Genomic DNA, 144,179 nt, shown 5'->3' with positions numbered 1-144,179 from the left:
CCATCCAAAGTGACCACTCTCTTTAAAATGTGTATGATAATCAAGGTGGGCTATTTCCAGCACAAATCCAGGTTTTCTCACCCCCTCCCCTTTCTTCAAAAACCACACACACAAACTCACTCTCCTGCTGGTAATAGCTTATCCAAAGTGACCACTCTCCTTACATTGTGTATGAAAATCAAGGTGGGCCATTTCCAGCACAAATCCAGGTTTTCTCAAAGTAATTGGAGATGTTTCTACAATTGTTGTATTCAAGAGGTGGTAACAAAGTTACTAATACCTTTATTTGAGAAGATAACTGATTTTTTTGGACAAAGGAAATGCAGTAGATCTAATCTACCTGATTGTCGGTAAGGCATTTGATACAGTTCTACATGAGAAATTATTAGTTAAATTGGAGAAGATGGGGATTAATATGAGAACTGAAAGGTGGATAAGGAACTGGTTAAAGGGAAGACTACAACAGGTCATACTGAAAGGTGAACTCTCAGGCTAGAGCAGGGGTAGGCAACCTAAGGTACGCGTGCCAAAGTCGGCATGCGAGCTGATTTTCAGTGGCACTCACACTGCCCAGGTCCTGGCTACCGGTCCGGGGGGCTCTGCGTTTTAATTTAATTTTAAATGAAGCTTCTTAAACATTTTAAAAACCTCATTTACTTTACATATAACAATAGTTTAGTTGTATATTAAAGACGTATAGACAGAGACCTAAAAACGTTAAAATGTATTATTGGCATGCGAAACCTTAAATTAGAGTGAATAAATGAAGACTCGGCACACCATTTCTGAAAGGTTGCCGACCCCTGGGCTAGAGGAAGGTTACTAGTAGAATTCCTCTGGGATCAGTCTTGGGACCAACCTTATTTAACATTTTTATTACTGACCGTGGCACAAAAAGTGGGAGTGTGCTAATAAAATTTGCAGATAACACAAAGTTGGGAGGTATCGCCAGTACGGAGGAGGACTGGAATACCATACAAGAAGATCTGGATTACCTGGTAAACTGGAGTAATAGAAATGGGATGATATTTAATAGTGCAAAGTGCAAGGTCATGCATTTAGGGACTAACAACAAGAATTTTTGCTATAAGCTGGGGACTTATCAGTTGGAAGTGACAGTGGAGGAGAAAGAGCTGGGGGTATTTGTTGATCACAGAATGACTATTAGCTGCCAATGTGATGTGGCCGTGAAAAGGCTAACGCAGTCCTGGGGTGTATCAGGCGAGGTATTTCCAGTAGCGACAGGGAAGTGTTAGTACCATTATACAAGGCACTGGTGAGACCTCATCTGGAATACTGTGTGCAATTCTAGTCTTCCATGTTTAAGAAAGATGACTTCAAACTGGAACAGGTGCAGAAAAGGGCTACTAGGATGATGTGAGGAATGGAAAACTTATGAGAGGAGACTCAAAGAGCTTGGCTTGTTTAGTCTAACCAATAGAAGGCTGAGGGGAGGTATGATTACTCTGGATAAATACACCAGAGGGATAAAAACTAGGGAGGGAGAGAAGTTATTGAAGTTAAGCATCAGTGTGGACCCCAGAACAAATACATATAAACTGGCCATCAACAAGTTTAGGCTTGAAATTAGGTGAAAGTTTCTATCCATCAGAGGAGTGAAGTTCTGGAGCAGCCTCCCGAGGGGAGCAGTGGGGGCAAAAAACCTAACGGGCTTCAAGACTGAGCTTGATAAATATAAGGAAGGGGTGGTATGATGAGACTGCCTACAATGACATTTGGCCCAGCTGCGACTGCTAGCAGCAAATATCTCCAATGGCTGGTGATGGGACACTAGATGGGGAGGGCTCTGAGTTACTACAGAGAATTCTTTCCCATATGCTCAGGGTCTAACTGATGGCCATATTTGGGGTCAGGAAGGAATTTTCCCCTCGGTCAGATTGGCAGAGACCCTGGGGGTTTTTCACCTTCTTCTGCGGCATGGGACATGGGATCACTTGCAGTTTTGAACTAGTGTAAATGGTGAATTCTCTGTAACTTGAAGTCTTTAAACCATGATTTGAGGATGTTAGTAACTTAGCCAGAGGTGAGGGGTCTATTACAGGAGTGAGTGGGTGAGGTTCTGTGGCCAGCAATATGTAGGAGGTCCGACTAGATGATCACAATGATCCCTTCTGACTTTAATAAGGGTATCTGAGTAAGAATATACATTACAATTTTTAACCTAACCAGTGTCCTATGAGTGACTTGCCACAAGATGTCAGAACATGTTAGTATTAGAGCTGTGGGTCTAATATTTATTTTATTTTCTTTCTTGATATAGGAATTAGATACAATGCCCCTGTCAGACATTTCTAAGTTATTATCTGAAAAAACACTAGCGTTTTCAGTTACCTAAGTAGTCCCTGGAATCATGGTTAAAGTTGCACCCCCAACCCTCCCAAATCTCGACTGGTGCCCCTGTGGGCAGGCATGGAATTTGTCATCCCTCCCAGCCCCATTTGCCTGACTGGAGCTGCCCCCCCAAATATTGAAGTCAAACTATGCCTATGCATGTCACCTCAGGATGAGTTGCAGAGAGAAAGTTTCTAGACACCACTAATGTCTACTTCTTGGAGCAGCTATTCCTGGAACCCACAAGGGGAGAAGCAATTCTTGAGTTCGTCCTAAGTAGAGCAAAGGATCTGGTCCAAGGGGTGAATATAGTTGAACCGCTTGGTAATAGTGACCATAATCTAATTAAATTTAACATCCGTGTATGTGGGAGTGGGGGGGACCAAAGAAGCCTCAGAAAGGGGAACTACACAAAAATGAGGACGCTAGTTAAATGGAAATTAAAAGGAACAGTCACAAGAGTGAAATGCTTCCATGGAAACTTTTTAAAAACACCATAATACAGGCTCAAAATAAATGTATACCCCAAATTTAAAAGAATAGTAAGAGAACAAAAAAATGCCATTATGGGTAAACAACAGAGTAAAAGAAGCAATTGGGGCAAAAAGGCATCCTTTAACAATTGGAAGTAAATTCCTACTGAGGAAAATAGAAAGGAGCATAAGCTCTGGCAAGTCAAGTGTAAAAGTATAATAAGGCAGGCCAAAATAGAATTTGTCGAGCAACTAGCAAAAGACTCAAACTAATAGAATTTTTTTTTAAGTACACCAGAAGCAGGAAGCCTCCCAACCAATCAGTGGGACCATGGGACAATCGAGATGCTAAAGGAGCACTCCGGGAAGACAAGGTCACTGCGGAGAAGCTGAATGAATTCTTTGCATTGGTCTTCACTGCCAAGGACACGAGGGAGATTCCCACATCTGAGTCATTCTTTTTAGGTGACAAATCTCAGGTACCGTCTCAGATTGAAGTGTCAATGGAGATGGTTTTGGAACAAATTGATAAATTAAACAGTCATAAGTCACCAGGACCAGATGGTATAGAACCCAAGAGTTCTGAATAAACTCAAATATGAAACTGTAACACTACTAATTGTTGTATGTAACCTATCCCTTAAATCAACTTCTGTACCAGATGACTGGAGAATAGCTAATGCAATGCTTTTTTTAACAAATAATAATTAAAAAAAAAAAAAAAAAAAGCTCCTGAGGTGATCCTGGCCCTTACAGGCCAGTAAGTGTAACTTCCGTCCCAGGCAAATTGATTGAAACTGTAATATAGAATAGAATTATTAGATGCATAGATGAACACAATTTGTTGTGGAACAGTTAACATGGCTTTTTTTAAGGGAAATTGTGCCTCACTACTCTATTAGAATTCTTTGAGGGGGTCAACAAACGTGGACAAAGGTGATCCAGTGGATATAGTATACTTAGATTTTCAGAAAGTCTTTGACAGGGTCCCTCACCAAAGCTCTCTTAAACAAATTCAGCAGTCATGGGATAAGAGGGTAGGTTGTCTCATGGATCAATAACTGATTAAAAGACAGGAAACAAAGTCTAGGAATAAATTGTGAGTTTATGCTACCATTCTGATCCGATAAGGTTTTACTTCCACAGTGCGCATGTGCAAGTGACTGCACAGGATACAAGGCAATGGCGAATCAGGGCTTTTGGGTCTATAAAGTCTTCATTGTGTGGCAAAGTGGAGGCATGCAGTTAGCTTTTACAAACAACCCCCCCTAGTATTAGTAGCTGCAATGTAACCGGGTGGTTAAGCACTGGAATACATTGCCCAGGGACGCTGTGGAATCTCCATCATTGGAGATTTTTAAGAACAGGTTAGACAAACACCTGTCAGGGATGGTCTCAAGAATACTTAGTCCTGCCTTGAGTGCAGGGGACTGGACTAGACAACCTCTCGAGGTCCCGGCCAGTCCTGTGATTCCATGGTAATGCTTCATGTGTCTACCTGAGTCTCCGAAAGTGCTCTCAGAGAACACGATGCTCGACCTCACAACCCTGTTTTCCAGTTATCTATTTGGATTGGCCTAAAGGCTGAGTCACCTGCTTTTAACCACCCTGTCATCTCACCTGGCTCAGCCCGAGCAGCAAGTCTGCACTAGCATTCCTCACACAGCTGCTTCTGACTGAACTGTGCAGGTGGCAGCAACAATGGGAAACGTCCGTGAAAATAATTGGTCATAGACCGGATCCAAATGTTTGCATTGGCAGCAAACGGATGAGTCCACTGCCAGCAAGATCGCTCAATATGTGGGAGCCTTTGTATGAAATATTTACAGGAAACCTCTTGGCTTCGAGGCGCTCATCCTTCCATCCCCCACTGGGTTGGAGTTCACTTTAGCACCATGGCACTCAGAGCCCTTCGGAAAAGGTGGGTTCGTGGCTGGAAATCTCTGTTGGGGTTTCTCAGCTGGGATTGTGGGAAAGGTACCTGGTGCTTAACATTGATGTGGCTCATGCATAAAAGATTTTGGCCTTCAGTTCTCTCCATCCTTCATGTTTTCACCCCCCCCCCCCGCCTCCGGTAAATCCATCACATCAACGAAAATGTAAAATTAGCCCAGGGGCACAGTTGGAGGCTTGCACATGAGCTGGAAATGCTGGCAACAGGCTCAATTCTTCGCTCAGCAAGGCGAGGGGGGATTCCAGAGGGAGCGGAGGGTGCCTGCCTTTAGTCTACTGTCTTTTCTCTGAAAGTTTCTTTTTTTGGGGGAAAAAGGGGGTAGGTCTCTATTAGTGATAGTGAGAGCTCCCCACCCCAACCCACCTGCGCAGGATAGGAACATAGCTGCCCAGTCAGGCTGTGGCACTGTGGGTAACCCATGCAGTGGAGTAAGGAGGCTCCTTACATTCCCTCACTCCTTGGCATGGGCATGTGGCAGTGCTTGCAACTGGGCCCTTTATTAGGGAAATTGGGGGAAGGGATATCATGCCCAATGGGGCCCTGAAGAGCTTGGCCTGCCGGCCATGGGCTCCCTCCTCCTTCAAGCTGTGCCCCCACTGTCATTTGGAGGGTATCAGCTTGTGGGTGGAGCAGTGGGCTTAGCCCTCCAGTTTTGTGGGGGGCTTGCTCTTCCTCTGTAGGAGGCAGCCTGCTGGGTCTGCTCCCCTCACCGTGGCTGGAAGTATATCAGGATTGCCCTTGGCGGTTCGGAAGCACCCTACAGTTACTTAGTGTGGGTCTCTAAAGATAGGCCTTGAAAGCAGAAGCCCTGCCTGCTCTGACAAAGAAGTGTCAGGAGGTCTCCAGTGTCCAAGCAGAGTAAAGGTTTGCTCCATCATCCTTGGCCAAAATATCCCCTCCCTTTGCTACTCTGCATCCAAAGGTTGCCAACCTCTCAGCCCAGAAGTGGCTGTATTTCCAGTGAAAACTTTTGCGATAAAAGCTGCTCGGAAAGGTGGCTGACTCTGATTTGGGGTCAAAACTTTCTTTTTTTAAGATAAAAGATGTTTTGATCAAAATGAGAAATTTTTGTGGAAAACTTTTATGTTGGTCAATATTTTCCAGTTTTTCAACAATTCTCTCCCCACCCTTCCACCCCCTCTCACCCCCAAATGTTTTTGTCATCCCTCCTTTTCCACTGTCGGGGGGTGGAGGAATATGAAAAACATACAGTTTTTAAAAAAAATTGTTTCATCAAAAAAAGAAAAATTCAACAACAATAAACAACTAATGAAACTACATATTTTTCAGTTTGTTCAAGAGGTTTTGTGGGAAATATAGAGCAGGTTTTGGAGCAGCTCTACTTGCTACCATTCTATAATTGCACACCAGTGCCTGGGAAGAAGGGCCTGAAGGCTAGCTGGGGTGGCTTGGGGATGAGGGTGATCCATACTTGGCCTTGTGTTTCCCTTATCCTGACTGAAGTCATTTGGCCGCTAGTGTGTGAGGAGGAATACATGGAGGGAGGGGGTGAATATTGCTCCCAGCCAACAAGCTCAGGTTTTGAGATTTAGTTCTGCTGCTTCCGATTTATCACTGGTATGTGACTGTCACTGCAAGAGCTAAACTCAGCTAGGAAAACAGCTGTCTTTAAAACAAGGACAGCTGAATATGCTGGGTAGTTCTCAAATTAAACAGTAATGAAACATGGGGAGGCCAGCTTTAGTCCTGGGCACACTAGTTTAGGTCCAGGGCTTGGGTCCCCCAGGATAGAAAATACAGGCGAGATTTTCAGAGGTAGCCTCTGGTTAGGTTGTCCAATGGGTGTCGTTTAGCCCTTTGGAAAATGTGGCCCGGTATCTGGATGGAGACTGGGACAGCACAAAATGCCTGAGATGTTTCTTCCACCAGCAGGACAGCAGTCAGGCAGCATGGCTTTCAAAGTGGGTGGATTGGTCAGAGAGGGTGTATGGCCCTGCTTTCTAGTGGCGTATGCTGATCAAGCACATTCCGCTGGTGCTCCCCCAGAACCCAGATAGCAACTTATAGCCAGCACCACCACAAGGTTGCAGCAAGGGGCAGCTGCCTTCTCTCATAAATTGACATTGGCATGATGTATCTTGGTGAAAACTGCCACTTTTGCTAACATTCCTGTGCGAGTTACACTGTCTCTAATGAGAGTGGTTTTGTTCTTTGAGTCTAATCGTAAGGACAATGCCTCTTGACTGAGAGAAGATGGAAAGTGTCTGTCCAGTGGAGGCCAGAGATTTCAAGGGGAAAGCCAAGATACTATGCCACTTGCTTCAGCTGAATCTCTCTCACTCGTGTTCTGCAGCGTGGCAAGACAGCGAATCTGGTTGCCCTGGCATCTTCAGGAGAATCTTAGAGATCCCTTTCTGAAAATTGTACAGATGGACTAACACCTCTTACGTGAAATCATAGAAAACTAAGGTTGGAAGAGACCTCAGGAGGTCATCTAGTCCAACCCCCTGCTCAAAGCAGGACCAACACCAACTAAATCATCATAGCCTGGGCTTTGTCAAGCTGGGCCTTAAAAACCTCTCAGGATGGAGATCCCACCACTTCCCTAGGTAACCCATTCCAGTTCTTCACCATGCTCCTAGTGAAATAGTTTCTTCTAACATCCAACCTAGACTTTCCCCCACTGCAACTTGAGACCATTGCTTCTTGTTTGGTCATCTGCCACCACTGAAAACAGCCTAGCTCCATCCTCTTTTGAACCCCCCTTCAGTTAGTTGAAGGCCGCTATCAAATCCCCCCTCACTCTTCTCTTCTGCAGACTAAATAATCCCAGTTCCCTCAGCCTCTCCTCATAAGTCATGTGCCCCAGCCCCCTAATCGTTTTTGTTGCCCTCCTCTGGACTTTCTCCAATTTGTCCACATCATTTCTATAGTGGGGGGCCCAAAACTGGACGCAATACTCCAGATGTGGCCTCACCAGTGCCGAATAGAGGGGAATAATCACTTCCTTCGATCTGCTGGCAATGCTTCTACTAATGCAGCCCAATATGCTCTTAGCCTTCTTTGCAACAAGGGCACACTGTTGACTCACATCCAGCTTCTCGTCCACTGTAATCCCCAGGTCCTTTTCTGCAGAACTGCCACTTAGCCAGTCAGTCCCCAGCCTGTAGCAGTACATGGGATTCTTCCATCCTAAGTGCAGGACTCTGCACTTGTCCTTGTTGAACCTCATCAGATTTCTTTTGGCCCAATCCTCCAATTTGTCTAGGTCACTCTGGACCTTATCCCTACCCTCCAGCATATCTACCTCTCTCCCCAGCTTAGTGTCATCTGCGAATTTGCTGAGGGTGCAATCCATCCCATCATCCAGATCATTAATGAAGATGTTGAACAAAACCGGCCCCAGGACAGACCCCAGGGGCACTCCGCTTGATACCGGCTGCCAACTAGACATCAAGCCATTGATCATTACCCGTTGAGCCTGACGATCTAGCCAGCTTTCCATCCACCTTATAGGCCATTCATCCAATCCATACTTTTTTAACTTGCTGGCAAGAAAACTGTGGGAGACCATATCAAAAGCTTTGCTAAAGTCAAGATATATCAGATATGTTTTCCCCATATCTACAGAGCCATCATAGAAGGCAATCAGGTTGGTCAGGCCATGATTTGCCCTTGGTGAATCCATGTTGACTATTCCTGATCACCTTCCTCTCCTCCAAGTGCTTCAAAATGGATTCCTTGAGGACCTGCTCCATGATTTTTCCAGGGATTAAGGTGAGGCTGACCGGTCTGTAGTTCTCTGGATTCTCCTTCCCTTTTTTAAAGATGGTCACTATATTTGCCTTTTTCCAATCGTCCCAGACCTCCCCCGATTGCCACGAGTTTTCTGAGATAATGGCCAATGGCTCTGCAATCCCATCAGCCAACTCCCTCAGCACCCTGGGATGCATTAGATCTGGCTCCATGGACTTGTGCTTGTCCAGCTTTTCTAAATAGTCCTTAACCTGTTCTTTCACCACTGAGGAGTGCTTACCTCGTCCCCATACTGTGCAGCCCAGTGCAGCAGTCTGGGAGCTGACCTCGTCTGTGAAAACCGAGGCAAAAAAAGCATTGGGTACTTCAGCTTTTTCCACATCATCTGTCACTAGGTTGTCTCCTCCATTCAGTAAGGGTCCCACACTTTCACTGACCACCTTGTTGCTAACATTACCTGTAGAAACCCTTCTTGTTACCCTTCACATCCCTTGCTAGCTGCAACTCCAGTTGTGCTTTGGCCTCCCTGATTACAACCCTGCTTGTTTGAGCAATATTTTTGTACTCCTCCCTAGTCATCTGTCCAAGTTTCCAGTTCTTGTAAACTTCCTTTTTGTGTTTAAGCTCTCTGGTAAGCCAAGCTGGTCAGCTGCCATATTTGCTGTTCTTTCTGCACATTGGGATGGTTTGTTCCTGTGCCCTCAATAAGGCTTCTTTAAAATACAGTCAGCTCTCCTGGACTCCTTGCTCCCTCATATTAGCCTCCCAGAGGATCCTGACCATCAATTCCCTGAGGGAGTCAGTCTGCTTTTCTGAAGTCCAGAGTCTGTATTTTGCTGCTCTCTTTTCTTCCTTTTTTCAGAATCCTGAACTCGACCATCTCATGGTCACTGCTGCCCAGGTTGCCATCCACTTCTACTTCCCCTACCAATTCTTCTCTGTTTGTGAGCAGCAGAGCAAGAGGAGTGCAGTCCCGAGTTGGTTCCTTCAGCACTTGCACCAGGAAGTTGTCCCCAACAGTTTCCAAAAACTTCCTGGATTGTCTGTGCTTTGCTGTATTGCTCTCCCAGCAGATGTCCTTCTTCCTTTTTGTTTGTGTTGCTCCTGGGCTGCTAAAGCCATGACTACAGGCTCAAGCCTGACTGTTTGTGGTTGATGTCCTGGCCAAACTTCAGCTCAGTCCCACTACATTCCTTTTGCTGAAGCTTCTGCTGCATCTTTATTTGGAAATACTGCTCTTTCCTTTTCCATTAATTAAAGAACCTATTGCATGGATCTACTTGTGCAGAATGCCTGCTGGATTTCTAACCCAGTGGTGGCCCCAGCCATCCCATTAGGTAAATGCTGTGGAGCGTACTTTGGGATGGAAGGTGCTATAAACTGTAAATGGAAGGTATTAGCATTAGATACATTAAATGGGTCATTAAGGTTGAATCTGACCTGATGTCACAGGACAAAGATTTGTGTTTTCATTAAAATTGTTGTCCAGATTTATAGGTGTCACATAAGAAAAACCCATTTAGGGGAGACATGGGTTAGGATTAATAATTATGAATAAAGATAAGATCGTATGGAGGGAGAGGAACTTAAAATATAAGGTACATGTAAAAAGGATGATTTTAGAAAATCCGGTGAGGCGTTCTGACACGATGGTGGTGATAAGATGGAGAGAACTGATGGGAGACGTCTGTAAAGACACTACTGCTGAGGTTATTTTGAAGGCAAGGGATAGTGTAGTGGGAAATGATGTTCCATTCCCGAGGGATATTTGTATAAAAACAATGCGGCATTTCTTGGAGTACCAGGGCATTAATCACTTCCTCTGATCATGAGAAGACAGATAGTTCCAAGTAAGTCTAGGATGGAGATTCCAACGGGTTTGGGGGGAGGACAGGTTCACAGTAGACAAACAGGCCAAGGAATGATGGTGGCTGGATGCCCTCACCTCTGGTGCTGATGTACCCTGCTAATCTCTGGGCTAGAAATGGGTCTGGTGGTTGAAGTGGAGTGATACCTACACAACTGCTGGTCATTTTAACCAGAGCAGCCCGACTAAACCCCTTGCCACCTAGAGCAGTCCACATTTGCCAAGGATAAGGACATGTCCTGATTGTTCTAGTACTACCCACACATCCCTAGGCTTTGAGCAGCTGCATTGCTGTAACCTGGCACAGAGCTGGGCTTTATTTACTCTGGCCCCAGCTCTCCCAGCCCCCGACAGTGCTCGTGCGGAGTTTGAGAAGTGGGGTGGTGGTGGATTCTCCAAGCCAGGATCTGATTTTTTTCTAAAATAATATGCTCTTCCTCAGCCACAAGATCTGAGCTGCGTGCACGAATCACTGGGTGAATTTCTATGGCCTGGATTAAACAAGAGCACAGGCGCTGACTTTCCAAAGCGCCGGGGGGCGGGGGGGGGCTCAAACCCTGGCTTTGCCCCAGGCCCCGCCCCCACTCTACCCCTTCCCCCAAGGCCCTGCCTCTTCCTGCCCTGCCCTAAGCCCCACCCCACCTGTTCCCACCGAGATCCACCCCCTCCCCCGCGTGCCACATCCTCACTCCTCCCCTCTCTCCCCCCAGAGCCTTCTGTATGCCACGAAACAGCTGATTGCAGTGGGCAGGAGGTGTGGGGGAGGGAGAGGGAGGCGCTGGTCTGCGAGGCCCGCCAGCAGGCAGGAGGCGCTGGGGAGTGGGAGGGAGCTGATAGGGGGGCTGCAGGTGGGTGCTCAGCACCCACCGTATTTTCCCTGTGGGTGCTCCAGCTCCGCAGCACCCACACAGTCAGTGCCTATGAACTGGAGACTCCTTTAAAACGATTTTACCACGGCTTGAAGTGTAAACAGAGCAAACAGCTGCAAGGGCGCCATGTATCATGTGTGGGTGAAGTTTGCAGCAGGAGGGGAGATGCTGCCCCTCGTCCCCCCACTGCCCTGCTCCGTTGCCCTCGGCAGCCACCGTGCTGCCCCTGCCCCCCCGCACTCTCCCCGCACCGCTATAGAGCCGCTGCTAGCCACGCTGCTCCGGACCAGGAGCCTGCCTCCTGATCATCTGTGCACAACCAGGAAAGGGGGGGACTGATGTCAGGGTGACCCCCTGCCCCAACCCATCGTGTCCCCGGGTGGGCAGAGCACGCCCCTTTCCCCAGCCCCTGCCCAGTGGGGCTACCCCCCACTGTACCAACTAGGGACTGAATGCAGGGCTGGCCTTCAAGCAGCAGCAACCCCTTGCACACAGCCCCTAGCTACCCCCTGCTTGCACCCTGAGCTCTCCCCCACTCTGCACACAGCCCCTAGCTACCCCCTGCCTGCACCCTGAGCTACCCCCCTTCTCTGCACACAGCTCCTAGCTACCCCCTGCTTGCACCCTGAGCTACCCCTCTCTCTGCACACAGCCCCTAGCTACCCCCTGCTTGCACCCTGAGCTACCCCCTTCTCTTCACACAGTCCCTAGCTACCCGTTGCTTGCACCCTGAGCTACCCCCTCTCTGCACATAGCTCCTAGCTACACACCTGCCTGCACCCTGAGTAGTTTTCAGACTTCTTGAGCTGAGGCCCCGCTTTGAGTTATAATTTTTGGTTGCCCCCCCCCATTATCTGCAAAAATATTAGTGTTTTCAGGTGCCTAAGTAGCCCCTTGAATCATGGTTAAAGTTGCCCCCCCTTCCCCAATCTGAAATGGTGCCCCGGGCAAGCTGTGTGTAAATCCTGCTGACTATGCCACTACCATGCTTTGGGGTGGAATTCAGACTAGTGAGAGGTTGTGTCACCAATTGTGTTATAACCCTGAATGCCCCCAAATGCTTGTGCTATTTGTCGCTCCTAGTCTGGGACACACACCTCCAGCAGCCACCATGTGCTTCATGTTCTCTATGCCCAAGCCCGAGAGGGAGGGAGAGAGAGCAAGGGTAAGCTACCCAAACTAAGCCCCAGGATTAGTGTGTTCAGCTGGGGTGTTTGAAGTACACAGGTTCAAGTCTCTGTTTGAGTCAGACATTGGGCTTGAACCTCAGTCTCCCATGCCCTAGATGAGTGCCCTAATCCCTGGGCTATAGGCTATTCTGGGGTGGGTCATTTTCTCACATTTTTCATGAAAACCTCAAAAGGTCACAATTTCATCCTGATCCAGAATGGGAAATATTTTGACATCTCAATTATTTTCACGGTGTGGGAAAACCATTTCCCTCCCAGCTATATTACTCTTACTAGAATTAGGCCAGGACACTGGAGATAACTCCTCCACTCTGGTGTATAGTGCAGCCTTGTAGAAAATGTTATGAACATTTACCAGCCCAGATCTCCAGTTTCAAAAATTATTTTTGAGTGTCCAACTTAGTTACCTTAAAGAGGTCTGATTTTCAGTAAGTGCAGAGATTCCAGGGTCTCAAACTGGGCACCCACCAGTATAATTCATTTCTGAAAATGTAGGCCAAAATCTATTTGCTTGTCCTGGTCATAATGATTAACAATAATTAAAAACGAATGATATTTTACCCATCAGGAAAAAAAAAATGCCTTAAGCAAGTAGAAGTTTGCAAGGCTGGAATTGTGCCATGGGACCTTTTTGTGCATTGCACATCTACATAACTACATGCAACAATCCTACATACAATACATTTATACCAGGACAAAGTATGAATATGGCATAGTAATCCTTTTAATATACTTCTTCCCTATTAGTACAAAGGATATACTGGAAACTCTACAAAGTACTTTTTAATTATTATTTTGCAGCTGGCCCCATTTATCTTTTAGGCATTTGAGTACATTTTTTTGAAATGCCATGTTTTTTAATAACGATTTCCCCCATAAGCATTCCTACTGTGCCCATACAGCTGATAAATGAAAGCTAGAGGAACCATCATGCTAGGAACCCTGGACCCAGGTCTCTAGCTTCCCAAGCTCTGAATTGCGCCCAGCATGCCAGCTGTGGGGTTCTGTCACTTCAGCCTCTGCCAGATGTTGCAGAGACTTTATCACTCATAGCTCAAATATTACATGATTAAAATATTCCCGTAATCTGCATCTGGGAATAGAAGTTGCCAGTAAAACCAGAGTTAGTGGGTGAACCATTACCATATAAAGGCAATATTTGCTGTATGTGTGAAATGAGTCTGTTGTCTCAGGTCCTACTGGATAATAATCAGCAGTGTAGTCAGCGGGATTTAGGGAGACCCTGCATGATGATACTAGGTAGCACAGGCTGTGTTTATTTGGACTAGAGGGACCTGTTTGTGTCCAGCACTGTCAGGACAGAATTTCCTTTTTATTGATTCTAGCAGAGTTCAGTCTCTTTTCTACCATGAGGTGCTAGCCCCATCATTAGCTGGCCATCTTGCTGGCAGTCTCAGCAAGGAGAGGTCAAGGACTGAATGTACAGCTCTGGTCAGTGTGTATTAAATGTCCCCCTTTGTACCTGATCCACAGAGGATGAGAATCTGTTACAGCCTCCAACTCAGATCGGATAGAGAGAGGTTTTAGCTATGGAGAGCCCCCAGTTTAATCCCTGGTTTTGGCCAGGGTGGCAGCTGTCACATAAACTGGGGCTTATCTGGGATTTGAACTGCTGTGGATTTCAGATGCCCAGGGTGTGCTCCCTCTGTCCAGGAGAAGCATACATCCCACTGATCAGTGTGCCCTGAGACTGGTCTTCTTTCTCAACCCATCGCTCCAGGTAAGTATTGAGGTATTTAGCTGGGGACATTGGTGCTGCTGCTCCTGCCGTTCCTGTGTTGTGATCAGACAGAGAAGTAGAACTCACTATGGAACGGCCACCCAAATATCCCGAGACAACCTGCTTCAATACAGAAAAACAAAACAAAACAAAAAAAACAACCACTGATTGCACACCTCTAGTTGTCACCTGCCACCCCACATATGGGGTATCATTAAATAATTACAACCCATTCTTGATGGAGACCTCATCCTGAAATCAATCTTTCCCAACCATCCTCTTATGCCCTTCCAATAACCCCAGATCAATCTTCCCAAGCTCATTATCAGAAGCAAGCTCCCCACAGACCAGGACACACCAACTCAGAGTGGCACGAGACCCTGCCAGAACAACAGGTGCAAAACTTGCAGCCATATCAGCACTGCTATGATGATCAGTACCTCCCACAGCACACCTTTCAAGATCTATGGGTTCCACACATGCCTATGACAATATGGGGTGTATTGCATCCCATGCAATAAAAGCCCCCAAAACAACTATGTGGGTGAAACCAGACAATCATTATGCTCTTGAATGAACTCACACAGAAAAAGGATAAAAGACAAAAATGCCCTATCACCCGTGGATGAACACTTTTCACAAAACAATCACTCCATATCTGACCTCTCACTCCTAATCCTCGAAGGAAACCTGCACAACACCATGAAAAGACAAGTTTGGGATTGGGAATTTAAATTCATAGCTCTGTGGACACTAAAGACCATGGATTTAACAGAGAGACTGGTTTTTGTGGCTCATTACAATAATTTGCAACACACCTTACTGCCTATTACTCTCCTTTGTCCTAGGATTGCAGAGATGTTAATTGCCCACTTCATTTTAAGTGGTCTCCTACAACATGTATAAATCCCTTATGTTTAACAATCTGTCTCACCTTGTATTTAGCTTGGACACTCTCCTTATCTTTTCCAGGTCTGAGAAAGAGCTTGTCCCTTTGACCAACAGAAGTTGGTTCAGTAAAGATATTACCTTGCCCATCTTGTCTCTCCCACATCTTGGGACCAACACGGCTACAACAAAACAGCAAATAGACAGAGGATATCAGTTTCCAGGACACTTCTCATTAGCGTTTAACAGTGCACCTAAAATAAATTAGGGGCTGGGGTTGGGTGGAAGAATGGGATAGGAGAATGATTTAATTGTAGGTCAACTCTCTTAACTATAAAGTTGGCCCCATCATGCAAAATGATGGCACATCCAATGCGATTGCTTGTGCCCGAATCTGTCATTTCTACCCAAATGGAATAATTTTGTTCTGCAGATCCCATGTCCAAGCAGGAGCTTTCTTCCAAAACAGCATTTGCTGCTTCTGCGGCATGGTGCAGTAAAGTCCATATGCCTGAGACAACAGCCTATTCATAGTAATTGTTTTATGTGTGCTGGGCAATAACATGAGAGGACTCCATGTTTACACAACTAAACTGGCTCTTTATTAAGAGAAGTATTTCCAGAGGTGCTCCACCCACAACTAGCGTTCCAGCCATGTGCATGCAAACTGGCTTCCTGGTGCCTCCTCTGAACTCTTTCCACCTGCCATCTATGCTCCTCTCTCCAGCTCCAGGCAGATTGCTATGTTAGTCAGCAATGTATGGGCCAAATCCTGAGGTCCTCACAGCATTTCATTCAGTCTTTACTCAGACAAAACTCCCACTGACTTTGCCTGAGCAAGGACTGTGCAAAGACCTCAGGATCTTGTTTTGATGCAGTAATAAACTTGTCCCTTTTATAGATGAGATCCACCCTAGTTTTATGGTGCAGAGTCCCTGAGGGAAAAAGTCAACCAGGGAAGGAGGTCATGGTGGCTGAAACCTCCCCGGCGCCAGGGGGTTCTAAAGGAAGGGTGGAGCCAAAAAGTGCCTCTCTGTGGTTGAGAGGAGTGTGAGAGGTGAGAAGATGCCAGCTTGTTCTGTAGAGCACTGGCAGGGATAGACTGTCTGGCCCTGAGCAGAAGGTGGCATCACTCCCTGCCCTTCCCTTGGGTGAAGGCCCTGTGGGATGGAGGATTAGCTGGAAAGGGAGGTGGAGTCTACACCTCCCTTGTATGAATCTGGCCCTCCATCTTCAAAGCACTTTGCATGCATTTGTTAAGTGATACGAATTATTGTGACACAAGTCTGGGGTTAGAAAGACACAGTAGTGGTTGAGTTGGCTCTTGAGGAAGAGAGGGGATGCCTTATGGTTATGACAATACAACTAAGAAGACCTGGGCTCAATGCCTGGCTCCACAGACTCCCTATGTAACCTTGGGCAAGTCACTTAATCTTTGTGCCTCAGTTTTCCCAGCTGCAAATAGGGAATGAGGAGATGGTGTCCCTAGCCTCTGTTTGCCAGAAGCTGGGAATGAGTGATGGGGAATGAATCACTTGATGATTACCTGTTCTGTTAATTCTCTCTGGGGCACCTGGCATTGGCCACTGTCGGAAAACAGGATACTAGGCTAGATGGACCTGTGGTCTGACCCAGTATGGCCATCCTTATCATCTTATGAGAAATTCATTGAGGTTTGTGAGATGCTCAGATATGATGATGATGCTCCAGGAAGTGAACCACACAAATATACCCGACAGTTTATGATGGACGACACAAAATAAAGACTTAATCCCATGTTATAAACACCACTTCCTGTAAATGGTGTTGCAGCATGAACATCCCTTTGAAAAATAATGAGGAAGATAAATCTCCTGCTAACGTGTCAGCCACAAACGGCAGTGGAAGGGACCGCTGAGGTACGAGCGCTGGAAACTGTATTTTCACAGTTTCATCCTATACAGAAAACAGGGAAAGATTAAGAATGACCTCTCAAAACTGGATACTCTCATAAAAAAACAACCTTCCACACAAACTTCCTTATGGCTGGACTTTACAAAAACTAGACAAGTCATTTACAACACACACTTTGCTTCTCTACAAAGGAAAAAGGACACTAAACTATCTAAACTACTACATGCCACAAGGGGCCACAACAGTGGTTCACTTAACCCACTCAACAATATTGTTAATCTATCCAGCTATACTCTTAGCCCAGCAGAAGAATCTGTCCTATCTCCGGGCCTTTCCTTCTGTCCCTCCACCCCCACGAACATGATACAGTTCTGTGGTGACCTAAAATCCTACTTTCAACATCTCCAACTCAAGGAATATTTCCAACACACCTCTGAACAGCATACTAACCCACAGAAACCTTCCTACCAACACTACAAAAAGAAGGCTTCTGCATTGACTCCTCCTGAAGGTCGAAGCAACAGACTAGACTTCTGCATAGGGTGCTTCCGCCGACGTGCATGGGCTGAAATTGTGGAAAAGCAGCATCACTTGCCCCATAACCTCAGCCGTGCAGAACACAATGCCATCCACAGCATCAGAAACAACTCTGACATCACAATCAAAAAAGGCTGACAAAGGAGGTGCTGTTGTCATCATGAATAGGTCGGAATATGAACAAGAGGCTGCTAGGCAGTTCTCCAACACCACTTTCTACAGGCCATTACCCTCTGATCCTACTGAAGGCTACCAAAAGAAACTACAGCATTTGCTCAAGAAACTCCCTGAAAAAGCACAAGAACAAATCCGCACAGACACACCCCTAGAACCACGACCAGGGGTATTCTATCTGTTACCCAAGATCCATAAACATGGAAATCCTGGGCGCTCCATTGTCTCAGGCATTGGCACCCTGACAGCAGGATTGTCTGGCTATGTAGACTCTCTCCTCAGACTACCAGCACTCCCAGCTATCTTCGAGACACCACTGACTTCCTGAGGAAACTACAATCCATCGGAGATCTTCCAGAAAACATCATCCAAGCCACCATGGATGTAGAAGCCCTCTACACCAACATTCCACACAAAGATGGACTACAAGCCACCAGGAACAGTATCCCCGATAATGTCACGGCAAACCTGGTGGCTGAACTTTGTGACTTTGTCCTCACTCATAACTATTTCACATTTGGGGACAATGTATACCTTCAAGTCACCGGCACTGCTATGGGTCCCCACATGGCCCCACAGTATGCCAACATTTTTATGGCTGACTTAGAACAAGGCTTCCACAGCTCTCGTCCCCTAACAGCCCTACTCTACCTGCGCTACATTGATGACATCTTCATCATCTGGACCCATGGAAAAGAAGCCCTTGAGGAATTCCACCATGATTTCAACAATTTCCATCCCACCATCAACCTCAGTCTGGACCAGTCCACACAAGAGATCCACTTCCTGGACACTACAGTGCTAATAAGCGATGGTCACATAAACAACACCCTATACTGGAAACCTGACCGCTATACTTACCAACATGCCTCCAGCTTTCACCCAGACTACACCACACGATCCATTGTCTACAGCGAAGCTCTAAGATACAACCACATTTGCTCCAACCCCTCAGACAGAGACAAACACCTACAAGATCTCTATCAAGCATTCTTACAACTACAATACCCACCTGCTGAAGTGAAGAAACAGATTGACAGAGCCAGAAGAGGACCCAGAAGTCACCTATTACAGGACAGGCCCACAAAGAAAGTAACAGAACGCCACTAGCCATCACCTTCAGCCCCCAACTAAAACCTCTCCAGCACATCATCAAGGATCTACAACCTATCCTGAAGGACGATCCCTCACTCTCACAGATCTTGGGAGACAGGCCAGTCCTCGCTTACAGACTGCCCCCCAACCTGAAGCAAATACTCCCCAGCAACTGCACACCACACAACAGAACCACTAACCCAGGAACCTATCCTTGCAACAAAGTCCGTTGCCAACTCTGTCCACATATCTATTTAAGTGACACCATCATAGGACCTAATCACATCAGCCACGCTATCAGAGGCTTGTTCACCTACACATCTACCCATGTGATATATGCCATGATGTGCCAGCAATGCCCCTCTGCCATGTACATTGGCCAAACTGGACAGTCTACGCAAAAGAATAAATGGACACAAATCAGACGTCAAGAATTATAACGTTCAAAAACCAGTCAGAGAACACTTCAATCTCTTTGGTCTCTCGATTACAGACCTAAAAGTGGCAATTCTTCAACAAAAAAACCTTCAAAAACAGACTCCAACAAGAAACTGCAGAACTAGAATTAATTTGCAAACTGGACACCATTAAATTAGGCTTGAATAAAGACTGGGAGTAGATGAATCATTACACAAACTAAAAACTATTTCCCCATTCTAATTTTTCCCCTACTGTTACTCATACCTTCTTGTCAACTGTTTGAAATGGGCCATCCTGATTATCACTACAAAAGTTTTTTTTCTCCTGCTGATAATAGCCCACCTTAATTGATGAGTCTTGTTAGAGTTGGTATGGCAACACCCATTTTTTCATGTTCTCTGTATATATATTTCTTCCTACTGTATTTTCCACTGCATGCATCTGATGAAGTGGGCTTATGCTCAAATAAATTTGTTAGTCTCTAAGGTGCCACAAGTACTCCTTGTTCTTTTTGCGGATACCGACTAACACAGCTACCACTCTGAAACCTGTCTTTTCACAGTGTGCAGTGTGGAGGTGGGGAGCGAGTACATGGTCAAGAGCTATTTATATTCCTATTGCTCTGAATTGTCAAGTCTGACAAGACATACAACCCTGCCTGCTTTCTGTAAAGGCTTTTATGTGATGAGACATAAAGTACGAAATTAGAGGCTAGATAATGATGCCTCTATGGTAATAAGAGAACAGAATGGTCTCATTACTAATCACTGTTTACAGTAGCTTCTTGACCCTCTTAGGGATGTATTTATTACTGGCAGTGGTAACTTGGGCATGTGTTGTGTGTTCTCCAGGATAAAAATAGCTCTCGAGTCTATTTCTGTCACCAGGAAGGGAGCAGAGCAAAGCAAGTCTTTGTTCAGCAGTTGTCTTTTATTTCTATGTAACTTGGAGTCTGAACATTCCAAAGACAGAAGGAAAAGATTTGTGTCAAAATAGAGGGAGCAAATTTTAGAGCTGTTGGTGAACAATGTGAGCAACCTACAGATAGCTTTAGAGAGGTAGGGTTATAAATGTCCCTCTTCAGAGAAATAACGAGGCACCCTGCTGAGTATTGTTACTACAATATAATTGGGAGGTAGACTTACCATTATTGGCTGCTTGAGGTTGGCAATACCGAGACGCTTTCCAGTCTCTAAATCGTGGGCCATGCAGGGGCTGGAACGGCTGTACCATGTGTCTCCCAGCTCCCACCTCTGACATGTCCCGTGTGTGGAGCCGGGAGCAGCAGGTTGGGTAGAGGCTAGCTCTGTCAGCATTGTGCAAGCTGAGGCTCCCTTGTGGGAGAGAATCCTCTATTCTTTTACAGCAGCTGGGTCTGTCTCCACAGAACTGGGGTTGGGGATTGAGCCCTGTATCCCACACTGTTGCTAATACCCTTCTACAGTTCTTGTTCTCCAGAGCCAGGGCACAGCATATCCCAGGCCAAATCCTAAGCCACATCATTAAGGAAACTCTACAGTATAAATAGCAGTTTGCTTGAGAAAGGGTGGAGGAAAATTCATCTAAACGCACTCAGGATTTGGCCTGCAGTACTTAGCCAGCTGTACAAGAAATAGTGTGGTCTAGTGGTTAGGGAAGATATGCTGAGAGTTGGCAGAAATTGGTTCCATTCTGATGTGGGATCCTGAAAGACATAACATGTCTGTGCCTCAGTTTCCCTGGCTGTAGCATAAGGATAATATTGACCTTCCCTTGAGCTTGCTATGAGGCTTCTAAAATGCTGTGAATACCTTGTATGGAAGCGGTTTCACGAGTTTAAGTATTTTGTACTTTATGTTTCTTCACCTCATCTCTGCCTTCTCTTACTCCACATTCCCTCAAAATGGGAAGATTGTTATAGTTTATTTTGATAATCCATTGCTGTGAAATAATTTTTTAAAAAGGCTAAAACCCAACTGCTATGGACTAATTTACCACAGGAAAGTAATTCATTATGGGCCAGATTCTAATCTTAGTTCAACCAGTGAAAATTCAGCATAAAAGTGATCAGAATCTGGCCCCATGTAAATGAGATAGGGCTAACTTCCATGTTTAATTTTTTAAGTGGAATATCATTTTGTTGAATCTGCTTGGTCTTTTTCATCAAACAATACCCTGTGGACTTTATTGTTTTAATCTGTTGGGTCAATGGCAAGCATTTGTTAAAGCCAGAGACCAGTTTTCAGTCTATAGTTCATTTTATTCAAGCTAAAGGAGAATTAAAATACAAATACACGTTCAGCTGTAAATCACCATAGCTTTGTTCACTTCAATGGGGCTATACTGATTCACAACAGAGGAGAGTCTGGCTCTCTATTCTGGAGAAATTGCTATTTTATGTAAGCCTGATACATTTTTAGTATTTTTAGTATTATTTATAGGAAAAAGTCATGCAGGTTGGTGTAATACATATCCAAGCACTATCCATCACCATCAGCTTATTGTTATTGATGGGGATGCACACACCGGCAATATGTGCAAGCTGAAAAGATCCCTCTTTTTTCATTACTGCTAGGACACAGTCTGTCTTCCAGCTGCCGTTCCTTCTGTCTCTCTGCTGCCAGAAACCTCTCCTTCTCCTGGCCCCTTCATTGCCACTTCCTGCTGTGCAGCTGCAATATCCCACTCCTGCTACTGTCACATCTATTCAATCACTTTAGTCTGCATTTCTGGCATAATTTCACAATATATTTGAATAGTACTAATTCTTTAACTCATCCAGGGAGTCATAGATTTTTAAAGCCAAAAGCAACCATTATGTTAACCTAGATATTCTACTTCAAATAGTGTCCCTATGGGTGATCCAGTATAGGTGTGCTTGCATCCCTGTGCTGCTGATCTGAGAACTTTGGTACCAGTTTCCATTAGGCCGCACATGCACTGTCTCTTCTTGTGCCCTTCCACGAGGCTAGCCAGCTCACTCAGTTCCTTCTCAATCACCCCTGACTAGAGATGGAGCTATTCACAGTCCGTTAGGTTCACTTTCACTTTTGCATTTCCATCATTAGTTAGTCTCCTCGTACTTAGTTTTTAGCATAGTTGTAGTTTTTTTTCCTCTTTCTTAAAGTTTTCTCTCTGAAAAAACAAAACAAAAAAACCGCTCCCCCCACTTTTTTCTTGTTGGGTCACTGGGCTTCAAGAAGTGCCTCTCCTGCAAAGAGACTATCCCTGTTGCAGACAAGCACTCCTGGTACATACACTACCTTGGGGAAGGCCACGTTTCACAAAAGTGTAGTCTGTGCTAGCAAGCCAGGCCCAGGTCTCGCAAGGATAGGGAACTGAGACAGGAGACAGCCCTCTGACCCTCTCTGGACCTGCACCAAGAGTCACCTGGCAGACTTGAGTCTTCCCCACAGCCATCAACATCTAAAGGCTGTGGGTCAAAGAAACCAGCCACTGACCCCTCTCATAAGTCATCGAAAAAGAGAGCAGGAAGTCCTCACAGTCAGCCCCAGCTAGCCGCAAATGATTTCCGGCATGCTTGGTATCCACTGAATCCTCAGTATCGTTGGCAGCAAGACAATCCTAGCGTGGTACCCACAGCTTACGTTCTACAGTGGCAGGTACCATTGACATGCCTATGGACTCGATGGGCACAGGCCCCAGTCAACAGCACTGAGAGACAAGGACAGGAGTAAGGACTCCTCTAAGAAGATGTTGCCGATATGTGATAGTCGATCAGTACCATCATCGATGCCCCATCCAGTACCAAAGCGATTGATGTGGGCAAGATCTCCGTGTCCCCCGCGGTACCACCAGTGGCACTGAGTCTGTCAGTATTGCTGGAATTCCAGTACTTGAGGGACCTCCGTCTATCTGATGTACTGGAGTCTCCTCTTCTCAGTACTGGGATCTCCGCACCGAGTCTTTGTCTGGCATGGGAGTCTTCCCTATTCTCTAGTGAGGACTCCAATACTGAACCAGAGGAATCAGTGTCACAGTACTCCTCCCAGACTCCTTATGGTGCCCAATACCAACAGGGCCCCCAAGCATACCCTCAGATGGCCCCACCACCACCATCTCGGTATGGGCAACCATGAACACTGCCTCCAAGCTCAATGCCACCACCACCCCAGTGGCCACACTGGGACCCTTGGACTGCATATTGTCACCATGCCTCTTGGGCTTCTAGCCTCACCCAAGAACCCTCGAGATGCACCCCCTTGGCTGCAGCATCCAGAGCTTCAGAACCTCCAGAAGAAATCATGGAGGAATGAGAGGGCCATGTTGAGGAAGAGATAACCCTGAGGACCATATCCTCCTGATGAGGCCATCATGCCTCCCCCACCATCTATGGCTGATGACTTTCACATCTTCCAGGACCTAATGAAGACAGTGGCAGACACTCTTCAAATACCACTAGAAGAGGTCAAGGATACCCACCACAGATTTCTTGACATAATGCATTCATTCTCATCCTCGAAAATTGCCCTACCTATGAAAGAGGCTCTTCTGGACCCCGCAAAAACCATTTGGCAGACCCCAGCATCGGTGGCACCTACCTACAAGTGGGTGGACAAAAAATATTATGTCTCAGTGAGGGAGACTGAATTCCTCTTCTTCCACCCTCCATCTGACTCCATCATGGTGGATGCTGTTAATTCCCATGGCCGTCAACACCAGAGGAGGTCCACTCCCTACAAAAGGGACTGGAAGCATTGGAACCTTTTTGGGAGGAAAGCGTACTCGGCCACACTGTAGTTTCAAATTGCCAGTTAACAAGTTCTCATGGTGAAATATGACTACATAAATTATTCAAAATGGGACAACTTTATTGCACAGCTGTCTGAGTTGCACTATGACCAATTTAAAGCCATCAAGAGGGAGAGTTAGTGGCCAAGACAATGCTACAATCTGCCCTTGACGCAGCCAGCACTGCAGACAGGTCTACCTCTACAGCAGCGATTATGCAATGTGCATCATGGCTACATCTGTCAGGCTTCCCGAAGGAGGTGCAGTTGACCATTGAAGACCTTCTCTTTGCAGGCACTAAGCTCTTCACAGAGAAGACTGATGTCTCTCTTCACACCCTAAAGGATTCTAGGGCCACTCTCCATTCACTGGGCATCTATATGCCAGGACAAAAGAGGAAATTTAGTTTGCAGCCCCAGCACAACCCCAGAGCTACTACAAGCCACAGAGAAAGAAAACTAAGTTCCTGAGGCATAAACCATCTGGCCCGCAATCTTCTATATCCCAGATGTCCACTTCAAAACACCAATTTTGATGTGTTGGTCGAGGCATCAATAGACCACTCCCCCTGAACCGCTACAGCTGACCATTGCTATTCACCCATTTGACCACCATCTGGCAAAGTTCTGCAGCACCTGGGAATGAATAACATCAGATCGATGTGTCTTAGAGATCATTTGCAAGGGTGCTCTATCCATTTTACATGGGGCATATGGCAGCAGGCACAGCGGTGATGCCACATGCCACGCTTCACATGCAGTTCCTCCAGATGTGGTTCAGCTCAGTTTACAAACCAAACAGAAACAGACTGGACAAACCCCTGTCACTACCCACCAGGGTCAAAAACTCCTTAGACTGGTGCCGGCGAATGCTTGCAAAGGGATCCCCTTCTTGCAACCCCCTTGAGCTCCGTCGTTGCTTCTCACCACTGACGCATCACTCATAGGGTAGGGCGCGCATCTACATGGCCTAACAACACAAGGCAGGTGGTCATCCTTTCATATCAATCTCCATGTGCTAAGGGTGTTCAGGAATGCCTGCACCATTTCCTCCTGTTGATCAAAGGATCACACATGAGAGTCCTAACAGATAACATAGCCTTTATGGACTACATCAATTGACAAGGTGGAGCCAGGTTGCCCTCCCTCTGTGCGGAGGCGATGAGACTATGGAACTGGTGTATCTCCCACAATGGGATACTATCTGCGGCTTACCTCCCGGGCACACAAAACTCAATAGTGGACAGGCTCAGTTGCAAATTCCCACATGACCCACATCTCCCACATGGGAGATAGAGCCAGCAATGCTTCATAACCTATTCTGGCTAATGGACAAGAAGTAGTTGTCAATGAGAAATCATCGAGAAGGGATGTTTCTAGTGGGGTTCCACCAAGTTCAGAACTAGGCCCGATGCTATTCAACATTTTCCTCAATGACCTGGAAGTAAATATAAAACCATTGCTGATAAAATGTACAGAAGACACAAAGATTAGCAGAGTGCTAAATAATTATAAGGATAAGGGTAGTGATAAAGAGCAATAAGGATCGCTTGTAAGCTGGGCCCATTCAAATAAAATGCATTTTAATACAGCCAAATGCAAAGGTATATGTCTAGGAGCAAAGATTGCAGGCCATACTTACAGAATGGGGGACAGGAGCGTGGAAAGCAATGATTCTGAAAAGCATTTAGGGGTCATGGTGGAGAAGCAAGTGGACATGAGTTCCCAATGCAGTGCTGTGGCAAAGAGGGCAGATGTGATCCTTGGGCATATAAACTCTATGACCTAAATCTAAACTGAGCTCCTGCATAACGCAGGCCACAGCCCTTCACCCCGTAATTTCTGTTTCAGGCCCATAACTTCCGTTTGACCTATAGAATATCTTTTAGCAAGACATCCAGTCTTGATTTAAAGATAAAGATCTGAGAGCTCTTCACAAATATTGATCACTGATTCCTTTCAACCCCGCTGTGACAAGTATTATCCCCTTCTTAAAGACAGGGAAGCTGAAGCACTCCAGCAGGTGTGAGTTTGGCTTTGGATAGCATAGAGAAATAAATTCACAGCTAGGTAAAACCTGATGGATCACTGAGCACCTATGAGGGTAACCAGCGTTTGTCTCTCTGACTTGCTTCTGCATTCATCCAAGTGTGTTCAGTGTCAGCGAAAGCCCTTCTCTATTCCTGACAGGCATTTTTCAGGTCTGTTCGTATTTGAATTTTGTACGATTGGATGGGATTCTCCCTGGCTAACTTGAGTGGGAGTTGTGAGGCTAGATCTTGTGCAACTCTGAAGACTGAGAAGAGCGAGCCTCGGCCTGCAGCACTTCGAGACCTATTGGGTGACTCTCTGGAGACCTAGCTGCTGCTTGGAACTGCATTCATGCTGGCTGGGGTCCTTGCAGGGCATTTGTCATTGGAGCACAGACCAAACTGCCTGAGCGGTGTGAACGAGGAACGGTGGGAGTGGTGAATGGGTGGTGCTGGTAGTGTTGGCTCTTTCTCCAAACAACCCTTGTAGGTCAGAGTGGCACCTGCACTCAGGAGAAAGGGAGAGATGAGGAATAGCCCCTTGCAGCCAGGAAGAGAAGAGAATGAATTTAGAGCTGGTCAGAAAATAAAGGGGTTTCCATAGAAAATTTTGTTTTTTTTTTAAAGTTAAAATTGGACTACCCAACCCCGAAATATTTTGATTAGACAATGTTTCTGTGGTGCCTTATGGGAGTTATAATTCGGGTGCTTCATGCTCCCATTGTTTGTAGGTTGGGCACAGAGATTTTAAGTGACTTGCTCAAGGTTACCTAAGGAGCCAATGCAAAGTTTGTAATAGAACCCAAGAGTCCTGACTGCCAATCCCTGTTGAAATTGGTCAACAGTGGTACTTCCAACCTCAGACAAGAAAATGTTACTGGTGGTGTATCCTCAGTAAAAATTATCCATGCTTTTTGGACAAAACATGCATTAATGAAGAGGTTGAGGAGGGATCTTCCCTGATCCCCCCCCCTTCCCCCATTAAAATTAGCTGTGATCATTCTGGTGCCTGGATTGGCAACAAGAGATAACTAAATAGAGTGGTCTAGATCCTCTGCTGGGATACATCAGCACAGCTTCATTGGCTTCACTAGTGGAGGATCTGGCCCAATATTTCAGCAAAGGCCGTTTCAGACCCGGGAGTGCAGAAGGAACACAATATGCTAAGATGCTGCTGTTGGGGCACATCAGGACTGTGATTTTGTAACAAGCTTCCAGTAGATCATTTATTTATACCCAGTACAAAGAGAAGTAGGCCAAGGAGAGAGCCCAGAAGGACATCCACGGCTACATGTTGCTAGGCAAGTTTTGGTATTGCAAGATCCTATCCTATCACAAACACTGCTGTATGACTGAGGGGCACCTTACTTGCCCAGTGGCTTTCCAAGCTATCGTTCCGAGTCTTGCAAGGAGCCAAGGGATCATTTAATGACAAAAGCTTTCCTTTGCTCGCTATTAAACAGACCAAGCCCCTGCCAGATAAGTCTGAGATCTATGAACTACAGGAGGGCACTCAGAAGGGAAATTTATCTCTGAAGCAATTGTACACTAGACAGGCTTGCAAGTGATGATGAGGACTAGTGTATATTCCACCATTGCTACTCAGGTATAGCAGAGCTGGAGTAGGGAGGATGGTAGCAATATGTAGAAGCTATGGAACTGAACTTTGATAACAGATGGACACAGGCCAATTTCCATCTTGAAGAAATAATACCGCACACTAGTGGGAAGTTAAATCTGAACTAGGAAGCATGACAACATTTTGGCAGAATACTGTATCTGCAAATACCCAGCATCTGTAAATCTCACGCTGGATGCTTTTGATGTCCAAGGGTTTTCAACTGTCTTTTGGAAAGTAAAATGATGATCGTTGAGGTGCTGGCAGGCGATGAAAAGGGTTACTGAGGGTTTTTTTTTGTTTTTGTTTTGCACAAGTTGGGTTCCAACAGATATAAAATAAGTGATTGAATTGGTTATAGAATACAGGTCGAAGGTCGTTTGGTGTGAGTTGAGAGAAGCTATTGCAATGTTTTCTTTATGCAGCCCAGGCTGGAGATTTTAGGTTTTTCCAAATGTCGTGTGTTTCCCATGTTGGGTTGCCGTTGCTCTGTGCTGAGGTTTCAGTTTTAACCTTATCATGAGAGGCAAGGATTTTGTATTGCTGCAGTAATTTAACTAGCGCTTCCTTGGTTTTCTAGTCCAGTCCAATCCAGTTGTAGATTGCTCTTCTCCATTTATACTTATGGGTTAGATCAGGGGAGGGCAAACTGTTTGGCCCGAGGGCCACACTGGGGTTGCAAAACTATATGGAGGGCCGGGTAGGGATGGCTGTGCCTCCCCAAACAGCTTGGCCTCTGCCCCCAATCCGCCCCCTCCCACTTCCCGCCCACCTCATAACCCCCGACCCATCCACCCCCCCTGCTCCTTGTCCCCTAACCGCCCCCTCCCAGGACCCCCTGCCCCTAACCGCTCCCCAGGACCCCACAACTATCCAATCCCCCCTGCTCCCTGTCCCCTGACTGCCCCGACCCTATCCACACCCCTGCCCCCTGACAGGCCCCCGGGACTCCCATGCTTATCCAACCTCCCCTGTTCCCCGTCCCCTGACCGCCCCCCCCCCAGAACCTCCGCCCCATCCAACTGCCCCCTGCTCCCAGTCCCCTCACTGCCCCCCGGGACCTCCTGCCCCATATCCAACGCCCCAGCCCCGGCCCCCTTACCATGCTGCTCAGAGCAGCATGTCTGGCAGCTGCGCCGCCTGGCCAGAGCCAGACATGGCGGCATGCCTGCGGGAGAGGGGGGACAGCGGGGGAGGGGCTGGGGGCCAGCCGCCCTGGCCAGGAGCTCAGGGGCCGGGTAGGACAGTCCCGCTGGCCGTAGTTTGCTCACCTCCAGGTTAGACTGTGCTTTGATGCTGTGCCCTGGGTAAGGGGTGGCACAGACAGGGGCAGTGCAGGGAAGGAAACAGTCCACAGAGACCATGCTCCATGAGGTAGCAGTGTGAGCTTACCTATACCAGTAGCACATTACTGCTTCTTTTGCCCATACCCCATCCACTCGGGATAGGATGAGGAGCACGAACTCCTGTCCTCCTGGGAGGGTGACCAGGTGTCCGGTTTTTGACTGGAACGCCCGGTCGAAAAGGGATCCTGGTGGCTCCGGTCAGCACCGCTCACCGGGCCGTTGATTGTCTGGCTGGTGGCGCTGCGTGGCAGGGCTGGCAGGATCCCTGCTAGCTGCCGTGCAGCTCCTGGGAAGCAGCCAGCATGTCTGGCTGTTATGCTTAGGGGCGGCCAGGGGGCTCCATGTGCTGCCCCCACCCCAGCTCCCACTGGCTGGGCCGCGTCGCGGCAGGGGACGAACTAGCTCGACTGACGAGTGCTCCGCAGGTGGCTGTTGAGGGGTCGTGGCGTGCGCCTCTCCCGCAGCTGCCGGCCCGTTTCTCCTCCTCCTCCTCCTGAGGCTGGGCTTGGGCTGCGGCGTGTGCCCCTGTGGTGACCCACGGTCTGTATCCTCGTCTCCCACTGCTGGGAATGGGGCTGCTGGAGGGGAGGGAAGGAGAACGAGATCAGGGCCGGCCCTGCGGATGGGAGAGGGACCTGAGCCGCAGAGGGCAGTGAGCCAGGTGACTTCTCTGGAGCAGGGGTGCCCCTCCTGCCCCCCGCTCCACTGCTGTGTGCAGGCCACCACTGCTGCTGTCGTCCCCCCGCCATTCCCCGTTTCTCCCCGGAGCCCTGGCCACTCCAGACTGGGAGCATCTTCCTATCTGCTCTGCGGGGGCAGGAGGGAGGCTGATGTTGGGGTGTCCACCTGCCCGTGTACCCAGTCTCCACTGAACTGGGGTGACGGGACACGGGGAATTTGTGTGTGCTGCTGGCTGCCTCTCTGGGTCCGGAGCTGCTGCATGTAGGGAGTCCTGACCTCACGCCTTGCTCCCCCCCTCCAGCTCCCTGGGGGTGTATGGGGGTGGGGCAGATGAGCAACAGTCCAGGGGGGGAGCGAGCAGCAATGCCAGCTTCTCAATCACTGCATCCAGGACAGTGTTCCCATGTTGGTGCAGGAGGGGGATGCAGAGGTTAGGGGCACAGTAGTGGTTGGGGTGAAGAGGGCACAGTACAGGGTCAGGTGAGCATTACCTCATCAGAGTCCCAAACTGACCAAGGGAAGGGGGGTGACTCACTCAAGAGTCCAACAGATCCTTTGTTGCTGCCTAGGCCAGTGTCCTTTGTTCATGTGAGGCTGGGCTGGGTTTGTCCCATGCATGCCCTGATGAGGTGTGAACTGCCCCTCTGTTTCTGGAGAGTTTTCCCTGGGCTTGTTTTAAGCCATGAGGACAAATGTTCAGCCTCATAACTATATATGTGAAATTATAACCTATAACATTACTATATCAACAATGCTCAGTGCATCATAAGCCTTTCGAAGACACCCGACATGACAAACTTGGCATTGGATACCATACAATCATATTATGAGGATGAACATGGGAGTTCAGGGTGTTCCCCTGAGATACAGAGTGTCACACAGGGACAGGAGTATAAGGGTTCAGAGGTTAGGGACGCAGGAGGGGAGTGCAGGGATTGGGATGAAGAGGGCATAGTGCAGGGGTTAGGGGCCCAGGAGGGAGAAGCAGAGATAGGAGTGAAAGGGTGAAGGGCTTAGGGGAACAGGAAGGGAATGCAGGGATTAGGGGCGAAGGGAGCACAGTGCAGGGGTTAGGGATGAAGGGAGCGTGGGGAGCCCATGGGGGCAATTGGGGTGGGGGCACCAAAATGCAAGTTTGCCCAGGTGCCATTTTCCCTAAGGCCAGCCCTGACATGAGACTGCTCCTCTCGGGGCCCTGTTGGACTCCTGCGCCACCTCTCCTGTAGGGCCCCGAGAAAACGTATGAAAAAAAGTCTCTGTGTAGGCAAGTGTGTGCATCTCCCACATTCAAACTGCTGCAGCTCCTGGCCTTCTCCTGGTGCCGGTTTCGGCCTTGCAGTGAAAATGAGCGAGTGAGCGAGGGTGGCGGAGAGCGAGTGACGGAGGGAGAGGGGTGCATTGAGTGGGGGCGGGGCCTTGGAAAGGGGCGGAGCATGGGCGTGACCTCAGGAAAGGGGAGGGGTGGGGCAAGGGTGTTCAGTTTTCTGGAATTAGAAAGTTGGCAACCCTATCCTGGTGCAATGTCTGAGGAGGCCATGCAGGCACATGGGGGAGTTGTACTCTGGCTTATACCCCACACATACAGCCCAGGCCACATCCTAGCCCTATGATACTAATATTTAACATTTTAACTGGCTGCTTTCATCTTGCAAGATCAGAGCTCTGATGCAAGATGGAAATCACTGTGGTGGATCTACTAAGCAGGGGATCACAACTCCCATCAGCCCCCTCCCCAATGCATATACCCTTCTGTCTGGCCATATGAGGGAAAGGGGCTGAACCAGGGAGAGCCCAGGCTCTGTTAGGAAGCAGCAGCCACATGGCTAGCCAGGAGCTGCAGAGAAGAACCCGCAGTAACTGTATGGAGAGCCGTGTGTGGATCAGACTCTGACTGCCAGACCCTACGCTGGGTGCAGGTCTGTGTGGGATTTGTGGGGGAGCAGCAGCAGTTGAGCAAGGAGCCAGTGCAGAGGGGCCCCAGTGAGAGATGCTAGCTGCGCCTGGCTTGGAAACCAAAAGGCTCCTATTTGCTTGAGTAGAGACTGGGCTGGAGAGGGCACCCCAGGCACTAGGCCTGAAGAGCCCTGCCTCTTGACTGGACTGCCCCAGGGGCCCAAACAAGAACCGCTGTCGCTCACTTTGAACTGTAACTATTTAAGCCTTTGTACCAGGGTATTTGCAACCTTCCCTTTCCTGACAGCCCTGGTAAAATACTCTTTCCCTTAGCCATGTGTCTGAGTGATTATTGGGACCCACCAGGGATAGAGCCTACAAGGCCTAACTGCTGAAGCACCTAGAGTGCTTGCCTCCGCGTCACGTATACCTGGCATGCTACTGGCAGCCTAGGGCTTTGGTCTGCTCTGACATGGAGCAGGCTCAACATTTACGTCATAAATCGTTCTCTGCCTCACACGGTGCCGGGCGGATGGATTCATGTTTGTAATGCACTCCAAATGTGTAAAGCGCTGTGTAGCGTGATTGCTGATACTGGGATCTTTCAAAGGGGCCTAACATAATTAAGCACTCAGCTCCCACTGAGTTGGGTGCCTGGTTCTGTTAGACCGCTTCGAAAATCCCCTCCTAAATATTAATAAATGCAGCCACCTCTAGGGTGAGATGCGGCAACAGTTTAGTTGTGCACAATACAAAACTGTTCAGGATGGAAAGTGCAGAAGAATGCTAGATCCAGTTGAAACTGCTCGTGGAGTTTAGGCAGGCGGAATGCAATTACCCAAACTGGAAGGTAGCCAGGACTCCACAGTTAAATAGTCTCTTGTGCGTAGTGTCATGGGATTATTTTAATGTGTTGCATATTTATGCAAATATGTCCAATAATACATACATTTGACATGGGCCACTACAAAACATTGCATGGGTCATATTAAAATGACACTTTTAATATCATTCTTCGGTGTTGAAAGTGTACGGAATATAGTGGAAATGCCACGTGGTAATTTTTGGGCAAGCCATCAACCTAACTCCCCTCTTCACGCAGAATGTGCCCTGAGCACCTTTGTGAGCCCAAGTGCTCAGTACCTCTCATTTCCTCTAAAAGATGGAAGGCCTGATTCTCCCCTGGCCTGTGCCCCGTGCAGTTATTGAGCCCTTTGCCAAGTGGGTGTAAAATGCTATCGAATCAGAATGGGAGCTCTTTACACAGGTGCACGTGACTACATGAGGGGAAAGACAGGCTCGGTACCCAACTACGCAGTGCCCCCTAATGCTATAGTGGGGCCCAACTCAGAGAGAAAATAATAATAATTTAATGCTACCTAGCCCTTAGATAGGGCTTTTCATCTCTAGATGTCAAAGCACTTTACATAGGAGGGGAACAACATTATTCTCATTTTATATGTAGGAAAATCAGAGCACAGGAAGATGAAGTGACAGAGCCAGGGCTAGAACCTAGTTCTGCTGAGTCCCTGGCCAGAATGCTAGCTGCTAGGCTACCCTACTGAGCGCCACTCCCCGTAATATGCCAGGGTTTTTTCTGGCAGCCTCTTGTACAAATACTGATGAGACCTGACCCTGCTTAGCTCATGAGAGCGGAGTTGGACATGATATAGATGTGCTAAGGCATGAAAACATTTTTAATTTCAAATAGAAATAATGTATGGCACATCTAAAGTATATTGCAGCTTTACATTAGAAGGAAACCTGTAATTTAGAGTATATGCAAAAATCAGACCAGTGCCTGAGAATTCCTGCAATAACACATCCACTTGCTAATTTGAGTGGCATGAAATGTGAAGTATATTGTTAATCTAATTGTATTTTTATGCATACATACTCAATTCCTATTAGTGACGAAATTGCACTGGCTTTTGCCTAGAGGCAAAGAATTACTAGTGGACAGTTTAATCAGGATGAAAGAGGGAAAATAAAATTAATGTAGCATGTGCTAGGCTCAGACATTCATGTTGGAAGAATGGTGACATCTTTGTTGAGTGATGTTGGGTCATGTTTATTTTAAAATCTTGGCAATCAAGGTTAAATGATTCCAAACTAGAATCACAATCACCAGTTTAAGGACTGAGATTACTGAGAAAATATTCACTGTTTGCCTAAGGGTCCTTGTCAGCAGCCAATGGTTCAAAAAAGATGGGATGCAATATACCAGTTTCACCCCTGTGTAATTCCAGCAATATGGTGTTTATTATTTATATTAGGGTAGTGCTTAGAGACTCCAGCTACAACTGGAGCCCCTTTGTCCTGTGCTAGGCATTGTGCAAACACACAGTAACAAGTACTTAGGACGGAAGAACCCAATGCACAGCTACAGACTAGGGACCGAATGGCTAGGCAGCAGTTCTGCGGAAAAGGACCTAGGGGTGACAGTGGACGAGAAGCTGGATATGAGTCAGCAGTGTGCCCTTGTTGCCAAGAAGGCCAATGGCATTTTGGGATGTATAAGTAGGGGCATTGCGAGCAGATCGAGGGACGTGATCGTTCCCCTCTATTCGACATTGGTGAGGCCTCATCTGGAGTACTGTGTCCAGTTTTGGGCCCCACACTACAAGAAGGATGTGGATAAATTGGAGAGAGTCCAGCAAAGGGCAACAAAAATGATTAGGGGTCTGGAACACATGACTTATGAGGAGAGGCTGAGGGAACTGGGATTGTTTAGTCTGCAGAAGAGAAGAATGAGGGGGGATTTGATAGCTGCTTTCAGCTACCTGAGAGGTGGTTCCAGAGAGGATGGTTCTAGACTATTCTCAGTGGTAGAAGAGGACAGAACAAGGAGTAATGGTCTCAAGTTGCAGTGGGGGAGGTTTAGGTTGGATATTAGGAAAAACTTTTTCACTATGAGGGTGGTGAAACACTGGAATGCGTTACCTAGGGAGGTGGTAGAATCTCCTTCCTTAGAAGTTTTTAAGGTCAGGCTTGACAAAGCCCTGGCTGGGATGATTTAATTGGGGATTGGTCCTGCTTTGAGCAGGGGGTTGGACTAGATGACCTCCTGAGGTCCCTTCCAACCCTGATATTCTATGATTCTATGATTCTAAGTAGCCCGTGTCCCAAACAGAGAAGTGACTTATTGAGGATGACCCAGGAGCAGAGCTGAGCGTATAACACTAGTCTCCAAGTCAAGCACCTTATCCACTAGACCACACTGCCATCTGTATCCATTGCATTGTCATGCAGAGCGCTTCAGGTCCCACAACTGTCATTACGCTATCTTCCACAAGCACTAAATTAACTGAATAAAACCAAGCAAACATGCAACAGGGATAAAGAAAAATCCATGGAAATGAATATAAGTTGGGAAATAGCACCATTTTTGGTTACATTTCTATCGGCTCTGGCATCCATACAAGAATTCTATGCTGAGATGGTCAATCTGACAGGAGGAATTTTCTTTGCTTGTATCTATTTAGTTGAATGTTTAATGCCGAGTCTGTTTTGTCAGGAAGGAGTTGCTTCCAGAACATGTGGTCCATGGACAATTTATCTTGTCCACCAGCAAATTAAGCAGAATGAATAATTAAATGGAAGTGCTCAACCAATATTTCTCAGACCTCTCTCTAACAGTTCCCTGCCACATCCTGCCTCCCTCACCCACCACCCCTCCAGACGATTTCAACTCATCTATTCAGAATAGTTATTTCTGGTGTCAAATCCAGCTCATGCCAATAATGACCAAAGGTCATTATCATCTGCGTGGCCAAATTGAAAGCATTCAGTAGTCTTAATACTATTCCTACAAGAAAAAGCTTCACAGCACAACCCCCTGCCACCTCGCCACAATTGGCATTAATCAGCCCCCCTTGTTGGGAATCACATCAGGGAACCTAAGGACTGAGTGAGCAGGGAAAATGTATGACTGTCTTGCCAACAAAGTTGGTTCTTCCAGATTAGGTTTGGTGGGTAAGATGTTCAGTGCTGCTACTTGTGACATAGCTATTCTTTAGCTAAACAGAGGGTTCCGTTCTCCAGAGCTGTCACTGTAGCATGCTTTTCTAGCATTAAATTCACTTGATTTTAAAGAGAGGCATTGAAAAAATGGCTTTTTAAGCCAAGCTACTTCATTGGAAGGATTTAGGGGTGGCAGAGGGCATTGGTTATAGGTGGTACACTATACATGGAGAAAAGAATAAGCAAGAGATGAAAATCTGATTGTTCCCTGCAAAACTCTTTAGTTGGATTGTTGTTCATGTGTGCATGGGGTTTAGCCAGTGTAACAAACTCCCACGGGAATTAAGAGCCATCACAAACCTCACTACCTTCTGCTCTAAGAGCAAGGCATGCTTCCTTGAGCTGCGTGGACATATAATACACTACATTTATTTTTAGACACCCAGAAATTAATTCCACCCTCCAATTTTTCCTGGGGAAGTGAAGGAGAGATAGCCCAAATGTCCTGGATATCCGTCAGATTGCTTAGTGCACTTTTGGAAGATACTTGGATAGCGTGGTGATGACAGCCATATGAGAACCTGATTAGAATAGTGGTGTGGGTGGTGGGCAAAGGTGTCTTGAGGTGTGGTGTGAACAGGAGGAAATGGAGAGCAGGGTTGTGGTTGTGAGGAAAGGCTCTTTGACTTAGTATCCATGCTCTTGCTCCAAGATCTGGGCTCGTTTGGTTGACTGTGGAGGAAGGGGGGTTGCATTAGTAAGCTGGGGTCTTACAGCCAGTTTGTACTGAATTGCCACTGCTTTAAAATCAGGGACCTGAGAGAAGCAGGAGGGTAAAATCCTGATTTCACCATAGTGATATTTCATCGTAAGACTCCAAATCATGCCATTTTTCATGGGTGGTGGGTGTTAATCTGACACAGTTCCTGAAGTAGAAAGAGGCCCAGACAAAATGACCAATACCACAGTTGGGGAAGTGAAGAACAGCAGAAGATTAGCCGGAGAGCTGTGGATTGTATTAACCTACGTGTTCGCTTGTCCCTGGGGTCCTTGTGGTGAGCCAAGTACTCTGCGAAGCCTGTACATTCTGACACATCATTTCTCATTGTTCCCAAGGGATGGGGTGAAAGTCCACTGCTGGCAGGAGAGAAGTACTGTGAATGTTTCCTGGAATAAGTACTGTGAGAGTCAGTCCCTGAAAGCAAAGAAAATTACCCTCCAAATGTAATAAGCAGAACAAAGCAAGCCAACCCTCCTGTCACTGACTGTAGCTCCATAAACGAGGGCTGTGGAAGAATACAATGAGTACCTATGGGAGAATTAAGCTTATCCCTCTGAAGAAGGTGAAGATCTCCTCTAATATGAGCAGGTAAAGACTCATGTGAAGAGATTTTTATAGGCGCACATTGAAGTCTATGGGCCAGATCCTCAGTCGCTGTGAGCTACATTGACATAGCTACATTGACGTCAATGGAAATACCTCAGTTTACACCATCTGAGGATCAGGCCCCACATTTGTACTTTTTTTTTTTTAATATACTCTTCTTTAAAGGTTGAGGTAAATCCTTCCTGACATGCTATTAAAATATGTGGATTTTACATCTGGCTCAACTCCAAGTTCCCAGCCTTGCTTCCAAGTTGGATTTGCAAAAAACAAGTGCTGACAGCTTTTCAATAACAAGCCAAGAAAGCCGACAACCCTCCTAATGGCCAGTGGGGTCCAAGAGTGAGTGCTGCATGATTCCTAGCCTTGGCTTAAGGGAGCGAGTTACCTGTAGAGATTGCAATAGTGTGTTGATAATCACACAACATTCACATGTGGAGCTGGACTGCTAGCAAAATATGATGGCTTCCTCCTGAGGAACCTGCCAAATCAAAGGAATCATCGAACTCCAAGGAAGTTTGGATCTGGATCCAACCTTCATGGCTTGGTCCGCCCCCCAGACTCTTTTTCTCATCTCAGCTGGACAATGATTACCTTTCAGACTCCTAGTCACTGAGAGTCACAAGAATCAAGACATTCAGCAATAATAACGATCCCGTATTATTTTATAGCACCCGTGCCACAAGTATGCTAGGTGCATCTCCAAACCTCCTTAGAAGACAGGTCCCTGCCATGGAGAGTTTACAATCTTAGTGTCCAATCTTGCAGAGTGACCCAAAAGAGCACCTCTGAGGTCAGTGGGGCTCCATACTGGTGTAAATGTCCCCTAGCCTGGATCCAGTTATAGGATCAAGGCCTAAGTGATGGATTTGGCAGATGAGTAAGAATACAGCAGGAAGGGAAGGCATGAGGAGGGATACTGGCTATAGGCATGATTACATGGCTTAAGCAGACTTATTATAGGGCCTGTCCAATTAAGGTGGGTGTACGGCTGCTTTGCAACGTGGAAGTGGCACAGAGAAGCCTGAGTGTACCCATGACTCTAGCCCCTATTCGAAATTAAAACAAAACATCACAGGCTGGTGAGAAAAGCCGGTTTTACAGCCTTGGAAGCTGGAGTCCTCCATCCACAACCCAACTGCTGTACAGGCTAGACAGAAACAGGGCAAATGTAATACATGGGTGAGCATGTTTTATCGGGTCCCCCTGTGTACCTGATGGGCTGAGGCTAGGAGTCTGTTACATTAGTTAAAGAGTTTTAGTTTAAGCTGTAGCGGCTCATGGATCTACCTTTGGAGGTCCCTGGTTCAATTCCATTGTGTCATTCAAACTAGAAGCTGTCAAACCAGCTTTCCCTTGCCAATGCTCCTTAACCCTACTTAGGATGGATCACTTCCCGGACAGTGGACCAGTTCATTCTCCAAAAGCTCATCGATCCTTTGTGTCTATGAGCAGGTTTCCAGTTAGTCCTACTGTTGCTGTCTGTGTTGCTACTGATGTTTGGAAGGCTTTTGCGAGACTCAGATGAGGCTGCATCATTCTGGCTCAGAAACCTGCCACTCTTTTGAGGGTGCTATCCTTTCTCCAGAATCTCAGCTTTCATTTCAAACAAGTCTGCAGCTCTTATGACCCCAAGTATAACCAATGTTACAATGTCCGCTGAAGTCTGAAACAATAAGTTTGAGCAGTACCAACTGCCAGTGGTCATTTCAGTACAGCATTAGTTGGATGTGCCAGGACAATAATTTAAATGCTGACATTACCTATTTCACTGCTGATCAAAGCATGTAAGCAAGGAGAGGGGCAATTAAAATGTGAAGATCAGCACATTTGACTGTGGCTGGAGTCTCATTTTGACATCTCAAGTGGGTGGAGTTTGGTGCGTGGGTGGAACTTGAGAGTTCCACTATGGGGTTTTTCATCTTCCCACTTTGAGCCCCAGGTTTAGCTGCATTTTGTGTTCTTTAAGCTCCCCCGATCACCAGTAGTTCCACTTCCCTGTTTTCAGTGTGTCTACATGAGCATCTGCCAAGCAAAACTTACACCTTGTGCTGAATTTCACGGTTCATTGTGTTGAGTGACTGATTGTGCAATGTATGAACTTGAGCTCCAGCTCACTGCCTGGTTCTCAGACTACACTATGGCAGCTAGTGGCATCATGTCGGTCCATGACATTCTGGGGGAACAGCCAGGAAATATCTTACGGGCTAAATAAAGAAGCTTAAAATGAATTTGCAGGGAGACTGGGAAGCAACAAGCATACAAATTAGCCAGCGCATGAGTAATACATTTACATTTCTTGGATTCACTTAGCTTGAAAGCTGGCAAAATTCACAACCTATTGAATGCCAAACATAAGGCTTAAAGAGGTTAACGTGTTTATGATTTACTTTAAGTGTTTCTTTGGAAGGCAAAGATTGCTTAGGCAATAGGCAATATTTGCAGAGTACAGTGGTGGCCATCAGAGTTTAATGCAGGATGAAAAAACAACTGCTGAGATTAGTTAAAGATTAAATCCCCAGTTCTAAAAATGTTGCATTTTAAGGATATATTCCAAGAAAAGCAGTTAGTCAGACAAGCCCACAGTAGAGTTGAGATTGTGGCAGGAGGAATAGAGATATAAATCCTTCTGGTTCAAGACATAAGTGCCAACCACTGACTGCACAGGACTAGGAATAAAACCTTTCTCTATTGGGTGTGTGTGTGTGTTATTTTTTTATTTCATAATTGTCCTTTGTGGGGTTTCTTGCACCTTCCTCTAAAGCATCTGCCAGTGATCACTGTCAGAAGCAGGATACTAAACAAGGTAGACCACTAGTCTGAAGTGGCTATTGTTATTCTTTTATTATCTGTAGTGTACTGTCAAAGCTCTAATAATTTATCAGACCAAAGCTTCCTTGATCATTGATTGACAGATTTCTCACACTCACTCTCAGAGAGAATGTCATGACTCATTTTTATAGTCTTACCCTTTTAAGGGTGGACACCTGGGATCTCCCAGTTGTATCCCATAAGAGAGGCAACAAGCTGCCTTGCTGGCCCCTAGAGAGCCAGTCCCAGCCATACAGGACAAATCTGCACCCAGGTCAAGCCTAGCCAAAGGTAAGGTTCTTGGAAAATCCCCAGTCTCTTCCTAGGCTGCTAAACCATAGTAACTTTGTCACAGAGGGTTCTGATGTATAATATGTGTGTCCCTAAAGTACTAAAAAATTACATACTGCATGTAGCTGTAAGAAACTCAGGGGGGATTTGATTTGCATTGGGTTCAGGTCATATGGTCTCCTTCTTCCACGTTTCAAACTAGAAAACTCAGATTACAGTAATGCCTAAACTGCCAAGTCTTGTACAGTTTATTCCTAACCCTTTGCATCTCTTCTGAGCATACTCTCACCTGGCCTTATTGGAAATAGGGGGAGAGGATGTCCCTACTTCATATCTTTGGAAGGCCTAGCAGGAGACATTCCCCGTATCCTTTTTCGTCATCTGACTGGGGCTGCTCACTGTTCTTCACTCATTTCTCATAAGAACATAAGAACGGCCATACTGGGTCAGACCAAAGATTCATCAAGCCCAGTATCCTGTCCTCGGACAGTGGCCAATGGCAAGTGCCCCAAAGGGGATGAACAGACAGGTTATCATCAAGTGATCCATGCCCTGTCACCCAATCCCAGCTTCTGGCAAACAGAGGCTAGGGACACCATTCCTGCCCATCCTGGCTAATAGGCATTGATGGACCTATCTTCCATGAATCTATCTAGCTCCCTTTTGAACCCCGTTATAGTATTGGCCTTCACAACACCCTCTGGCAAGGAGTTCCAGAGGTTGACAGTGCGTTGCCTGAAAAAATACTTTCTTGTGTTTGTTTTAAACCTGCTACCTATTAATTTCATTTGGTGGCCCCTTGTTCTTGTATTATGAGAAGGAGTAAATAACCCTTCCTTACTTACTTTCTCTATATCACTCATGATTTTATAGACCTCTATCATACCACCCCTTAGTCGCCTCTTTTCCAAGCTGAAAAGTCCCAGTCTTATTAATCTCGCCTCATACGGAAGCCATTCTATACCTCTAATCATTTTTGTTGCCTTTTTCTGAACCTTTTCCAGTTCCAGTCTATCTTTTTTTAAATGGAGTGAGCACATCTGCACACAGTATTCAAGGTCTCATGGATTTATATAGAGGCAATATGATATTTTCTGTCTTATTATCTATCCCTTTCTTGATGATTCCCAACATTCTGTTCACTTTTTTGACTGACGCTGCGCATTGAGTCGATGTTTTCAGAGAACTATCCACAATGACTCCAAGATCTTTCTTGAGTGGGAACAGCTAATTTAGACCCCATCATTGTATATGTATAGTTAGGATTATGTTTTCCAATGTGCATTACTTTGCATTTATCAACATTAAATTTCATGTGCCAGTTTGTTGCCCAGTCACCCAGTTTTGTGAGATCCTTTTGTAGCTCTTCACTGTCTGCCTGGGACTTAACTATCTTGAATAGTTTTGTATCATCTGTAAATTTTGCCGCCTCACTGTTTATCCCTTTTTCCAGGTCGTTTATGAATATGTTAAACAGGACTGGGCCCAGTACGGATTCCTGGGGGACATCACTATTTACCTCTCTCCATTCTGAAAACTGACCATTTATTCCTACCCTTTGTTTCCTATCTTTTAACCAGTTACCAATCTATGACAGAACCTTCCCTCTTATCCCATGACTGCTTATTTTGCTTAAGAGCCTTTGGTGAGGGACCTTGTCAAAGGCTTTCTGAAAATCTAAATACACTAATTCCACTGGATCTTCTTTGTCTGCATGCTTCTTGACCCCCTCAACTCTCCCTGCTTCTCCCCCTGCTTCCTGTCCAATATGTCCTTGGGGAATTCTAGATGGCTCCTTTTTATGTTTGTCATTTGGTGGCAAGCTGGCCTGCTCTCCCCATCTTTATTTTCTAGGGGTGCTGACAAAACTGCCCTGATTCCTCCCCAAGTTCTGTAGCCGCTGGACCCCAAAGCCTCCAATATGTTCATGTTGCCTCTGGCTGCTTTCCCCCTCTCTGTGTCCAGGAATGCACCAGCATGGGCCAGAATCCAGCATGATAATGATGAGTCTGGTTCTGGGATTAAAAAAAACCCAAACAACTATATTATATATTATAGATAAATAATAATAAAAATATATAAAAAAATAAAAATAAAAAAGTTACAAAGTTTGAATCTGAACTTCCACAAAGCTTGGTGGTTTGGGTTTCATTATATAAGTTTCATACAGGTCCAGTTACGTGCTGCAAGTAAAAGTTATAAAAGTATAAAAAGTTCCCCTGTGATCAGAATGAACAAGTTCATATTATTGGTGTCATTCCAAATCACTGTACTGGGGTAAGGCGACTTATTAAAAAAAGAGGGTAATTGGATAAAAATATCAGTGCCTCATCTAGCAACTTCAGGTTCCTTCTGAATGCTATTGTGGGAGAAGGTAAAATTGAAAAGAGCAGAAAAGCCAAGAAAAACAACCGTAGGTCCCCAACAGGCAGTTACTAAATTAAAGCAGTGCTACCCAGAGAACACTGGAAGCAATGCTATATAACAAGGGGATGTGGTGATTCTTTGGAAACAACATGCAATCACCTTGGTGTGTTCTCTTAAAACGAAAACCCATCATATTCTCACTGAAATCATCAAGCCCCCAAAGTATCTGCTAATCCTTTTCCCCTTTATATAAAGTGTTATTGCCATGTGCTGCATGAAGGGGGCCCTCTTGCAATAGCAGGGAGTTTAATTTAGGAAGTGTACCTCATACACTCAGTGTGACGGGTGTTGGTGAATCTCTCCTGGCATTTAAAGCTCAACGGTAATATGTAGCTTTGTGTTTTTAAGAAAGAAAATCAGGCTTAATCAAAGCTCTCCGTTCCTAGAAGAATGGGGCTATGTTCACGCTGGTGTCTGAAGCCCTCCGTTTGTTTAGCTCTTTTAAATATCCTTTGTGGAAGTGGGAAATGCCTGGAAGTTTGCCATTTGGACACACCCCTTTAGCCTCAGCAGCTTGTGTTACTTCGTCTATGAAATAGTGACCTCACAAACACCATGGACAAGGTCAATGAAGAAGTTGTAATCTGAGTTCTAGCCAGTCAGTGAGTCCTCCCTACCGTCCCACATGTACACGCACACATTCACTCTCTGCTAGGGAGTAGCAATGTGGCATCTTTAGCCAAGACAACGTAGGGATAAAATTTTCAAAGGACAGCTAGGTGCCAGCTCCCATTGAAAGTCAATGAGCTGGGTGCCTAACTACCTTTTATGCCTTTGAAAATCTCCTCTATAGAACAGAGCATGATACAGAGCGGGAGGAAATGTTATTTGCATCTGCTTCGCATGCAAATAGCAGTGATGTCATCAGGGGAGGAGCTTAAGTCCCCATCAGTCTGGTTTTTCCAGGACTGTGTGTAAAGAGTTGGGATGGATCAGAGACACTAATGTCCATATTAAAATGTCATGATAACGGGATCTGACAAATCAGTAAAGCAGAAATTGGCCTTCATAGGCCATGACCTTAATTCTCATGCTGATAAAGTTTTGCCCATCACTTTTTCAAATTCAGCCTCACTGTAGCTTTCATTCTTGTAGTCAGTTGCCCAGGGTCACACTGCTTATGAGCACCAGTGGCTTAAATAATGGAAAAAATGGTCAATTATTTGCTGACTGCTGGGGAAAAATACAAGTAACATATTTGGTTTATAATTTTAACCATACACCTGGTCAAATAAAAAGGGGTGGGGAATGTTTGCAAATGATTGAAAGGGGGAAAAATAATTGGATGCATTAGTCACATATATTTGATCAGCACAACTTGTGAACTAGCTTAGAACTAAGCAACAGAGCTGGTCAAAATATTTTTATTGAAATACTTTCTCCACAAATATTTGCATTTTGGTCAAAATTTTCATTTTTATCAACATTTCCTGGTTTTTCAATAACCCCCTCCCCTCACACCTATATTTTTGAAAACCTAATTTTTACAGAAAATGGTTTTTCATTACAAAAACATTTTTAAAAGATCACGAGACGTTTAGGAAAACAAAAATTTTTCAAACTTTTCTGCCAAAAAGAAATTGGCATTTTTCAACCGACTCTACCAAGTGACCAGTGTTGACAGCTATTCCTTATGACCAAGGAAACGTCTCCGGTGTCCTTCAAGGAAGTTAAACCTAGTGCAAAGTTCAAAGGTGGTAGTAGGCTCATACTTGGTAAACCCACTAGAGGGTAGCAAAGACCCACACTGCTTTAGTGCGGGTTGCATCTACATGGACTCATTGTGCATTGAACTCAGGGGCAGTTGTGGCTGCCAAGCTCCTCATCGGAACAGCCTGTGAGCACTGCAATTAGTGTTGTAGCTCCCAACATTTGCAAAAGTTAGCACCAAGCCTGTGCAAGTGTTTTGTTAGGTAAGGCAGTTGATGCTTCCTTTCTTCCCTTGACGATTACACAGGTATCAGCTTTTCCAAAAGGCCATGCAGACCTTTGAATAATAGACACAGGCTTCTCTGCACTTACGTTTTCAATTAGGCCCCTCAACAGCGACAGGAGCAGGTGGCTGCGTCATTCGCTTGCCTGATGGCACTTTCTGGTGTACAATCTGTCATTGCTTGTTACATATGAATAATAGTTTTCATAGTATCTTAAATCCTTAAGATCGTCAGTGGGCTTTGTGCCCATATTTCTGCTAATAAAATATATCAGTACTCTTGTCTCTTGATCTGAGCACTGGAGAGATGGAAAGCCTGTGAATCAGAGCGGGGAGGACGTGACCGCTTATGATGTAGGAATGCAGGTAGTCTCTTGGTCTGTGGGTCTTGGCGAACCTCATGAGGTTCTCTGAAGTGCTCTCAGGAATTAGTATTATTTTGAAAGCATATGGTCTGTATTGGAGCTGCTCTTTATTTATACTGTGGTTCTTATTTATTGGGTCTACTTGTTATTTATTATATTGACATTACCAGAGCTAGGGGAATACCTCTGAAATCTTTCTACAAATTTTCCCTGTAACTAAAAAAAAAAAAAAAAAAAGATTTGCTTTGCCTGCATTTATGCCCCCAAGACTGATGAAAATTAGAACTAGGAATGCCCCAAACAGCTTTTAAACTCTTAGAACTTGTTTGGTTTTCATCCTTGATACTGATTCGTGTTCGGTGAATATTTTAACAAGAGGGTCTCTTGGAAGGAATTAGTAATCCTCTTTATTATGGTAGTGCCTAGGAACCAACCGGGAATTGGGGGCCCTTTGTGCTAGGCACTGAATAAACACAGTCTCAGACAGCTGCTGCCCTGAAGAGCTCACAATCTAAGCAGACAAGATAGCCGCAGGGCAGGGGAAAGAGAGAAAACATACAAGCAGAGTGAGCAATGTGATTGTGATAAATGTCATTAGTTCCATGACTTGTTGAGGGTGAGTGGTTAGTTAGGAGGAATAATTGGGAAGATTAATTAGAAGGGCCAGATCATCACAGCCCTTGCTAGGCTATACAGGGGAGTTAGGTAATCCCCGCTCCCCGCCTTGCCAGGGTGTGACTCTGGTTATGGGAGGAGAGCAGGGAATAGTCGTGGGATTCCCTCTGCTGTAAGCAAGTGGGTGGGGAATGGGCAGAGGTGGGGAAGGAGAGGAACCCTGGCTCTGCCCCACCTCTCCTTGCTGACCAGAGGTGCTCCAAACAAAGGGGTGAATCACTTACTCCTCCCCAGAGCAAGGGGAGGAATGCAGTTCATGTTCTAGTCTGCTCCTCCATGGTACTATAGCCATGCATAATCCCTTACTTGGGGCAGATTGTGGTGCTACAAGGATCACATTACTAAGGAACTAAGACCAAATTTGAGGTCCTTACTCACTACTTTCTTACTCAGTATTCAACAACCTGAGACTCCCATTAAATTAAAGGAAATTTGAAAATGATCCCATTAAGGATACTCCATAGAGTTCCGTTCCCCTTTCAGACCACTCTCAGGAGGTCATTCTCCAAGGGGCGGAATCCCTCCTACAATGAGGGGGAATAGGCATCTCATCTCAGTATCAAGGGAGAGGATTCTATTCACCATATTGCATAGTCTCAAAAAAAAAAAAAGATGGAGGGTAAAGACACATTCTGGACCTTGGGCTATTAAACATCTTTATTTAAAAGTTGAAATTCAGGATGGTTACGTCAGCATCAGGAATTGAGGGGATGTGGTTTGTTGGTCTTGACATGAAGGATGCATGCCTTCATGCAGACATTCATCCCTCCTAAAGAAGGCTCCTGCAGTTTATGGTGGGCCAAGAACATTTCCAGTTCAGAGTCCTTCCCTTTGGGCTAGCAACAGCACCCAGAGTGTTTACAAAAGTTTTCTCTGTGATGAGAGCCCAAATAAGATCTCAGAGTTACACAGTTCTCCCATATCCGGATGATTGGCTTTTAGTAGTTTGATCCTGCCAGAAGTTTAAGTCGGTGATGGGATTTCTTCTTCATCTTCTTGCAGCCCTGAGCATCTGTATAAACAAATAAAAGTCTGTTTTTATCACCCACACAGATGATAAACTTCATCAGAGCAACACCGAACTCTGTTTCCACAAGAGCTTTCCTTCTACTCCTGGGGGAATTCTGTATCATAAAGGCAGGTTCCCAGTTTTGGTTCCCAGAGCTCCTGAAAACATCAGCCCGTTCCCTGATGAGGATCCACCCCTTCCCAGACCTCCTAACTTAAGTGGAGGGCAGAATCAGACAGCCCAATCCAGACTCGCTCCATCTCACGGCCTAGTGTTTGGATGGGCATCGGAAATAGAATGCCCCAGTTTGGTATCTCTTCAGGCTATCCTCACCCAAAGTAGGAAAGATTCAACTACAGCCTGCTACTTAGCTGAATGTAGACGTTTCTGTACCTGGGTGCAGCGTAATCAGTCTACTGCAGATATTTTGGTCATTTTAGATTATTTCCTGCCTCTAAAAAACTCCAGGCCTTCCATTAGCTTGCTGCAAGTCCATCTCACAATGATTAGTTCCTTCCTCCCTCTGGTAGACGGACTTTCTGTTTTCACCCACCTAACTACAATAAGATTTGTGAGGGGCCTAGTCAGGACCTTTCCACCAATGGTAAAACATCACTTCAGTGGGACCTCAATCTTGTCTTGTCAACACTCACCAGACCACTGTTTGAACTCTTGGCAACATGCTTGATGTCCCACATATCCATGAAAGCAGCCTTTTTAGTTGCTATCACCTCAGCCAGGGTGTTGAACAAGTTGGGAGCCCTCCTGGCAGACCCTCCTTATATGGATTTTCCACAGGGAAAAGGTAATCCTTCACCTTTAACCTAAGTTCCTCCCCACAGTTACTTCTGAATTCTGTGTCAACCAAAGCGTCCACTCACCTGCCCCTTTTCTGAAACCCCTCAGTTCTGCTGAAGAGAAAAGACTTTGGTCCCTCAACATGAGATGGGCCGTGGCAGTATACCTGCAGAGGACCAAAACTATCAGAAAATCAACAAGACTTTTTCTCGCATCTCAGAAAGATTGAGAGTCCAAGCAACATCCTCTCAGAGAATCTTTAAGTGGGTTTCTGAGTGCATCATCAAGTGCTACAGGTTACCACGCATACCTCGTCCTGATAGAGGGCCAGAAGGGCACAAGCTGCTGCTACAGCATCATTGCAGGACGTTCCAATGCTGGACGTATGCAGAGCAGCCACCTGGAGCTCCAGCCACACATTCGCAAGACGTTACGTGCTAGTTCAGGCCCCTGTTGTGGACACAGCAGTGGGAACTGCAGTACTGTGGGCATCTTTGCTGCCGGCTTTCTTGCACCCCACTCCAGTCTGAGCACAGCTTGTCAATCACCCCTGTGTGGAATACACATAGGACCCAGCACTTGAAGAAGAAATGCAGGTTACTTACCTGTAACGGGAAGTTCTTTGATATGTGTGGTCCCTATCTGTATTCTACTATCCATCCTCTGTTCCTTCTGCTTTGGGCCCTCTTGGATTCACAGTAAGAAGAGGAACTGGAAAGCCGTTGGCTTGCACTGCCTCTGATGTCCTTGGTCAGGAGCATGAGGAGATCTATTACACATCTGCCAGCCAACAGACACTGCTTATTAGACTTCCTTGCCGTGGGCGCATGGCACGCAGGCATACCCACGTGTGGAATACAGATAGGGGCCATACATCTCAGAGAACTTCCAGCTACAGGTAGGTAACCTCCATTTCAGTCTGGGCAGAAGCAATGAGAGAGGAAGCTGCGAGCACCTCGAGTGTCTGCGTTAGTCATGAGTGAAATTCCCCGTAGCACAATTCTCATGTATCCCACTTGCGCAGCTGAGCCGCAATATACTAAGTGTGAAGAGAAGGGACAAGGGAGAAGCATCAGCTGGCTAGCTCCTGGAAGAACAGATTCCTGGGACTGACTTACTGGGAATATCCTGGAAATATCCTGTAAGTGGTGGCATGTTCTTCCAAACACAGAAAGTACTTTTGGAATGTCCTGGCTCACTTGTGTGTCACTGCCCTGGCATAAACTAACCTACGCAAGGGTCTGTCTCCACTGTTAGCTCGGGCTCTTGCTCAGGTGCTGCCCCTTCCACTCCTCCTGTCCACACACAAAACCCTTTCACCCAAGTTAGGTGGTGCTTTCAACCTGGGCTCGCTGGCCTTGGAGGAGCCATAGGCTAAAACCCAAGCAAGGTTTTCACTTAGGATGACCAGATAGCAAGTGTGAAAAATCGGGACAGGAGGTGGGGGGTAATAGGTGCCTACATAAGAAAAATCCCCCAAAATCAGGACTGTCCCTATAAAATTGAGACATCTGGCGACCCTACTTTCACTAGGGATGGTAACCTGCCCACTTTGCAGTGAGTATGCAGGCTAAATCACATGCTGATAATCTTCCAATGCCTTCCTGTAATCCCCCCCGTGTGTCCAGAGCACAGACAAGTTCTCTCACAGTTCAGTGGGAAAGAATCAGAGCAACTGCCATGCTAAGAACCATAGGATGTGCCCCCAGAACTCTTAATAACACACGTGCAGCACCAGTGAGGGCACACTAACTCCAGGAGGGCTTTGCAGTTTGGCCTCTCACACCTGGGCTAAGCTAAGGTGAGTGCTGATCCCCTGAGTTAATTGTGCCATACTGAAGACATACTCAAGGCCAGCAGACATCACAGAGCCCTCTTGAGTGATGCCTGTGATGTCTGCTGGCCCGGTGATGGCTCTGTGATGTCTGCTGGCCCGGTGATGGCTCTGTGATGTTTGCTGGCCTGGTGATGGCTCTGTGATGTTTGCTGGCCTGGTGATGGCTCTGTGATGTCTGCTGGCCCATGTGATGGCTCTGTGATGTCTGCTGGCCCGATGATGGCTCTGTGATGTCTGCTGGCCCACATGATGGCTCTGTGATGTCTGCTGGCCCGGTGATGGCTCTGTGATGTCTGCTGGCCCGGTGATGGCTCTGTGATGTTTGCTGGCCTGGTGATGGCTCTGTGATGTCTGCTGGCCCATGTGATGGCTCTGTGATGTCTGCTGGCCCGGTGATGGCTCTGTGATGTTTGCTGGCCTGGTGATGGCTCTGTGATGTCTGCTGGCCCATGTGATGGCTCTGTGATGTCTGCTGGCCCGCGTGATGGCTCTGTGATGTCTGCTGGCCCGGTGATGGCTCTGTGATGTCTGCTGGCCCGGTGATGGCTCTGTGATGTCTGCTGGCCCGCGTGATGGCTCTGTGATGTCTGCTGGCCCGGTGATGGCTCTGTGACGTCTGCTGGCCTTGAGTGATGGCTCTGTGATGTCTGCAGGAAAATAAGCTTGTTCCTACCCCGCTTGGCTGAGTTAGTGCAGCCGTACTTGCTGAGTATTAGAAGTGGCTTGGAAATGGGCAGAGTAGTGGGGAGTGGGTGGAGCCTTGTGTCTGCCCCTGCTGCTTGCTGGCCAGAGTAGCTAAGCAGGTGCGAGAGCAGGAAGTAGGGGGAACTCTGCTGAGGGCTGCGGTATCTTCTGACCCCACTTGAACGAGAGAGGCCAGGGCAGGAATTGTGCCCTAGAGAACCATGGTGGGTTTAGTGTTGCTGATGGTGCCATCCCTCCCGCCTTGTGCTCAAGGGGCTACATTTGGGCAGTAATTGCACCTGTTCACACCAGCTCTGAATTTGGCCCAAGGAGTACAAAGATTGGGCATGCAAAGGGGGGAAGTAAGGAAAGGTTCCCTTTGTCCTCTTCCCCTCTCCCCGTTTCTCCCCCACTCCTTCCCCCTCTCTCACACCTGCACAGGGACAGTCAGGCTGCATGGGGAGAGTATAACTAGTGTGTGTGGCTTACAAAGCAATCCAAAAACTCAACACAGTGCAGCTGAAACCAGAGAGTCTGGGTTGCTTTTGCATCAATTCCACATAGCACCATCTGGTTCACATGGCTGAAAACTCATCCTGATTACTTCAGGAGGTTCCCCAGCCTCGGGAAACCCAGCAAAGCTCTTGGGCAGAGATTCCACTGGGGGCTGACATAGATTCACTTGTTCAGCTGCAGAGCAACACCATGGGGGATTTGAGTCTCTTGCCAGCTGGCTGGCACAGGCTGGAAATACTGCAATCATTCAGCCCTAAGGGAGGGAATATTTTGCTTCAGTCTCTAGATACACCCTCTAGCTAAAACCCTGTTGACAGGCTCTGGAGGGAGCTGCTGTCACAAATACATGTGGTATGGGCAAGAGACCCAATTACTGTTCTAGCCATACTCCCACTGCTAGGGAGTAGACCACAGGTCTCTCATCTCCATGAACCTGGGACTGTACCAATGGCTAAAGCAGCAGTTCTCAACCAGGGGTCCGGGGCCCACAGGGGGGCCGCGAGCAGCTTTCAGGTGGTCTTTCAAGCAGGGTTGGCATTAGACTCGCTGCGGCCCAGGGTGGAAAGCTTGAAGCCCCACCGTGTGGGGCAGAAGCCCAGGGCCCCGAGGCCCACCACCCAGAGCTGAAGCCAAAGCCCGAGCAACTTGGCTTTCATATGCAGAAAACCAGTTGTTGTGGCACAGCTGGGCCGTGGAGTTTTTATAGCATGTTGGGGGGGCCTCAGAAAGGTAAAGATGGAGAACCCCTGTGCTGAAGAACTCTTTAATACCAGTGATACCCAGACTGTGGCTTTCAAGCTGCAAGTGGCTTTTGAAAGTGTCTCCTGCGGCTCTGTGTGGCACATGATATTAAAACACGGTGTGATTTAATTACTAACTAATCTAAGTTATTAACCAGTCGGGATGCTTTTACTATGTTATTAACCAATTGTAGTGGATAAAATAATGATACTTGGTCGGTCATTTGGCTGGGATGATAATAATTATATATATATACACACACACTTTATATTTCCCATCATACTGTTTAATATGACTATCTAGTACTATAGTAAATGAAACAATGAAATCACGCTTCTGTGGCTCTTTCGAGTAAAACTGATCAGTAATTTGGCTTCTAAACCACTGAGGTCTGGGTAACACTGCTTTAAACTACTACTACTAGTAGGCCCTGTAGCCTCTTTTTAGGACAGCCACTAGGGGGCAGTGTTACTAACATGCACACAAGGCCAATGCATTTCACTGCAGGCAGCTCACATTAGTGGAAAAGAAAATTGCTTAAATTCTGGCTTTTAGATGGCAGGGTTTTAGAAAGGGGTATTAAAAACAAGAGGGAACAGGGAGGCTCCTGCAGATTTATTAATTTACTATTTAAAAAACCTTAATTGATTTGAACTGAGCAAAACAATTGCACTGATGCCATTTACAGATCTAGATCTCTGCCTAGCTTTCCCCAGGGAGACCAATCTTGGAGTGAATTTGGAGTGAGTTCTGTAAAGAATGCTGAGCTACAGACTTTGGGTCTGTGAGTTCACCAGGACTTAGCACTGTGCGTGCACAGTAAAGCCACCAAGGGCAGGGTTTTTCCAATCCGGGGCCATCTCTTGTGCATGGTTGCTGGGTGCCAAACACTGTACTGAGTGACCAGGAGGTGTTATGCCCATGGCTTTATCTGAATTGTGTGTTAAAAGTCTCTCCTGAAAACTAATGCGCCAGCAAAGATTTTGCACAGTTACAATGGTTGCAGTGGAGATGGGTAGGAGTAGGTTAATGGGAACCTCTTCTTAAAATTACTCTATACAGGTTCTTACACCATGCTCATCACCATAGCATTAGAGTGTCCTCAAGCAGTGCATTAAGCAATGGGGCTAACGTTTGTTACTTGTGGTTCAGTCTCGCTCTTCCTCTTCCCAGGGAAGAATTATGTGTGCAGTGTAGTGCCTTCTTTCAGTAAGGTTTTGGGGTTTATTTTTAAATGTATATGCTATGTGTGTTAGAGAAAGCAGGTCAAAGAGGAGGCTAATATGAGAGGGAAAGGAGTCCAGGAGAGCTGGCTGTATTTTAAAGAAGCCTTATTGAGGGTGCAGGAACAAACCATCCCAATGTGCAGAAAGAATAGCAAATATGACAAGTGACCAGTTTGGCTTCGGTGAGCTCAGACACAAAAAGGAAGCTTACAAGAAGTGGAAACTTGGACAGATGACGAGGGAGAAGTACAGAAATATTGCTCGAGCATGCAGGGATGTAATCAGGGAGGCCAAAGCACAATTGGAGTTGCAGCTAGCAAGGAATGTGAAGGGTAACAAGAAGGGTTTCTATAGGTATGTTAACAAGAAGGTCAGGGAAAGTCTGGGACCCTTACTGAATAGGGGAGGCAACCTAGTGACAGATGATGTGGAAAAAGCTGAAGTACCCAATGCTTTTTTTGCCTCGGTCTTCACAGACAAGGTCAGCTCCCAGGCTGCTGCACTGGGCTGCACAGTATGGGGAGGAGGTGAGCAGCCATCAGTGGTAAAAGAAAAGGTTAAGGACTATTTAGGAAAGCTGGACATGCACAAGCCCATGGGGCCGGATTTAATGCATCCTGGGGTGCCAAAGGAGTTGGCTGATGTGATTGCAGAGCCATTGGCCATTGTCTTTGAAACTCATGGTGATCGGGGGAGGTCCGGGATGACTGGAAAAAGGCAAATATAGTGCCCATCTTTAAAAAAGGGAAGAAGGAGAATTCGGGGAACTACAGACCAGTCAGTCTTACTCAGTACCAGGAAAAATCATGGAGCAGGTCCTCAGGGAATCCATTTTGAAGCACTTGGAGGAGAGGAAGGTGATCAGGAACAGTCAGCATGGATTCACCAAGGGCAGTTCATGGCTGACCAACCTGACCATTATTTCTATGATGAAATAACTGGCTCTGTGGATATGGGGAAAGCAGTGGACGTGATATATCCTGACTTTAGCAAAGCTTTTGATATGGTCTCCCACAGTATTCTTGCCAGCAAGTTAAAAAAAGTGTGGATTGGATGAATGGACTATAAGGTGGATAGAAAACTGTCTAGATCTTTGGGCTCAACAGGCTCGATGTTGAGTTGGCAGCCAGTATCAAGCGGAGTGCCTCAGGGGTCAGTCCTGGGGACGGTTTTGTTCAACATCTTCATTAATGATCTGGATGATGGGATGGTTTTCACCCTCAGCAAGTTCGCAGATGACACTAAGCTGGGAGGAGAGGTAGATACCCTGGAGGGTAGGGATAGGATCCAGAGTGACCTAAACAAATTGGAGGATTGGGCCAAAAGAAAGGTGATGAGGTTTAACAAGGATAACTGCAGAGTCCTGCACTTAGGACGGAAGAATCCCATGCACCGCTACAGGCTGGGGACCGAGTGGCTAAGCGGCAGTTCTGCAGAAAAGGACCTGGGGATTACAGTGGATGACAAGCTGGATATCAGTCAACAGTGTGCCCTTGTTGCCAAGAAGGTTAATGGCATATTGGGCTGCATTAATAGAAGAATTGCCAGCAGACCGAGGGAAGTGATTATTCCCCTCTATTCGACACTGGTGAGGCCACATCTGGAGTACTGCGTCCAGGGTCGTCCCTACCCATTTTGGTGCCCTGCGCAGCCCCCCCTGAGGGGGGCTATGTGGGGCCCCAGGCCTCCGCAGGGCGGAGGGGGGGTGTGGCTGGCCACTTCCTGTGGGCAGTGGAGTGACCCGGCCCCAGCCTGCTCTGCTCCCCTGGCTCCCAGGCTTGGAGGGCAGGGGGGAACCGCCCCCCAGCACTCGCTGGTGGCACAGCTGGGAGCCAGGGGAGCAGAGCAGGCTGGGGCCCGGTCGCTGTACTTACCGCCACTGGTGAGTGCAGGGAGCCCCACCCCTGCTGCAGTCCTCAGGGGAAGGACTGGCTGGAGTGGGGGTGGGGTTGGGGCGGAGCCGGGGCGGTAAGAGGCAGGGCTGAGGTGGAGCAGGGGCAGGGGCCATGGGGAAGAGGCGGAGCAGGGGCTGGAGCAGCACGCAGCTGCCTACGGCATGAGGAAATGTGGTGCCCAAAATTTCCTGGTGCCCTACACAGCTGTGTACTTTGCGTATGGGTAGGGACGGCCCTGACTGCATCCAGTTTTGGGCCCCCCACTACAAAAGGTATGTGGACAAATTGTAGAGAGTCCAGCGGAGGGCAACGAAAATGATTAGGGGCTGGGACACATGACTTATGAGGAGAGGCTGAGGGAACTGGGCTTATTTAGCCTGCAGAAGAGAAGAGTGAGGGGGGATTTGATAGCAGCCTTCAACTACCTGAAGGGGGGTTCCAAAGAGGATGGAGCTCGGCTGGTCTCAGTGGTGGCAGATGACAGAACAAGAAGCAATGGTCTCAAGTTGCAGTGGGGGAGGTCTCGGTTGGATATTAGGAAACACTATTTCATTAGGAGGGTGGTGAAGCACTGGAATGGGTTACCTATGGAGGTGGCGGAATCTCCATCCTTAGAGGTTTTTAAGGCCTGGCCTGACAAAGGCCTGGCTGGGATGATTTAGTTGGGGATTGGCCCTGCTTTGAGCAGGGGGTTGGACTAGATGACCTCCTGAGGTCTCTTCCAACCTTGATCTTCTGTGATTCTTCTATGATTCTAAGTACTCCTTGCATTTGGAGTGCAAGGTGGTGAGGTTTGTGATGGTCCATAGTTCAGTGAAACTCTACCTCCTCCCTCAGGGGTAGGGATAACCCCCTAGCTCTCCATTGCATTTGATCTCCTCCTCTGGAGATGGCAAATCAATAAGGCTCATAAAAATACTTTTGAAAAGCAAATATTTTCCCTTTGTGGGATTCACCGAGGGCTTATGTCATGAGAAAATCATGATGTGCTGGAGGTGGCTGTAGTATTCTTGAGCAAGCAGGGCATGTTTGGTTCCATTTAAGAAGCATGTCAGCAACACAATGGAGGGCACCAGCCAGATTGAATATCTCACTCAGAGAACCCTTAAGCTCTATCTCAGTGTCTCTCTCTAGCCAATTCACTGTTACATACTCACAGAGTCCACAAGGTGGACCTGCGCCATCACATCCTTGATGACTCATGTTAACAAGCATGATCTTAAACAAGACTTTGCATTCAATAGGGACAAGTCACATTTAACAGCTGTCGTGGTAAAGCTTATGGTTCTAGTAGGGTTTAACAACAGCCAGCTGACATGATGATACACAACTTAAACCTGTCTCTGCAGACTTCAGGGTCATGTTTAACATAGGTTAGTTCACATGACTCCTGAAGGTCACGTTTTAGCGTGGATAAAATTTAGGAAGGTATTTCCAAACAGTGTTCCTGGTTGAAGATCGGCCTACAGCCTGACCTATCCTCTTTGTGGATGACATAAGCTGAATCCTGTGCTATCCATACACTCTACAATTTTTCAGGAAATGTCTCCTCTCACCTCGGTTTCTCTTCTGGGACAGTGGTTTGTTTAAGCTGGAAAGCAAATGAATAGATTCCCCAGTCCCACAGCCTTCCTTGTGCCACACACAACTAGAGTGTGAGTGTTTTATCACAAGCCATGTGGAGAGGGGGATTTAGGCAGGAGACCCTTGTTAAAATCTCCAGAGCTCATGCCAGGCAGAGACATTAGTGGGATCCTTTTCAAACAGTGACCTGTGATCAGAAATTGTCAAAAAAAAAATTGAATTTTGACTCTGGTGAATTTTTTTTTAATGGAGAACTCTAATTTTGGTGAACACCCCCCAAAAGGTATTTTGATGTGTAGATCCAGAAGCTCTGAGTTCAGTCCCTGCAGGTGATCTGACCAGGTGCCTCATTACACTTGTATGTGGTGTACCATGGTGAGGATTTTTCAGATACAGACAATGAAATACTTACAAACCCTATGGTACCAGGTAAAGAATTCCTCTCTCATCTACCCAATGGTTTGCCTTACCCACACGGCCACCCTCTGTGTCTAGGGAAATGCACTCCCACCCACCCTTCTTCTTGCCCAGCTGCATGGTTAAGTCCCTGCTCTTGTCTGGAGCACAATAGCTCAGCCACACATATTTTTAAAACAAAAGGAGTTCTGTGGCTGTGCTGACTTCTGGGGTGTGTGACGAATCGATCACCTGGAACTGAAGCCTGGGACATTTTGTAACTCGTGTGGCAGAGAAGGCTACAGATCATTCCAGATGAATGGAGCCCTAAGTACAGTAGTTAAAGTTCCTATGAATTAATCAAGCTGTTCTCTGCCGTGTACATCATTTAAATCACCAAAGCACTCCGACTGGAATCAGTTGGTGGCGTTTTATTTACATGGCAGGGAGCCTTTGTGTAGTATCACAGAGAGCTTTCCCTCACCCTCCCATCCAAACCCAGGATGCAGCTAGGAATTTTAAGTTGAGACATATACACGCTGTCTGAGCTGCTGCTGCATTCTCTTCTACTTACCCTGGAGCACTTGTAATGAGCTCCCAAAGTAGGCATACCATTTCCACATTGTGAACACAGCACAGTCAGTGCAGTTAAATAGAGAAGTAATAGCATCTTAGTAAAAAGCTGCACGAAGAGCCAACCCTCCCCTGCCCCCACCAGTCTCGATACAAAATATCACCACTAGAAAGTGGAAATGATGCTTGTGGGCCTTTTACCTGCCTACACCTGGGAGCAAGGACACAAAGGATGGGCCTAAGTCTTCTCTCTGCTGTAAATCAGGAGTAACCGCACTGAAGTTAATAGAATTACACCAGTGTGTGCAAGAGGAAAGTCAAGCCCACCAACACAAGGTAATGATACAATGTTGGCCCTGTCCAAGACATGAGATGCTTCATTTACTTCATCCATCCTGGGCTTCTGGTTTCCCCTTCTTCCTAGCCCTGCCCCTTTCCATCTCTTCCCTCCCTTTGCCAACTCAAGCTGGAACTGCTACCTGAGGGGAAGTGCTCAGTAATATGGATGATGATTTGTCTCTTCCCCAGGAGGAATATCATTGTCCTGATACTCTCAGGCTCTTCAAGCATTCAGAAACTGGAAATGTGCAATGTACCCAACAGCAGGTCTTCCCCACTATGTTTAATAGACAAGCAACAAGGTTCTTATTGATACTGACCTTCTCCTAGTGATTTCAAATTATGAGTCAATACAGTGTCGCTTAAAGTAGCCTGTTGGCACGGAGATACCTGGGTGAGAGGCACTTCAGAATCTCTTAAGAAAGAGATTTTACAGTTTCACCTACTTGGCAGGAGAAGACACCTTTCAAGAAGCCAGCCAAGTGAACCTGCACTGGAAGTCATACAAGGAACATCTATATGCAAGACCCAAGGTGTTCTTCAAGGTGATATATGCTTCACTAGACAGAGGCTTTAAATCTTATTGGAAAAGTGCGCTTTGTCCCATAATACATATACTGTAAAAGGCTTTAAATAATAGCTGCTCGTGTGGCCCTGAAAGAGGTCACCATGTGGCTGAACTCTATAAATCTGGGCATTTGCTGAATTGACTTTGCCAAGAAGCATACTACAGCTGAAAAATGAGAGCTGCGGGAACAAGGTATATGGGGCTTGCAGAAGCAGCCACTGTGCTGTTCTGTAGAGTGCTTTGTTCCTCATTAAAAGGCTGATCCGGAGCCTGTTGAAGTCAATGGGAGGCTTTCAGCTGACTTTGAGAGGCACTTGGATCAGGCTCAAAGTGACTCATGAAAGGGGCCTGATTAAAAAAAAAAAACTGGGTGTGGCAGGGCAGGGGTAAAACCCCTTGAATGCCCTACCAAAATGCTGGCTAAGCCCTGCTTTCTGGTAGGGAAGCCAGGTGCAGGGGCCCAGGCAGCCAGCAGAGATCCCAGCTGCAGGCCCTAACAAGGGCCGGCTCACAGCAATGACTTGAGCTAAGTAGTGGCAGCTGGGCTGAGGAAGGGAAGGGCTATAAAAGCCCAGGAGACAACTCAGTCAGGAGGCTAGCCTGGGAGGGGATAGGAGGCAGGAGGCAGGAGGCTTACAGCTCTGTCTCCTCACCAAAGGCAAGGAGCCTCATGGGCTAGGAGACCCTGGGAAGGGTCTGAATGGGGATAGCTGTTGGGGGAATAAAAGGGACTACACGGTTGCACTGTAAATAAAGACACAAGGGTGAAGCCCCAAAGAAGGCATTGGGACTGTTTATTTGGCCGGCCAACACAGGGTACAGGCACGAGGAGGTGGAAACCTGTGTGGATCCTGTGACCCTGAGAGAGAAGGGAAAAGTGGTTTGAGTTAAGTAAGAGCAGAGAAACTCTTGCTCAAACCAAAGCTGATTCTCGTGTGCCCCCAGCTCTTGTTGGTTTTGTCTTTTGCATCTGTCTCAACTGCGAAGGGCTTGTGTACATAGGAGATTTTTCCAGTTATACCAGTACAGTTCAATGCTGTAGTTATACTGGTATAACCCTATGTGGACACTCTTATCCCAGAATAAAAGTGGGGTTTTGTTGCAGTTTTAGCTTCCAAAGCGACATAAGCTAAACTGGAGGGAGAAAAAAAACCCCTCTTGTACCAGAATAAAAGCATCCACACAGGGAGTTATACTGGGATAGCTAGAATGTCTTAATTCACACCCTGTGTTATATTAGTATAACTGCCTATGTAGACAAGCCCTAAGAGTCTTCCAATGTATTGTTCCTTTCTGAAGTTCTGATGCCTCCATATCCATGGTAGGAAAGCTGGTAGGCATCTGCTCTATGATAACCCATATCAGTTTTCTCCGTCCTCTGCTTCCAAAGCATATGTTATTACAAAGCCAGGACAGAATATCTTTGCTGTAGACAAATAGCGAAACCCTAGCTGTGTTTTACTACTACACTGTATTGAAAGAGACCCAAACCATGATGCTCACAGGTTCTGGCCACAGAGTTTAAGACAGCCGTCTGAACCCTTGTGGCACGAGGAGGGTGCAAATTTCCTCCACTGTGGTGGAGAAGTTGATCAACCCCACTAGTGAAACTGCTTTAATCCAATGAAGTTACAAACTCTGTCAGTGGGGCTCTCCCACATCAACCACTCCAATAGCTCAGCCATGGCTTAGAGTTGCAGACCTGTGTGTCTAGAACGGTGGCATTCAACCTCTTCAGCCTGAGGGTCAGACATCTTCCAGCAAGGTCCAGGGGCCGCAATCAGTATGTTGGGGCAGATCCTCTGCCTGCTCTGCTACCTTTAGAGCACTCCAGTGGCACAAGCCACCCACAGGGCAACGAAAATTATTAGGGCCTGGGGCACATGACTTACGAGGAGAGGCTGAGGGAACTGGGCTTATTTAGTCTGCAGAAGAGAAGAGTGAAGGGGGAATTGATAGCAGCCTTCAACTACCTGAAGGGGGGTTCCAAAGAGGATGGAGCTCGACTGTTCTCAGTGGTGGTGGATGACAGAACAAGAAGCAGTGGTCTCAAGTTGCAGTGGGGGTGGTCTCGGTTGGATATTAGGAAACACTATTTCACTAGGAGGGTGGTGAAGCAGTGGAATGGGTTATCTATGGAGGTGGTGGAATCTCCATCCTTAGAGGTTCTTAAGGCCCAGCTTGACAAAGCCCTGGCTGGGATGATTTAGTCGGGGTTGGTCCTGCTTTGCGCAGGGAGTTGGACTACATGACCTCCTGAGGTCTCTTCCAACCCTAATCTTCTGTGAGTCTATATCCCACTTCTGGGGACTCCCTCAGCATGGGAGTCTCACAGAATCGGCACAGCTGGCTCCTAAGCCACCTTTCTTGCAACCTCTGGCACCGGGGGCATGTGAGGAGGGGCACAGAGAGGGAGTGGCTGGAGAGTGTTGTGCCCCAGCTGCCTTATGGACCTTAGGGGAGTATAGCGACCTGGTGCAAGTTAGAATTCCTCCACTGCTGGGCTGCTCTGGGTGGCTGTATGAGGGAGGGAAGCCATCCTTTCTTAGCTGCTCAGGCGGAGACAGTCAAGGTCCTGTCAGTGCTCTCCTTGGGGCTGTTACAGGGCAGCAGGCAATGGAGTAGCCAGAGCCACTGCTCTCCTCCCTCCCCTGTGATGCAGCAGTTGCTAGAGCGGGAAACAGGTGCTGCAGGGCAGGGACAGCAGCTTCTCAGACTAGCACTGCCAGGCTCACAGCAGAGCCGCTCCTGGGGTGGCCGGGGAAACGGTGGGCGCGGGGGAAGGTGGTGCCCTGTGCCATCTGCCTCCTCGTAGCGATGAGGCCGATTCAAACGCTTCCATTTCAATGTCATAGAGCGCAGCTCAGGAAACACATTTTCAATTCCTAATCGAACATGCGTTTTCTGCTTAATGCACAGTCACCTTGAAGTGGTGCGTGCTGGGAGCCACGGGTCTAGGCTATGGTTTGGTCGAAGCAGCCTCACAAAGGAGAGAATTGCACAGGAGACAGCTAGCCAAAGCCACTAAATGGATCCTATTCCAACAACAAAGTTAGAGCTGAGGACCCCACGCTGCTGCTATGCCCAGCCTTTCATAGGCACTTTACCTAGCCCCCCTTATCATACTACCTGAGCACTCACAATCTCTTTAAAGTGTATTTATCTCCTCAGCAGCCCTCTGAGGGAGGCAGGAAGAACTACCAAGTTACAGATGGAGAAAGGCGGCAGAGACTAAGTGACTTACCCAAGGTCACCCAGAAAAATCTGTGGCAGAGAAGGGCTTGGCTCCCCCCCTCCCCCCAGCTTGCCTGATTCCCAGGCTGGTAGCCTTTGGGCCAGCCTCCCCCTCTACTCAGTACTCCTTTTCAGTCTCACAGAGCAGCTATCCTTCAAAACCTGGATGCACGTCCTGGTGTCAGTGCTGAATGCCGTGCAACAGAAGCAGTGCCACCATTCCACAGCCTGCCTGTTGTTCTCCTCTGAGCAGACTGAGTGCACGCCAGTGACGAGAACTGGTGCAGAACGAAGAAGAATGAAGACGATCCCGTACGCAATCTGCGTTTCTCCACCACTGAGGAGAAAAGCATCTGATAATGACTCCCAGTCAGCAGCTGACTCCTGCTCAAAGCGCTCAGCCAGCTGTGGCAACAGAGAATTATGAGTACTGAAGGACAGCTTTTACCCTTCCCCCTCCTAAAAACAATCTGGTTAGCTAGAGTGGTACAAAATCAGACATCTGTGTAGCAGATAAACATGGCCCCGTCTGTCTCTGTTGAGTCACCTGCAGCACATGCTACATCCCAGCGACATTACACTGTGGCAAAGAAAGACAAGGGATCTGTTAGACAGAAAAAGCCCACAGTGTAATTAGGAATCAAACATGGTTTTGGTTTTTGTGTTGCCCTAATATTTCTTCCTTACTTTACAGTCCTTTGTCCTTTTCAATTAGGCTGATACAGGGCTGACTAGTCTGGCAAATATAAGGAGCTATTTTTGTTTTGTTTTTAAAGCAAGCTTCTTCCAGGGTTTTTTTTTTTTAAAGCCCCTAGCCTTCAATTTTTTCCAACTGAACACTAGTTTCTGACCCATTTTGCACGAGAAAAGTGATATTTTCAAGTGGATAGCAGATTTGATCTAAGACAGGGGCTCTCTAGGTGTGGTCGAGCAACCATTGTTTGCTATACCCTAAAGGCATAGTCTACAGAAACTGTGCAATGATAGACTGGAGTGGTGACAGGGAAGATGGGCTATGAGAAAATGTCCCCCTTACGTGGTCCATGCAGAAAGGGGGAAAAAATTGGAGAACCACTCAGCTAAAATAAAACTTCCCCATATCTGCCAGTAACTGCAACTGCTTGTGACAAAATTCCATCCTGTGGGGAAAATTTAACACATGCACTATGTGGTAATTTTTAATGTTTTACACATAAATGTGAGCATTTTAGCAGCCCAAAGTGCTCCTAGCAGTAAAATGACCCTTTTCTGTCTCCAGAAGCAGCCATTTTTATCTGTATAAATATTCACAGGAAGGATGACTCAGAAATGATAACAGGATACATAACTCATCAACATTGTGTCACCAATTCAAATCCCGCTATGTTCACCTGTTGCTATCTTACAGTTTTTTGATTTGTGAGAAATGAGTTGGTGGTGCCAGTGTAATACTGTAATATTGTCTTGGAGTCACGAGATGATGCGATTACAATCTGAACTTGAAAGATTTCTTTTATCTGAGCCGGTAGGCAGTTAGATCTCTGAGAAATGCTCTGTTATGCTGCATGTGTTCTTAGAAATTGTTGCCTTTGTCTGTGGAGCTGGTTTTCTGTAGAGCGAGGTGAATACCTTCAAAAATATTCGTGTTCCATGCCTATGGTACTCGAGTAATAAAGTGAATTTGCTTTGTGTTTGCCTAATGCAGCCTTGGATTGCATTTGCTTTTTTCACGGCTGCATCACATTGGTAGCTCATAGTCATCCTGCGATTGACCTGTACACTCAGGTCTCTCTCCTCCTCTGTCAGGTCCAACTGATGAGCTCCCAGCTTGCAGCAGAAATTATTATTATTAGACCCTAAATGTTTGACCTTGCACTTTGTACTATTGAATTTCATCTCATTTCTGTCACTCCATTATTCAAGGTCACCCAGATCTTCCCGTAGAACATTCTGGTCGTCTTCTGTATTGACGATGCCTTCCAACTTAATATCATTAGCAAATTTCATTAACACGCTCCTATTTTTTTTTGCCAAGGTCATTAATAAAAATATTGAATAAGGTTGGTCCCAAGACTGATCCTTGAGGAATTCCGCTAGTCACCTCCCTCCAGTCCGATAAGTCACCTTTCAGCACTACCCGTTGCCTTCTCCTCTTTAACCAATTCCTTGCCCACCTAACAATCCTTTTACTGATCCTCTATCTTCCCCAATTTAACCTAAAATTTCCCATGTGCCACGGTGTCAGATGTTTTCCTGAAGTCCAAGTACATTAGATCTACTGCATTTCCCTTACCTAAAAAATCACTTATTTTCTCAAAGAAGAAAATCCGTTAACTATTTTATCCTTCACAATTTGTTCTAAAATCGTACATACTACTGAGGTCAGACTAACAGGTCTGTAATTGTCCAGATCACATTTTTTGTTTCCCTTGCTTAAATACTGGGATGACATTAGCTATTCTCCAGTCATTTGGTACTACCTCTGGCTAGACAGACTTACTAAAAATCCTTTCTAGCAAATTAGTGATCTTCGCCATCTTCACTGACAAACTGCAGAAGAGCAAAGGGCTGATCCAACTCTCACTGAAGTCAATGGAAAGACACCCATTGGCTTCAGTGGGCATCAACTCAGGCCCTAAATGGTTATGGACATTTTACCACGCCTATGGCCCCAGCAGTGTTCTCTCCAGAACAGGACTGTTTCACTGATGGAGCAGGCAGGGGAGCTTTTGCTGTCCATGTTGTGCTTGTTCTGTACCTCTCAGCTAGACGAATGATGGGCTGCAACCTATAGGGCTTATAGTCCAGCATCTTACCGCAGTGTTTTCAAGTGAAAATGATAATGGCTCATGGTGGGCTTGCAGAGTGGGAGCGGTTCAGGCAGAAGAATTGTTTTCCCACCCAGCTGTGCTCACCCCTGACAGATTTAGGTCAAGCTCTTTGCCCTGCAAAAGTGACAGTTGAATGTTGTGGCCAAACAACTTCCCTATTTCCAACGAGAGCGCTTTAAAACCAAAATAAAACTGAAAACCCCAGCCAAAGCTAATGCTGTTTTCTGGGCAGCTCTTCCAGTGCTATCTTTTTAGCCCCTCCCTTGTGAGTCTTGCTTAAAATAGCAAACCAACCACAACTATAGCAATAGCCCAAACAGCGGTTATTCAAAGCAGCCTCTTCTGTTTTGGTATAACCCCTTCATCTCTGTCCTTCAGCAACAGTTGGGGGAAGGTAGGTGTTGGGGAGATTGGAAATACTCCGTTTCAAGAGACATTACAGCCAGCCCTATGTGAGTAACAAACATATTGTCCAGAATGACAGATTTCACTCTTCAACGTCATGGATTCATCATGTTGTTTTGTTTTTTAAGCCAGAAATTTCCATTACAATAATCTAATCTGACCTCCTGCATAACACAGGGGATCTCCTGCCCTGCAAGGTGACTTCCATTGGGTACCACTAAGTTCCTGTATAACAAGATCCAGCCAGGAAGAATTATAGGTATCCCTGTTTGTAAAGTCATTGAAGTTTGACAGCACTGGGGCATGCCCTGTGTTTCTACTACTCATTAAATCAATGTTCCTTCATCCTTCCAAGGTACTGTAGCATTTTATTAAGTGAAAATCACTTGGACAGGCCCTTAGAACTGAAGACCTACAATGAAGTCCTGGTCACATTGAAGGCAAATGGGAATTTTGCCATTGACTTCAATTGGGCTAGGATTTCACCTTCCATCGGCTCTCCATGGAGGTTGACATGCCAACAGCTTCTATCATCAGAGCAGAGGTCTGCCCTTGTGTCCTTGTCCTGGCGTTGCCTCCTTCCCATCCAAAATTGTTCCTAATTAGGAGGGGAATGAGGTGCCCCTGTTTTTTCTCTCGAAATGTCCATTTAGATTTAGAACATAAGCAGGTGTTCCCTATTGTTGGAAAGCACGCTGCCCATCTGCTACTCCCCACCTCAGAGTTGGCTCCGTTTCAGTGGTATTATATATAAACCAGTTGTATAGTGCTGGGGTTCTTTGGGACGGAAGGTGCTATACACATGTAAAATACTGTGTATTTATATTCAGGTAGCACGTAGGGGCCCAGCAGAGATCAGGGCCCCAACGCATGGGAAGAGACAGTTCTGCCCCAAACAGCTTACAATCTAAATGGATAAGATCGACAGAAGGTGGGAAGAGAAGCTGATGTGAAGTGACTTGTATAAGGACATGGAGCAGCTCAGTGGTGGGACTAGAATCCAGGTCCCTTGAGTGCTGACCCCAGGCCCTATCTAGTAGACTAGGCAGCTGTTCTGCTTATGTTTACACTATTCAGGTAGTATGTCTGTTAGAGCAGCTGATTTAGGACACGACAACTTTGGGCTTTAACTGAAAGTGGTGCTAGCGGGTCCTTTCATTGAGCCCCTTGGCTTCAGGTGAACATGGGCTGAAGGCAAGTCTGGATAGGAGGCACCTGCTGAGCTGATTAATGTTCTAGGTGTGTCCAAAAGTTCCATTGACCTCACTAGATTGTGCCGGCAGAGCAGGTGCAGTGGAAGACCAGTTGAAGGGTTAAATTTGCTTTGCAGCCCTCTGCCCAGAGCACTAGTCTATCATCTAATTGCACTTCCACTGGGCAACGGGTTGCTTTGGCCGAAAGGCTCTAATGCAATGTGCAGCTGAGCTGGGACGGGGAAAAAAGAAAATGAAATGACTTTTTAGGGTCCCCGTGACTATCTGCCAAGCAGCACACAGAGAACCACAGACCTTATCAGGCTGCTCTGCTACCACTGAGCAGTGTCTTGCTATTCTCCCCCATCAGCAACATACAGAAAACAGTTGTGCAGCTTAGTGACACCTATATTTTGGTAAATAATCTCCAGATCTCTGCACAGGAAAGGCCCTTACTTCTTGACTTCCTAAGAAAAGAAACTGCTGCAAGTGTAGCCCGAAGGTTGTGGCTGTCTCACGGGGCTGCTAGAAATAGGCAAATGAAGAAAGGAACTCTGGGGACTAACAGCTGTTCTGGCAATGCACATGGATTCCGATATGGCTTCCACACTCCTCCCTCCTCCCTTTGCAGGTAGCGTTGTGGTTTGGAGAGGTTTGCAATCCAAAAATGCACCAAATAGTCTCAGATCTCTGCCACGTCCTTCAGGGCTGGTTTGCAGGACAATCCCATTTTGCATTTATAGACTACATCCTTCCATCCCAAAGGTCCTCATCAAATACATTCATGCATGCGCCTGGAGTGGAGGGTGAAAGCTAGGTAAGCAGCTAGAGCAAAGCATGCTGTGCATCAAGGCATATGTGTGTGTTGGGGGCAATTTGGGCCTAAGGGCACCTGGGTTGAAATCTGTTATGAAAAATGCCATGGAATCCTTAATATCCACCCAGAGCTGATGGGTGCTGGGTTTTTAAGGTCTCATCTGAAAGACTTCTGCCCAGTAAACTGCACAGAATTCCACCTGGTACCTCAAAGGGATAGCAAGCCATGGTGACCTTGCCATGGTTCAAACCTGCAGGAATCAAATCTGATACTTAGATTCCTAAACTGTTCCCTCCTGAAGCCTGTGGCCTGGAGGTGGCACTGCAGCATCATAAAGATAAGGGAGACCATGTGGTCCAATGGTTAGAGGCTAGGAATCAGAAAGCTCTAGTCCTGGTTCTCTCCCTTCTTTGCTCTGTGGCCTTGGGGAAGCCACAGGCATCAGCGAAGTTTTCAAAAGCAGACACTGATTTTTGAGTGCCTCTGTTTTTGGATGTCAATTTGAGACACCTTGGGGCTGACATACAGAAGAGCTGTGCCCGCTTCTGAAATTGCTGACCTGTCTCTATTTTCTCATCCGTAAAATGCAGCTAAATCCCACCTGCCGGGTGTGTGAGAAGGAGCAGACTGAGGGCAGATCCTTGGCTCTCTGCTTGGTGGGTTGAGCGAGGATTTTAGAAGCCAACAATCTTTGATCTGAGAAGGGGTTGGGGCTGGTCCGGAAGCTCTGCACAGCTTCTGACCCCTGCTTGCCTATCCTGCCACCCCCCCTGTGTGAATTTTATTATTTATTTGTATTTCCATAGTGCCTAGGAGCCCAGGTCATGGACCAGACCCCACTGTCCTAGGTGCGGTACAAACACAGAAAAAAAGGACAGTTCCTCCCCCAAAGAGCTTACAATCTACAAGGTAAGAGACAACAGAGGGACAGATGGATGGGGAACAGCAATGAGACAATATCGGTCAGCATGATGGGCAGTTATCCGAACACACTGGCAGCTGACATGTTGTCCAGTGTTTTGAGGCCTCATGGCAAAGGAGAGTTTTAAGGAGAGACTTGAAGGAAGATAATGAGGTAGCTTTGTGGGAGCTCCTCTCAAGCATGTTACCCTGCTCTGCATTATGTGGCACATGATGGAGTGCCCCATAACAGAGTAGTTGGTAGCCCCCTGACCAGGAGGAGGTGGCAGATAGGCAGGGTGTACTGTGTGCCTGGCACTGAGGCAGCTGAGGGCGGGCCAGATTCAGATGGGACGGAGGGACGTAGTCGTGGTGGTGAATCAGAAGGAAGTGTTTGTGTGGGCACCTTGAGGGTAGAAAGTCACCAAAATTTGGAGGAATCCAGGTTGTAGGTTAGCAGTAAACCACCTCTTGGTTGTGGAAATGAATTAGGGTTTATAAAGTACTTTGGTATCCTGACACAAAAGGTGTGGTCTTGTTCCGATTATAGGCTTTCATGATTCAGAAAAGACCTATGCCAATTTGGGATGGGCAGCAACTGCCTTTAGCAGAGGTGTGACATTGATGTAATACCAATTGGCATTGGAGAGTAATGCCTTGGGACATGATACAATGTTCATTGAAGTCACTGGAAAGCCCTGTCTCCCGTCATTGATTTCAGTGGGCTTTGCATCAGGCCCATAGACCTCCTGCGGGCACTCTGGATATTTCAGTGTTGCTGAGTTGAAAGAGGCATGCAGGATTAATGGGCAGCTGTCAGTGGGCTTAGCTGTTCACAAGCATCTTTGCACCAGCAGGATATAAATGAAAATGTTAAGGTGTAAACTAAATCCGTGAAATCAGGAGTACAGATCAAGGCTCTGGGAAGCAAAGCTAGATGTGAACTGGTGCAGTCAGGATAAATTAAAAATACACAAAAGTCATTGATCTAAGCTTGACCCCTGTAGCACAACCCATGCCTTTCCTAGAAGCCCATTATCACCTCATCACAGCAACTCCCTTACTTACATAGGAAATGAATTTCAGAGGTGATTACATGAGACAAGCAAATAAACAGCACTAAACAGAAATAGCTAACCCAAGGATTGGAAGTTCACTGGGCTCTTTACCCTAAAATAGTCTATGATGCTGAGTGTGTCTGTCCCTTTTAAATGTCCCTTAGTTCGAGGGGCATCAGTAACGTTAGTCCCAAAATTTCCTGCATTTCGCCCACTTTTGGTGTCTCCTCACTTTTTGTATTACTCAAAAGTCTTTGCATCTGAAATAAAGGCTCCTGGAAGGAAGACTATAACAGGAGAGAAATGGATTATGGAGATGGACTAAAGGAAAGAATCCTACATAATTTTAGGTTTCCCGCATGAATAATTTTTTGGTGTGTCTCTCATTTTGGGTCTATCCAAATATTGTATCATCCCATGCTTGGTCCTTGGCAGGTGATTGATGAAGCTGAGCTGATGATAGAAAGTTTTGTTTAGGTTTTACATTTCAGATGGCTTTGGGGTAGGAGATGGCACACAGTAGCAATGGATTTTCTACAGTTCCCTGTGGTTGTTCACTCTTTGTACACAGTGTCACCATGCCTCAGTGGATCACAGCTGAGGATGCCAGATTCAGGACAAACTGCTGAGAAACAGGGCAGACTCACCCCAAGCTGGTGGTTATTCTACCATTAGATATACCAAGCTGGTAACAAAAGTAAACTTCTATCTCACCTCACTGGTTAACAAGCAGTCTCCTAGGCATTCCAGCCCTTGTTTCACCACCCAGCCACTAGTCTTTATGATGACTGGTTACTGAAAACCAATTTAATCAAACAAAGGGTGCTTCTGATCTCAAGAGACCAACCCCACAGCCAGGTCAATATCTAACTCAGATCTTACCCAATAATCAAGCTGTTGCCAATCCTTTAATAGCTAAAATCTAAAGGTCTGTATTTAAGAGGAAAGAAATAGAGTTAAAATTGTTAAGGAAACCATATGCATACAATCATTGCAAAGTTCTTGTATCAGGTTTGAATCAGCGACGGAATAAACTGCTAGTTTGCAAAAAGTCTCTCTGGAAATTACCCAAACAGCTTGGGGGTCATCAGTCCTTCTTTAGAGCTTCCTTGTTAGAAATCCAGTCCAGAGAAACGAAGCAGGAACTGAAGATAAAATGGAGATATTTCCAGAAGTCTTTTATACCCTTTCCCATGTGAATGGAATGTTACTGTCCAAAACAAAGCTCTCGGTCTCAGTTTGTGGAAAATTACAGGCACAAGATAGAATCCAGGGTCACATAAGCAAGTCACATGCCCTTACATGCTTTGATGACTAACAGGAGCAGCCATTGTCCATGTTCTTTCTAAAACATCCACAGGAAGGCTCACTGGGCTGTGAGGAGCTTCTTCTGTGGCCCATTGTGAGAATCAATTGCTTTTGATGGGCCATCAACACAAAGCTGTCTGGCTTCAAATGTAGATTTTACCTAGTGAGTATTACCCCAGGAACAGACACATTTGAAATGCAGGTACATAGTCAATATCATAACGTCAGATATAAGGATGATACATGCATACAAACAGGATAACCATATTTAATCGGTTGTAACTTTTCCATTGATACCTTACATGACATACTTTGTATAAGATTTGTTGCAACTGTGTAACAGTGGTAGTAACAATGATCTCTATATGGTCATATTTCAATCGTACAGCATCACACACACCATGGTCTTTCCAGGGATTTTTCAGATTGCACAGGGACCATTGAGACCAGCAGAAAAAAAAATCATGAATAGAAAGTACTGCAGATTTGAATGTCATCCAAATCCAGCAGCATCGCAGATTCCTTCTGTCCGGGTGTACTGCCAGGAGAGGAAGAAGGGTCTTGTGGTGAAGGCAATGGAAAGGGATTCAGGAGTTTGACATTCAGTTCCCAGCTCTGCTGCAGACTGGCCATGTGATCTCAGGTGAGTGATTTAACACCCATGCATTGGTTTCTCATGTGAAATGGGGAGTGCATGTCCGTACATCCTAGGGGTCTAGTCAGGTGCTTAAATATCACAGTGACTGAGATGATATAAGTGTGACATACTAGGGGTACAGTCCAGACTAATGAGTATCTGTGTCACCCCTGCCCTGTAACCTGGGGTGTCCTTTACAATGCCTCGCTGCTGTAGCCTCCAACCCGGACTGCTCACAAGCATGTAAGTCACTCCCAGCTACGTCTGAGTGTGTGCTGCAGCCAGCCAGCCACCCCTTGGCTCTTACCAGCCTTGGTTATGCTGCAGAGTGACCCAGCACACTCCCAGACCCAGATCTTCCTCCAGAAACATACATCCTGTACTGCCCAGCCCTCTGTACAAATATGTCACATCTGTTATTCCTTTAAGGAAAAATTGGCCAGATTATTATTTGAAATAGCATACCCAGAGTCTCCAATGTGAACACACTGGATTACATAAAACAATAAAACAAGATAATTAACTACAAAGAGAGAGATTTTAAGTGAGTACTAGTAATGAGGCACAAAAGTCAGAAATGGTTACAAGAAAAATAAAGAGAAAACACTTCCTGGTGCCAAACTTAACAAACTCTATGAGATTCAAAGCAGTTTTCTCACCACATGTTTTAGCAGGAGTCTTACTGACCAACCTCTTCAGGTCAGGACCCCTCCCTCAGAATCCAATGACTGTTTCCTTTTGTCTTCTCAGGAGGGGTGAATGCGATAGGCAGGGAGAGACAGAGAGAGAGAGCGGGGTGCCTTGGAGTGTTTGTCCCTCCTTTTCGCAGTTTCAGTCCCCTCTCTTGAAAAACATTGCCAACTGAGAACCAGGAGACAGACAGTCTATGTGGAAGGATGTTCCCTGTTGTTTTTTTCATCTGCTTGAACTTCTTTTGTTTTCCCTTCCTGCTTGATGACTCTGTTTTCTGCTTAAATGCAAGATAAGGCAAGCACACATTCCTTTGTTTAGAACAGACCTGTCTGCCCACTTCTGCTTGGGCAGAGCTGTGGGGTTTGGAACATGTATTAATAACATCATACAGGGGAATCATAACTTCAATTACAAGGTTGCCACACATATTTTATCAGGACAATACTGACCAGCAAACTATGAGTTTTCAAATGATGCTTCACAAGGCATGCCTTGTACAAAGATCATTATAATAGTGTGTAGGGTGTATTCTGTTACAATAAATACCTAGACAGATAGTAGCACAGCTGGTAATTCCAGCAGTAGGGCACGTATGTTCTAACTGGAAGTACTAAGTCCATTCAGTAACAATAATACCCAGCTCTTGCATAGTACTTTTCATCCATAGATCTCAAAGCATTTTACAAAGGCGCTCACTATTGTTATCCCTATTTTACAGATGAGAAAACTGAGGCACTGTAAAATGACTTGCCAAACATCACCCAGCGGTAGATCCAGGAATAGAACCCACTTCTCCTGAGTCCCAGTGTGGTGCTCTATCCACTGCTGGCTACAGTCTACCTAGATTTGGCTGTTAGTCTATCATAAATCCACAGGAGATGAAAATTAACTGTAAATTACCCTATTTGCAATTTGTTTTGTGAATTCAGACCTTTCTGGACAATATGTATTCTCCTGAATCTTCACCAATATTGACTTTCTATTTCCTGTTCCCCTACCCCAATTTTACAGCCCACCTCTCAAAACAGACAATATGGTCCTAATAGTTGGGGAACAGAGGCACTATCCAGTTTGGAATATTCCTGGGCGAGGTGTGGGTTTGAGTGTCAGATATTGAGACATTCCACTTGGGAACTAAACAAATGGTCCCAAATATGAATACAAGACAATAGCAAACTTTCAAGTTCATGCATGTATATATTGCAATGAGAGTGTGGGGATTATCTAGCTCTATGAGCCAGATCTTCAAAGGAGCTGCCCTCCCATTCAGGACTATGGGAGCTGGAGGGTGCTGAACACCCTTGCAAATCTGGTTATGTAAGAACAAACTCCCTGATTTGGTTTATGATGGATACCCTTCAGAATGACACTGCTCTCTCAGTCAAAGAGAGAAGAGTGTGTGTGTGTGGGGGGATTTGATAGCAGCTTTCAGCTACCTTCCTGAAAGCCTTCAAAGCTTTCAGACTGAGTCACTTCTAGGAGTTCATCACTTGGCTTGCACAGATACAGTCATAGCGCTTTGTAGCTCTTCGGTGCCCGTCATCTGAGGATTCCAAACAGCTTTCCTGGCATTTTATTAAACCCCACAATGCCCTAGTGAGGTAGGTAAAGAATATGGAATGGCTTCCTTCGTCAGCTAAATGCAACCGCCTCTGGGATAGAATAGGGCAGCTAGTTAACAATGCACAACAACACTATGCTGCAGGTCTATGGCTAGGTAGTGAAATCCAGATAGAACTGCAGGGGGAGTGTCAGTTGGTGGAATGTAATCTCCTGGGTGGGAATGTAGCTAGCTCACCGGTACCAACCCCCTGACTCTCTGAAAAGTGCTCGGGGGTCTTAACTGACTACATGTTCACAGGATGGTCCCCCTAACTCCATACTGAAGCATTAGTTCAGCACTGTCTCAGAGGGAAGTGCGCCAACTAACTAATTACAAATACCACCTCTTGCAACCCCTTGGTGTCTCTTTATGGGCCCCCTTCCACAGATAGACCTGACTAGACCAAGATCGAGCTGTACGACTTGACAGGTGCCTCAGAGATGGGCGAAGTACAAGCAGATAGATTATAGTACCAAGCGGCGTGGCTGCAAGCTGTAGATCCACCCAGGGCACAGCGTCAACTGGCACTTCCACTTGTCTTCCCCATGCACGTCACAAACATGGTGATGTCTCGGGGTTAGTTATTTCCAACTTTGGTGGCTTCCCAGCTACTCACCCACTTGCTTGTCACGGCCAATTCTATGACCGTTTTCCCATAGGCTGTTCTGCTGTGTACTGCTACTCCGCGGCTTTTCCCTAACCTAAAGGAGGAGCGGGGGACACAAGCAGCAGGCAGGAGTACCAGATGCTTCAGGGGAAGGTGCAAGAAACCCTGTAAGGACAATTAAAGAATAACCTGTCCATTAGAAAGCTTCCCGCCTACCTCCCATCAGCTAGTGACTAATGGCCTGAAGCATGAGGGCTTATATCCCTTACACATTTTTGTATTCTGGATGTCCTTGGTATCTCTATAAACACTCAGTCCTTTAACAACCCTTGTAAACTCCAGGTCTTGTAATATCTAGTGACTTTATTGTTATTTATTTGCCTTATTGTAGGGCCTCATCCTGGACTGTGACCCCATGTGTGCTAGGCACTTCACAGACATGACAGACAGTCCCTGCCCCCAGGAGCTTGCAATGACTTCCACTGGTCACTTTGGTGGTTTGTAAAAGCAGTTACCATAATTCTGCATGGAATCATAGTAGGTGCCTATGCAAATGATCAGCTGGATGTCTCGCTGGTCTGCTGCACATACAAATAGCTGGGACTATGCGTACAGTCATGGTAATTTCTTGAACAAATTACATGCATTCATTTTTTTGGTGCTTGCAATTCTGACAAGCTGGGCCTTTCTTTCTAGGTATAGAGTCAGACACGAGAGAGATGCGAGCACACATCTTCTGATGGTGTTGTGTCAGTGACTGATGCTGCCTGGGGACTACATCTCTAAGAAAGCAGTCTTGCCCTGGTGTCTGAAAGATAGTGATACGCAATTTTATGTTTCAACAGACATCTGTGTTAACAACTGAAACAAAATGAGGGCACATTAAAAACTTTACCGCACTGTTGCAAATGACTTGCAATGTCCCTGGGGAGCACCATTCATGCTTTTGCTGCTGTAAATTACTCAGAATTATGTTTGAAAATAGCAGAGCCTACATTCCTTGTTAGCAGCACCCTCTAGGAAATCTAGTTACCTCCTGGAAAATAACACAAGAAACTGAATGCATGTCTCAACTTCTATTTTCAGTGATGAATCTAACAAGTAACAATAACAGTTTCAGCATCTATGCCTGGTAGCACTTTACAAACATTAAGCCACCTTTCCCCGGGAAGTGCACAAATGCTACATCCATTTTACTGTTGGCTAATCAGAGGCACAGGAAATTAGGTCAGCTGCGAGATTCTACCCTGCGAGCCAATGGCATAATCAGTAAAAGAATTCAAGTCTCTCAACTTCCAGTTCACTGCTCGGCCTGGGACAACACTTCCTGGAATGTGATGATTCTGGGCTTGTCTATGCTGGGGCATATGTGTACAGATGCAGTTACACCTACATAGCAACTCCAGTGCAGTTCCTCTACATTGTGGGTTTGCACTGGTGAGGCAGTATTTTCCAATGCTTAGGGCATTGGACTGGGACTCAGAAGACCTGGGGCGCTTACCTGACTCTGCTACTGACATGTTGCAAGTCCTTGGGCAAGTCACTCCTGTGCCTCCATTTCCCCATCTGTGAAATGGAGACAATGATACCTGCATCCTCAGTAAAATGCTTTGAGCTGTACAGAAGAAAAGGGCTATGTAAGAGCTAGGTGGGATTGCTACACATTTACACTCCTCTTTGGAATTAATGAAAGGTGGAAGAAGATTTTGTGGCTTAAGCCTTTGCTAAAAGTCATGTTGCTTCCACTTTAAACCAAGAGATATTGCAGTTCACAGATGCTTGAAATCTGATTTAGCAGAGGGGTGTCATGTAGCAGCAGTCTGGGAGAGTGAAACTTAGCTGTATCATTGTTTGAGTCAGAGAACTGATTGCCTCTGTCCCTGTGTGCATCACATGAGAAATTCTCAGTGTTACACGTAGAAGAGGTTGACAGAATTACAGTGGCCTCTCTTAATAAGCTCCAGACGGAGGTGGTGTGTTTGTGTTCCAGCACTGTTGTCAAGCTTCGCCCACAAATCCACACTGAGATGGGAAAGCACTGGGATAAGCAAATGGGTCCTGGTACACCTTCCATGTTCAAGAGTGTAACATGTCGAACTAGATCGGAGTCTAATGTATCTGTGACTCAGTGGTGCAAGTGGACTCCATTTCTTACAGGTAGGCACCCCCCGCCCACGGCGGGCACGTGACCTTCTCAAGGGACCGTCCATGTGACTCCTCCCCACCCCTTCCCCAGCCCAGAGCCCCCACACTCTCCCCGGTCCCTTCCCATGATCCACCCCCCTTACCTGAGGGAGGCTCTGTCCTCCTCTTAGCACGGCTGCTGTACCACCCCAGCCCTTCCACGCAGGGTCCCCTCCATCTGTACAGCAGCCAGCCCCCCGGAGGACAGGGCTGGGGATGGTACAGCTGTGCCAGAGGTGCTGTGGGCATGGGGCCACCCAGTGGCCCCACGTTCTGCTCCTACTCTTTCTGGACCGCTGTACCAGCTATAAATATCTTGCAGGTACGGTGTACCGGACCGCCCTACTTGCACTGCTGCCGTGAGTCCAGAGGACCTAGCCTGCGGACACACTGTATCTTTGGGTGTTAAATGTACATCAAGAGTGCCTAGAGCTTTGGCTGGGCTCCCTTTGGGGTGACGTTTGTATAAGGCCAACTTGTAGGTGAAAGGGAGGCTGGCTGAAGCTAAGTGCAGAGCGTCTGTGCCGCTGAGTTGGGAAGTTGCATCGCTAGTCCTGGATTATCAAAGAACTATATGGGCTGCGAGAGCTGATCAGCCTACAGACCGAAAATTAATCTGAGACATGGTTCAGGGAATAACTAAGAAACAGCTGTTTGCAGACAATTTGTGAACAAAGAGGAGAAGCACCTGTGGGCATGTTTTCATTGCAGTTATCTGGGTTCTTACCATGGTGTTGCCTCCAAAACTGCTCCCTGTCTCCACATGTAAACCTCTCGCTGGAGTTAGGTGGTGTTTTCCGCCTGTGTTAGTTGGCCAGGCTGAGGGGGTGGGTTAGAGACTGGGTCCTGCTTTCACTTGGGCTGGTAGCCTGCCCACTTTGAAGTGAGGACACAGGCTAACCCAATCGAGTGATAGGAGTCCTCCAGTGCCTTCCCACAACTCCCCCAGTTTGCCCAGAAAAACAGATAAGTTCTCCCATAATTCATTGTGAAGGACTCAGAGTGACTCATCTTACTGCTGTGCTAAGAATCATGGGATGTGTGCCCAGAATTCCTAGTGACACACACAGGGGAGAGCATCAGCAGTGAGGGCATCAGTAACCCAGGTAGGGATTTGCAGCATGGCCCCTGTCACCTGGGCTAGGCTAACTCAGGTCACTCAGCCCCTGGTGCTGACCACCTGAGTTAACTCTGCAGTGAAAAAATGCCTCGAAAGAATTACGAGCACAAGTCCCATTAACTTTCAGCGGAGCTTGTGCTCCTAATTTACTTAGGTGTTTTCCAAAATCCCATGATAAAGCCATTTATTGGCCAACTGTAGCCACAACTATATCCCTTAGAGGATTGTGTGACACACTCTGGAGAGGAGAACTGGAATGGGGTAAAAATGTGGATTTTTTTGGGTGAAATCCTGATCCCACTAAAGTCAGTGGTAGGTTTGCTATTGACTTCCACGGGAGCAGGATTTCACCCACAGAATGCTTACCCAATGGAAAGAACTGTGTCTCTATATCTGTTTTAGTTTTGTGGAGATAAACACCTACTGTAAGAGGAGGACCTAGAATTTTCTCCGTTTAGGAAATAGAAAGTACTTAGTACATCTCTAAGATACTCAAGTAAGCAGAAAAGCAGCTGCAAGCGAAAATATCTGCTGCAATATTGTAAACACATTGTATGTTTGTTCCATGCCATTTGTGGGCAGGAGAAACATGATTGGACCATCTTCTTACATCTCCCCTACTCTTTGTTAACAAAGCCACAGCTTAAAACCTAATCACTAAACCAAACTAGTATCCTCCCAACTGGCTTCCACCCCAAAGGTTCCGTCCAACCTTTTGCAATCGCGATGCACACTCTTTGAAAAAGCACGCAATCTCGGACTAGCTAGCAATTATTTTAATACAGTGTTATGAATAGGATCAAAGCCTTCTCTTCTTGAAATGCTTCATTCCAGATGCCAAAAGTTGTCACCGAATGACAAATGGATTGTCTCTCATCTTGCACAAGCATGTTCTAACTGGACGGGGCCAGGCAGTGTGTGGGATGGGGATTTTAATTAATAACAATATTTAATTTCTAAAGTGAAGCATTTAGGTAAGAATGAATACTGCAGCAGCTGCTGTGGTACAGCAGAAGTGTCTGCCTTCAGGTGTGAGTGCACAGCAGCCCATGCACTCATGAAGAATGACTCCGTCAGCAAAAAGCATTGCCGCGTTCACTGTGTAATGCAGGCGTGTGAGCTGAATAACAAACATCTCCGATAGTTGCCTGAAATATTTCAGTCAGGTCAATTTTTCTCAGTTACTTGGCAGCATAAGTGTCGTGGTTCCTCCAGCTGATAGTAGCTATGGAAACCGTGACATCACTACAGACATAGTGGTACATAAAAATTCAAGTGGCTGGGGACTGGTTGCTAGGAGAACTCAACTCAGGAAAGTCATTGGGCAGGCAGCCAAGGGACTGGAATCTACTGGACATGCTGTACTTTACCTTGGTGATTTTTTTCTCCCCTTCACTTTTCAGACAAGTAGCTTTTTGCATTATTCATCCTTAGATTATCTCAGAAATGTCAACAGTAAACTAACGATCTTATCTAATGCACTACATTTCCACAACGGGTGCAAGGTCATAAAAGGAAACCTGATACTGTACCTACAACCAAATAGTCGTCACTGTCACTGATTTTAGTGTCCAGATTATCATAAATATGCATAAAGCCAGAAGGTAGTCCAGAGTTTTGACTCAAACCTGATTTTTGTAGATTTGCTTCATCTCTAATATTTATGTATACATAGATGCTTGCATGAATGCAAACACACCTCTCTTCTCTGTGCTAATTATATGTATTATATATACAATTATGTAAACATATCCTATAATATATAGTATTCACCGTGAGTGTGTGTGTATTAAGTATACAACTCAATAGTAACTATGTAGCTGTAACTAAAACTTCTACAGGGTGTATGTGTGCCTTAAAAATGCACGGTGTTATGTATTCATTTGTGTCTGTCTGTAGATATTTAAATTATTCTTTTTTGACCAGACAAAAAACTTACATAAAAAAGTTGCTCAAGTATATTTCCTCACAGCAATGCAAACACTGAAAGAGCAAGGAAATCCTAAACTAAGGCAACATTCACTCCTAATGATACCAGTCTCCAATCATTAGCTCCAGTTTTGAAGTGCTTGTGAACAGTCTTCAGACCCAAATTATGCACAGAAATTATCTGGTGAATAATTTTGTCAAAAGAATGAATTTGAGAAATTAGTAAGACAATCCGGTAATTTGCAAACAGAAAAAGAGGGGAAATTCACTGAACAAACTATTTGTTACAAATAACTTCTGCTGTTTTAGAGAACACGGACATTGACACGGATGGACACACACACAGAGCACATGGGAGCACACACAATCAGAAATTGTTTTCATATAAATTGGAGATGGTGCTCTTCATTTCTTGCTCCAAACTGTTGTTGTGCTCTATGAAACAGCGACTGTGCTTCACTCCAGAGGTGGCTGAACTTTTACTTAGTTATGGTTGTGTAATGGATTGGATTGGTGGTCTTGGAGATGGAAATCTTCTCATCAGAGAGAGGACAGATGTAGCTGCAGTGCAACCTTCTCCACTACTGTTCCTCAATCCTGATCTGCCCAGGACCTCCTCTTGTGTACAAAGACTAACTCATTGTACATGCCTATTCAGCCCTTACTGTCTCAGCTGAGATAGTGAACATCAGTGCTGTTTGCAATAGGGATTTTTACGGTGTGGCACCATAAGTGTAACTCACTGGTGAACATGTGTTACTGGCCTCCTTCTGTGCCTGATCCCCAGAGGGCAGGAACCTGTTAAAGCTAACCAAGAGGCTCAATGGTAGCAGCTGATGCTTTTAGCTCTGGAGGTTCCCCAGTTCGATCCCTGGTGTGTCATCCAAGATGGTAGCCATCACATAAGCAGAATCAGAAGCACTGACGTTATATTTTGTAGGCCACCAAACAACCACTGTGTAATCAACTTTAATTCTCTCCTATCCTGGGCTGCATCTGAACTGGTGACTAAGTGAAAGACTTTATAGCCAGAGCATTGCAAGTCCTCGAGCTAGCCAGTTCCTTCAGCGGCTGTATTTTAGTCATGGGTAGTGACCCTCTCTAACTTGCATACTTTCTCATCTGCACTCTTCTTAGCAAAGACTGACTAGCCCAAGTACTGCTACAAGCCCTTCCATTCTGAGGTTTCATTATTCATACAGCAGGTTTACTTGTGCATTATGCAGTGTTATCCTAAATATCCCATTGACTTCAGTGGGTTTTGGCTCAGGTTCCCAAAGACTGGGTAGAAGGACTTTGTAATGGATCCTGAAATGAACAAGATTATCCCTGGATTTAAATGTACTCTCCCTGCTACTGTCTTTGGTTGAAGAGACATCTGGAGGGTTTCCCGTTTGGGGCACAACAGGGGACAGAACTGTTCTGTTCAAGATGAGAGGGGACTGGGGGTAAGTCTACACTGCAACTAAATACCCAAGGCTGGCCCATGTCAGCTGACTCAGGGTTGCAGGGCTCAGGCTGCAGGCTATAAAATTGCAGTGTAGACCTTGGGGTTCTGGGACCCCACAACCTCCGCAAGGGGGGAGGGTCTAGAGCTTGGGCTCCAGCCCAAGCCCGAATATCTACACTGCAAGTTTACAGTTCTGCAGCCCAAGCTCCACAAGCCTGAGTCAGCTGACACCGGCCAGCTGTGGGTGTTTAATTGCAGTGTAGATGCACCCAACATGAACAAGAGTTTTGGCAGCTTGGTCAGGATAACAGTGAATGCGGAGGATAGTTTCAAGGTGGAAGATTAAAGGACCTGGAGGATGTGGGAAACAAAAGAGACTTTGGAGTTGAATCAAAGGGCAGACCCTTTGGGCTGCTCTGCCAGTGCAAAAAAGATGAAAAGATGGTTTAAATAATTTGCAGTGGGGAATCCCCGGGTGATGTAAAGCAGATGCAATCAGCTCTATGCCACCTGCTCTGCCCTATCTAGTGGAGGGGGCATGGTGGGATCATACTGTGGTCTGGTGTTCCTGGGTCAGTGGAACAGCTCCTATTGCCTGGGCAATTTAGAGCAGCTTTGAGGTTACTCTAATATGCACTGGAGATGAACTACTCCTTAGCCACCTTTGTCCTTTCTTGATCTGGTGTGCTGAGCACTGCTCAGGTGCACCTGAGGATCTGGCCCCTAGGATCAGGATGACAGTGGTGAAATTGAGGTTTGAGTCCTGGATGGACCCGGTGAATGGTCTTTTCTAGTAGGATATCATTTTTGCACACATTTTTGGGGGGATGTTATGGATGATCCTGACCCTTCTCCCATTGCAAGTCAATGGGAATTTTGCCACCAGCATTCAATGGCAGCAAGAATGAATGCTTAGGGTCTGATCTGAAGCAAAGACTTTCCATTGACTTCAATAGGCTTTGGATTGGGCCCTTTATGAGGTTGTCACAGGCAGCCAGAAAAAAGGTCTGAGTTGTGAAAGGAATGCCGAGATTGGTATCATTTGCAGGGGAACCTTCTATACAATATGTGTGTCTAGCTGCAAACATTATGTGTATCAAAAAGAAAATCAGTTTAGAAATACATGAGCTCCAAGAAAAATAGCTACCTTCGAAAAGGCAGAACCTAACCTACCAAGTTAAACAATACACACACAGAGTTAACTTGATTCCCCTTCCCAATTCACAGCTCCCTTGTGTGGGATTATGATCAATATTAGCCATATTTTGTCTTGTTTAACATGATCATTTAAATGGCTAACCTCTTCTAACTTAGCTGGGGGTGTATCTATCCCATCTGCATGGGGCTAAGTGGTTACTCTTTTTAGCTTGACTTTGAGACACGTAAAATAACGTGTTACATTTTTTGTTGCTTTAGAAAAATGGGCAAGAATTAATTTCTAATTGCAATGATGGGGAAAAAAAAGAGACTTTTTTAAAATAAACGTATAACCCTAACCAGATGCAAATGTATCTCCTTTGAAATAAGGGAGACATTTTATTATCCGTTAGGATACATGAGTCTTTGGCTACCATCCACAGTGTGTAAAGGTGTTAATTAGCTAGGAGAGGGTCCCATCATTGTACAATGGGAGCATGTTGAAATTTACAAGAGGAAAAAGCGAATAATTAAAAGTTGAACACAAGCCAATAAAGTATAAAGTGCATTCCGTCAGACTAGCATATGAAATGTCATGACAATTAGTGCTCCCATAGCACTGTGCTTTTTTCTGAAACAACAAAAGAGTAGTTTGAAAAGTGATGTTTGCTGTACAATGATAGTGTGTGCCTTGCACTGTTCTTCCAGGGGATGATGATGGCCTTGGGAAAGGTTTGAAATGGTATTTCTTATAAAGGATTGTTTTCTGCTTGTTCTGAACATAGAAAAAATAGCAATGAAGATGATATCATGGTCGCTCCTAAAGACCTGAAATAGAACCAAGGGCCTCCCTGTATCCAGCACTGGGTAAAAAATACCAGCATTCCTTTCCAGACACCGCAAATCAGGTCCTCCTTGCAATCTTTAAGCTTGGAAGACTTTGGCAAGATTGTTGGAGGACCTGGGCCTTGGTATCACGGGATGCTAATAATGAAATCTAAAGAGGGGGAAATCTATTGGGTGTCTCCCCCCCCACCCCATTGCTACTGCAGGATTTTTCTGTTGTAAATTAACCACTTTGGGGTCTAATTTAGTTTTTAAATACATCAATTGATCAGTCCGCTGCATTTCCCTTGGGAGAGACAGGCTCAATGTAAACCTCTGTCAGGATGTTCTTCTTGTTCAGATTGAATTTTCCCCTCTCAAATCCATTCCCTTTGTCCTCGATATAGTTCCTTTATCATAGCATATTTGTAGCCTATAATTTTTTGTTTGATCTCCTGCCTCTTCTTCCATGTAAACTACCAGGAGTCTTACTTCTTAAAACCTCAGATTGCTGAAAGTCCCTGGTGAAACTGCAATCTAATTATACTGCCTCATAGGACGTTCCATCTTCTTCTACCCTATTGGATTTTAATCTTTCCTTATTTAACCCTCCTCTCTGGATTCCTTTACTCCTCAAAATTTTGCTTGCCTGAAGTAGAATAGCCTGACAATACTGCATTCCGTTGACCCATTTCCTCCAGGGCTGGCAACAGAGGTGGGTGGTTGAAAAATGGGCACAGATTTTATGGTTGTAAATATGTTACAAGTTTTCCAGTTTAGGTCTGAAACTTATGAACAGGAACAATTTTTGTGTACTTGAAAATGTGTGGGGAGGGGGGTTTGGAGAGGAGGGGTTGTTTCCCTTTTCTCCTCTTGGAAGGAGGGAGTGAATAGTCAAAACATTTTCATTTTCAGGTTAAATTGAAGGAAACTGGCACACTTCTGGTAAGAATTTTCATTTTACAAAAAAGAGTTTTTCAGCAAAAAGTGTGTTTTTAAAAAGCTTGGGCCTGCAACAGGGACTGATGTTGCAAGTAAGACAGTCCATTTGATTCACTACACAGGGCACTGGCCAGGAAGCCACATGATGTGGGTTTTATTCTAGCCTTTTCTGTTGATCTCCTGTGTGACCTTCAACTTGCTGTGTGCCTCAGTTTCCCCACCTGTAAAATGAGGGTAATGATTTGCAGCCACTTTTGTAAAGCCTTAGGTCTTTGGGGGTAAAGTGCTATATAATTGCCAAGAATTGTGTTCAAAGGCCCGTATGCCAGGCCCATATCCCATATGTCTGTGAAACAACTTCTCAGGGAGCCAGCTGCAGCAGAGTCAGTCTCCTAGCAACATGAGGGGGCACAGCTGATCCTGGCAAGGGCTGCCTGATTGATTGCACTTCCTGACTGGTGGAAGGGTGGAGCTAGCTACTACTTGAGTGTGCCCCCAGGTGTCCCGTGGTCCTGATTCTGGACTCCAGCTCAGCTCTGCTATAACCTCCAGCCTTGGCCACTCTCATGGCTCGGACCATTAGACCTGACTGCCCCACACCCCAGTCGTGTCCCTGACACTACTTTTCTCTAGTGCTTTGAAGGCTACTTTTTCAGTAAGGCTGAGAATTGGCTCAACATCTGTATTGCATGCGCTGAGAATTTGTCTGACTAGGCATTGGTAAAGCGCCTGATCTGTGACGCATCCGATTGTTCTCTTACAATGTCTAGGCGTGTTCCTGGTGCCCTGCATTTATGATGAGTGCTTGCTGCTGGCTATACCTGCTGACAGTTCCACATCTTCATCTCATGTCAGCAGCTAAAGCCATCCTGTCACTTCCTTACCTGCGACTGGGATGCCAGGAAAAAGAGTGTTAGAAATTCCTTTCGACTCGACACTGCTGCTGTTTCCAGTATCAGGCAGCAGGGGGCTCTGAAGCAGCAAGGCCTTCCCTGCTGTCCACTTCCAAACTAAAACCTTTCATCTCTGAAACACAGTCTGTCTCAGTGGGCCTTTCCCCAAACCTGAGTCACATACACCAGCCCCCGCCAAGGCTGTCCATCTAACCAGGAGTTCTTGGAAACAAGATCTGGGATTATTTCACTTTGCAAAGTATTTCAGTTATCAGCCAAACTGATTGTTTTGTATAGTAGTCAGGGTCTTCTCGTCTGTAGAAGTCAATGGCAAACTTCCCATTAACATCAGTGGTAGCATCAGCAGACCCCACTGGATGGGAATACTGGTTGTTTTCCATGGATGGTGAGATTCAGAACTCATTTTTAGCTGCTGTATAATTTTCCCTTTTATTTCCAGAAGACCCTTTTTTTGTCATATTTAGGGAATAAGAAGTAAAATCAGGACCATGACCATTTAAATTGTGGTTCCATTAATAATATATATTAAAAAAGAGATTTGGACCAAACAAAATCACTGGATACAAACTCCCCTGGATTTGCGGGGGAAGGGTGGATTCAGACTGGATCAGAACTACATGACTGATCTCTATTTCGGTAATGCTCCAATCCAAACTTCGTAGCTTGAGCCTCTCTTAAAACAGGGTGTGATGGGGTGGCCACCCCACAGAGGTTTGGAAGGGATTAAGGCTGCACGCAGACCAGTTAACTTCACAGGGTGCACCTGGAGGAACGTAGGAGCAGGGAACTAAGTGATTATGAGCAGACCCACCTTTGCCGGAACAGGCAGGGCCTATAAAGCCAGGTAGCTGGAAACAGATAGACGCTTCTGGGAAAGGCTGCAGGAAGGCAGGCAGCAGTCACTCCTTGGGAAGAAGGTTCTTGGAGCTGGTGCACCCAGAGAGAGAAGGGGAACCAGAGTGGTAAGAAGCAGTCCAGGGAAGGAGCAGGGAGGGCAGAGAGGAAGCTCAGAACTGCTGAGCTGAGGGTCCCTGGACTGGAACCAGGAGAAAAGGGCTGACAGCCACAGAGGGCATGGCATAGAACTGAGGCAGTGAAAGGGAGGACTGCCTAGGACTGCTGATGGACTGTACCCCGGAAGGGGGACTTCTGTGTCACCTAGCTGGATGTCTAAGTCATGAAGGAGAGGCTGAGGCTCCTGGAGCGACAGTGGAGCTGCAGACCACAAGGAGATTTAGTTTAGATTTGATTTAGTTGGGGATTGGTCCTGCTTTGAGCAGGGGGACTAGATGACCTCCTGAGGTCCTTTCCAACCCTGATATTCTATGATTCTATGAGAGACAGAGTAACGGTGGGGTGTCCACCTAAAGAGCAAATCCCCAGAGCGACCAGAAGGAGGCCCCAGACCAGTGGTGAGTGATGCACCCTGTGATGCAGATGGAAGTGGGTATTGGGAAGTAAATTGACCAGCTGTGGATATTGAGGTTGCAAAAAGACTGAATTATCTCACTAGCAGATGACTGTCAGGCAGTTTAGGGCCAGAATATGAGTGCGTGACCTATTTGACTGTTGTAATCTGCACGAGTCTTGGAAATCTCCAGCTGTGTGAAACGTTGCCACATACCCCAAAACCACCTGGCTACGTGTTTTATTGCAAACTTAAAATATAGCCCACGTCTCTTAAAGGGTTTGCTGAGTGTCATGAGGCATGGAAGTGAACCTGGGCTGATTTACGATTTGGGGCTGGAGACGATACAATGTTGAGGCCAGGTAGTTCTGAGGGAGTTTTTGTGGGAAATCTCTCGGGGTAGGGTTGCTTTTGGTCAAAAGTGCCCTGGAAGGCTAGCGGCAATTCAGAAAAGGGTTAGACACTACTATGGATAGTGAGACCATCTACAGAGACTCTAGATAGGGGAAAATAAGATATAAGCCTTAATGGTCCAATCTCTCACTGACAGGAGTTGGGGAGAAATTACCACCAGGGCAAGTTATTCCATATCTGTCCACTTATGAATGAGAAGATACATATCGTAATAACACATAATCCCCAGTTGAGGACCAGGGCCCCATTGTGCTAGGTGCTGTACAAACACAGAACAAGAATATTATCTCTCTTGAGAGCTTACATTTTAAGTATAGGGTGAGACATCAGTGAATAGAATGAAGAGAATCCAGGGCGGGAGGGAACACAAGGAAACACTATGAGGATTTCATCCACTCTCCTCTGAAGCACTGAGTACTGGGCACGACTAGAGATGGGGCACTGGGTATTGGCCTAGATAGACTTCTGGCTACTCTGGTATGGCTGTTCCTATGTTCCCCACCTAAAACTTTAACCTAGAGCATCCACTGGGCTGTTGTCCAGAGTCATGTGATGCAGCACATATACCAGCAGGAGGAGCAGTTACACAGCTTGTCCATTGGACCAGATGGGTTTCAGGCTGTTGGATGTCAGAATTTTGATGGAAACTCAGCCTTCACCTCAGTTTACACCAAAACCAGAGTTTTATTTTTCGCATCTTTCCACTCGAAATAGGCCTAAACACTTCATCTGCCCATGCCCATCTTCACCCCGGCACCAAATTCGGGGATGATTTGGATCCAGATTTGACTCCAGGATCTGTGTCTGTTTTGCAAACCCATGACGCTCACAAATATCTTTAGTCTCGCTCACTGATTTTTCTCTCTTTGGGAACCTGACCTACTTCGCAGCCCCAAAGTCTGCTGCATCCTGGCAAAGGGGCAAGCATAGCGCTGCTACTTATAAATGCTTCGATAGCTGAAGCCCTGGAAAGAGGAGTATTGTGTGTTGCCCAGAAAGAGGAGGAAATGGGGCCCCTAACTGCTATAAAAATAGCCTTCTTCGCAGGATTTGTATTGAAATTTACGACCGTGCCGGAATTCCAGCTCTGTACCATGCCAGAAAAAAATCTCTTTGCCAATTCATGCCAATCAGCTCCACACTCTATAAAGTACTCCAGCAATGGTCCTGATTAATGGCGCTTACAATAGCCTTACTACAGCATTGTGGGTGATTACTGCAGAATACTACAGTCGATTTATAAGAACTAGAGGGAAATGGCTCATATTTAACCATGGAAGGACAGAGCCGGTGCTGGCATAAATGGCATAGCTCCATGCAAATCAAGTGATTTATATATAAAGTGTGAAGCTGGTGGGCAGGGGTCAGGAATGGAGCTAGGCTGATTTGTGCCAGCTGATGAGCTGGTCCAGTGTCTGTTCCTAGCAGCTCGGAGGACTGGCTCTGACAGCCGGGAGAGCCAGGAGAGACTGAGATGGTAGCAGACTGAGAGGGGAGAAGCCATGTTTGCAGTGGAAGGAGGACAGGGGCTGGCCTGAGTGGAACGCCTGCGGAGCCGCGTCTCCGGGGCGGACAATGTGCTAGGCTTCTTCCCAGCTCCTCTGGCCTGCCCTGTGGAGCTGGGGCTGCCTTTCCATGCTCTCTGCAGACCTGGGCCAAGGCGTTGCTTCTGGGAGCCCGCAGGAGTTGGCTCGCTGTGCTGGGCAGGGTGTGGGCCGTTTCAGGGCCTGTTGCCACAGCCTCTTGGCTCCTAGGAGCAGGGCTTTGGGAGCCAGTGGGACCGCCTCTGAAGCCAACACCCCGTGGTTCTCTGCCTGAAGGAAAGCAACCTCCTTGCTGGGCCTGTGAGAGACCAAGCGAGAAACCTGATCTGCCATTGTCCAGTGTTACTGCTGGACACACAGCACCCCAGGACGAAGCCTGGCTTCCCCAGGGTCCTAGATCTCCGTACACACACAGGGCTGGCTCTGTTACAACTATTAATCCTGTTTGTTACGGTGGTGCCTCAGAGCCGGCCACGGTTCTATGCACCGAACACAGAGAAGCTTTGAGCAAGGGCCTCTGCACACAGGAGATGGCCTACTACACTCAGGGAAATGGCTCTGAATCCGGGGGGACCCCACTGCTAGCACTGAAGTTGCCCCTATGAGACAGAACATGATTTATCCACAGGAGGCCAATTAATTGAAGTCAGTGGGGCTCTGCACAGGGGTAACCGAGGGCCGTATCTGACTCTCCTCCACACGTAGGGAACCCCAGATAGCAGATCCCAGCCTACAGAGCCTGGCAAGTGCTGATGCAAGCCTGTGCAGCCAGGTGTCGGCACTGCCCACCACACTGATGTTCCAGGTGCCCTCCTGCCTTGGCTCTTCCCTGGGATGTGGAGCCCAGCAGGACATGTGAGGAGGGGACCTTATGCTCCACGCTGGGTGGTTTCAGTCCCTCGGCCGTGCTGGGCAGCTCCCGCGTCATTGCTTCCCTGCGCTACAGCACAAGGCGGCCCTGGCAGCCAACCCACCCTCCTGCAGAGTGTTTCCTCCTCTGCAAACACTGCATCCCTTTCCCCTTCTCTCTCCCAGCTGCCCTCTTGGCTCAGTCTCTGCACCACTCTTCACTGTTGCTTCTCTTGTCTCCAGTGCAGGATGGAGGGGGGAGTGGGTTAATTGCGGCGGAAAACCCATGCCTTTGCTTTCCTCTGCGGGGGCAGGGTCGTCTCCATGAGCTCCCTGTCTGTGGGAGCTCCAGACCCTGCCTGGGCTATCTGTGATGCTGTCAGAATATCTAGGACTTCCCAGCTTCCGTTCTAGGACTTAGCAGTTTACTGATGCTAATGAAGCCTATGTGGGGAACGCAGATCAGCTGGCCCCTTCTTCCCCTTGTGTGCTGAGTCAGAGCCCTCCAGACTCAGAAACCTTTGCAAAACTTTCCCACAGCTGAGTGACCACTTCCCCTTTTTTCTGGCAATGGACCTGAGGGGCACACTGCTCCCAGAGGTGCACTGATGGGCTGCAAAATCCCACAAGATTTGAAAGTCACTGTGAAAGCAGCTCCTCCGTGAAGCAGCTCTTATTGCTTCCTATTTCTTTGTTTGTTGCAGTTTTTCCTAGAGTCTCCAATCAAGATCAGCACCCTGTTGGGCTAGGTGCTGTACACATTCTTAGTAAGAGACAGTCCCTTCCCCGAAGCACTTACATTCTACACAGACAAGGAGAAAGAGAGGCACCGAGATACAGTGACTCACCCAAGTCACACAGGAGGTCAGTGGCAGAGCTAGGACTAGCTCTCCCAATCCACTGTCCTAGCCCCTAGACTACTCTGCTTCCCAGACAGCTCCCGCCTCAGTTTCCCAACCCCCCACTCCGCAGTCGTGTAAGGTCAAGGGTAGCATTAGTTAAGTAATTAAACATCCCCACTTGTGGGATGGGGGAGGGGAGAAATCCTGTACTTGCAAGAATTGATGATCTAGCTGGTTTCCCATTTCCGACTTGTCTGAGCCTATGATTGAAACCTGCCAGGCCGCCCGTGCCCCAGGCGAGTCAGCCGGTTCCCAGTTCCAAGAGTCATTTTGAAGGCCTGTCACCTGAGACGTTTGGAAGCTTGGGTGGGAATTCTGTTCTGGGTCTCTGCACCCCCAAAGGGGGTCATGGTGCATCATCCAGCACAGTGTCCCAGCGCCCCCAGAAAGAGGAACATGGGGGGTGTGGGGGCTACAGCGAAGCTAGGGCGACCTCAGGGGAGAATGGACTTACGGATCCATCCAGGCAGTTGTTACTAATGGAGGAGCCTATAAAGAGGGCTTCTGGGGAACTCAAAATCCCCAGGAGCTTGCAGAGTCCACTTAGGCAGTTCCCGGATCATGTGATGGTGTATTTGTTTCTACATGCCCAGAGGCACTGGCTGGCCTCTGAGTCTACACTTCTTGGGGAGGGGAGATCTAAACCCTGTAAATCAGGCCACCAGCAGAGTATCCCTGTCCCCTACCTCATTCTTGCTTATTACATAGGAGCTGGTGGAGGCTGGATGTGTGGCCAGCTACAGTGATGAAATGATTCTTGCCCTCGGTATCCACATAATACACTAAATAGCAAAATGACCTTTTCATCTCGGATACCGGGCGAGGTGACAAACTGATGTGAATAGTGAATTTCCCCAGGGTAGCTCCCCATTAACTTTGAGTTCCTAACTCATTAAGGAAGCAATTATCAATTGAAGTTTCACGTTCTGTAGCCTTCAGTCACCCCACCTTTGGCATGAGATTCCATGGCAAAGCGAGGTTGGGCTTGGTCAGTACCTGGCTGGGAGGCAACCCAAGGGAAACCCTCGGGTCTGCAGGGAGTGGTACGGGTGACTCAGAAAGTGGCACTCCTTACAGTAGGACAGTCGATACTGCACTGACGCCCCAGGGTGATGCTGTGGCAGGGGTCTCCGGTGTTGCTAGAGATCGGTCTTTCAGATGAGATCTGCAAAGGAGGTCTGAAAGGTGGCGTGTCTGTACACCAGAACCGTATACGCTCAGTCTGAATGACTTTCATGTTAAATTCAGGAAGAGAAGCACAAACAAAAGTGAGGTCTCCATGGGGAGACAGTGTATGTTTGTGCATGCGTAGCCTCTGACGATCTGCGCTGCAGCGAGCACAAAAGGGACACCTGTCTCTGCCGAGAGCAGCCCTTAGATTTTTAAAGGGCCAGGACCCAGAAAACAAAGGTTACAAAGCTAAACGCATCACATTAACCAGCTGGGTTCATCAGGCGTCTTCTGGCACGTCTCGCCACGTTTGGGTGTTCTCACCCACTGTCCCCATCAAATTCCAACGTTTTGGCTGTAGTTTAAATTTGCTAAGAAGTGTGTGACTTGGACAAAACAGTCGAGGTAGAAAAGGAGGATGTGACTCCCCCAGAGCAAGCGAGCGAAAGGAGGCCAGATCCCTGGGACTGGTCCTTTTGTGCTCAGTGCAGCATGGGAGAGGAGGTGGGAGTGAAGATGGGTTTAAGCCACTTTCAGGTATCTCTGTTGATTAGGGTTGCCAACTGTCTAAACACACAAGCCCAAACACTCTTGCCCTACCCCAGCCTTGCCTGCTCCCCGTGGCCCCGCCCCTGCTGCACCCCTTCTCCAAGGCCCCGCCCTGCTCACTCCATCCCTCCTCCTTCCGTTGCTCACCCTCCCCCACCCTCACTCACTTTCACTGGGCTGGGGCAGAGGTTTGGGGTGCGGGAAGGAGTGTGGGCTCTGGGCTGGGGCGGAGGGATTCTGAGTGTGGACGGAGGCTCCGGGCTGAGCCTGGGGCAGGGGGTTTGGGTGCAGGAGCGGGTTTGGGTGCAAGCGCTGGGAGGGAGTTTGGGTGGTGGAGGGGGCTCAGGGCTGGGGCAGGGGTTTGGGGTGTGGGAGGGGGTGAGGGGTGTGAGCTCTTGCTGGACACCACTTAGCTTGGGCAGTTCCCAGTCAGTGGCTTCCTGCCTGCCTTGGCCCCACACTGCTCCCAGAAGCAGCTGGCATGTCTGGTCCCTGTGGGGAGGCAGGGATCTCCACTCGCAGCCCACACCCTGAGCACCGACTCCGCAGTGCCCATTGGCTGCAGTTCCTGCGGCCAGTGGGAGCTGCGTGGGTGGAGCCTGCCATGGACGGGAACTGCCGGAGGTAAGCCAGGCTGGGGGCTCTGCACGCTGCCCCCTCCTTATGCCACTCCCGGAAGGGGCCAGCATGTCCCTGAGGCACCTGGGGGGAGGGGCGGGGGCTCTTCAAGCTGCCCCTGCCTGCAGGCAACGGCCCCGCAGATCCCATTAGCCGCAGTTCCTGGCCAATGGGAGCTGGGGAGTCGGTGCTCAGGATGCGTGCAGCGTGTGGAGCCCCTGCCCCCCCAGAGGCCTCAGGGATGTGCTGGCCACTTCTGGGAGCAGTGTGGGGCCAGGGCTTTACCCCGGCTGCTGGACTTCTAGCGGCCAAAAATCTCCTGGATTGGCTTGGTAGCCTCCAGGAGGTAGCGCCTGATCCCGGGGGACTCCTGGTGAAACCGGGATGGTTGGCAACCCTACTGTTCATGGGGCAGCCCAGTACCAGTCTAACCCTAAGGCCTGACATGAGAACCGTTTCAAGGCTGCTCTAAGGTGCTTCAGCTGGTAATAGCCCCCAAGAGGTCATTACGGCAACTGAGGATCTGCCAGGTGTAGCCACTCCCTAGCCATGCCTCTATGCTGGGGATCAGAGATAGGGTAATGTAGGAGCTACTATACCAGTTCTATGCCATCTGGGGATTTGCCACACTGGGAGAATCCTGGGGGAGCTAATTAAACATATTTCGGCCTGCTTTGTGCTACCAGTGTGGGGCAAAACGGGGAGCAAGATCTGAATGCAGGTCTTTGCCATGTGGGTCTTAAATGCTGCCGCCGGCGCGAGAGGGGAATTCTGATTTGATGGCAGTTTGCACACACTTTGCACAAGGGCGAATGGGCCGCCCAGGAGCAAATAGGCTACCCAAGGTGCCACGTAGTAGAGAATCAAGTGTCTTTACAACATGCACACACGTAACTGAAATCCAAGTCGAGTCCTTGGTGCGTGGAGCGCTTCTGAAGCTGATGAGCAATAAATTGTTCGTCTAACCCCACTTGGGAATCTCTACAAAGGCAGCCCCTTCAGGATGCTTTCCTCTCAGTTAGGGAGAGAGCTGCATGGATCTCCTGAAGTGGCATAAAACCAAGGGAAACTAGTGATGCTGGCACGTGGCTGGGTGATTTGACCAAATTAGCATGGCTTTGATTCATTTGGTTTTTTGAGAGGGAAACATTTGGCTCAACCAGAGACTAATTCCATCCTCTCCTGAGGTTTGCTTTAATAGGGCTTGTCTATACTACGGGCTGGATTGATGGGCAGCGATCGATCCAGCAGGGGTCGATTTATTGCATCTAGTCTAGAGGCGATAAATTGACCGCCTAGCGCTCTCCCGTCCACGCCGGTACTCCACTGGAGCGAGAGGTGCAGGCGGAGTTGACGGGGGAGTGTCAACCATCGACTTACCGCAGTGAAGACACCGCAGTAAGTAGATCTAAGTATGTTGACTCAGCTATGCTATTCATGTAGCTGAAGTTGCGTATCTTAGCTCGATCCCCCCTCTAGTGTAGACCAGGCCTAAGTTAAATCTCAGCTCCCTCTTTCGTGCCTCTGCAAACAATTGAGTCCATCTCTTATTTCTAAAAAACATGCCCGTGTGTACAGTATACAGAATAAGCAAGCAAGACAACAGCCTTCATGTGGCATTCTGGTTACATGTTATTGATTAACACAATGAATGTCATCAAAAGGCTACCAGATATTGATTTGCTGATCTCCTAGTATGATTGGCAATGCAAAATCTGTTGCAAACCTTTGTTGGGGCCAGCATGGAAGACGTGTGGGACCAGATGTACATGGGTACCAACTTAATGTGGAAAGTCTGTCGCATGCAAAGTGTAACTATCTTTCGAGAGCTCCAAGGGGAATGAAATTGATGTGCTTGCTCTACAAAAAACTCATGCCTCAGATCATGAGCAAGCTGTATCATACAAAACTCATAGCTGTGAACTTACTGCCATGGTGAACAATGTGAAATATGGTCTCACCACAGATATCATACATAGTCTTAAAGATGGCTCAGTCCTGGAAGAATCCACAGCCCTGGTAATCTCTGTTGCTGCAATAAGAATCTGACAACTGACCATAATAAATGTCAACAAACCTCCAAATTTTGAATGGCCAAAGTCTACGTTACCATTTTTTCCCACCAGCTGTGCATCTTGGTGACTTGAATAGCCACCACTCACAATGGGGCTATCACAGAAACGATGCAGCTGGTGATCAGCTCACAGACTGAGCTTCATTCGTAAATGTCCACCTTCTTTTCGACCCCAAACAATGAGGGACTTTTCACCCAGCCAGATGGCACACTGAGCACTACCTGCAGCTCTGTGGCATGACAATAGTGGTGTTCCTCTGCAAGCCTGGCCAACTGTGCTTGGAAACTTCCATTAGTCTACCTGTCGACTGTGGAGTTCCGCTGATTGAATCAACACCAAAACCAGGCTGGAATTTCTGCAGAGAAAACTGGGCTGCATGGACTGTAGAAGCTGAAGACAAGATACACCGTATCAAGCCTGCCCCAGAAAATTATGACTGCTTTGTTCACCATCTAAACAAAGCTGCTGTGAAATACACTCCCCGTGGCTATGGCAAGGTTTGTACACCTTGCTGGCAACTGGAGACAGAAGCATTCTTCAAAGAGTTTGAGAAGAACAGTGATCCTGACCCAGCAAAAGCACTAATAGTCATTGAACTCTGCCTGCCTGGAGAGAGGGAAAAAGACAGTAGAGGGTCTTGGCTTGACTTATTCCAGTTGCAAAGCCTGGGCACTCCTCCATAAGCTTGGAGCTACTGTCTTTGTAAGACACTGTCAACCAAAGTGTCAGCCAGTGCTGTTGCCTCATCTTCTCCATAATACAAAGACCAAAACTGACTTGCCAGAAGGTTCAGGGCGAGCTCTTTTGGGGGGCAGACGGTTGGCAGACCTATTTGCTGCCATACATTAGATGGGAAGATCCCAGAAAGTTGCCATTAGGGGATAGTTGTTGCCCTTCTCAAGCATGATGCCACCAGATATCATCCAATATCACTTCTCTCCACAACTTGCAAGATAATGGGGCACTAGTGGCCTCTGCCCCTTTTAGGGACCTTCCACCACTCCTGATTCAATGTCACCTTTTGCAGTCAGCAGATCAGAACTGAGCCTCACCTGAAGTATCTGGATGTAACTTTGGACACAAGCTTCACTTTTAAAGCTCATCTGGAAGGTAAAAGCCAGCACTAATCTCATTTGAAAATTTACAGGCAACACATGCGGTGCAGAGGCATACACACTTGATACGGTGACGCTAGCTCTGGTATACTTGACTGCTAAATATTGTGCACCGGTCTGGGCAGGCAGCTCACATACCAAATCCCTGGATGTGCAGCTTCACACTACGATAAGAACTATAACTGGAATATTGAAATCAACACGCGTTCAAAGGTTGCCCACTCTGGCACATATATACCCACCCAAAATCCAGAGTGACAATATGCACGCAGTTCGGGAGTCAAATCAAACCATGACCAGCTTCAACTTACCAATTCATGAAGACCTCCATCACCTTCCAAAGACACATACGGAATCTCGCAAGCCTTTTTGGGATTGGGCTAAAGCTCCTAAAGCATCCTCATTCAGTCCTGAATCACACTGGAAAGAATTCTGGGATAATGCTTGTGTCCCAAACAAATACCTGGTTGCTGACCTCTCAAAAGAATGTCCAGGCATCAACCTACTCCAAAAACAATGGTCCAGATGGAACCATTTTAGAATATTGTATTGCAGATGCTGTCACCTCTTACCTCTGGACTATGAGAGACAATGCAGAATGTGACTGTGGACAGCAGTCAAAAACTATGGACCACATTGTAAATCAGTGCCCACTTCAATCACTTGCTCTTGGCATCTCAAAATTACACCAAGCCACCTCTGAAGCTATCCATTGGCGCGCTAATCTACCCTGGTTATTTGAATGTTGCTAATCACCTATCTTGTCATAGGTAAGAACTCTGAATAAACCCTTCATTCCATTTCCCTGCCAAATCTGCATAAAATTCTGCTTTGCAGTGAATTTTCTCTATTTTTTGGGCATATTAAGTTACTGCATCACAAAAGATGCAAATTAGAGATGGTCCTGAAGAAAAGCCCAGATCTAAATACACCCCAAACTATAGTGAATTCAAGTCCTGATCTAGATCAACATTTTTTTGCAAGCCTGTATTTCTATGATGGGTCCAAACCATAGATCCAAACTTCAGGAAACAGTATGCTGATCGCTTCTAGATCAAATGTCTGGGGAGTGTCCATGCTGGTCTTAATGAACATGCTAAGTACCTAGAGTTAACTGGCTATCAGTTAACTCAAGGTAAAAAAGTCTAGTGAAGACCAGCGGGGGCTTTGCTGCACTGCTAAAAACGGTGTCTTTTTTTTATCACAGGGTAACTAATGGGCAGGCACTATTTTGTGGTAAAACCAAAGGGAAACGAAGTACTTTAGTTCTCCTGTGAGGCAAACTAGGCGAGGACAACCCCAGGTGTGGGTGTAGTGCTGACCTTGCCTAGTTTTCCTCATGATAAAACCAGAGTGCCTTGCCTTCACTGTGTTTTTTACCTCAGGATAGCTCCCATGTGTTAGCTGCACTGAGGTAAAATAGGCACCGTTCTTAGCGTTGAAGACAATGCCTATGGGAAGAGAAATACTGAGTAAACTCACCGTGCACCTCATGCTATTTTGCTTCTTTAGGTATGCTATGTGACTTTATAAATGACCATCGCCAAAAGAATGACTTCAGGTGAATTTTACCATAGCTGAAGCTGGCAGTTTTGCTCTATAGTGGGGTCAGAGGAGACAGACCTTGCATCCACTTCTGGCAAGCTTCCATGCTGGTAGCATGGTTTTTCCCGAGCTGGGAAAAGGAGGCTCTTTTCTGCTTCGCCGCCCAATCTTGGCACAGCGTAACTGAAGCCACTACCAGCACAACTGCACTTCCTCTTTGTTTAGCTGGGAAGTCCCTGCTGGTGACATGGACAAACCTCAAAAGTTCAGAGCAGATTCTACCTCTGGACCCTATGAAGCTCCCAGCTTATGGCACCTCTGAGTTGGGGAACAGCTGCGTAAAGGGAAACTAGCCACATTTATAAATAGTTTATAAAGGGTTGATAAATGATGAATAGATGTTGTAGGCCTGAGCAGAATGTCTTAGTGACAGTTAGAAGCCCATCAGTGGGAGGTTTTATAGATAGTTATCAGTTATTGACCTAAAGGACTCTATAAAAATTGATTAACCATTAATTAAAATATCTATTAATAATTTACTAATCCTTTATAAACTATTAATGAACACTTCAGATAAACTTTCATTTAAAAAGAGCCCATTTCTTGCCCTTGTTCCTTGCAAAGGCAGCCTTAACAATAGAAACCCGACTGCTGGAGTTAAAAGATGCTGAATCTGGGCTCTGTTTCTGCAGTAGGAAGCTGGCCCAAATATCACCCCCCAACCCCAGCACACAGATAACTTTCATATAAAATGACTCAGTTACATTTTGGGGTGTATCCCAAAAGATCGTCCCACTAATCTTGCCCAGACTCCTGAGCCCAGCCCTGGGCATTGTGCTGTGATCACAGTGGTGAAACTCAGTTGTGTTGGGTGAAAAGAGTGGCAAAAAATTGCTTTGCAGCTCAGAAGTGCTAAACTCAGCCCCAGATGCTTATGCAGAGCTCTTAGTGGCCAGAGCCTCAGTGGGTGTAAATAAGCATAAATGTTAATCCTTGGCGTGTGTAAACAGGCATAGCTTTGCAGACTTCAGTGGAACCACTCCGGTTTACACAGCTGAGGAACTGGCCCCTTAGGTTTGCAATCCGACCTGGAATCCTGCTTCCTTAGAGGATCTGCAGCCGGCAACACCACAAGAGTATTCTGGTATTTCAGCCATTCTAGTCCTGGCTGGAAAACACAATGAACAGGAAAAGCCATATTCAAATACTTTCATCGAACAAAAGGGTGGATTCCAGCAATGGGGGGGGCGGCGTTTAGAGGCTGCGGGGGTGGGGTATTTCCCCCCATCCCTAGTCTCTCAGTGCTTGCCAGCTTTCCTCTGTCCATAGTTACTCCCTACAAACAACTTCCCTGCTGACACAGCTGATGCCATAAATATGCACTGCAGATGCTGGATGTTACTCCCCCATGGTGATGACTCATCTGGAGCTGGTGGATAACAAGGCATGTTGGACCCTGTGAGTCAACAAGGCTAGTTTCTTTTGAACTCACACCTACGAGGAGAGGAAGTGTATGTCAGCACAGTGCTTGGAGACAGCATGTCACGTCCTCGATGCAGAGATGTCTACTCCTCGAGACTCAGACCCCGAGAAGTAAGGGATGCAAAAGTTCTAGCAGGTTACCCTTCCTGTTCCCAACTGGCCCTGGGCAAATGTAGGGCTTGATTGTGTCTGGACTTGTGCTGTGAATTAGTCATCTGTGAGGTTTGAACCTGAGACCTTTGGCAGCAAAAACACAGGCCTTGACTAGATGAGCAAAAAGGACAGCTCCCTTAGCTGTGAGGAACCAGTAGGATTATAGTTTCTGGGGCAAGCCAGCAGAACAAATCTTAGCCACCCCCAGTAGGCCAGTATGAAATGGGAACAAAGGCCATAAAGAGGCTTCTTCCCTGGTTCCAGGGGCAGATGCTGATCCTTGCTAGTGTTCTGTCGTCTGTATCAAATGAGAGTGAACGGGGGTGGGGGAGAAGAGCTATGCTCCCTCTGACCCTACCCCCAGCTGGAAGAGCTAGCTGGACACAGAGGACAGCCCATGGTGCCCCGCCTTAGGGATGCTGGAGCTGCCAGTGCAGCAGCATATGTTGCCTGGGGGAGCCCCTAGGAGGAATGATGCGGCCCCTTTACACCTCCCTTAGTGCGGACAATGGCTCGTGATGAGGGCGGCTAGAGAACATGTCTGCTATTAAACCTGCAGAAGGTAACTGGAGTGGAGAGCAGCTTGCCTGAATATTATGCACGTTCTGCAGAAGCTGGAGTGGTGGCCAAGTGATGCTTGATTGGGACCAACTGAATAGGAACCTCTTTTAAATATGCAGCCCTCAAAAAGCCAGAGGAAGTCTTTTCCCATTAATGTGTGTGCGTGTGTGAGGGGGGGTGGGGGGGCGGCGTTAATGGTTGGGACATGCTGGGTGGGTGCCTCTTCTGATTTCTCATCCTTTTCTGTCTTCTCTACCCCCTCCTCCATGTTCTGACTTCTGTTCTCCCGGGACTGAGGCCTCTCGCTAACTACCTCAGCCTGCGTTGTTGGTCAGGTTCCCAGATCCTACTGAACCGTGCCGTGTCTGCCTTTCTGACCGTGCTGGCCCCTCTCACTGCCAGCCCAGTAGGGTGCTTCCAAACAGACCCTCCCAAAGCCATAGAAATGGACACGCTGGCTGTGGAATGGAGCAGACTGGGAGGCTTCTTGTATGGGGAAAATAAAACACCCTAACAGTCGGAGCAGGGCGGTGTTGCTTTTCTTGCTGCCAAGGCAGGCGCAATGGAATAGCATGCAGTTTTACCTGGAGAGTATCTGCTGTAGAAAGCATCGCTAAATGGTTTACAGAAGGTGACTGGCAGAACTGAAGGAAGGTGGCTTTATGGAGCTGGGTTCAGGTAGTAAGGGGCAAATTGATGTATGAAGGTGGCGTAGAGGAGAGGAAAAGCCCCTTACATTGAAAGCTGCAGGTATCCTCTTGACTAATTACACTGCAGCTGGGCATGGGGCTGTAGTTTAAGATCAGCCACGGCTTCACGCTGAACAAGAAGGATGTGGTGGGAAGTGAGCCCTAAAGATGGGGACTGATGTGGAGGGAGAGCGGGAGTTTGAGACAGAAGGGGCAGCACAAGTGAGAGGGACCGCCAGTTGTGGGGAGCTCCGGGGTAAGGAATGGAGGCGCTGTGTGAGCAGGTACGGAGGCAGAGATGAATTACAAATTTCATGAGCTGTCAGCAAGACGCAATGGGCTTGACTCTCCACTGCTTTGCATCCTGTGTAACCACTTACCCTGTAACTGCTAGATGATACTTCTTTCCAGAGCCAGGAACTGAACCCAGAAAACCCGATTTCCAGCATTCCTCTGCTGTCTAGCCAGTAGCTGTGTAAACCACTGGCAGAGCATATATTGCAGCTCTCTTGTGATTATTTCACACTGAAGACAGTAGCCTACTACTGCTAGTAGTTACTCCTTTAATTTAAGTGGTAGAGATCTGTGCTGTAGATCTAAAAGTCCTGGGTTCAGACTTTGCTCATGATCTATTGCTGTGTGTGTGTTCCGTACTGCTCCATATGATGGGATTTCTGGTTTTTACAGTTTGCTTTTTTAAAAACCTAGGAAATGCCTTACAAAAAACAATGATAATAGAATGTTATGGTTGCAAAGTTAAGTACTCAGGAGTTTGGAAATGCCAGACTTAAGGCTGCTGCCTGTGAAACTTGAGTTCACCCTTGTGTTTATGCATTATGATAATCTTTAAAGATGTGATCACATATGGACTTTGTACAGGACTATAGCCTCATTCAGGGCACAGGAGGGACAGTGAGATGAAGAGATGCAAGAAAGACAGAGGTCTCTGTGTTTAAGGCAATGGACTGGGACCCAGAGCTCAGTTCTGTTTCTGGCTATGCTACAGCCCTCTTATGTGATGTTAGGTTTGGTAAGATTGCATCACAATATATATGCACAAGGGGGCTGTATTAAAGTTGCCCAGGCAACCTTAATTCTGGCATGCCCAATCCTAACTTTTAAGTGCTTGCATTTGCAACCTTGATGTTCTTTTAACTCAGTTTTTCATTACATTATTATATAGATTACACACACAACTAGAGAGTTGGGACTAGCACACACCGCTTTCAGCTCAAAGAGCATAGACCTCTGGAATGTGAGAACTTGCTAAACGGGTCGCCCTTTATTCTCTGAGCTTCCCCGGCAGAGGGCACCATCACTCTCTGATTTATCCATACATGACCAGCATATCGGAGTGATTCTCACCACTCAGGACCTGGAGGGCAGTTTAGAACCGAGGCTGTGTCTACACTGTGCTGCAGTGCGGGCTACAGGGTGTGAATTACAGTGCACACCGAAGTGCTGTAATTTCCCTGGGTGGATGCTGCTGGTGCAAACTAAAAGGCAACCAGTTCATCTTAACATAATCCTCTTCCAACTGGCCTGCATTCAGACAAATGAGGTGCCTTCTAGTTCACGTTAACAGCACCGTTACAGTGCAGCACTTCGGTGCACTCCGCAATTCACAGCGCCATCATCCAAATTGCAGGGCCGTGTAGACAAGCCCTGAGTGTTGTGGTGCCAAGTACCTCCTGAATCATAAACGCCGACTCCATGGCTCGGCACCTACCTGCCGATCAGCTGTTCAGCGGGCCCCACCGATTCCCAACCATCAGTCGCTCTGCGGGCCCCACCCATCAGCTGTTCAGTGGTGGGCGGGAGGTGCTGAGGGCGGGGGCAGAGTGGGGTCAAGAAGAGGCAGGGTGGGGTTGGATCCTTAGGGAAGAGGCTGGAGCAGAGGCGGAAAGAGACGGGGCAAGGGTGGGGCCTTGGGGGAAGGGATGGAGTGGGGTGGGGCCTCAGGGCGGAGTGGGGGTGAAGCACTTACCCAGACAGAAGAAAATTCGCACCTGTGGGCTGACTGCTCTGACCTCTCACTGCGGGAGGGCTTTGAAACACAGTCTTAGCTGTGTGATGTGGATTTGCAGTGCTTCTTAGTGCAAACATCTACTCTGCTCTGTGGGTTTTTTTCCAGCTATGCAGTGCCACACAACTCATCTCAGAACCATCTCTTACAATCCAGAAAAGGCAACACCCACTCCACAAGCATCTGAATAAAAATGCCCCCGTGTGAAACTTGGATTAACTTGATTTGAAATGCTGGTTAGGGTTTGTTTTATTTGTGGATACAGGAGGTTGCTGAGTGCCCTGGTCTGGAACTAAGGAGGGCTGGGTTCTATTTTTGGGGTTGGCCACTAGGCTGCTGGATGACCTTGGGCAAGTTGAGTCACTGCTCTGTGCCTCAGTTTCCCCATCTGTAAAATGGGAATATTGATACTGACCTCCTTTGTAAAGTGCTTTGAGATCTATTGATGAAAAGCAGGATATAAGAGCTAGGTATTATTGTCCAAACTAAGAGCTGAGGCTCCATGAAATCTTTTCTGGACCCTGGCTGCCACGATCAGAGCTTTTCCAACTTCAAGTTGCTTCTTGAAACCTGTTTCTGCCAGGAGGTGCTTAAACAACTGTCCTCTCACTGAAAAATCCAAACCAGAGGAATGTGCATTACTCTCTGAGTGAGCACATAATTTATATTACAATTGCACCAGAGTGTGGTACGCACTGCTTAAATAATCCCTGCTCTAAGGGTGTGCTAGGCAAGATGAAACAAAGGGTGGGAGAGGAAACAGAGACACAGAGACTTACCCATGGCCAACAGTGGGTCAGTGGCAGAGCAAGAGGGACTTCTGGACTTATAGTTGAGTGCTCTAGCCATTGGACCACAGCACCACGTTCTGACTTCATCTCCTCTTGCCCTTTTCTTAATTTGCATTGCAAACTCTGCAGCAGCTGGGACTTTGTCTGCTTTTGTAAAGTGCCATGCACATCTATAGTGATACAGTGGTAATTAATTACAGTAAATAATACAAGTATTAATAATTTGTAGAATAGAAGATGGCTTTTGGATCTCAGGACTCAGGAGGATCAGAGCTTCAATGAGAGATCTTACAGGAAAGCCCAGCCGAAGATGGAGAAAAACTGGAATTATTTGTCTTAGAGAGATGACTGAGATGGACCTGATAGTAGTATATAAAATTAGTGAATAATAGAGAGGAGGTAGATGGTGCACTTCTATTCATCTTGCTCATGATGCAAAATCAAGAAGATAAAAAATGGAGAACAGCAAATTCAGAACCGATAAAGACAATTAATTTTTCACATAATTCACATTTAGCCTGTGGAACTCATTGCCACAAGATAGTATTGAGTCCTAAAGCTTAGCAGGATTCAGAAGAACTTAGAAAACCTTCCATCTTTGGCTGAGTAACTACGGTGATTCTCACTTGCTTGCATTAGAGAGAAGTGTGGTGTCAGGAAGGAGTTTTCACTCAGGCCATGTTGACAGGAACCTCAGGGGATTCCCCTTCTGCTGGAGCAATGAAGAAGGCTACATGAGCAATTTCCTGTGCCTGCAGATGGCAAGCAGTTGTAGATCTCAGTCTGTTCTGTCCTGTCAGCTGGGTGACAGCATCCCTGCCAACAGACAGAAATCCATATTAATGCAAATTGTGCTGCTCGCGTACCTTTGCTGTGATTACTTATCCAAAGTCCACACATGCCTTACGCATCAGGGACCCATCTTCTGAATTGCCACTCCAGCAAACCCTTCTACAATGAGCGGCAAGATATATATGATTCTCCAACCTTATTCTGGTAAACATGGGAGCCTTCTGTCTAGTACTAGGTCTGTGCAATGCACATGGTGACGTTCTTGCAGAAAGAACCCTTGCTAAGGAATCAGCCTGCAGAGGATTGCATTTACTGGCTGTGTTGAAAGCTTCTACTGTAGTGCTGAGGATAACTGGAATATTTGTTGATCCTGGACTGCTTGCTGAGGATTTGACATCATGCCACATGAGGGGCGGGGGGAACTGGCAAGTACTATATGACTAAAAAAACCCTATTGGTTGAAAGAAAGGAGAGCCAGGAAGGGAAGTACCTCAAGCAGGAAACTGGTAATGAGAAGTTGGGAGAGGCTTTGGGGTCCTTCAATTATCGAAGCCACCAGCTTCTTATTTCTAATATTTCAGCTCCCATGAGGACTATGGCTGAGAGTTTTCCAAGAACGTAGAGGAGGAGAATGAGAAAGGGGGAGATTGTCACAGGCACACATGGCAGTTTGGCTCCCAGTCTCCACTGACTTACCCTGGGAGCTGGGCTCCTAGCTGCCCTTTGTGCCCTTGAATGGGGAGCCATGCACTTGCGCTAAACATCTGATGTTGTGTCTGACCTGATGTGCTGGCAGACACCCACGAGTGGATGTATAGGACACGTGTATCATGTACCCAGGAGCTATGGGGTATAATTTGGGACCTTGTCTCCACCTCTTTGCTTCAAGAGAATAGAATTTAGCATCCGACAGTTCCATTATTGGAAGGCATTACTCAGATACTACAGTGGTGAGGGTGCTGTGGGAAGCAGTGCAGACTAGAATAGACAAAGATACTTTTGAAAGCTTCACTGATAAATCCGGCTCATAATGGGGTTGGAAATGAAAGTAACGTGTTGTCATTACAACATCCATGGTTGGGCCTAACTTTTAGGCCCGACCCATCCCTGACCGAAGCCCACTAGATCTGACCCAAGCACCAAAGGGTCCAAGTCATTTTCCAACCCGACCTGATCCAATGTTTCTCCCCAAACCTAGGTCAGCCCAGTCACTGCTGTCTCTTCCTGCCCATGGGGCCAGTGCTGTGGCAGCCAGGTACCCTGCTCCTGCCATCTGCTGCTCCCCTCCACGCTGTGCCATGAGAGGTACAGTGACTCTTCGGCACACGCAGCGCAGCGAGGTGGTGGTGACTGGTCAGAGCAGGACATGTGGCTGCCACCGCACCACCCCATGGGCAGGAGGAGGAGAGCTGACCCTACCCAAGCCTGAGAGGGGCCGGTTGTTTTCCCACACAGACCCGACACTTGTAGTTGTGTCCTGTCAAGTTTGGCTTGGGCTGCAGTGCTCTAATTAATGGGCCATAATGGGATCTGGCTCATAAGAATTTATTTAAAGAAGATAAACTTCCTATAGGGTTTTTGAACCATACTCGTGAATTAAATGGACAAATAATAAATAAATTATGTCCCTGCTCAACAAGTCTACTGAATGCTCTAAAAAACAGTATAGTCAAGTGCTCATTCTCTGTTGGAGTATGTAGCCTTTGAGTCACTTCTTTGGAATCTCATTGGTCTCATGGCTCTCGGACTCTGGAGGAGTTTCTCCAGAAGTGTGGGCCCAGCTTCCTCTGTTAGTAATGAACTCCCAGCTGGCTATCCAGAGGTGCTGGAAATGCTGATCTGGTGCTGGGGGGAGCCGTGGGAGAGAACCCAATCCTACCCTGCTGTCCCTTCCACGGCTGTCACCCCACTGACTCCAGTGGAGTCACACTGGTGCAGGTGGGCAGAGAACTGGGCCCTTCACCAGCATTGTTCCCATCATTAATCAGCTGCTGTGTAATAGATCATATTTTCCATCCTAATGGGTATGTTAGGATTACCATTAAGAACAGCTGCACCATGTTGATTCCGGGCTGCCAAGTGTGTGCAGTTGGCATAACACATTCTTGGGTGACTTCACTTGAGGCTGACAAATCCATTCCCAGCATTGTCCTGAAAGGGCAAGGCTTGATTCTGAAACTTATTTTTTTTTATTTCCCTACCTGCTTGTTCCTAGATGGCTGTGGGAGGAATCCCAGCAGTCTTCCCTGGAAATTCTAATTGCAGCTCAGGTGGTATAAAGCCCAATCTTGTAGACCCTGGATTCTCCTTGAGGGTTTCATGCAGTTGCAGAGATTTTTATGCATCTTCACCATCTCAAGGGGCATATCTTCAGGTGGGTGTTTTTATCAGCCACGTCATCGTTTAAATCCAAAATACAGTGCTACAAGAGGCCAATATCTTTTGTAAGGTCTTAACAGGGATGCAGTTTGTTTAATCACAAAGGTACAGGGGATGCTAACAAACCTAAAAGACTAGACAACATGATTAAAACTGGCAAACAGTATAACGTGAAATGACAAGAGCTATCAAACTGCATGCTATGGTATAATATTATACAGGCAGTGCTTTAAGCAGGTTTTATTGAGTGTGTTATGGGATCACACAGAGACCCCCCATCAGGGATCAGATTCTTCTGATTGGTCCAAGACAGCACACTGCCATTGTGCCTGCTAGAGGTGGGTGATCTGGTCCAGATCAGGTAAGGACATTTGCCTCCTTCCACAGCCCTCCATGGACATGGTGGGTCATATTCTCTGCTGGTGTAATTCCATTTAAGTCAGTGGCGTTACACCAGTGGAGAATTTGGTCCAGAGTGTTGCAAAATGTCAGCAGCTCGGACTTGAACGCCTGTGGATCTGAGAGGCTCATGGTGGACTTGGCTAACAGGGTGTGTCTGAAATACTGCCTTAGTGGGTGTGATCACAGTTCCTGCTGGCTCCAGCCACTCTAGCAGCTTTTTACTTGCAGCAAAGGGAGTTCTTTAGCTCTGGCTACCTACGGAGGTCAGCATTACTGTAGTATCTGAGTGCTCGTGTGCTGAAGGCCTGACTATCCTATGTTCAGTCTCCATGGATGAACTTGGTATCTGTGCATATGCAACCATGTTTCATCACGTGGGCATGCCCAGATTTAGGGGAAAGCTCACACAGGGTCTAAACCTGGTAGCTTGAACCTGGCTCTTAGTTTTGAATTTTCTAGAATACCCAGTGCCGTAATATCTAGATGCCAGCATAGCAAGGCTAGCTAGCTGGGTCCAATCTGTTCTGGCTCGAAGAAGTGTCAGAATACTATCGGATGGGCTATTTGTCCAATATTCTTCATCTGGCCATAAACCAGAAGTCTCAGCAATCCTGTGCGAACATCCCTCCTGAGACTTCCAGCCTGATACAACAGAAACGTTTGATACTGCTGCGTAGGGTCATATGCCGTGCTGCTTTATATCCTGATGTCAGCGAGGCTGCAGGGGGGGAGAGTCATTTTATTATATCACACGATGTCTTCAAAGCCCTGTATAAGCACTATTGAATTAGTCCTTGCAACGCTCCTGGTTGGGGAAGGGGGAGGGAGAGAAGTATCATTCCCCACTGTACAGACAAGGAACTGAGATAAAGAGATTCCCATGACTTTCCCAAGGCCACATAGCAAATCAGTAGCAAACCTATTCAAGCTAAACTCTGAACCTTCACCCATCAACCCAATGCCCATGTATGCAGCACAATTGTTTGGCTCTTTAGACTTTGTCAGTGGTTGAAGCACTCCCTTCAGTACTGCACTTACTCAGGAGCAGCAAACCAAAGGGAAGCTTTTTCAGAGAGAAATATTTACGCTCTCGGAATAACAGTCACACCATCTGCAATCTTTCAGTACGTCTCTATTTAAGAATAAGGTAAGTCTCAGAGCTTAAATTGTCCTGACTTTTGCCTAGATTTTTCCATTGCACCTGTTGAAAGGTACCATCATTTTTTGTTTTTTTATTTTGCGACAAGCTGCAAAATATCCTGGTGCTTCCTGAGAGCTCATTGTGACAAGACACAGATGAATCACGTTGATAATGTATTACAGCGTCCAACACCTCGCACAATAGAACCCCAACCCGATTGGCCGCTCCGTCCTACTGCAAGATTCATGTGTAATGCAATTAGCAAAACAACTATTCTTAAACAGATCCACTAAAGAGCAGAGACCTCTGTGTGGACCAGAGTGTGGAGGTGAACAAAGCGTTAAAAACCCTGGCAAAGCAGCTGCTGTTGACCTTCTGCTCTGAGGCACCACTAAACAAAGCTCCTGTTACAGCTGAACTCTAGCACCAACTTCTGCGGCCTAAGGGATCCTCTCAAAAGTTCACATGCGCTTGTGAATACCTCGGTGTCGATGTAGAATGATCAAAGATGCATTGGAGGAGTTCTCCATAAAAATCCACTAAGCCACTACATTATCTTCCTTCAAATCTCACCTCTGCTGCAATACAGCCGAAGCACTCAGAGTTGGGTACTGTGACAGCTGCTACTGACATGAATCGTAATCTTCTCACTGACTGTTCCCTTGTGCTCCTCTGGTCTGTTTGTATCTACCTGTTGTCTCTGTCACAGACTGTGAGCTCTTTAGGGCATGTACAGTCTTTTCAGTATGAGTGTGTATAAGGCCTAGAACAATGGGGCCCTGATCTCTGACTGGGGCCTTCAGGTGCTGCTGTGATATAAATAACTATAGGATACAAAGAGCTGTGTTAATGAGACATCAATATGATCATGACTAGAGATGGGCCCAGACCAGAGCACCAAAACCACAGCTGAATATCCCAATTTGTCTTAGTTCATAACAGGCTGGACAGAAACTACAGATCTAAATACCCCTGAATTCTTGGGATAATTGGGTTCAAAGAATTTCCAGATCAGAATGTCACAGTTAGGGTCTAATCTCCTATTATGAGCCTAACAGGCAAGAGAGGAACTTCCACATAACACGTTTGTGCTCCATGGCTAGACGTACCCCATCTAGACCTGTACTGTGCCGTGCAGAGTATGGCTGTCCCACGATGTCACGGCATTATGTGTTTTCTCATGTTGCTCTAGCCTCCGATTTGTGAGGCACAAGATTGCAAACAGATGTCACACCGCAATGTGCAGGCTCCCACTGAAGACTTGGCAGGATGCCTGGCCTTTTTTTGTTTGTTTTTTGCGCCTGTCTTTCTCGAAATGTTTACAGCCTTTATTGATAGTTGCTCTTCGGTCAGGTCGGTCCTTGGCTATGTCTTTGAAGGTATTGATATTTACGCTGCCTGAGATGAGACTCTGCTGAAGGGTGTCTTTGAAGCATTTTTTGTTGATTCCCTCCTGTGCTTTCCGAGTTTCAGCTCATCATAGAAAAACTTTTTTGAGAGTCTGTCATTGCCCATCCTGATCACATGACCTGAGCCTGGATTGTGTGCATGCTGGTTGTGTGAACTCTTTCAAGAATGCTAATATTTGACACTTTATCTCACCAATGGACCTTCAGAACAGAGCGGAGACTATGCATGTGACATTTTTCAAGCTGCTTTGTGTCTACAGAGAACTGTCCGTGTTTCACACCCATATAAAAGGGGTGCTGTGCTATCTATGCTCATTCCCCAGAAGTTTTAACGATGCAGATGAGATCAAATGGAGATGAGCAAACCAAAGGTATTTTGGATCCCTGTCCCCATTTGATCTGGGACCCCAAGTTTTAGATGGGGAAGCAGTTGGGATAAATGGGTTTGGCCCTTCTACTTTTCAAATGGAGATGGGGGCATTTAGGGGAAAACTAACCCCCTGGGGTGGTTTGGCTCTGTTCTCCATTTCATCTAACCCCCGTCCAAATGTTTACACGTGTTCAAACAAAAGGTTTTGGTTTGGGTGCATCTGATAAGAAATCAGAACAATCAGCATTTACTTTATACGGTGCTTATTGCCTTCCAAGTACACTATAGATATGAATTCACACTGGCCTACAGTGGGGTGCATATGAGAAGGAGCTGAAGCTTTTGCTTGGAATTTCCCTGATTCTTATCACAAGTGGACCCAGATGAAAAACTCAGTTGGGATCAAGGCTACAAAGTCTGGGGCTAGGAAATATATTTGTGGCAGAGGAGACTTTGCGAATGCTGTGAACAGTGGGCCAGCCCCCTCCCCGCCACCCTCAAAGCAATAATTAGGATAACATTTGTAGTGTTGCCAATATTTGATATTTTTCTTAAAGCCCCAGCTCCTGGAATTTTGGGAATACGTGAGAATCTAGGCTTGCCGGATTGCTTGCTTTCCAGCTAGGTCATGGCCCTGGTGGTTGCTGAGAAAAACTTGAAAACGTGACCCGGGTGTTACCAAAAGGCTCAGAAAGCAGAAATCTACTAGACCCCAACACTTTTTTTTTATCTCATGAATTTTTAGCGGTGTGACTCATGATTTTTTGAATGTTGGGAGTAGGTAATATTGTATTTTATCTTTATTTGTATTGCAGTAGCCCCTGAGATGACCCGACTCCCCCACCCCCCAGTCATGGAGCAGGACCCTGTTCTGCTCAGTGCTGCACAAACACAGAACAAAAAGATGGTCCCTTCCCCAGGGAACTTACCATCGAAGGCTATGTCTGCTCCGGGGCTGGCCCTAGAGCAAATGGCGCCCCAGGTGAGGAGCATCTTTGGCGCCACTCCCCTCCGTTAAACTTTTGAATACCTTATTTTGTATTGCATTGGTAGCCCATTTCTCAACTTTGCTGCACGATTTGCACACGTGATTTCTCCCTGTCATATAAGATGATAAAATTGCACGCTAGGGTCTATAAATCTGTATTTATTCATGCCATATATAAGTGAATAAAAAAATTGTTTCCTCAAAGCTTGTAGAAACTTTTAAATTTTCTACATACTAACATCACGAAATTGAACTGTGCACCAACATTGAACGGACCAGTATTAAATCGTGTTACAGTAGGTGACAGCCTTAGAATGTTAACCCTAGTCCTTTAGTTCAAAAGGGCGCTTTTCTCGCCTTTGCCTTCACGAACTGAAGCAAAATATCAGAGAGATCCAAAGACTGGCCAATGGCATTTTCAAACAATAAAGTAGCAAGTGATGTCAGTCTCTCCATCACAATATTGCAGCTGGATTCTCACTTCACTTTGTTCTTATATCTCACTGACTGACTGGTGATGCCCTGCCCCTTGTATACCTGCAAGGGCGTGGCTGACAACATTCTAGGAGGTTCAAGGAAAATGTAGTTCTCAGAAAGTCTGGAAGAGTCCATGAGATTCTACAAAGATCCAGAACCTTCTAGAAGCTTAGTGAAAAATGACTCCACATACGGAACACTGGAAACATGTTACTTCAAAGATTCTATTTTCCCTTTTGCCGCTAAAAACAAAAAGAGCCCCCCCCCGCAAGCCTGGCGCCCCCAAAGCCCGCACCCCAGGTGATCGCCTGGGTTGCCTAAGTCCAGCCCTGGTCTATGCTACAAACTTCTTTTGGCGTAGTTGTGTTGGTCAGGGGTGTAAAGAAGGTGTGATCCCTGAATGACACCGCTGTGGCAGTAGAAGCCCCTAGTTTAGGTGCAGTTACACAGGTCCAACTACACTTTTACCCATATAGGGTGGTTTTGCTCAGGGGGTGGGGGAGGCTATATATCAGTACAAAGTGCAGCTTTACCAGTATAACTGGCAGCCGCACGAGGAGCACTCTGCTGGTCTAGTATATCAGTATAACTTATATGGGGAGAGAAGCAGGCCTAACTTGAGTAGAAGACAAAAGGTACAGAGGTAAGGCTGTAGTGGATACACACAAACAGACAGAGGAACACAAGGAAACAATACTGATTTTGTTCCCTGCACTCAGCCCTTAGGCATCTGCAAGAAGATCTCACTACATCTGTACAAAAATAATTCTCAACTATCCCCAGATGCAGCGTTTTACTGGTTTCAGAGTGGTAGCCATGTTAGTCTGTATCAGCAAAAACAATGAGGAGTCCTTGTTGCACCTGAGAGACTAACAGAAAGCTGATGCCCAATTAGATTCGTTAGTCTCTCAGGTGCCACAAGGACTTCTCCATGTTTTACTGGGGACAGATTACAGTGATAGGTTGTCTCCTAACTCTAACTGTGTCGTATTTGGAACTCTCATGAACTATGAAGGGCAGGTCTCTCGAGGTTCACAGGTTCAGTCTGGGTCAGAGAAGATTAATAATGCTTAGCTCTTATGTGGTGCTTCTCATCAATAGATTCAAAGCTCTATGCAAAGGAGGTCAGTATCAGTATCATCCATTTTTTTACAGCTTGGGAAACTGAGGCACGGAAGTTTGGTTGAGATCATCCAAACATTATCCTTCCAGATGGTGGTATCTGAACCTCTGGTGTCTGCCTAACTAGAGAGAAATCTGCATGCAGAGATTCCTGCCAGATTTCAGCTATGTCTGGTTGGCCAGTGATTAGAGCAAGCGGCTGAGAGGTGGCCCTGCTGAGCTCTGTTCCATTGAGCTGCTGGGCAATATGCTCGGGGTCTGGTTCTTCTGCACCTTACATTCTCTGACATCGTTAACACCTGCTCAAGGTGCCTCTGCAACACTTCCATTCTCCTCTGGCACATATGGACTTGCTTTGCAGTGATGTAAATGACCATGCAAGGTGCAAGGCAATGGAAAATCAATCCCTAGATGTCCGTGCCTCTATTTATTCATCTGTGGAATGGGAGGGTGAATATTTGTCTGTTTCCCAGAGGGTCCATGCAAACGAGCTCTTGAGATTAGAGGATGAAAGAGGCTATGTAAGTGCTGAGTCTTACTGTAACATGATGGCTCCAGTGTTTCACAGTTTAGGCTCTTGCTGTATCTTATTGATTGATTTTTATCTTCCCACCTCCCTGTCCTAGGCTATAAGTATAGAAAGGAGCTCAAGGAATACTCATGCAGCAGAGAAGGGGAAATTCCCAAGGAGAAAGGTAGGTGTGACATTTCACTCCATATTCGTTATGAAAATATGCTTGATATGAATATGACATAACTGAGATATACTTTAAGCAAGATGGTGCATATAAGATATCATTGGGAAGGTTATGATTTACTGAATGTGATTATCCAATTTGTATGCCTGTATCATTTCTGTATCTGAATTTAGGAATATTGACCATGTATCTGTATGTCAAATGTGTTATTTTGGGTGTCACCCCCAATTAGCCCTTCAGGTACATCAAATGGAAAAGCCAGACAGGGCTAATGGGCTATTAGCAAAGACAATGGACTGTGAAAGAACTCAGTCTTCCTGTAGACGCTCCAGACAGCCTACAAGTAATGGCTGCCACAGCCCTGCAGAGACATGGATCTGAGTCACCTGGTACTGGACCCATCCCTTGGAATGCCAGTGTTCTTCCACTGGGAGACAAAAGGTTCCCGCCATACACAAGAGCTGTATAAGGCAGGGGAGTGACATCATCGTGGTTCTCCTCTGCCTCCCCACCCAAAGAAAGAAAAGGAGTACTTGTGGCACCTTAGAGACTAACAAATTTGTTTGAGCATAAGCTTTTGTGAGCTACAGCTCACTTCATCAGATACATGTAGTGGAAAATACAGTGGGGAGATTTCATATACACAGAGAACATGAAACAATGGGTGTTACCATACTGACTGTAACAAGAGTGATCAGGTAAGGTGAGTTATTACCAGCAGGAGAGCTGGGGCAGCGGGGACCTTTTGTAGTGATAATCAAGGTGGGCCATTTCCAGCAGTTGACAAGAACGTGTGAGGAACAATAGGTGGAAAGGAAATAAACATGGGGAAATAGTTTTACTTTTTGTAATGACACATCCACTCCTAGTCTTTGTTGAAGCCTAAGTTAATTGTATCCAGTTTGCAAATTAATTCCAATTCAGCAGTTTCTCGTTGGAGTCTGTTTTTGAAGTTTTTTTGTTGAAGAATTGCCACTTTTAGGTCTGTAATTGAGTGACCAAAGAGATTGAACTGTTCTCCGACTGGTTTTTGAATGTTATAATTCTTGAAGTCTGATTTGTGTCCATTTATTCTTTTACGTAGAGACTGTCCAGTTTGGCCAATGTACTTGGCAGAGGGGCATTGCTGTCACATGTTTATTTCTCCCCCCCTCCCCACTGTTCCTCACACGTTCTTGTCAACTGCTGGAAATGGCCCACCTTGATTATCACTACAAAAGGTTTGCCCACCTCCCCCACTCTCCTGCTGGTAATAGCTCACCTTACCTGATCACTCTTGTTACAGTCTGTATGGTAACACCCATTGTTTCATGTTCTCTGTGTATATAAAATCTCCCCACTGTATTTTCCACTACATGCATCTGATGAAGTGAGCTGTAGCTCAAAAAAGCTTATGCTCAAATAAATTTGTTAGTCTCTAAGGTGCCACAAGTACTCCTTTTCTTTTTGCAGATACTGACTAACGCGGCTGCTACTCTGAAACCCACCCGAAGAGATGCTGACAAACACCTGGAAACAAGAAGTAAACTGAGTGGAGAAGGGTTGAACCCAGGGTGGGAGTGAGTCCAGTCTGTGACTGGAAATACCTGAAGTCTCAAGCTGCAGGCCAGCGCAGCTGCCTTTCAAGACTTTCTGTAATCTACCTGTGACAATATTTAGGGTGAGAAATTACTATTTGTAACCAATTTCTTTAGTGAAACAAGCTTAGGTTGCGTGTTTCGTTTGCTTAATAATCTGTTTTGTTGTGTCTGTTATCTCTTACAGTCACTTAAAATCTGCCTTTTATAGTTAAATTTATTTCTTGTTTATAATATAACCCCATTTGTGCAATTCATAATTGGGGGTCAGAGGGGGAAGAGGCTGTGCACACTTTCTTCCACATTGAGGGAGGAGGCAGATATTATAATATACTTTTGGGTTTGCACTTGAGTGCTGGGGCAAGTCCCTTAAACTGAGTCTTCCCAGACCTGTTCTCGGTGTCTGTTTCATTCAACAGTTGGGTGTGGCCCTGCCTGTGTGTGTGCTGGAGGAGGCTTAAGAGCCTGGTTAGGCAAGACAGGTGAAAAGGGTGCCCAGGCTGGCAGAACAGAGACGCTCAGTGGTATCTCAGCACATCAGGTGCCATCTTGAAGGGGGGCAACCCGTCACAGTAGGGTACTGACATAATCACTTTAGGTACCATCCGTCTCACATACACACCTTCTCTGGGCACTGAACTGAAATGCCAGTCAATAGTGGAGTGGAGGGAAAGGTTACTGGTGCATAGTGGTAGGTAATGACTCCGTGCCCAAAGCAGGTGGCCAATTAAATTGCTGATTAAAGCACTACAGGAGTTAAGAAAGGAAGCTCTTGGCCTAACGTCGTCCTGCTTTTTTTTATTTCATGTGATAGCTTTATAAATTTCCCCCCTAAATTAACTATTTAATATCACCTAATCAGTTAATTGAATTAGCTAATTAGATTGCTTAATAGAATTTCTAAAGAACAGATTTAGAACCTGTTATGGAGTCTTTAATCACTTTTTATCTGGAAAACAGGGCACCCGACATCTCCTGACAGCCAGTGCTTTGTGTTCATTCAGCAACTTACAACAATCACTGTTATCAGCAGAATATTTCTGAAAATCACTAGTAAGGCTCTATCCAGCCCCAGAGGTGCTGCTACAATTACCCAGGCTCGAAAGGTCAGGGAGAACCTCCATTGCTCTAATTTCTGATCATTAGATCTCCCTGAAAATCTCTGGCTATAAAACGTTCGACACAATTTTTTAACGAAATCAGATTTAGGGGAGAGAACTGCTGAGGTAGCCAATTGCCTTCCAATATTTGAAACAGTTTGTTAGCCCGTGGCATTTTCTCAGTTTGTTGCTGATGGTGTGTTTAAGTGGCAGTGAATGATGGAAAACCACTCCCTCTTCCACTGCTACAGTGGTACTGACAGTGATCAAAGTTCCATATCTACCTACCTATAGCTGTCACACACTTGTGGAGACTCTGCACCTGCTGCTCTTTAACTCTCCCTAAAGCAGGAGTGTGGCAAGTGAGGGCTGTGTGTGCAGAATAAAAATAGCACTGGGAGCGAGCCGGGGGGTATAAAACGCTCAGCGTTCCTGAATGAAGGGGCCTGTTAATTCAGAGCAGGGCTTCAAAGATTTCATGCTCTTAGGCCTTGTCTACACTACAGAGTTTTGTCTACTAAAGTCAGGTTTCATTGGCAAAACAGTGGAGGTGTCCACACTGGAGTGGTCCTTCTGCCGGGAAAACGATCCTGCTTTGCCCACAAAATTAAACCATCTCGACGAGAGGCGTAGAGCTTTTTGCAGCAAAGTTATATCGACAGCGTGTCAGTGTAGATAAAGCACTTTGTTACATCACTGGAAATGGCCTCCAGGGGGTGTCCCTCGTTGCCCATCCTGACTCCTCTGGTCAGCAGTTCCAACTCCGCTGCCCTGCACCCAGGTATACAGGCATCTGCCCCTCCCCCTTTAAAGGCCCAGGAATTTTTGGAATTCCACTTCCTGTTTGCACGCGGCAGTGCCATGCAGCAAACGCTCTCCCGCTTGGAGACTCTCACCCAGTGTCTCTGCCTCCACGTGTGGAGCAGGAGCATGGGGTTCACTAACTGGCTTTCCAAAAAAATTCACTATCATGGCTATGGAATGATTTTCCCTCTCAGTCTAGCTGTAAGCCCTGATCTGAATTGGCATTCGCAACTGGGTGGATGGCAGCAGCAAAGGAAACAGAGTCTTGGTGGGCCTTTGATTTGCCTTATTGGATCGGACCATTGGTCCGTCGAGTCTGACCTCCTGCTTCATGGGGGAGCATAAACCCCCTGACAATGTAATTCACCAATTATGGAAGGAGTGCCAATCAATTCCTGGCCTCTGGGGGCAATCAGCTTGCACCCTGGGGTATGAGATCTGATTGCCTCTGCCTTAGAAGGCTTAAGTACAAGTATTTATGGTCATAAAATTTAGCTACAGTCTTTGACAGCCTGACCTCCTGTGGCTGTGAATTTCACAGCCAGTGTCTTTTGCAGTGATTGTTTTAAGTTCAGCTGCCATTCATTTCATCGAGTGACCCCCTTGTTCTCCTTATGGGGACAGTATAAAGTGGAAGGGTTGATCGATAATGACACTTAGCGCTTCTACAACACTACATTGTCAAAGAGCTGTACCGGCATTAGCTGATGAATCAATCATTCAGTTTCTACTAGACCTTCGTGAAATTAAACATAATGGAAACCTTTACAAGGTCCGCATTTGTCAGCCCTTACCACAGAGATCTCCTGCTTTAAGGACTTGTCCTTACTGGTGATTTTCCCCAATGTTGGCCAATAACTGTTACAGCTGCAGCGGTGCAAATCCTACTGCAGACAGACAAAATTGGACTGGTGGAATGGACCTCTGCTTAAAACCAGAGTAACCTCAACCAGTGCAAATTATGGCTTTCCTTTTTTACACTGGTGCAGCTATGCTGGGGGCTGGACAGTGACTGCTGAATCCCAAGAGTAATCAAGGCATACAGGTAGGAAATAGCTCAAATCCTGTGCAAGAAGCATTGCTGACCGGTGGATGATGATTCCCTTTTGTGGCAACTTTTGAGCTTTCAAAATTTGGTTTAGTTCCATATTGTAAAGGAAACCTTTTGAACATGTGTGTGTTTTCATGTTCTGTAGCTTGGTAGCTGGACCCTGGGTTGGGATATAGAAGATCCAGGTTCCAAGGCTCTTCTCTGCCTCATGAATTTAGAGGAAGAGTTCTTCATCCCAGATCACTCTGAATTGGGTGGAGAAGGGACTCGAACCTGGTTTCCCATGCCAGTGCCCTAACCCTCAGGCTACAGAGCGTGAAAGAGGTTCTTGAGCTGAAATATTTTTTGACAAAGTCTTCGTTGAAACTGAACCATCACTGTGAAACGTTTTGGCTTCAATGAAACAGCGTATTTCACCGAAATCTGATTTGGTCAAAAATGTTCCCATATGCTCTAGGAATAAACAGAAGGGACTATCTCATTGTATTTCTGTACTGAGCCTCGCACATTAGGGCCCCGATCTTGGTTGGAGCCTCTAGGCGCTACAGGAATAAAACTAATTAATAATTAGTCAAGGATTGGTTGTGGTTTGCTACCTGCCTCACAAGTAAATGTTTACAGTTTGGAGGACATTCTGTAACACACATGTTAGACACGTGTCATAGGACCTCCGAGAGGTAGATAAATATTTATCCCTGTTATACAAGTGGGCAAACTGAAACATAAAGTAGACTTGCCCAATGTCACACCAGAAGTCATTAGTACAGTAGAAGTTTATTCCTAAGGCTCCCAGGTTCATGCTTCAACCACGACATACACTCCTTTCCTCTCACTTTATTACAGGTAACAAAACTTTGTGTGAGAAATCCATCTCATGGGCTGACTTGAACCATCCATATGATATGAAAATCAAACACCAAGATCAAACATTTCTGTCACACAAATTCTATCGAGTGACCATATGCAGTACTAGAGCTGTCCTGTATCGTTTCAACACAGGTTTGCACCAGTGTCCATTCTGACAGCTTGGTACAATGGAGTTTTCGTTGCTTGCATTTCACACTATTATTCCGCTTCTTCTTTCTAACAGATCTGAAATTCTACACCCAGAATAAGAACAGAGTAGCAGCCAGAAGTGCCCCAAATGGCACATTTTCCTCTACAGCCACTTGCAGAAGAAGCTGAGTTTGCTACTCCAGGTAACTGCTATTTCCACTATTGTAATAACAGTCCTCCCAACAGCTGCCATTGTAACAATGCAATTATGAGGGCCATATGGCACCCAGGCAGCAGCCCTGGTTATAATAACTTCACGTAACCCTTCAGACTGCAGGTTTCTTCCTGGTCTTGTTGTTATTACCTGCATATTTATTAAAGGAATAGGGTTTTTTTGTTTGTTTTCAGTATCTAGTGGAGCTGTCATAGCGTGTTGTGATGTTGCCTCAGTAATCTTTGAGCTTGCTTAAAATATTTTCTCCAGCTACGTCGAACAGATGTTAACTTAAAGACAAAATGAGATGAAATATTTAATGTTAAAATATTGTCACTGGACATTGAAAGGTTATTGGATGCTGGCCAGAAGTAGTAGCTCCATTAACTGTTTTTAATTAAAATACAAATCACGTAATTTAGTAAATTATAAGTGTCAAAATATTGCTGGAAGATGAAATATCAGACAATAATATATCCCCTTAAATGCTTCAATTTCTGCAAATATTATGGTATAAAATGTTATGTATATTTCCTAAGAAGAAATATGGTAGGGCCAGGCAAAGAGAGGGTGGTGATGTGTGTGGATGGGGACATGTGTGGCGGGGGGAATGCTGGGAAAGTGGGTGTGGTTGTGGGGAGGATGCTGGGAATGTGGATGGATGGGAAGATGGGAATATGGCTTGTCTATACTGCCCCACAGTTTGGACTATAGGGACATGATAACGGTGTGTACCAAAGTGCACCACTGTAACCCCCTGTGTGGATGCCGCAGGCACAAACTAAAAGCTTTCTAGTTTGCATTAATGGTAGTCCTCTTCAAACAGGATTACATTAATGTGAACTAGGAACCCTGTCGTTTGCACCTGCAGAGTTCACACAGGGAGTCATAGTAAAGCACATTGCTATTCACGACTCACAGACTGAACTGCAGGGCAGTGCATGCATAGCCTCAGGTTAAAATACCAACCTCTGGCTTGCATTCTCTTTCTGATTCATTATTTATTAATTTTTTTAAAATGTTTTCTTTTTCAAAATAACACAAGACCAAGTGCACCGAGCAGGGCATTTTCCCTCCTTACACTAAAAAGAAAAGGAGTACTTGTGGCACCTTAGAGACTAACCAATTTATTAGAGCATAAGCTTTCGTGAGCTACAGCTCACTTCATCAGATGCATCAGATGCTCTAATAAATTGGTTAGTCTCTAAGGTGCCACAAGTACTCCTTTTCTTTTTGCGAATACAGACTAACACGGCTGTTACTCTGAAACCTCCTTACACTGTCGCTCAGAGTTGTGTTGCTGGCCCATGAAAAGTGGTTAGCGTTGATCTGTTAAGTCGTCCCCTGCAATGTATGTTTCTTAGCTATGCCTGTTTCCTTAGCAAAGAGGGAAGCTGAATGCAGGCTAAGTGGTCCATTTTCTGCACTGTGATTAATTTTGAGCATGCGAAATGTTACTGCTTTCCAAAACTGCAAGCTCCCAGCAGTTTGCCAAAGTCTTAACTTTCCCTTAGCAAGATCAGTTGCAAAGCTATACAAAGCACTCACACAAGAGCTACGAGCCCCTTCAGTTCTTTCTGACAATTTCACCCTCCTCATTTTTTCTGCCAAATATATATATAGCTATATCTTCCATCTCATAAATGGAGAAGCTCAATGAGTGTGATGGATCAGGAGTGACAGCCATCAGATTGCCAGCACCTTTCTCCTACATGTGTGTACATATGAACACACCCTTAAACATATGAATATCCATCAATCCATAGGGCATTGAGCCACTCTCAAAATCCCTTGATTTCCAGGGACAAATCAAAACACAGACATCAATGAGAATCCTTTTATACTTAGTCTAAGATCCTGATTTTTGTTCCCACTCACCTTAAAATTGTTGAAATGGATCATTAGTACAGGCTGGACCTGGCTCCCTTTTACTTCCTCAGCAAGAACAGAGGGGGAGGGGAGGAAGAGAATTTTCAAAAAGAACTGGAAGAATAGCCATCCAGCTGGCAGCTCCGACTGGGTCTCCCTCCGGGAAATGAACCCATTATATTAACTGTGATACACCAAGCTGCCTTGTGCATATATCAATCTCCAAAATGTTTTTAAAAGTTCATTAACTTCTAGTGGAAAGTTGTGGCTGCGTCAGTTGCCTCAGAGTGGTTCTTGTCGAGTCTCGGCCCTGACTGGGGAATACTTTGTTGATGTAGACGGGTCTATTAGGAAGTGTAGGTCTGCTGGGATATATAAAAGGCAAAGCTTCACTCTTCTGAACATTTCCTTAGTGCCGCACTTTAAACATGGCATGGGGAAGCATGCTCTGAATGCCTCAGCTGCTTTTTACTAGTTGGACTTCAGGTTGAATGTTTCAATTTGGTTAGCAGCCTGTAAAGGACGCCAATAAAAAAGGGAATTTGGGGGTGTTGCGGAGAGGGGAAGGATGTGATACATCCAGAGGTTTCTTGTTCTTCTTTTGAGGCTTTGTTTTTAACCGGTAATAGAACTGTCTTTTGTCCACTGGGGATCGTGACCCATTTATCCAAGAGATAATTGCTCATCCTTGAAATAAACAATGCACTTTCTTTAAATGTAAGGAACGTACATATTAAAAAGGCGAGGAGGGGGAAGGGCAGTGGCGAGATAATCTGCTGCCAGGAGTCTCTGTTGCTGACATGCTCTATGGATCCACGGTTCACCTTCAGCAAGAGGCATTTATGAAATAAAGCAGCGACAACTACAGAAAAATAAATAGGCTTCCACAGAGCTTGGTCTAGCTTTGTTTGCCTTGTTTGTCAGCGTCCGTACTCTGTGGAACTCTGTGCAGCACATCTGGTGGTTGAATAATATCCTGTAAGGAGACATAACATTATAGCTGCCATGAGTTTCTTTTCCATGCGGTCAAAGTTTAATTTCCATTTTTGTTCTAAGGCCCAGCTCTCATGTTTCCCCATCAGAAGAAACCACAGGGGAGCTCCCAAGTTAGGCAGAAAAGTGAGGCGAAAGTGTGTCCAAAATGCCGTGTTGTCTAGAGGAATGTCTTGCCGCGCCATGGATCGGACGTGGGGCCCGCCTAATGCACAGACATTCTGAGAATCAATGGGAAATTCTGCAGGCTTTTCCCTGAAGAGGAAGGGTGGCCTAGTGGCTAGCACACTGGTGTGCAATTTGTAAGACCTGGGTTCAAGTCCCTGCACTGCAGATCGCCTGTGTGACATTGGGCAAGTGACTTAGTCTCTCTTGGTTCTCACCTCTGCCACTGTATCATGGGGATAACAGCACTGCCCAGGGTGCCCATTAAAAAGTACAAGACAGTCAGATTCTACAGTGTAGGGGGCCATGTGGCTACCTCAGGTAGCTAGATCTTGGGACATACTTAAAGGCTGTGCCATATACACAGTGGATCTACATTCTCTGCAGAGCCAGTGCCCACCCATGCAACAGCAGCTTTGCCAATAATCTAGTTTGAACATCCTCTGGGTTTCTCAAAAGTAAAATTTCTAAAGTGCCATCGTTCCCCCCACCTCAGTGTGCATTTTGGATGGATTTACAGAGCGTTGCTCACACGCTTCTGCATCTGCTGCTGGCTTACTGCGCCTTGGGCATGACTGACAGGACCTGCTGCTGTTCGTGGGAGGTGCTGCCCGAAGCAGGTAGACTAATTGTCCACACATAGTTGGAAGCAATCCAGGTATGTCACCAGCTGTTCACTTGAGACACTGCCTTCTCTGAAGATTTTCTTCAGATCCTGTGACCCAAACCTCAACTGTCTAGCCTTTGAATTAGCAACTCACAGGAGCTGCCTGATTTAAGACATGGTTTTGCTCCCGCCGGCATCCAATGGAGTTTTCGAGTGTTGTGTTATGGCAGTTAGTAGGAGAGGTAGGATGAATAAAAGGACATTTTTAAGAGTTGAAGGCAGGTTTATAGCTGGCTTGGCCTCTGACAGGCACCCCCTTGGTGTCCTTCCATAACCCAAAATCTTGCATTAGCAGAGAACCAGATCAGGGTTGGATCCCCCTTGCACCAACATAACTTTCCTGGATGTGATGCAATGCAGTAGCTCTTCCTCAGGGGAGAAGGTCTGTACGGGCAGCACACACCCACCTGAAAGCGTTAACTCAAGTTGGCTGCAACCTTTTTGAACAAAAATGGGCTTTGTCTGATTTTTTTCCCCCTATTTTATTTGCTAGGATTTGGAAGGAAATCCCCCCAAACATCTCCGTTTGAGATTTCTTGGTGTTTTTTTTCTGCCTTACTCTGCACCCCCCACCTCCACCCTTTTTTAAATGGCAACATGGAAAAAGAGGGGAAATATTCAAGTTCTCCTTTTTTTAACTGAAAAATGGGAAAAACTCAAATTGTTGCTAAACGTATTTACCATTTTTAACCAGATTCAGTATTAATATGTGGCAAAAGGAGGAGGCATTTTGTGTTTTTCTGTGGTTAATTTGTATTTAATTGAGCCTAATACATAGTTAATATATTAATGCAGACGACTGAACTCTGCCTGCTGTTAAGTTTGTTCTTTGGAGACTTTTTTTGCATATTGCCTAGCTGTTGTATTCTGTTCCTCTTGAAGCCCTGCTCATGAGTGTCACTGGAAAGGGAAAGATGCAGGAGAGTAAAGGTTTGTTTCGTATCCTGTAGGAAAGTTTTTAATTACTATTTTGGCAGAGAACAAGTTTAACTGGTTTTTCAGTCACCAACTATAAGGTCATTGTTATCACGAGCCATAAAGAAGATACAGAAATGAGGTACTAAAGTATCGGGGCTGTGTACCTCTGGTAATTTAATGACAGGTTTCAGAGTAACAGCCGTGTTAGTCTGTATTCGCAAAAAGAAAATGAGTACTTGTGGCACCTTAGAGACTAACCAATTTATTTGCTCAAATAAATTGGTTAGTCTCTAAGGTGCCACAAGTACTCCTTTTCTTTTTGGTAATTTAACACCACTCTTGTAATCCTATGAGTCACCTGTGACTACTTTGCAAATGCTGATGCGCTTAGATGAAAGCCACAGAAAATGATCTAAATCAAAGCTGGAGAGCTGTAAACATTGTTGGAAGGGGTGAGAAGGAACTAATCTGGGAGTTGATCCAAGTTTTATCTGAGGAGATGTAAGCAAGGTGTGCCTTCCCCTAGTGGCTCAAGGGTCCTGAGAAATTACCTGCTTCGCACAATTGTGCCAGTGTGCTGATCGCTGCAGCATTGCGATGTGGGGCTCCATCACCCTCCTCTAGTTTTTGTGCTCACTTTTGCCAGTGGAGATGAGCTAAATCAGTGTAGAAGAATTCAGAATATGGGTTTTCTGGGGTTTATGGGTGGGATGAATATTGCTACCTCTCACGGCAACCACAATCCAGCGGGGTAAAATTCAGCCTGTGTGAAGGAACATAGGATATAGGTCTGGACGGGACTTCCAGAGTCATCGAGTCCAGTCTCTTGCTAGTGTAGGCAGTCCTACCATACAGTCCCATTCAGAAGTTTATTGAGCTCTAAAGAGCCAGCACAAGGTATATGCACCACCAAAATCCCACTTAAGTCCTCAGGGATTCCAGCTACTTGGAATTCTGGGTACCACTCTTTTACTTTTCATGTCTAGAATAACTCCCACTCCTCCCGCACAGCAGGTGCAGTTTTTATTTTCAGGGCAACGTCAAACCCTTTAGAGGGCTAGAGGCTAAAAGTGGGGAAATGCTCCCTCTCCTGTTGGGCAGAAATTTCGGGTAAGGATCCCAAACGGTCTGAACTCTGGCCAAATGAGCGGATACGCATCATGACATCAGCCCCGAAGATCCATGGGCTCCAGGATGCCATCCCCATGGTTCATCTTCACCAAACATTGTGGTTAAAATCGGAATGAGGTTTTGATCAAAAATTTTCCACTGAAACTTTCCATGGTTTTTTGGTGGAAAATTGGGTTTTCAGTGCAACAAAGCATCTGTGAAAACTTTTGATTTTCAGTTGAAAAACCTAGACAACTGAAAACTGAAATGTTTTGATTCGGATATCCCACCATGGTGCCTCATGTGAGTTGTAGTTTGGTTTCCTCATGTCCCTATTCTCCTCTATAGGCTCAGCTCCCCAGTTAGACAGCTCCCCTGATGTACCATGGCCAAGGATTGTCTTGAGGCAACTTCCTCCTTTCACCATAAGTGGAGACTATGGTGCACAAAAGAAGATGAAGTCTGTGCAGGGATTCCAGACTGGAGAGGAGAATGGTGTTGACTGAAGCACTATATTCTGGTGAAACAGAGTCATAGAACTGAAGGCCAGAAGGGACCACCTAGTCTGACCTCCTGTATATATCACAGGCCAGCAGCACCTGCCCTCTAAACCAAGCAACATTTTCCTTTGAGCTGACATAGAACCATTTTTGATTTTTTTGCCGAAAAGTTGCAGTTTTCCATAGCCCATTTTCGGCTCTAATCTGACCCCAAATTCCCCACCTCATCATTTCACACACCCGGCTTACAAATCATACCAAAAAAGCCCAATATATGAGCTTCCTAGGGGTTGCAGTGAATTCTTTGCTGTTTTGTTTGCAGGCGTGATAGGAGAGATCAGAACACCGGGACTTGGGAAAACCTTAAGGAAACAGTGAAGGTCAGTGGGTGTTGATCTGGCACATCTGTGCACCCAGCTTCTGCAGTAACCGAACAAAGGCTGTTATTCTGAGCAGGTGTGAGAGAGATTGTTTCGGTAGACCTGAGGAGCAGCTAAATCAGTGACCATTTGTTTGCACTGTGCCTAGCACAATAGGGTGCTGGTCCGTGACGGAGGCTTTTAGGCACTGCCACAATGCAAATAATAAGTGATAATTATTATTGGCTTTTTCCATACTACACTGTACAAAAGGATGTGCCTGGTGTTTGTGGACACGCACGTACACACACACACACACACAGAATGTGACACTGAAGCTTTGTTGCAGCCTGAGGCCTAACTATTAGCACTGCTTGCTGCAAGGGAAGATGGGATTGTACATCGCTGGAGTGCATTTTAAATTTTAGGTGCATGAGTAAAGGCACCCAGAGGAAGAGTTGCCCAGACCCAACGACTCCAGAGCGGGTGCCTCCCCAGGAGCCTGGGATAAGCAAGTCCTGTATGTTCCCTTAGAAGACTCTGAAGAAGTGGAGGGGACCTGTGAGGCTGCCCCTTGAAGACCTCAGTGACAGGAGAGCAGACCTCCTTTGTCACTCCTTAAAGGTGAGATCCCAGTGCTGGAGGACAACTGCCAGGCACCTTCCTCAAGAAAACCTACCACTGATGGTAAGAGGATTGCTGAGAAGAGGGCTGTGTTAGACCTTTTCACCAAGGCTCATCTCCTGAGCGGAAGACATGACCCTAGTCGCATGTTTTTCCCCTTGCTAGTTTGCCCAATTCTTTATTGTAACTGCAGAGAGGCAACAAGGTCTAGCAGATGTGTCACTGACTGGGAATCAGGAAACTTGGGTTCCCAGCTCCATCACTGACCTGTGGTGTGACCGTGTGCGAACCACTTCACTTCACCTAGCGGTGCTTTCATCTTGTCCATTGAGAGTGTCTCTTGTAACGTGTTTGTCCAAAGTGAGCAAAATGGGTCCCTGGTCTCAGTTGGGACTTTGGGCTCTGTCAAGGTTCATCCCCCACTCTGAACTCTAGGGTACAGATGTGGGGACCTGCATGAAAAAACCTCCTAAGCTTATCTTTACCAGCTTAGGTCAAAACTTCCCCAAGGTACAAAATATTACACCCGTTGTCCTTGGACTGGCCGCTACCACCACCAAACTAATACTGGTTACTGGGGAAGAGCTGTTTGGACGCGTCCTTCCCCCCAAAATACTTCCCAAAACCTTGCACCCCACTTCCTGGACAAGGTTTGGTAAAAAGCCTCACCAATTTGCCTAGGTGACTACAGACCCAGACCCTTGGATCTTAAGAACAATGAACAATCCTCCCAACACTTGCACCCCCCCTTTCCTGGGAAATGTTGGATAAAAAGCCTCACCAATTTGCATAGGTGACCACAGACCCAAACCCTTGGATCTGAGAACAATGAAAAAGCATTCAGTTTTTTACAAGAAGACTTTTAATAAAAAATAGAAGTAAATAGAAATAAAGAAATCCCCCCTGTAAAATCAGGATGGTAGATATCTTACAGGGTAATTAGATTCAAAAACATAGAGAACTCCTCTAGGCAAAACCTTAAGTTACAAAAAAGATACACAGACAGAAATAGTTATTCTATTCAGCACAATTCTTTTCTCAGCCATTTAAAGAAATCATAATCTAACACATACCTAGCTAGATTACTTACTAAAAGTTCTAAGACTCCATTCCTGGTCTATTCCCGGCAGAAAACAGCATAAGACAGACCCACAGACCCTTTGTTTCTCTCCCTCCTCCCAGCTTTTGAAAGTATCTTGTCTCCTCATTGGTCATTTTGGTCAGGTGCCAGCGAGGTTACCTTTAGCTTCTTAACCCTTTACAGGTGAGAGGAGCTTTCCCCTGGCCAGGAGGGATTTCAAAGGGGTTTACCCTTCCCTTTATATTTATGACAGGCTCTACCATAGTTCAAATAATACAGTATCTTACAAAATCTTCACATGAAAGTTCTTAGTATGACACTGACCTCCTTTGTAAAGTGCTTTGAGATCTACAGAGGGAAAACACTGTTTAAGAGCCGGGTATTATTATTATGTATTGTTATGTAACATTTTATGAATCATCATTTCTATTTATTGGAGCTGGTGGGAAATACAGACTTTCCATCCCCCGGAAAATGCTGATGTTGTAGCATTTGCTTCCATCATGAAACAGGATGAAAAGATGAAATATCAGAACCTTTTACTGAGTGGAAAGTTCCCCCCAAAAGCTCTATTTGGAAATGTCCAAGTGAAAACTTTCAACATTTTAGATTGCAACAGAACATTTCGTTTTGAATTTTCCTTTCAAAATCGGAAAAAGGCATCAAAATCCATTTCCAGCATTAAAAAAAAAAGCTATTTTGACACAATTTCATGGGGGGGGGGGATTTTTCAGTTGACAGTTTTTGACCAGTTCTGCTATGTACTGACAACCAACAATGTTTGTGCAATTGTTCAGAACACATAAGGAGAAAGCGGCATACTACAATGTCAACGAATACTTATTGGAAGATTTAGTTTTGATTTATTTCCTCTGGATTATGCATTTTGAGAATGGCTGGAGGTATCTGATATTTCCTGACATATAGTCAACTGTTTGTTCACTGACCATAGACTATCTGTGTTAATGGGTCTGTGAATCCTTAGATTTATTGGGCAGGAAGGTAATGTGCTGTGACTGGCACCTGTTTATTTGTTGAGAGTGATGATGAATATCCGATGAATTTAGCCCTTTTTCTTTTTTGCTGTTCATGGTCTGATCTTGTCTTCCCTAAACCTCACTCTACTTTAGTAAGTACTCATGGAATAGCCTTTGCAAATGTGTTTCAAGCTATGGGTTGTTTGCAAACTCTTTGCTTTAGGTATTTGCTAGTCATATTGTGTGATTGGTGGTTTTTTCTACTCTCTGATTGGATGGCTGAAACTTTTCAAACAGAAGATCAGCGTGTGATGATTAGGTGTTTCTGGAAGAATAATCCATTAAATTCTGGGAATTTAGGACAATTTTCCTGACTAGATTGGTGGTTTTTTGAACATACACAAACATCTAATAATCTGACACTGTGGGTAACAACTAAGCAAATTTGATGCATTTATTTGATGCATTTGAGGATCACTTTTGGTGTAATTCAGCCAGCTCTGAGATGCTGTATTAGGCCTTTTAAGTAAAACTGTTGGGAAGAACATACTCATGTGCATCTGTTCCAGCCTTCGATTTTGAAAATGTTGAATGAAAACAGAATTAAATAAGTATGACAACCTGGTGTTAAACCCAGACCGTGGAGCGATTTGGACATATTTGCTCTCATTGCTAATATGCACAAAGGGCTCAATCCTGCTTTGGAGTGGTGACACAAAGTAACTGCATCGCAGGCTTAAACAGCCAGCTGGGGATCCCCAGATGGCATAAAGATGGGGTAGATGGTCCAACACCATCCCCTCTCAGCCCTCATTATAGGGTATATAAAGGGTGTGTGTGGCTGGAGACCACTGGGCTCCAGCAATCCCCAGCTCGTACATGCCTATTGGATAGGGTTTGCTGCCAGGTTGTAATTGAGATTGCCTTGAGTCGTTGCCCAAATCGCCACATTACTTCCAGGGCTGGGGAGCTGCAACAGTCTCTGTAACAGAAACCAGACAGAGGAATTTGGGCTGGGAAGGAGGGTTGTCAAACTGAGATGTCCAGAGATCCAAACTCATGCCTTTTAGTTCGCATTGCTTCTGGGCCAGCAATTTATTTTGAGGTGAGAATTTGCAAGTGCAGCAGTTGTCCGAACAGGTTGGTGCTCATTTTCGGATTCCTACGACAGTGGCCCCGTCGATTGCAAATGCATGAGGTGTGGCAGAGCGATTTCTTAGCATACTGCCAGTAACAGTGGGACCACAGGGGGTTTCCTGCTAAAATGGAAGTCCCAGCAGTGTTTTTATTTCCTCTTATTATTATTATTTATTATTATTTTTAGTTTCACTTTGTTTGCATGTTTGAAGGAGTTTTGACAGAGAGGGAATTTCACTGCAGGAGACCTCTGCAAAGTTTCCTGTGCAGCATAGCTCAGTGCAGCTAGCTCCTTTCCTAACTAGATTAAAGAAATATATTATGGGGCTTTTTAATTTCCCTGTGTGGAGCTGAGAGATGAAGAGCCGCCACTTGAGAAGTTTGCCAGGGGCAGAGAGTAGATGAGAATGTCAAGTCCAGTGAGGAGCTACGCAGAAATACCAGAGCATTTTTATTCAAAGGGAGTTCTTGTCTTCAGCTTCCACAGCTCCAGGCTCCAAGCTGGAGTCTCAAATGAGATCCCTAGGGTCCTACCAACAGGACAACATCTAAAGAGTCCCACTCAATTACAGTCTTAAGGCTCATTGTCATTCCCATTCTTATTGCTCTCTTTGTCATGAGGAGAATGAAATATCAGGATGTGCCTGTCTGCCATGTGGTGAATTAATTGGATCAGTGCATTGCATTACTTTGGCTAGATCCAATATTCTCTTATAAGAGGCTTCTGAAAGACCAGTACAGGTGGTAAAGCCATGGGATACATTGTGAGGTTCCGAGCAACAACCTGCACGTGTGTTACTGCTCAGTGTTCAGTATTACATCTGTGATAGTCTGTGTTCATTACACCTATGGAATAATCTCCCGGGGGAAGCGGTGGAAACCCCATCTCTTGTCATAAGTAAAACTAGACCCTATAAAAACAAACACAAATAACGATACAAGGAACAAATCTCACTTACAGGGAGATGGAAGTGATCTGATCAGTCTCTGGCTCTTATGAGAATGTACTAATGTTTGTTTTCAGTCCCAAAGCTAATGGGACCATCTTCCTCTTCACTCTGCTGTGTTTTCCAGCAGCTTCTGGTACTTACAGCAACAAATCAATTGTTTCGTCTTCTAGGTCCTGTGTTTGCCCCACTCAGCTACTCTCATTCCCCCAGAGGGGGTGAAATTTTCAAAAGCGCCTCTGTGACTGAGGCTTCTAAGTGCCATTTTCAAAACTGCCCTATACACTTAGGAGCCTAAGCATTCTTGAAAGTCAGTGAGACTTAGCTGCCTAAGGGCCCAGGTCACTTTTGAAAATGGCACTTTAGAAGCCTTAGTCACAGAGGCGCTTTTGAAAATATTACTCAGGATCTAAATTTTGCTAAATGTAAAGTTAAGGAAACATCTGTATCAATGAGATAGACAGAGCTGGTGCAAAAAAGGGAAATTATTTTTCTAGGGGAAAGTTTAAAAATGTGTGGTTTCTTTCAGATTTTCCAGTGAAAACGTGGGGGGGGGGGGTTTGTATAAAAAACCCACATAAACAAGAATCTTTTTTAAAGAACAGTTTTCTGTAAAGATTGCTTGTTTTTGGTAAAATGTTGGAGTTTTGAAAACCAAAGCCAAGCTAGACTCGACCTGCAAACTCATGTGAAAACTACAAACTGCCGTGTCTTCACTAGGATTTTACCTCCTGTTAGATAACTTGAGTTGGCCAACTTCACACCTTATACCTGAGCGAAGACGCACATGCTTAATGTGAGGAACAGCCACGTGGGCAAGGGGAAATTCTCTAACTGCAGAAGAGCTAAGGTCCTCTGACAGGAACTGAATGAAGTCACCCATGTGAGCATTTTGGTGTGGCAGAACTGACAAATGTGGTGGAATTTGGCTGGGATGCAGGTGTGTGTTTAGGGAGGTAATTTAGAAAATGTTTCCTGGGGATCGTCTATGAATGACAAGCACAGAGAGAAAAGGAGGATGGGGCAGCAGAAGTAAAATTAAGGAAAGATCCAAGAGTACCTGGGGTAAAATGGATCAGGATTGGATAGTTTCTCCTTTTCTGGAAGAGTGCCTTAGTGCCAGTGGATAGGGTGAGATTTAGGAGGAGGGGCCTGGGCTTGGTCACACTGAATGATCGGTTAATTCCCCCAGCCAGGTGTCACTGGTGCATTTAACCTACTCACACTTTACCACTGCAAGGTGGGTCATAACCTGGGGTCATTCCTTTGCCATAGATCTCATGGGACAGCCCCTGGTACCTCACATTCTCCCTACGACTACATGGTTTACTGTCTGCTTTGCTGTCTGCTTAGCACACCCCGCTGGGTGATTCTCGGAGGCCTGAGGAAAAGGTGCGACCAGCTCTGACTACAGGGGGAATGATGTGCGGTTCACAGCTAGCAAGCTGACTCAGCACTGGATGATCATGTTAAAGAAGGATTTTCATATTAGGAGACAGCCCTAAATACCCCCAGTGTAGACATTTCTATGAAAAACTGTGGGCGGATTCTTCAATGGGAGATGAGTCAGTGGTGGATCTTTAATGGTGCTAGGCAGAAAGGGCTCTCTGCTGAAGCAGCAAAGGACAGCTTCTCAGTTGAGTGAGCTCCAGCTAAATAACGCTGACATCACTGTAACTGGTAGGTGCGGGAGTCTTCGGGACAAGACCAGGTAGCATGTCCCAAGGGACTGGAGACAGGCCTGCCAAGGGCAGCTCAGGATTCTGGACCATCCTGCCCACTGATCCCAGGCCCTGAGTGGGGGTTAGCAGAGTGGGAAGTAGGAAGTGATGTGGTAGAGACATTTGCCTACAGGACATTCACACTGACGGGTAGGGAACCGGATTAACAGGCTATTGCCAACGTTCCTGTGGGGTGTGTTTTACTTATTCGTATAGATCAGTGGTTCTCAACTGTGGTCCACCACTTGTTCAGGGAAAGCCTATGGCGCACCGGGCTGGTTTGTTTACCTGCTGCATCTGCAGGTTCAGCCGATCGCGGCTCCCACTGGCCGCGGTTCACCACTCCAGGCTAATGTGGGCTGCGGGAAGGGCAGGCAGCACGTCCCTCGGCCCGCACCGCTTTCTGCAACCCCCATTGGCCTGGAGTGGTGAACCGCGGCCAGTGGGAGCCGCAATCGGCCGAACCTGCAGATGCAGCTGGTAAAAAAACCAGCCTGGCACGCCAGGGACTTTCCTTGAACAAGTGGTGGACCACAGTTGAGAGCCACTGGTATAGCTAGATGGTCTCTGTGTGTTCCCACGTTGATGCAGTGTTCCCTTTTCCCCTAATAGTTTTCCTTGTTTCAGACACGTCCAGTGCTTGTGAGTAGGGTTTGTTAGCTTTAACAGGGACCCCTAGCTACATGAACCCAGCCCTTGTCGCCACTGAGACATCCTGGCCCAAGGGTTACACATACAAAGCCCAGTGCCTTCCGCCCTCCCCACATGCTTCCAGCCGGGAAGTGACCCGAAGTAGACTACAACCACTGCCTTCAAAAGCTCTGCTTCACTGGCTAGCACCTTGGAGTGGGCAGAGACAAGGCTCAGCCCCTCTCCGTCCTTCTCTCTACCCACCTCCTGCCTGCAGCAGACAGACAAGGAGGCTACACAGAGAGTAAGGGAGTGCCTTACTCCCCCTGCGTGACTGTGTAGGGAAGGGCCACAGTCAGGCCCTAATGAATAAAGTCTCCTAATACCCCTCTGAGGTAAGTAAGTCATATCCCCAGCTGGGGAGGTTGAGTTTGGGAGACTAAATGACTTGCCCACGGTCATAGAGGCTGTGCAGGGCTGGGCCCTATACTGCAGGACTCGCTGGTTGTTTTAACCATTTCTCGCTCCCCTCTTTTATGTTGCAACCTGTGATCATTTTTGAGCAGCTCAGGCTCTTCAAAGCAAATCGATGAATTTCCTTTTCTCTTTCAGTCAAAGGCCGGGGAGGCGCACGCACGCACACGCACAGCCTAACAACAAAGGATGCCGACTCAAAGGCTGCTCGGCTCCAGCTGTTAAGTAATTTAGCAATCTGTGATCATCAGCCATCTAATGGCAACTCTTCATGCAACTGGAAAAGTGCTACCGTCAGTAAACTCTCCAGCTGACCGAAAGCTGCAGTGTGTCTCCTTTGCGCTGTCGGCAGGGGTGGGCCTTCCTTAGGTAGGCAGGGGTGCTCCTAGATGAATGGCAGGGGGAAGAGCTTCTTTCGATGCTCCTGCCAAATAATTACTAAAAACACGAGCGCTGACGCTTGGAATGTTGGATTTCAGCAGGCGGGGGGCCTGCCGCTGGCTCACCGTCACCCAGCATAACGCGGCGAGGGTTATGGGGACGGGCCAAGGACCTGCTCCAATATTGTGCTACATTTAGCATATACCTGCTGACAGCTTTGGCGTCTTAGATGCCTAACTGCCAGAGGAAGGTGTAAAATGGCAAACATCATAAGAGCACCTCTTATTATTTGTATTACGGCAGGCTTAGAAGCCCCCACTGAACCCCATTGTTCTATAAATATATATGCACTCTGGTAGCCATATTGGTCTCTCTAATGTCAATATACAGTAAGACACGGTCCTGGCCCCAAAGAGTTTACAAGGTAAATAGACAAGAGGTGGGAGAAAAGAGGTGTTATTTTCCCGGTCATACAGCTGAGGCAGAAAGATGAAGTGACTTGCTCAAGGTCACGCAGGGCGTCAAATCCTAATATCAAACCCAGAGCTCCTGACTTTCTTAGGTGCAGCCCCAAGAACAGCCTTCTCCTCGAGCTGGAGTGCTGGTAGGCCTGCCGTCCACTGAAACCATCCTGCCCCTCACTTACTTCAACTCACCTCTCTCTCTGACTCCTCAGCGTGTAAATTAGGCCAACTTTTGCGTGTGGGGTGGAAGTTCAGAGAGACTGAGCATAAGCGAGTCTAACTTATGCCATCGTATGTATCGCTCCTGAATTCTGCCATGTACGAAGATCTAAAAAAAAGTTTTGCTTTAGCAAACCAGTGCCTTTTTATAGAGACTTCAGTGGCCAGTGGATAAATGGCAAGATGGTGCCAAAGCTACCAGAGTACGCTGGTTTTCTTATTTTAATTTAGTAGTGCTTTTTAGGGGCCCAGTGCTGTGAGGTCCCTTCTGTTCCCATTGTCGGTCAGCACCTCTCAGGACTGGGCCCGATGTGCATTGCCTACTTTGTGTTCTCATGCTGTTGTAGTCCTGGAGTAAATTCTCTGACGCCAGTGACATTGCTCTGCAAGAGCAGAACCTGTAATTTCTCTGCCTGCACTTATATCCTGTTCGTGATTTAAAACACCACGGACCAGATCCTTGTCCGGTGTAAATCAGCTTAGCTCCATTCCCTTCTCTGGAGTTAAATGAGTGTAAGCCCAGAGATGGGAATGGAGCTAAGCTGATTTACACCGGATGAGGATCTGGCAAGTAGCATAAGTAAACGTTACAAACACTTGCATGTTTGCACACATCAAGCCAGTTACGGGGCAAGTAACACACTTGTTTGAGCATTACACCAAGGTGGGCCCAATCACATATATAGTTCTTCTGTAGTTAGGCTTGAGCTCCCATTTTGCACCCACTTTGCACTGGCATAAATGACGACACAAGGTGCCAGGTAGCAGTGCAACAGGCCCTATATTTTGACTTGTGATGGCTGATGCAACACGAGCATCTTTAAAGTTGCCCATAAGTTTAATTTAGTGCTGGTGCATTGTTCCGGATGGCTGAGTCTGCTTATGAAACCTCCTCCTTCCTGTGCCCTCCAAAGACCTCTGTCTCCTCCTTTGAATCTCTCCTTAAAACCCTCCTCTTCTCCTTTCTTTCCATCGCTGATCAAAGATGACCCTGCTCGCTCCCACCCTCGTGTCTTATCTTCTAATTGTTTTGTGCCAGTCCAATGTAGGCAGAAAGAGCCGCAGAGCAAAGTTTTCTTCCCAACAAGTCTGCGTTGTGTAAACCACATTACACATACAGTGCTAGAAGTGAAGGATATTAATATTCACAGCACAGCTGCAGGACAGGCTTCCAATCACTGCACTAACAATAAGAAAAGGAGGACTTGTGGCACCTTAGAGACTAACAAATTTATTTGAGCGTAAGCTTTTGTGAGCTACAGCTCACTTCATCGGATGCATTCAGTGGAAAATACAGTGGGGAGATTTATATACATAGAGAACATGAAACAATAGGTGTTACCAGACACACTGTAACAAGAGAGTGATCACTTAAGGTGAGCTATTACCAGCAGGAGAGCGGGAGAGGGAGGGAACCTTTTGTAGTGATAATCAAGGTGGGACATTTCCAGCAGTTGATGGCCCACCTTGATTATCACTACAAAAGGTTCCCCCCCCCCCCCCCGCGCCCCTCCCCACTCTCTTCTAAGGTGTCACAAGTACTCCTTTTCTTTTTGCAAATACAGACTAACACGGCTGCTACTCTGAAACCTGCACTAACAATGAGCCTCAACCCCAACCGGGAAGATCCATCTGGTAAGACAAGAGGTTTGGTCACCATACAGGCCAGTTTTAAATCCTTGATCTTCATGATGAGGTTGCTAATTGTGATGGTGGTTTTCTGATATGGATGTTCATCTACTGCCAGAGCTGGTTGAACTTTTGTTCAAAATAAATTTTTTCAATGGAAATTTGGAAATTTTTGGAAAAAAGAATTTTTTCCCAAAACATTTTGATTTTTCTCAAAATTTTCCATGTTTCAACAAAAACTCCCTTTATTGTGGTGCAGGGGCTGGGTTGTTTTTCTGTTGCCAATTTTGATTGGGCAGCCTAGTCACACATGAGATTTGGTTTTCAAAATAAACAGATTTCTTAGCATGAAAATTTCCAGTTTTGAAACTGAAAATTTTTGTTTTAGAAAACTTTTGAAAATGAACAAATCTGAATTTTTAAAAATGGCAGGACATTTTAAAACTGGTCTGTTTTGAAACCCAGCAGAACAAAAAGAGCCTTCACACATTTCAGCACTGGTGCAAATTTTATTTTGATTTTTCTACCAGTGTCAGAGATTTTTAAGACCAGAAGGAACATCTAGTCTGACCTGTTGTGTATCACAGGCCATAGAATTTAATCCAGTTACCCATGTATGGAAACCAGTTGAGTTCTCTCAACTAAGAGCCACAGATTCATTTCACATAGGTTACCAATGGCAAACTCAGGATCAGTACCCCAACACAAGCAGTCAGAACCAAAGGTCAGAGCAGGGCAAACCTGAGGTGGGCAATAGCGGAGGAGTGCATAGTCAGGCTCCAGGCCAGGCTTGGTACCAAGGGTTGGAGTCTGAGTCAGGTTTCAGGGTCCGAGTCGGAAGGCGAAGTCCATATCAAGCTAAGGTCAAAGGGAGGAGTTCAGGAGCAAGGAGCAGTCATGGCAGTTACAGGGAATCCACACTGTTGCCTGGACATCGCCTGGAACACCCCTTCGATTTATATAGGGCAGGGAGCCAATCAGGAGCCATGGGGCTGCTGTCTGTCAGACCCGTTGAGGTCAGATTTCCCATGCTCTGTGTCCACAGCAGGTTGTGGGCAGTGGAGCACAAGCTGGTTAGAGCTGGCAGCTCTGCAGGCCTGGCTTCTAGACCCACAGGGCCTTATGCTCAGGGCCGCAAAACAGCTACTACTGAAGCCAATGGAAAAGCTCTTATTGACCAACAGAGCCTGGATTGTCCCTCAGTCACTTCCAACATGCTCAGAGTCAGAGCAGTGACCTATCTGTGAAAGCCTTAGTAGTCCCCTCAGCCACCAGCTTTGTACTAGAAAGGAGATGCAGGACTCCAGTCAGTTTTGTCCACTGTCTGTGTACAGTGCTTGTTGTAAGAGATGGTTATGTGGTCGCTTTGCAGAGGAATGGTGGGCTGCATTGTTACATTTCTCCAAAAATCAGATGGTGACTGGGGCATGGGGATGTTACCTCTTCTATGATGCCATCAGCAAAGGAGCGACCAGAATATGCTCACGTTGTGAAAGGAGGGTAAGTCTGGCCAAAGAGATTTTTTTTTTTTTTTGGACACATCCAAACCTGTTTGGGAAGCTAAGAGCATTTTTGCCCAAGGAAAGAAGAACAATCAAACGTTACGCAGAAGGCCAAAATAATGCACAGATTCTAAAAAAAAATCGTGGCAGTCTGAGGGCGAGATTGTGCTGTGCTTCTGGGAGGGGGAACATGCATGATTCAGCTCGGATAACTCTTGAGCTCTTTCTGTGGCTCTGTGCATTGTGCTATAAGGTAGATCCTGGTGCAGTCCAGCAGCTGTGGCCCTCAGTCCTGTCACCTCTGATCATAGCAAGGATTGTCGCAAGCATGGTAATTAGCAGTGAATCTCCAGGTCTCAGGGGCAGCAACCTCGTTCAGCAAAGTGGCTGGGCTACCCCCGAGAATGGGGCACTAAAGGACAAAGGGATGTAAAATATCGTACCTTGAGCTGTGAAGCTGTGGCTAAGGAGATAGATTAAGGCCAGCAATGGCACTGATGCAGTGTAAAGCTGTGACATCACATATCTTCACTAGCTGGCTGGTTTAGCTTGGGATAATGGTGCCACTTATCCCAGGGCAGCTCCACGTGAGGAGAGAGAAGAGAGAGACACAATGGCATTAACTTCTAATTTGTTGGCAGGATCACAGAATAAAGTAAACACACCTGCGATCGGGCACCTAGTCTTCTGTCTGCAAACAAGGATACAGAGCCAGATCCTCAGCTGGTGTAAATCTGCCTCGTTCGACAGAAATCAATGGAGCGACGCTAACTAAAACCAGCGAGGAATCTGATCCATTGTTTATCGTGTAACCTGTGAACTGGGATGTGCTGCAATCACACTGGGAGTGAGGTCATAGAAAAGCAGCATATTGGAGCCAAATCCTGAGCCTCCCTTCTCAGTTTTAATTTATTCTTTATTCAGGCATGTTCTCATTGAAGTGAGTGTGAGTTTGTCTGAATAGAAATTGAGTGAGCACCTCAGTATGTGACTCTATGGTTTTGCTGAGTGCTGGGGAAAGGGAGCATGGGAGAGAACATCAACCTTTTCCGGATCTTCTGCCATTGACCATAAAGATGACATCTCTTGTGTCCCCATCACTAAAGGAAAGCAAAGCAGATGGGTGTCAACTGTAAAGAAGGTATTAATGAGAGGTGGGCCAGAAACCAAAGCAGTGAATCTGAGGGCCTTGCATTTTGAGGAAGTTTAGATCTGGATTTGAACTTTGTGGCTTGGTATTTCTATTTCTATAACAAGCCAAGCCCTGGACCTGGATCTGGACCTTAAGAACATCAGAACGGCCATACTGGGTCAGACCAAAGGCCCATCCAACCCAATATCCTGTCTACTGACAGTGGCCAGTGCCAGGTGCCCCAGAGGGAATGAACAGAACAGGTAGTCATCAAGTGATCCATACACTGGATGGAGCTTGATATAATCTTGGACCTTGATCCAATCCCCCCTTAAACTTTGGAAATATTTGATCCTAGATCCAGATTTTGTTACCCAGGCCAGCTCTAGTATGAATAGAAAGTAAAGTTGTGCTGTGTCCAGCTAGATCATATACTGGCCTGAATGTACTTGCATGGCTTTGTAACACTTAAAGGCCTGGCGTTTATCTATATTTCTTCATAGTTTATCATTATGTTTGCACTGGGGCTACGCAGATACAATCGATTAACAGTGAAGTGAATGAGATCCCTGCCTTCGTGTTCCTTTATTCTGTCTGTGCATGAAAGCACGTCACTCTAATTACCTCGCGTCGCATGCAGCTCCGAAGTGTTTGCAAGCCGGGAGGGGAGCTATAAGTTCATTAGAGCAGGTTATCATGACAGATCAGACGCTGGCAGAGGTATGTCGTGATGACTCCTTCGCAGATGTGTTCTTTTGAAACTACAAAAGGGGAAGAAGCCTCTGAAGCCAAGGTTCCAAAAGCTGAAAGTAACCGACGCCTGCAACGAGAACCCTAAGCAGGTGCAGTGTGGCTTGCTGTACTTAGCTTGATGGGCAAGCCACGCTGGTGTGAGGAAGTCTAGACAGAGCCCGGCTTGTGCTTTTTAGAAGCGAGCACAACCTTGTCTTCAGTAAATAATAGATAAGTACTTAGCAACACTGTGGTTTAACACTCATAAAATCGTCTGGTCCTCACTAAAACATTTGCCTCCCTCCTCGACCTTCGGTTCTCTGTGACATTTTCAAATGAGCCATAAAGCTTATGCCAAAACAAACAAAATATTTCTACCAGCAGATAAACGCCCAGCACACCAGTAAATGAGCGAGCTGCCTCTGGCTGCAGGTCACTTTCTGAAGCCCGGGGTGCGCGGGGAGGGGGGGTAGGGGGGAAGGGAAGTAGCATCTGATTTTCACTTCAGCAAAGTCCCTTTTGCATCCCTCTCACAGCATAAAGTGTCCTTTAAATTAGAGCGGGTTGGGAAATTATGCCCTGCCCCCACAAAGAAATGGGGAGGGGGGAGATTGTGTTTATTTTCATCAGAAAGTTTTCCTCAAAACTTTCCAGGCTTTTGTCAAAAAGCCACCAAAATCTCACAAACTGAAAAAGAAAAATCCACTTTCAATGCAAAAGGGTCTTTCCCATGAAATCGTACGTTTTGCTGAAGAAGAAAAAAATTCCATCCCCGCCAAAAAAAAGTTCAGAGGGAAAATTTTCTACTAGTTCTAGCTTAAAGTGGACATAAAAGCCACCTTGGAATATTCCCCACCCAAGGGCTTCGCTGGATAACATACAGGACTCTGTGCAAGACTTACCCCCAGACCCTAAGGTCGGGTTGGGCACTGCACTCCACAGTGGTTAGTCTTGACGTCCTAGGGTCTATGGGGGATCCTGGGAAGCCAAGCATAACCCTGACGTGTCCCAGGGGATCAGAGCATCCCCAATAGATCAAGAGCACAAAGGTGGCTTAAAGTCACCTATCACCCTTCCCCCTTCCTGCCTCTGTCCCAAGTGCAGGAGCTGAGGTTCAGGCCCAGAGTGTTTAAGAAGGTCCAGATCATTCTAAATCGCTCTTTGCTCGTTTCAGAATAAGCCTAGACGATCCCTTTCATTATTAGCTGCAGGAGAGTCGCTCTTTCTGAGGTCAGAGCCATTAACGTTTAATAAAGCCAGTGCCTATAACCAACTAACTGCAGCTGCGTGTGCCAGGCCTATCTGGCAAAGGCATGCCTTCCACGCTGCCAACAAGAGCGGAGTGTGGCCTGGCAGCTCATTGATTACGTACATATAATGGGGTGTTAATTTAAGTCATCAGCAAAGAAATGCACACTGGGAGCGGAGGTTTCCAGTAACAAATGGGTTAATACAGATGCTCGTTAATACAGATGCGCGTACACAAGGGGGGCAAGCAGGGGCACAGCCCCCCCCCAATAATTGGTGGGGGCACCGAGCTCCTCTGGCCACAGGGCTGCAGCGGGGTCACCGAGCTCCTCCGTCCCTGGTGCTGCAGCGGGGTCACCGAGCTCCTCTGGCCACAGGGCTGCAGTGGGTCACTGAGCTACTCCAACCCCGGGGCTGCAGTGGGTCACTGAGCTCCTCCGGCCCCGCGTCTGCAGCTGGTCACCGAGCTCCTCTGGCCCCAGGGCTCCAGTGGGACACCGAGCTACTCCAACCCCGGGGCTGAGCGGGGTCACCGAGCTCCTCTGGCCACAGGGCTGCAGTGGGTCACTGAGCTACTCCAACCCCGGGGCTGCAGTGAATCACTGAGCTCCTCCAGCCCCACGTCTGCAGCTGGTCACCGAGCTCCTCCGGCCCCGGGGCTGCAGTGGGACACCGAGCTACTCCAACCCCGGGGCTGCAGCGGGGTCACCGAGCTCCTCTGGCCCCGGGGCTGCAGCGGGGTCACCGAGCTCCTCCAGCCACTGGGCTGCAGCAGGGTCACCGAGTTCCTTTGGCTCTGGGGCTGCAGTGGGTCACAGAGCTCCTCCCACCTCAGGGCTACAGCAGGGAGAGTGAGCTTCTCCGGCCCCCGGCAGGGGCACAGAACATGCCCCTCCAAAAGCGGTCAGATTTAAATTCCTCCGCACGCCCCTGCCCGTGTCTTTCTCTTCTCTTTACCCAGCAAAGTCTGGATTTTGTTCTCACTATTAATCAAGAGCATCTCCACTGAAGTCTGTGGAGTTACACCTAGCTGTTTGGAGACTGTGTAATCCATTTGTGTTGAACTCTGCGTAGTATCTTCTCTGCACTGCAGTCCAGGTCTTTAGGGCAAACATAGTTGAACCAGCCTCCAGAGACTCCAGGGCTGCCACAGAGTTGAACACTTCCGACTCCAGCTGTAGGAGGTCGTGCTACACCTATGCACTAGCCAGTCCATTACACTGATAAATTAAAATCAAACATGAAATGTGATTGACCAAGCATGGGCCTCTGCAAATCAAAATGTACCTGGCCATCATTTTGGCAACTTCAGTTAAATATTCTTTTTTACCACTATTACATGCTTAAACCTATTACCCCCAATCACAGCACTTCCTAAAAATACTGGATTGTCACCCAAAGGGTCACTTCTCCTCTTCCTCTTCGGTTGTGTGTCTGTGGTTTAATTTCAAATGCATGTCATGTTCATCCATGATCCAAAGCCCCTGGAGTCAAAGGGAGTTTTTCCGCTGACTTCAATGGGCTTTGGATTAGGCCCAGTTTGCAACAGCAGTATCTAATGGGCGAGAATGAATCAGTGTTGGACTCTAACCATAACACTAGATCTCAGTACACATACACATATTTGGTGATGCTTTGAACCAGATTTGGAGCCAAACTTTGGGGCTCATCTATAGCTCTTTATATTGGCCCAAATCAAAGACCTGGATCAGAACATCCCTGAAATTTGGGGAAGCTTTTATGCAATACGTTAAGACCATTATAAACTCATACTCCAGATGATGTGCCTTTGCATGCACCCTTGTGTTACTTTCACATCACCACTGAGAGATTGTGAACGAGGTTGTGGAGATGGTAAAGTCTGCTTGAACTATAGTGTATGGTACTAGAACCAAAAGTTCTGTTTAGCTTTAGTACCGCTTCCAGATCCTGTAGGACCCTCTGGGCCAAACTCTGATTTCAGTTATACCAGTTTCAATGTGGATCAGACACGCCCTGAATTATGGGATTGGCTTAAACATGGTGAGATTTTAAAAATAATAACATGCTGGAAGGTTATTTGCCTTCTGATTCCTGGGCCTTTTGGATGCTCTCGGGTTGTGTTTTGAAACTTTCCTCTGAAACCAGGAGGGCTAGAAACTTTTTTCTTTAAATGAAAGCTAAGTTTTTCACCTGCCAACTTGCCCTTGGTGGGGGCTTTAAACAAAACACCAAGGACCATAAGACTCATGATGAAATCCTGAGAGTTGGCAACACGGCAGTAATAGCTACATGAGACGAGAGAGAGAGCGCACGTATGAGTGGGGGAGGGTGCCCTGCGTGTCCCATGTCTGCTCAGGACAATGCTGTTTTGAATAGAATGGAAAACATCACCCGCTCACTTATTGTGAGTGGAGAGCTGCTTGAGCACTGGAAGAAGGAGTAGTCTGGTCTGGCGTGTAGATTAGAGTCCAGGATTGGGGTGGTGGGTGAGTGGGAGAATTCCCTGAGAGAGGACAAAAGGTAACTTTTCCAACAGAGGAGTCACTGTGTCTGTTCCTCTCCCCTCAGTCTCTGTTCTGGCTGGCTGAGCTGTTGCAAAACCACCTCCCTGTCTAAGGCTCTGGCTTAGCATCAGCACAGCACATGTATGGGACTGGTTCCAAAAACAAAACCCAAGGAGCATCTGCAAATAAAAAAGCCTGAAAGAAATGGATTCCCTTCCAAACTCTTTGTGCAAAAATACTTTTTTTTTTTTTTTTTGGAAGGGAGGTGGCAGGGAGGGTAAATGGTGCGAGGGGGATGTGAGTCTGTCTGATCCCATAGGCGAGGACACTGAGATCACGTGCCCCTGCTAGTTGCAAAATGATTTATTGATAGCTTGAACAAGCAATTGCCAGGCAGGGACTCTTTGTTTCCATGGGACCATAAAAAATGGATGGGAAGTGACTGGGCTGTCTTGTAGCTTGAATGTTTCATTGGCATGTCGCGAAAATCTCCAGAGGATGCCTTGAGGGCATGAGAACTGGTTGATGGAATGTGGTAGCTTGTTAATTTAATAGGATACAACGTTTTCCCTTAATATTGTAGATGCAAATCAGAATTGTGTATCAGGTCAGCAATCTATCTAGCATGGGGCTATTAAGCCCCCGTTCTTGCAAGGTGCTGAGCACCCTGCAGTCCCACCAGAAGCACCTCGCAGGATTGCACCATTAGAGAGACATTCTACGGTTCATAGAATTAAAGGTGATACAGTGCTTTAATGGGAAACAAGAAGAAACATTTCTATGGTATGAGAGGTAATTTGTATGGCACACAGGGTAATCCGAATTCAGATGGCTGGAATAGAGGATCAGAGCAACGTGCCTACGGGAATACATGTGGTCAGCAATGGACTTTGCTGGTGATTCTTTTCAGACCCTTAAGAAAAAGTACTCTCAGATTTATTGGGGAATGCTAACACTTACTATGGAATTTTTAAACCAAGCCTTAGAACTGTATGGTAGCAGTATAATTTTCTATTAAATCCCATAAGGTGGTTTTAAAAATTCCATAGAAAGGATCTCATTTTCTGTTAAATTGTTTGTACAATTTTAGACCTTTATTGGTTTAATCTCTATTAAATTCTCAAAAGAAAAGGAGTACTTGTGGCACCTTAGAGACTAACCAATTTATTTGAGCATGAGCTTTCGTGAGCTACAGCTCACGAAAGCTCATGCTCAAATAAATTGGTTAGTCTCTAAGGTGCCACAAGTACTCCTTTTCTTTTTGCGAATACAGACTAACACGGCTGTTACTCTGAAACCTATTAAATTCTAGCTACCATTTCCATAAGAGGATTGAGGAATTTTATATATAAAATAAAACACTGGCCTTTTACAATAACATGGCCAGGTCTCTTGCTAATCCAGAAATAATAATGAGACCGCTCCTGCTCCCATGGAAATCAATTGCAAAACTCCCATTTTGGGGAGTACTGGGTCCAGTAACATGGGCCAGATGCTCAGCTGGAGAACAGCAGCCTAAGTGCATTGAAATCAATGGGGCTCTGCCAATCTAAACCACCAGCAGATCAGGCCCTTTATGTTATACTCTGCCTTCGACCCCAAAGGATTCCTCCAGGGTGCTTTACAAAGCTAGAACCGGATCCTGCAAACTGTAATCACATGAGTAACCCTTTGTGAGTCGTCCCACTGAAGTCAGTGAGACTGCAGGGATGAACTGAAGATTATGCAGAATTAAGAGATGTGTGACTGGCCCCATAAACTGATATAGAAGTCTCATGCAGCCACTTCTTGTAACACTTAGTGCCCAGAAATCTGGTAGCAATACAGTCACCCACAGGGGGCGCTATAGGAAAAGTGAATGGTGGTGTTAATTTCTCCCCAAGTCAAGCAATGCATTTTGAAAGCAGGGATGACCTTAATTTCATCCTCTAGACCAGGGCTGCACGCCTGTGAATGCTACAGCCTAATTTGCTGGATCACAGCTCTGTACAATTCAGCTTTTCATATTGAAATACAAATGCTCTCTTCGCGTTCCAGAAGCGACATTTCACCCCGCTGACTTTACCCGTACCACTCCGTAAACAGAGCAGAAAAGGAGTCCCGCCGTAGCTTTGATCTGACATACCAAGGACATCTGGAATCTGTGTCCTCAAGCATATATCATTTCATACTTCCTGAGAATTGTGCGCCCGCCCTGCGAAGCTGCAGTGTGACTGTGGCTGTGGGCTTTGTGTCCACAATGTTCTGTGTGTGCGCGCTCGACAAAGCTGGCAGTTATATGCCTGTGCTAGTCATTTGGGAAGTGATCCAGTAGCTCTGACCTTGACTCTTTCGCACATCTTTCACCTTGCTCCTCTATGCGCTGTGGAGAAAGCATCTCTGTCGCTTGACTTTGAATGAGATGGGGTGGATGGGGGGACTGGCCCCGTGCCAGTTATTATGCAGCACAGCAACATAGGCCCCCCGATTTCTTTTATTTTTTTTCCTTTATTGGTTCCCCAGTGGCTTTGCACTTGTGTCCTTCTCTCCATGCCTGCCTCACATTCCCAAAGCTCCGGATTTGATATCCCACTCTCTGCCCTTGACTGGATCTTCTCCACTCACTAAGCCCGGTGACATGAAACAACTGACAAGACTAGATCTCATGGACTAGGGCAGGGGTAGGCAACCTATGGCACGCACGTCAAAGGCGGCATGTGAGCTGATTTTCAGTGACACTCACACTGCCCGGGTCCTGGCCACTGGTCCGGGGGGCTCTGCGTTTTAATTTAATTTTAAATGAAGCTTCTTAAACATTTTAAAAACCTTATTTACTTTCCATACAACTATGGTTTAGTTATATATTATAGACTTCTAGAAAGAGACCTTCTAAAAACGTTAAAATGTATTACTGGCATGCGAAACCTTAAATTAGAGTGAATAAATGAAGACTCGGCACACCGCTTCTGAACGGTTGCCGACCCCTGGATTAGGGTATTCTGTCTTTTTGGCAGAAGAAATGGCTGGTCTATTATTTTTATAATCTATATGAGGTCTGATCCTGCAGTTCTTTTGAAGGTGAAGCTCCCACTGAAAGCAAAGAAAGTTTTGCAAGCAGGTGAATCTCAGTAGGGAGAAAAGGCCTCATGCTTTCAACAATGCGGGTTCATTGTTTTGAAAGGAACCCCAGCAGTCCACCTCTAGACTGGAGCTCGGGACCCTAAGCATGTAGTGGGAGGCTTTTCTAGAAGAAAGGAAGGGTATGCCAGAAAATACAAGACAACGTCAAGCTGCAACATTCCAGCATTAGAAGAGTGGCCCTTGGTTAGATTCATGGATTTTAAGGCCAGAAGGGACCATTATGGTCCTCTAGGCTGACCTCCTGGATACAGGCCATAGATCTTCACCCAGTCATTCCTGCATCCATACCAGTAACTGGTGGTTGAACTAGAGTGTATCGCTTTGAAAAGAGAGTCTCCATTTAAAGACTCCACGCGATGGACTCTTAACACATTCCCTTGGTAATCTGCTCGAGTGGTTAATTGCCCTCCTCCTGGATAGAGCACTGCACTAGG

At 46.4% G+C, this 144,179-nt stretch overlaps 1 long non-coding RNA gene across 3 annotated transcripts; it reads left to right on the top strand.

Moving 5' to 3' along the window:
- The first annotated feature begins 39,835 nt into the window (after positions 1-39,835).
- Positions 39,836-131,470, top strand: LOC140907829 (uncharacterized). 3 transcript variants are annotated; one of them, XR_012157648.1, is made up of 8 exons: positions 39,836-39,917; positions 66,749-66,851; positions 110,847-110,915; positions 112,371-112,578; positions 115,389-115,444; positions 116,294-116,449; positions 116,541-116,649; positions 130,971-131,470. It is a non-coding gene; the product is annotated as an uncharacterized lncRNA (long non-coding RNA). The 3 variants fall into 3 exon arrangements; XR_012157650.1 differs by lacking the exons at positions 39,836-39,917; positions 66,749-66,851 and adding an exon at positions 69,720-69,851; XR_012157649.1 differs by lacking the exons at positions 39,836-39,917; positions 66,749-66,851 and adding an exon at positions 105,734-105,860.
- Positions 131,471-144,179: the final 12,709 nt, after the last annotated feature.

The sequence above is a fragment of the Lepidochelys kempii genome, chromosome 2, assembly GCF_965140265.1.
Source record: "Lepidochelys kempii isolate rLepKem1 chromosome 2, rLepKem1.hap2, whole genome shotgun sequence".
NCBI lineage: Eukaryota > Metazoa > Chordata > Testudines > Cheloniidae > Lepidochelys > Lepidochelys kempii.
The sequence above is the reverse complement of the archived record's forward strand: the minus strand, read 5'-3'. Positions and strand labels throughout refer to the sequence as shown.